General features: G+C 43.2%; 1 long non-coding RNA gene across 3 annotated transcripts; it reads left to right on the plus strand.

Moving 5' to 3' along the window:
* Positions 1-5,761: 5,761 nt before the first annotated feature.
* LOC128332171 (uncharacterized) lies at positions 5,762-68,984 on the plus strand. Of its 3 annotated transcripts, XR_008310595.1 has the most exons (5): positions 5,762-5,886; positions 6,763-6,876; positions 61,078-61,182; positions 64,370-64,446; positions 67,618-68,984. It is a non-coding gene; the product is annotated as an uncharacterized LOC128332171 (long non-coding RNA). The 3 variants fall into 3 exon arrangements; XR_008310596.1 differs by lacking the exons at positions 5,762-5,886; positions 6,763-6,876 and adding an exon at positions 6,906-7,001; XR_008310594.1 differs by lacking the exons at positions 5,762-5,886; positions 6,763-6,876 and having other exon boundaries at positions 60,951-61,182.
* The last annotated feature ends 75,195 nt before the right edge of the window (positions 68,985-144,179 follow it).

Genomic DNA, 144,179 nt, shown 5'->3' on the forward strand with positions numbered 1-144,179 from the left:
TAAGGCTGTAATGCATTTTATTAAATAGGACAATTAATATTAGTGGACTTATTGGCAAAGAAAACACAGGCTAATGCTTATTGATAATCAGTGTGGCACATGATTACAATCCTTGGAACAACTCAGTAGAATCTACATATTGGACAGTTGCATGAGCCATGACTAAGCACCATTGAAAACAGTGAGACAAATTAGTAATTTAAAAGTGCACAAGAGTGCCTCTTAAGGCAAGTAGCGCGCACACACACACACACACACACACAAAGTTCCACCATTATAAGCCTCAAAATTCTATTGCTAATAAATATGACAAATGTTGAGGTAATAAATTGAAATTTGGCATGTGTGATCTACCTGATGAAGTCTACAAATGTGCCAAATTTCAAGGAGATCTGATAAAAGTGCTACTGCTACAGCAGGTTAAAAATTGCTGAAAATTGGCACTTCTGTCCTGTCTCCAAAATTGTAGAACACTATACCATAAAATTCTTGCAAATTTGGGTGGAAATGATTGATGTTCTCTTGCGGGCTTGCCTAAGAAGGAAATCCTTTATTGGTTTGGTAAAGTTTTGACCAGTGGTTCAAAAGTTAAGTTTTCCTGCCCCTTTAAAGCCTATGGGATTCTATTGGAAGTGCAATGCCTCTTTAGTGATGGAAGGTAAACTCTCAAGGAAGCAGGAGAAGAGACATGGAATGGACAGCTGGGGGAAGCCAGGTGGGTAATTAGAGCAATGTGCTTACTCCCAGTGATGTAGTTGCAAATTCAGAAATGCAGGTGCTTTCCATGATAGCCCCCATAGCCACACCCACCCTAACAGCCACACCCCATGGCCATCCCCTTCATTTAGATAGATGCAATAATTGGGGGGGGTTCTCTTACAAGGAGTCAAGGATCATGTAGACTCTAGGGAATGCACTGGAATGAATGACAGGGAATGCCCCTTGAAATGTACTGGTTCCTTCAAAATGGCCATAGAAATGCATGAAAATTCAATGCATTCCATGACCATTTGGAAGGAACCGTGGATTTCAGTGGGCAGTCTGTCATTCATTGTAGGATGCCCTGACACTTGTCCATCCTAGGACTTGCATGCTGACGGTCCCAAGTTCGATCCCTGGCATCTCCAGGTAGGGGTGGGAAAGACTCCTGCCTGGAACCATGGAGAGCCACTGCCAGTTGGCATAGCCAATACTGCGATAGCTGGACCAAGGGTCTGGCTCAGTATAAGGCAGCTTCCCTAAGTCAGGAAGCATGGTAATACAAGCAGTTGGAATAGCAAGAGCATCACATTATTCCCATATGGAAAGCCAAGGGCTTTGTGTCCCTGCTGAGACCCTGGAGGGGGAAAAGTAGCGGGACTGTGTCCCTGCCTGTCTCTGTAGCACTACACCACTGCTTACTCCTAAGCCTGCCCAGGATTGCTGTATCCTTTTCTTCCCCCTCTTCCATCCAATCTTATGTCAGGCAGAGACTGACTCCCTCACACTTCTCTCAGTCCCCAGCTGCCCATCCCCTGCTGTCAGAATTCTGACAGGAAAACTGCACTAGACTTCTGCAATAAGAAGATCCTCTTGACTTGACTGGAGTGGGCCACTTGAATTACACCTATTTCATCAAAAATACTGAGGTAATTCAGTGAAATTTAGCCTATTTACTGCCCATTCCCCCCTCCCTCCAGTTTCCAAGCTGCGGATGTTTTGAATGCTCCTGTCAAGCCTCTTTGGGGTGGAGTGGTGGCGGTTCTGCCAGTAGGATCTAGCAAGCTGTCTGAAATATCCTGTCTGCATAATAAAGGAGCTGTTACCGTGGATTCATGTCCAGTGTTCTGTACTGTGGCCTGGTGTGTTAACCTTGGCAACGAGGATGGGATTCCCACATGGTGGAAGTACTGCTGAATCTGCACTAGAAATATCCATAAAATGTGAGTAAACTGTTGATTAGTTATTTTAGGACAAGAGGCGCGGCAAGGCTTTTTGTAGACAGGACTCTTCAGACAGCTTGCTAGATCCTACAGGCATAACAACCACACAAGTCCCCTAGAGATTTGACAGGAGCATACACAACCACAGTTAATTTCTCTCTCCTAGACCTTGGAGTGGGAGAGAGCCATTTCCCATCTCCATGCAACTCTGTGCATTTCCCAGCACGGGTGGGTGGGAGGGAAGGGCTATACAGAGCCCCTTAAAGCCTTGAAACACAGATACACACAGAACAGCGGGGTGTGAACCTTTCAAGATAGTCTTGGGGCTTTACAGGGCTCAGTTATTCTTATAGCCCTCCCCACTGCCTTCCAGTACTGCATGGAGGTAAAAAATGCTCTCACACTGGTTTTTTGGTTGTTGTTTTTAACACTAATGTAGCCCCCTCATACATCTTCCAAAATACTGTTATACATTTTGTTTTATTTTATATCCCACTCTTCCTTGAAGGAGCCCAGAGCAATGTACATGGTTATGTTTATCCTTAGGTTGAGAGAGAATTGACTGGCCAAAGTCATCCAATGAGTTTCAGGGCTGAATGAGGATTTGAACTTGGATCTTCCTGTCCCTAGTCACACTCTAAGAATCCCACACTGGTTCTACTATACTGTTGTAAGACTACTATAATGCAGGACATCCTACAACTGTGTTGGAAATATATAAAATATAATACAGTGAACTGTATTATATTATACAGTGTTCATTAGAATCAACACTAAATGTGATATTGGGGAGGGTACTGGATTGCCAGCACTGTAATGATAAATGTCCTTGTCACAAACCACAGAAAATAGATCGTAAAAAACCTTGCTGATTTAAGACAAGAGTGAAGGCTATCTCATTTTTGCTCAAGCTTCACAAAGCTAGGAAATTGGAACCTAAGACTGATGCCTTAGCAGCTATGCCATGTGATCAGTAATGATGTTGTGCAATGTCACAAATGCTGCTTGATTACAACTTCCCTGTGATGCACCCACATGGACACCATGGGGCATCTTTGCTGATGCCAGGCACTCCATCTTCCCCATCTTCAGTTGGGCCTCAAAGACCAAGGGAAAGTGTAGGTGCATGGAGAGCAAGTTGGAACTGAGCAGAATTTGTAAAACTACACAACATTATTACTGATCATGTAGCACATCTGTTATCAACCTTAGGTTCCAATTTCCTAGCTTTGTGAAGCTTGAGCCAAAATGATAGCCTTAACTGTGGTCTTAAACCTTCAGGTTTTTTTAATGATCTAATTAGTAACTTAAGTCCTGTTAATTTTAATTAGACTTAGTCTTGACGCACTTGGTCTGGATGCTGCACATTTGTTATCTTTGGGAATCTGCATGCAAAGGACTTCTGATGTAAAATCTGGTGCTCACTAAATGCTCTGAATAACCAAGGATCTTGGTTATTCACATACTAGTTTAGGGGGCTGATCATGAGATGTAAGCAGCTGACAGGAATTGCCACCATAGAATAGTAGGATCTGTTGCCTCCCATGCCTCTTTGATCCACTGGATAATAACGGGAAGGTCCTGCAATATCTTCCCCTAGGTAAGGTTGTTAGGCATACTCACAACCAGTCACTTTGTTGGCCCGACCTTGGGCCCAAAGGAGCAGAAGGGAAAGTAGGTTTAGAAGCCTTCTTCATTCAGACAAGACTGCAACAAACTCTGGGCTTAGCTTGCATGTAGAAAACAGTAAGCTAAGCCACACTCAACCAAAGACAACCTAATCTTAAAGAGACAGGACATGTATACTACAGGTCTGGCTGCTTCTGGTGGCCTGATGAGGTGAGTGCCCTCTTCCCAGCGTGCATCCACTCCACCCATTTCTTCCACAGTAACTGCCTGAAGGGCCGATTGCAGCTCACATCCATGACCTGCAACTGGCTTGTCATCCCCATTGGGATGATTACTAGGTCAGTCTGGTTTTCAGAGAGGATGGTGTTCTAAGGCACCTGAATGCATCCAGTATCAGCATTCGTGGCATCCTTGCTGGGGGCGGGAGAGGGTTCTAACCAGACAGAACTAAGTCAGTCAAATGTTGCTCCATCCACCCCTGTTCCTGTGTACTACTCCACTCCTGTGCACATTCCTGTGCACTTATCACCCCCGTGGGCCACCTCACATTCTTTGGCAGCAACTTCTCACCATTGGCAAGCACCTTCAGCATCACCAAGAACCAGTCCTTCTTTCTCTCACCCTAGTACGCTGATGGAAGACCTGGCCTGCTAGAGCACGTGGCACGCGGGCGCTCTGCTAACTTCATTTCCCTGCTCGTGTGCCATTATGGCACACAGTGACACATGAGTAGACCCCTGACTGGGAGGCTACAAGCAGCCTCCCAGTATCGGGGGCCCCCCAAATCAAGGGGTCCCCCAAGCAGCCCCCAATCCCCACAGCCCCCACCGGCTCTGTGATGGAGCTGGCAGTCATGTGGGCAGCTGATCCGGCTGCCCAGGGCTGCACGTTTGTGTGTGGGGAGACCGGGCTAAGCCCGCTCTCCCTGCAAACCCGCCAGAAGCTCTTCTCACTGATCGTGCGAAGAGCTTCAGAGTGAAATAAAAATGACCATAAGAACATTAAATAGTTTGGTATAAAATCCATCAAATTGCTTCCAACCAAACTTCAAAAGAGTGCCTTAGCTGAGTCAGAGTTTTCTGTTAAAGAATTTCCCAATATAATTTGGTCCTTTTGTATTGCTCTAATGTCTTCAACTTTTTTTTTTAAGCAATTGACTTAAAGCCAGCCAGAAGGCATATGATTTGTAGTAAGCTCATTGCTTAGATGGCCACTTTACTACAATATGTGACATTTTAGGAAGGGCTGTAGTGTGGAAACTCCTTTTGCCTTTCAGTCAGCCCAGGGGAAACAGCAATAAACTGCTGCTGGATCATTCAATATTAATTTAACTATCACTGGTTGTGACTATACAGAGTTAGGACATGTCTAGCAGTACTTCCTGCAGGAAGTATCTTGGGGTGTATCTTATGCTCCAAAACCCTGCTCTTCTATAGCTAAATTTCTAGTAGGAATATATTCCTACTCCAAGATATATATATCTCCAAATGTTCCCCTAGACTGTAGTTGCCTCAGCATTCAATTACTACAACTGCCAAAGTTTATATACTGCTTTTCAACAAAAGTGCTCAAAGCTGTTTACATTGAACACACAGATAAATTAGGATGGTCCCAAAAGGGCTCACAATCCAAAAATACACATAAGATAGACATCAGCAACAGTCACTGGAGGGTTGCTGTGCTGGGTCTGGATAGAGACAGTTACGCTTCCCCTGCTAAATTTAACAGAATCACCACTTTGAAAGGTGATTCTTTGCTCAGTTAGCGGGAGTGTTACTCATAATAGTAATAATAGCCCAGCTACTATTTTACCAGTTAAAGACTAATACAATAAGATATTAGTGACTCTCTGGAACACCTGGCCAAATAGACAGAATCAATCCATGTTGTCTAATCCTTTGTTTTAACCACATTATACTACCTGTTTCTATTTAGAGTACAGGGTAATTTCGTCTCCTGCTTTCAAGTTACAGAACTGTTCCCAGAAGACTGTGCTAAGCATCTGAAGGGTCCACCTAATTTCAGAACAGACCTGGACTTGAAACAGTAAACCACACTCACATATTACTCAGGAGGTGGGCATTCATAGTAAGCCTGGTCCGTTGCAGGGCAACCAATGATGTCACACAGTACATCATAAAGAATAAAGGGACACGTGCTGTCCCTAGAACATGGTACAGTAGCATTGTGTGCCATTTAAGGATTGGGATATAGCTCAGTTGTCTGTACACCTTGAATGCCCAGAATTTACTCCAAAATTAATTATTTGCTGTTGAGAGTCTCAGAGTGCTGGACAGCAGCTCTACCTAGACATCTGAAGATTCAGCAAAAAGGGGTGATGTTACGTCATGTGTAGTTGCTTTTTTGCACAGGCCAGTAATACATTCCTTTGGTCACCTGTATGTTATGTAATAATAAGCTTGCTTTGTTTTAAACATAATACTGTACAATATCTTGGTAGTGCTTATGGCAGCCCTGTAAGGTAGGTTCATATTATTATCCTCATAATACAGATGGCAAGGCTAAGGCCAAGAAAGAAAATGAGTCCTTTCTCATGATCAGTGAGAAAGGGCTCAGGGTGCATGGGGAGGTAGCCTTGAAAACCTTACCTCCTCCACAGATTATTCCCGCCGTCCATGCTGGGCGCGGAGCTCGGGCACCCAGCTGTGCAGCTGCCTCCTCGGGCAGTGTGGAGGGTCGGTGGCCGAGACACATCACCCCCACTCCTGGAACTCCCATAATGCACCATGCAAGTGCACGGTGCATTGTGGGGATTCCCCAGCACTAGTCAGTAGACTGCTGCTGTGTTGACACTGCACAAAGCTGCATGGCACTGACACATGATCATTTAGCCTAGGCTAAGGATGGACTCATGCCCTTAACCCTGGCTAACAGGTGGGGCTCTTTGACAGGTTTGCCACCGTGCCACAACCAGGAGCCATGTGGCTCCCGGTGGTTTTCACATGCAGGCAAAGCCAGGCGTGGCTCCCTCAGCCCAGTTTTGTCTAGGCATGAGAACAGCTTCACTGACTTGCCTAAGATCACTTAGTGAGTCCCTAGCAGTAGCAAATTTGAATGGGGGCCTTCCTGGTCCACAGTTCAGTGTCTTAGTCACAACATTATTCCAGTCATCATTCTCATTTCTTCTAGGGATATCCTCCCCCTCCCCCTCCCCACCGTATAAATAGTTTCTTGTTTACTTTCCCCACAGGATTTGAATGCATACATCTAGGAGAGCCGGGAGAGCTATATAAGAGTAACAGAGTAGCTGATGAGGCTGTTGGATACAGAGACCTGGGACATCCAGCGTGGTGCCAAGAACTTGGTAAGACAAGCACAGCAAGAGTAGGAGGAGGAAGTAAATCCCCTTCCCTATAATTCTGAGGCTCCAGCAGGCAGCAATGAGGTACCCAGATGAAGGCAACACAGGGCAATAATAAACATGCATATGTAAGCAAATTGAATTTATATAATTGTATCACGTTTCAAATCAGATGAATGTCTACAAACATTTTAAAACATGCAAAAATCACTAAAGATGAAAAATCACTCTCATTTCTTTGACATGACTTGTTCTCCTAGTCCGCTCACCCTGTGGCGTAATACAGGTACAACGAAGAGAATATGGTGCTATAAGTTTCAGTAGTTCATATGGTTGTGTTTCCACACTGGGAAGCATTTGCAATAATGAAGGACCACAAAAGATTATGGAGATGATTTACTTCACAATGACATTTTCCCTGAAGAAATGGGATTGTGGACACTCACCTGTTGTTGCTTCTTTTATTTGTAAGCAATACAAAAGATTAGGAAAAACTATAATATGGTCCTAGGTTAACAATATATAACTACAAAAGATAAGATTATAAATGGGTATTTTAACAGTAAAGGTTAATAATGCTGCATAAAATTGTTTAAATTGCAATAAGGATTGTTTTAAAAAGTCATAATGCATTAAAAGTCCTCATAAATATGCTGGTTAGGTAATTTGTTCAAGTATCGTAAAGGTCTTCAGGCATATGTTGACTAGATTGTGTGATCTTATGATTCCAGAGAGTTTGTGTCCTTATAGATCCTTATAAAGTCAGATGTGTTTCGACTCGTAGTCTTCCTTAGTGACTTTCCATATATTGTTCTCATGAGGGCATAGCGCCTCCAGACTCTCTAAATAAAATAGCCCGACTCTATAAAAATTACTTCCACCCCCTATTATACTCATCATCTTGTAAACTAAATTAAAAGGAGAAACAAGCTTACCCTTTTGATCCAAACAAATTTTCACAGTATTCCCTAGGTCCACTTCTCACTCAGCTGCCCTCAGAATCATGCGCTTGGCCTCTGGCAAGACATGTGGCGCCCCCCCCCCGGTATTGGGGGTCCAAAGGGTGCCAGGGGGGAGTGGGGAGACATTTGCGCTCACATCTTTATTATGCGGGGCATGCCAGTTAGATAAGTACACCCCACACCTATCCTATATTCGCTTTAGGATGAGGTAAGAAATGAACACAGGTTTCCAGACAATGCCATTCAAATATTATTTCTTGTTTACACAGACAGGTGTTATTGACTGGTTTGTTTTATCCAGACATCGAGTCCTTCCCAAGGACCTGAGATGGCTGAATTTTATTGTCAATTGTTATAGATATCGTCGCAGAATATAGGCTGTTCCCAGTAAAGCTGCTTTTTGTAATTGGCTGATGGTGATTTCTGTGGCCCCTATGGTGTTGAGGTGCTCTTCAAGGTCTTTTGGAACTGCACCCAGGGCGCCAATTACCACTGGGATGATTTGGGTCTTCTTCTGCCACAGCCTTTCAATTTCAATTTGTAGATCTTTGTATTTGGTGATTTTTTCTATTTCTTTTTCTTCTATTCTGCTATCCCCTGGTACTGCTATGTCGATTATTTTGACTTGTTTTTCTTTCTTCTTGACTACAGTTATATCTGGTGTATTGTGTGGCAGATGTTTCTCTGTTTGTAGTCGTAAGTCCCATAATATTTTTACATCTTCATTTTCTTCAACTTTTTCAATTTGATGGTCCCACCAATCTTTGGCTACAGGTAGCTTGTATTTTTTGCAGATGTTCCAGTGTATCATCCCTGCTACCTTGTCATGCCTTTGTTTGTAGTCAGTCTGTGCGATCTTTTTACAACAGCTGATTAGGTGGTCCACGGTTTCATCTGCTTCTTTACAAAGGCGGCACTTGCTGTTTGTTGTGGATTATTCGACTTTTGCTCGTATTGCATTTGTTCTTAGTGCCTGTTCTTGCGCAGCCAGTATTAAACCCTCTGTTTCTTTCTTCAAGTAACCATTCTTAAGCCATTGCCAGGTCTTGGTGATGTCCGATTTTCCACTTATATTGTGCAATTATTGACCATGCAGTGGCTTATTTTTCCATTTTTCTGCTCGGTTCTTGACTTGTTCTTTCTTGTAGGCCTGCTTTCTTTCATTGGTGTTGAATAGTTTCGTGTTATTGACCATTTGAAGTGCATCTTCTGTGTACTCCACATGCTCATTGCTTTTTAAATACATATCTGAATGTTTTTGCTGGCACCAGTTGTTTCTAAACATTTTAGAATCCATGTGTGTAGCAATGAATCGAAGGCTTTCTTGTAGTCAATCCATGCAACACTTAGATTGGTTTTTCTTCTCTTGCAATTTTCTAAAATCATTTTGTCAATCAGCAGCTGGTCTTTTGTGCCTCTGGTGTTCAGGCAATTTCCTTTCTGTTCAACTGGAAGCTGTTTGGTTGTTGTTGTTGTTATTACATTTATATCCCACTCTTCCTCCAAGGAGCCCAGAGCGGTGTACTACATACTTGAGTTTCTCCTCACAACAACCCTGTGAAGTAGGTTAGGCTGAGAGAGAAGTGACTGGCCCAGAGTCACCCAGCTAGTATCATGGCTGAATGGGGATTTGAACTCAGGTCTCCCTGGTCCTAGTCTAGCACTCTAACCACTACACCATGCTGGCTCTCAAATTTAACTGTGTAGTAAAATAGGCCACAAAATATTGTCATTAACAATAAATAAATAGGTGATCTGGTGCAGAACACCTGAGCCCCTATTCCCCACCACCCCACCACTTTTTTGTTTGCCACCCCCACTGCATCTGCCCGCCTGCCAGGCCCATCGGCTGCTTCAGCTGCCCACTGTTTGCTGCTTCAGTTGCGGCAGCCGCCAGCCATTCATGGCCACCCATCTGCTGGGTCCGGCCGTGGCCGCCACTCTGGCTGCCCGCCAGATCCGCTGGTTGCTGCCGCGCTGGCTGGCTGGCTGGCTGGCTGCTGGTCACAGCCACCTGACTGCCAGGCCCACCGGCCATTCATGGCCACCATTCACAACCTCCCATCAGCCATCTTCTCCCTGCCTCCCCGGTGGCTGGCCATTCACCAGGCTGCCTCTTCTCCCCACCCCCCAGCTTCGGCCGCCTGCCATTTGCTGCTCTGGTCATGGTGGCCACCCATCTGCTGGAACTGGTCATGGCCACTGCGGCTGCCTGCCGGGCCTGCTGGTTGCAGCCACTTGCCCACCTGCTGGGCCCACCTGCCGTTCATGCTGCCATTTGCAGCCGCTTGTCTGCTGTCTTCTCACTGCCTCCCCCCTGGGTGGGTGGCCATTCACCAGGCCGCTGCTTCTCCCCCCACCCTGCGGTCTCCCGTCACTAATTGGTAGCTCTCTCGCGAGAGCTGCCACACGTGGGATTAGTGACGGATGCGCCTAAGAGAATTAAATATATAGAAAAATGCTTTCTCAAAAGAGATACCCATGAGTACCAAAGAGGTACTGTCACTGTTCTTTTTGTGATTTGTTTAGGATTTTTAGGAAATGAAAAATAAAGACAGAAAGGAAGAAAAGGATGGGAGGTGGGATGGGGGAGAAATATATAGTAAGCATTAAAAGTGGATCCTGTGTTGCAAAGTGGGGATAAAGATGGGTTCCAAGACTGAAAAGGTTGAAAGCAGGGATGTGCATTTCGTTTCGGATACAAAACGTTTTGTGAACAAAACAGGCCATTTTGGCTCTTTTGTAGCCAAAACAAAACACCCAATGCTCAAAACAGAAAATTTTGTAGCCAAAACAAAACGTCCCTGTTTCGGATACAAAACGTTTTGTTGTTTCGGCTGTTTAGGAACTCCATTTTGCAATCGCAGAAAGTCTTTCTCCTTCAGTCTCCATTTTGAGTTTTGACATCTGTTTGAATCTCCAGCCCGCAGATTGGCCAGCGAAAGCATGGGCTGATCTGCTGGCAATTGCCTCCTTATTCCTTTTAAGCAAATTTAAGGGTAAATTTTACTCTCATTGCCCAGTGGGGCAGTGTGCATTTCACTGTTGTTGTTTCACACTGTTGTGTAGATCAATTGCATTTCGGGCGGGGAGGATGTGTATGTGCATGACCTTTGGAAATCTGCCTGATTTTTTCCAAAGCTCTGCTGTTGTTGATGTGTGATGTTGATGTTATTTGGGGTGGATTGGGGGCAGAAAGGGGGCTTTAGGGGCAGAAGAGTTGTTCAGGTGGTAGTGCCCCAATGGGTGCCTGCTGCCACCTAGATTCCAAAGGAATTGGGGGAAAGAGCTGATTTTTAAAGAATTTCTGATGTTGAACTGTCTTTGGGGCAGATTCGGGGAAGAAAGGGGGCCTGAGGGGCAAAACAGTGGGTTGGGTGGCAGTGCCCCAAGGGGTGCCTGCCACAACCCAGATTCCAAAGGAATAGGGCAAAGGGCTGATTTCTTAGGAATTGTTGGAAGTTTACGCTTCTTTAAGGTTCCTCCCCCAGGGAATAATGGAGGTTTCAGCAGACCCATAACGCCACCTGGGGGGCACTGGGGTGGCCAGGAGTGAGTGGTGGTGTAGTGCACATAGGGTGCCAACCACCCCACATGGGTTGTTAACCCATGGGGTGCTGGGTTCTGTTGTTTCTGAGGTGTTCTGTGTGTACTGTAGATTCTCTGGCAGCATATGAGATTTTCAGTGACAAACCATGAATCCACTCTCATATGCTACAAGAGAATCTGAATCTACACTCAAAACATCTCAGGAACAACAGAACCCAGTACCCCATGGGTTAGTAACCCATGGGGGTGGTTGGCACCCTATGTGCTCTACACCACCACTTGCTCTGGGCCACCCTGGTGCCCCCCAAGTGCAGTTATGGGGCAGAAATTATGGAGGTCCATCATGCCCTATGGGGAAGAACTTTACAGACACGCAAACTCCATTACATCTTTAAAAATCAGCCTTCTGCCCAATTCCTTTGAAATAATTCTGGCAGCTTCCTTGCCCCCACAGGGCACTACTACCCACCCTACTCTGCTCTGGGCCACCCCTTTCCCCCCAACATGAAGTTATACTTTTGCTAAAACCTCAATTCTTCCCTAAGGGAAAAATCCTATACTTCAAAAATTCACCAAAAACCAGCCCTTTGCCCAATTCCTCTGAAATTTGGGTGGTAGTTTCCACCAATTGGGCACTATCACCCCCACCCACTAGTTTTTCCCTGGGGCCATTTTTAAAAAATCCAAAACGTTTCGGATTCGGATTTTGCGATTTCGAACAAAGAACAAAATTGGGGTGTTTCGGATTGGTTGGTTTTGAACAAAGAACAAAATGGGGGTATTTCGGATTCAGGCCGAAAACAAAACAAAATGCACAACCCTAGTTGAAAGTAGGAACTGACCATCTGGTTAAGTTTGAAGGCAGTTCTTAGGTTTTTATAGGGTGGGGAGATAAGGAAAAATAAACCAGTTAGTAAAAGAATTCAGGCTATGTTTGTAGAGGAAATTGAGTGGACTAATGCTGAGGTTATTTGTCCTGCTGCATTGAACCAGCTCATTTTCCTTTGCTCCCTGCTAGCCTTTCCAGTGCAGAATTAGATTGTACTAGACAGAGGCAAGACATCGCTAGGCAGTGTTGCTAGGCACCACCACACACAGCAGCTGAGTAGGTCAGCCACCTCTGTGTGACAGTGAAGAATTAAGCTATTTAATTCCATATTAATTGCAAATCACTTTTAGTGTTCATATGTATAGGAATGGCTATACAAAATAAGCAAAGGAAGCATACAGGGAGAGGTGGAAACAGTAAATTAGTGAATGCATTTGGCTGAAATTGATGATAATTTGGGTATGCTGTCAAAATTGCTGTGGTTTTCTTTCCTCCCAGCCCCACACCCTCCCCACATTAAAAGTTTTCTGTAGACCTGAGCCAAAATTGCTAGTTTAGGCAAATATATTTGGAGGGGCAAAGCACCTCTTTTTCCTACGGTTTTTTGTATGTTTTAATGTTTACATATTTTATTGACTTGCCCCCTTGTTCTGAGGGCTGTCATCACACAACCAAATCTGATTAGCCATACAGTCTCGATTGCAAGGGATGACCCATGTGACTAATCTAGGAAGCAACTGCTGCCAGAGAAAAAATGGGAATTCTTTCCAGTCTTGTTCAGTGCCAATATTTGTATAATCTTTAAATATTTGGGAGGATAAATTTTCACTACACTAAAATAGCTAGTCTCAGATCAAAAGTGAAGAATATTGGGTGCAGCCCAAGTTTATTGTATTTCCATTAAAATTGTACAAAGTTTAACCAATGTTAAACATTATCTAACTATAGTCTAATTACAAGAAATGTAAATAATATATTGGTTTGTTTGTTTGTTTGTTTAATATATTTCTATACTGCCCAAAACTTGCATCTCTGGTCAAAACAATTAAAACCATTTAAACATTAAAATCAATCAAACAATTAAAATCATTTAAACATTAAAATAAAAATAATTTTAAACCCATCTTTCAAAGTATCAAAACTATAAATCTAATTAAAAGCCTGGGTGAATAAATATGTCTTCAGTACAAGCAGAAGGTTGCCGGTTCAAATCCCCGCAGGTACTATATCGGGTAGCAGCGATATAGGAAGATGCTGAAAGGCATCATCTCACACTGCATGGGAGGAGGCAATGGTAAACCCCTCCTGTATTCTATATTTAAAAAAAAAACCCACAGGGCTCTGTGGGCACCAGGAGTCAAAATTGACTTGACAGCACACTTTACCTTTACTTTAATATTGTAAACCTCTTTGGATGCCTTTGTCAAAGCAGAAAGGTAGTATAAAAGTATAACAAACACATGCACACACATTATCCATGATCAAACAGTCACATTTTTTTCTTTTCTGCAAAGGGATCTGTAGCTTTGGCATGTATCGTCAATACATAAGCCATTTAATTGTTCATAACAATAAGAGCTAATATAGAACCAGCAGGCAGAAATATATGGCCTCCTGAGGAATAGTTTTTGTGGGGCAAAAGGGAAAAGTGGTGGGGGAGAGGGAAAGTGTGCCCTTTTGCTATCCTTAAATGATATCCCTGCAGGAAGTGTGAGCATTTATTGTTTTATGGGTTGCAACTCAACAGCCTTGCGGGGAGATGGAAAGTGAATTTGGAAGGGAGAAGAACCCTGCTACTCTTTTTCCTAGTAGCAGTCTCACAGAAGAACTAAAGCAGTAAGCTGTAGTTTGTGAATATTTTCTGTTCTTCCAGCTGTGAGCTGATCTACGGCTTGGATGGCTTACTGCCATCTGCTGAAAGACCTGTCCAGGGGACAGTGGGAAAAGTTGGCTAATGATAGCTATGTGCATGAAAATGTTTGCCAACAAGTAATAATAATGTTAATAAATCTTATCCTTTCTACAAATTGCAGTTCTCTGTTCTGGAGACATTGGCATGCAAGAGAATGCCACCCAGTTCCCACTGAGACAAACAGTGTGTTAGGTAGAGCTGCTGTACAGCACTCTGAGACTCTCAACAGCAAATAATTAATTTTGGAGTAAATTCTGGGCATGCAAGGTATAAGGCAGACTGCCAGAGACACTATTCAGACCATATACAGTGACAATGAGTCTGACAAAGTACACAATTCTAGTCACTGAATGTAAAATTCCTTATTAGAATAACCATCTGCCAGATTTTGACCAGCCAGAAGTTTGGCCAGTTCATTTTAAATAAAACATTGATTAGAAAAGAAAAGAGCCTTGAATGGAAGGGTGGGGAACTCTCAACAAGTGAATTGTGGACCCTGGCTTCACACTTTAAATGTACTCTGTTTTTACAATGTGAATAAAATACTTGTTTTTATAGTGCTGCAAGCTTCAAACCATTTAAACAATAACATAATCAGCAAACTTTACTAAACAAATTGGTGGGAACAATTTTTAGATGGTGGGGCTGAAGGTTAAGGGTACGTTTATCCTGGTGGTTGTTGCATTGTTTGCTTTCACACTTTTTTCAGTTTCAGGGGGGGAAAGCATCAGCATTAAAGTTGTAGTAATATGTATATTTATTTAAATGTGTATATTTATTTAAACATAATTGATATATGAGTTGATTAAAAGTTAGATGATCAACCAATTGAGGGTTTATTAAAAAAAATTAATGGACAGGCATAATTTTTCAGTTTTCTTGTTCTCAGGATATTAATTCTTAGGTGCCCATACTTCTCCATTCTTGTCCTGTTAGGACACTCAAAATATTAATGGTTTGGGTTGAAATTGTAGTTAAGATTTTATTTCCACATTATACTTTTGATAGAAATGTGCACTGAATCCCAAGGGTGCATGGATACACTTGGCATGTAATGTTCAGGCTTTTGTATCCCAGATATAGAGGTCAGCCATAATTACAGAGAAGATTGCTAGCTAGTCTGAATTTAGTTTTCATGTCTGAAGGCTTAAGTGAGTAATTGAAGATTGAGATGGTTAATATTAGCATCATATACATGCTCCATGCAAAAACCTTTTATTTGCAGGTAGGGGTGTTGTAGCAGGTTACAAGCCTTTGCTTCAGAGCAAGCCCACATGAGGGGAAGAAAAATGCTGAATCATCCCCTCAATGCTTTCTGAGCAAAGAATTCTAACCAAACTTTCCTGTAATCTTGGTAGACTGCCTACCATCCCCATCCCAATTATCGACAGAGCTTAAACCACCCCTGGGCTTGGGTGGAAATCCCAGGGAAAACTCCCCCCTTCTTTTGCTGTTGGAAAAGTATACAAAACCCTTCTACATGCAAGCTTATATGTGGTGAGAAAACTGGTAGTTGCTGATGATGTGTTTTGCACCAGAGAAACCCCCTTCCTGCCTCCCTCTTTCCTGAGTTAAAAATACACACAGAGAGGCTTGCAAAATGCAAAGAACAAAAAAACCCCAAAATACAACTTTATTCAAATGCTAAGACTGCTTCAGTCTGAGGCTCTCTCAGCTTTTAGTTACAGGTAAAAGAAATACTCAGTAGGTTACAAGAATACTTCAAAAAGCTCCCCAGATGATGTTCATTTCAGACACTTTTAAAATTGTGGTTAGCAAGTTGCAAAGAACATGGATGTAGGAAAATACAAAAGCATGTTTAAAAGCTTACAGATAGACCATCCTAGAACTGTATCAGAGATTTACAAAGCACACACAAGAAATATAAGTTTCTAACACAAAATCTGACTAACAAACTGTTCCCAAGGCTGAATCCCCCTTTCCTTGAAAACTCACCCACCATCTGATGAGAATAAAGTTTCCTGCAATCCTGTCTCTCAAGGATCTGCAGAGGTCCTTCCATGAGAGAAATCTCCAGTCTAGCTTTTGACCATGAGGGATCAAAACTCCATTGCTCCTCACTAAGTCTTTCTGCCTGAGCTTTTCTCACCTCCAGCCTAGCTTCTTTCTCACAAAGGAACCTTTTCTTCCTCCTCATGGCTCTCTAGGTCCCACCCACCTGGTGTGCTGATTGGCTGAGCTCTGGAGTTCACCAGCCTGTCAGTCAGAACAGGGTTCACTTTCTGTTTACTCTTTAGTGGGAGGGTTGGCTGGTCACTAACAAGTGTGCTGAACCGATTCTATTTGAACCTGGTTTGAATAGAACCAGCCCAGTTCAACTGGTTTGGACTCAAACTGGACCCCCCCAAAAGGGATTCCAGTCTGAGTTTGAGCTGAACCCATTCGGAACTGGTTTGGCAATTCGAGGGGGCATGCTTCCAAAAAGGAATCTAGCAAGGAGTCTGCTTTACAATCGGGGGGGGGGGGCTGCCTATATTTTAAAAGACCGTAATAATGGTGGCAAGAGGGCAGCTATACGTGGCACGGCCCCTCTGAATTGCCTGGACCGGGCCTGGCACTCCAGCACAGCCTAGTTCCAACCTCCATGCATGTATGAAGGCTGGAACTGGGCTGCATTGGAACACTGGGCTCAGTCCGGACAATTTGGAGGAGCCGTGCTGCTGCCACACTCTGTACAGGTGCCCTCTCGCTGACATTATTAGAGTCTTTTTTAATGTAGGAAGGGTTCCCCCCTTTGCTTGTAAAGGGGAATCCTCACCAGATTCCCCTTTACATGCATGTCCCATCAAACTGCTGCACAGGTTCTGAACCACTTCGGCCCAGTTTGACACTTGGACCGAACTGAGGACCAGTTCAACTTGAACTGACTTTCAGTCCGGTGGTCTGGTTTGAGTGTGGCTCAAACTCAAACCAAGACTCCAGAATCGGCTTGTGCACACCCCTATTTGCAGAAAGGGCTTTCACTGTACATGCTGCTCTGTCTTGTGGGGGACATTAGTCTGTAAAAGACTAGTTTTTCTCAATGGTATGATATGTATGCTGCAGTATTAAGCCATGGGCATCTGGTGGGGGCAAGAGGGGGGTAGTCGTGTCCCCCCCCCCCGATTGAGCCAGCTCTATTGAATTCAATGAGATATACTTCCAGGTATGGGTGTAGGATTGTAGCCTATCCCCACCCTCATCTGAAAAAGTCTTGTGGATACATATGCACCACACTACTGCTTTTATAATTCCTGTGTTTAGCAAAGCTAAACCTGTCAAAATCTAATACAATTATCCAAGAATTGATAATTGTACCTTTTGCATTTGTTTACACTTTAAAAGCACACGTCCCTATGCCTATTATTATTATTATTATTACAAGCCGACCCCCGCACAGAGCATCTGTGCTTTTTTGGGGGCCGCAACCTCTCCCCCCCCCCAGTCTCCGGCCGGGCCGCCGCCTTCTCGCCTGCCCTCCGCGCTGGGCCAGATCCGCTGCCTCTCTCCCCCCGCCCCAGTCTCCAGCCCAGCCAAGTGCCGCCGCCTGGCATCCGGGCCCGCTGCCACTGCCTCCTCACCTCAGCGGCCGGGCCGGACCCACTGCCTGGCCCACTACTTCTGCCGCTGCTGGCCTCCGCGGCCGGGCCAGGCCAGGGCCCCCGCCACCGCTGGCCTCCCCGGCTGGGCCAGGCCCACCGCCACTGCCCTGGCCTCCATGGCCCGGCAAGGTCCGCCGCCACCGCTTCTGTCCTCCACCACTGAGACGCGCCTCAGCCAATCAGGTGCGTCCCTCCGCTCCGCTGCCCAGCCAATCAGCTGGGTTGCCGGGACGCATCCCCACGAAGGCTGAGGCATGTCTAGGAGAATTAAATATATAGATTATTACTGGCTGACATCCAGGCTAACATTCTGCACCCCAAACAGTTTCACATGCACAACAGGGAAATGACAATTTTCTCCAATCCCTCCTTCCCTCTGTGCTTCTCAGAAATATGTAATGCAAGTGTCTGTGTGTATAAATTGACAATCTTCAACATGATTTAGCAATGCAATCAAACAACTTCAATACAACTTTTCCAAGAGTGTAAATAAGGCATGTGGATAAATATTGTTATTAAACTTTGCATTCCAGTAACAACAAAAAGATCTGCTTGCCTACAGTTTGTCAGCTTCATTAATAATGCTATATCCCAGGGGCTCCCAACCTATGGTTTTTCCAGATGTTGCTGGACTACAGCTCTCAACATCCCCAGCCATAATAAATTGTAGCTGGGGATGATGGGAGTTATAGTCCAGCAACACCTGGAGTATCGCAGGTTGGAAATCCCTGCTATATCCCATATAGCCACCATGTTCACACATTGCTGCAGGCTTCTACTAGGTGCGAAGCCAGCCAAACGGTGGCCTGTATCCGGTCCCATCTGGCAGCCTCTCTAGTGATGCCATGTGTGTGTGTGTGTGATGTCATGTGCACAGGGGCATGACTCAGGCCCCAGAGAGCCCCGAACGAGCTCTCCCCCAGTCATTTCAGGCAACATTTGCTGTCTGACAGCATTTATTTCCCTTTGATGACCCAGGCAGAGCTTGCTTGGGGTTCTCCAGAGCCTGGGCGTGGGCATGAGAGCTCACTTGGGGCTCTCCGGAGCCTGAGCCACGCCCCTGTGCAGGCTTCAGCGGCCTTTTTCATTGGTGGCTCAGGTTCTTTGAACCCATTCGGTCAATGGTAGCTTCACCCCTGGCTTCTGCACTACTTCCTAGCACAAATTGTACCCTCTGAACAGGGACCTCATGCAGTTTTCTCTGTACCATCTGCCAGCTTGCACTTGCATTCTGAGAATAATCTATCCTTTATTATTACCACTTTTGTGGGGATTAGGGAAAAGGATGAATTCTTCTCAGAATTCAAGAGGTGGCTGGTAAGTGGCACTGAGAAAATCACACGAGGTCATGCTGGCATGCGTACAAAGCGTCAAATTAAGCTAGGAAATAGCATGGAAGCCTGCAGCGGTGTGTGTTTAGAGAGCAAGACTGCACTGAAAACCTGCATGAAAGCTTTCAATATCCTGTACCTTTTTGCTTTATAGAGGCCATTCCTTAATGATGTGAGAACATTTTGATACTCTCAGCTTTCTAGTCTGTTTAGAGTAGCATTTATAATGGATCCATTCCTAATTGCAGATAATTTTTTCAAAATACAATGGTATTTCTCTAAGGACCAGAAAGCATATAATATTTGGAACCTCAGATATACTGTATTGTATGATCTCATTTCGTCAGCATCATTTTTTTGTTAGTATGTGCGTACTATGAGGGAGTGACTGTGGTTTCTGAACATTTTGGCTTGGCACTACCTTATGATCAGCCCAGTTGGCTGGAAGACAGCTGGGGAGAAGGATTTGTGACAATTCCCAACATGTTAATTGTCACACTTCCCAATTACCTTAATAAAAATATGCAGATTTGGAGTGGCACTTCAGTTCATAATAAGCTTCCAACATGCCCCTTGGTCCTACACCAGGTTCTCCCATTCTGAGCTGGGAATCAGACATGATGTCAGCTGGGAAAATAAAGATTTCCTTACAACATTGGTAGCCTCTTAATTTGGTGATTATTATTTTTAAAAATCTCAGATAGCCAAATAACTTGCATTATAGTTATAGCTCTGTGTTTCTTTCCTTCACTTTTTAAAAATCAAAATAAGCCTGGGCTCGCTGTGAGTCAAGGTGGAGGAACAATGAACAGAGAAGCTGCTTTTTTACCCTTCCAATCTAGTTTTTCACTAGCAGGGGGGAAAGCTACAGGAACTTTGTACTTTCCTTGTACCTTTCCTCCTGTGAGTGAAAAAGCAGCTTGTGGGAGGGTGATATTATCTTCCCTTTTCTTGCAGCCTGCCCTGGCTGATTTTGATTTTTGAAATAGAATGCGGAAAGAAGAGAAACAACAGAACTTATGTGTAAAATGTAGTTCAAGCCTGTGTAAAATATAGGCCAATTACTGCAGATCTAAAAATCAAGACAGAAATAAAACAAAGTGATTTGAACCTAAAGAGGGCCATATCAAAAGACTATGGGTCTAAAAACAAGGCAAGTGTAAAACATAGAAAATTAAAACCTTAAAAAGACCATAGCACAGGACTAAGAACAAGGCAGGAGTAAAAAAATAGAAATTTAAACCTAACAAGGACCATATCGAAAGACAAATATATTTATTACTACACCAGTACATTTATAGTATCAAAAGGGAACATGCAACCTCCTCAAACTTAAATCCTCATGTAGTGACCACAATTCTCACCACCCTCTAAAGCAGGGCTACACAACTTTGGTCCTCCTGCAGATGTTGGCCTACAACTCCCATAATTTGTGGCTATTGACCACTGTGGCTAGGGATTATGGGAATTGTAGTCCAAAAACAGCTGGGGGGGTTCTAAGGTGAGCAGGCCTGCTCTAAAGAGTTAACAGGAAGTGAACCCTTATCTTGACTAATAGGCTGGTGAACTCCAGGGCTCAACCAATCAGTTGAACCGGTGGGTGGGACATGAGAGCTGCAGGGAGAATTCTGGGAAGAAGAAAGGAAGTCTGTACTGGGAGCATGGAGGAGGGCATGTGGCAATGGAGTTTTGCTGCAGCAGGATGACTGTAGACTTGCAGGAGGCCTGATTCTCATCAGGAGTTTGGTGAGTTCAAGGGATGGAAGCCAGGGTCTTTTGCTTCAGGAATTAAGCATAGGAAAAAGAGTGTTTAGTCAGACTTCGCATCAGGAATTTATATTTCTTTGTGTGTGTACTTTGCATTTCCCTAAATATCTGTTCTTTGCAACTAAGTAACTAAGATTTTGAAGTGTGCTGCCTTAGAACCAGCAAGGCATAATGAAGCATTCTTGTAACCAAGTTAAACATTTTAAAGTGTATCTAAAAAGCAAAAGCCTCAGTTGGAACTAGTCTGTAGTAATGTTAATAAACAATCTTTTTTTCTCTGTTCTTTACTTTTTACAAGCTGCCCAAATTTAGTTATTAACCCAGCAGGAGAAAAGGGGGCCATAAGGGGAATTTCTCTGGTGAAAAGTGTGTCACAATGAGAGCTTGATTCCATTAACAATTAATTCCATGTGCAGGCAGTCACCTGGGAGAACAATTGGATTTATACAGTTGCTTGTTAGCAAGGAGGAAAAAGTGAATGGGGATCGTTGATCACCCCAATGCCTGGAGTAGCCTGTAGGAGAGATCTGGTGGCAGCAGTAACTGACCAGAACTTCTCGGTTTACCAGAATCTTTTTCTTAGCTTTCTCATTTCTGAAAGTTAAGGATTTTTAATTGGTCGTAGACAGCTCCTCTGAGCATGCTGTGGAAATGACTCATCATGGATAGGGGTGTGCACAAAACTGGCTGGCCTGGTTTAGTTCAAGTCCAAACTGGACCCTAACTGAACTGGGCCAGTTAGGTCCTCGAAACCTCCCCTTTGGTTTGGTTCAGGATATGTGTGAATAAAATAAAATAAATTTAGGCACACATCCCCTCGGGGGGCTGCTATTGTGGCTGTGTGGCCCCCTCTGGAGGCACCTCTTCCCCCCAACAGCCTCTGAAATCCCCCCCCCCCCAGTTTGGACATTCTTCTGCCCATTCCAGGTACTCTTCAGCCTGTTCTGGGCCTCACATTAATTTGCTATACCTCACAATTAGCAATAAATATATTTATTGTCCCCAAATTTCATTTTCTAAAAAAAGGGGTCCAGATATTTTTCTTGAATACTAGTACAGGTGGATCCTTTCATCTGTGGGGGTTCCATTCCCGGGTAACAAAACTGTAGATAAGGGGAATTAGGATGATGGTGATTAGGGGGTTAGGTTCCTACAGGGCAAAAAAATGCATGGAAAGGGATTTTTCTTCACAATTATGGCCAGAAATGACCTCCACAGAGGTCATTTCTGGCTACCCCAAAATGTCAAACACTCAAAAATTAACCCCTTTTAACCTACCCACCCCACGTATACCAAGTCAGATATCAATTGCCCAACTGCAGATATGTGAAAATGCTATTGCTAGGACCGCATGTGCCAAGGTCCATCTGTATACAGTTGACATTCAAGGATATAATGGGCCTTAGAGACCTATTTTCTTTATTCATAGATTTTTAAAAAATGGGCAAAATGGCCAGAAATGGTTTCCAGTATCATTTTTGGTGGTCATTTTACAGTATGGAGCCATTTTGTGGCAGAATTTGGAGGATTTGGGGAGGCCTTGCTGGAGAGCTGGAGGTCTGGAGAGCAAGGTTCTGTGCTTTATTTCTCTGACCATATTTCTGCTTTCTTTGGCCTTCTTTTAAGCTGAAGGAACCTAACCCCTGGATTCCCATGGGGTAAGGTTTCTTTATTTACAGTTTTCATGGTTTCAGGTAAGAAAGGAATCTCCATGAATAAAGAGGGCCTCCTGAACTTTCATTAATTTGTGAAACTTAAAGGTTTTTGAAAACTTGTAATAAGTTTTTGAAAACTTGTAATAAGTTTTTGAAAGGTAGCACTCAAGTTCAGGAGAATACCAGGATAGCTAACAAATAGAATCACAGAAGCTATAAAAGGGAAGAAGACTTCCTTCAGAAAATGGAAGTCCTGACCAAATAAAGAGAACAGAAAGGAACATAAACTCTGGCAAAAAAAAAAAAGCAGAGAGACAATAAGAGTAGTAAAGAGACATACCTGCTGTCAAAAGCCATGTGCTTTTGTTTACAAACAAATGCACGTGGCTGGAGGATGTCATAGTGACGTCACAGGGGGCAGGGCGTGCAACTGTCAAAATGCGCTTATGTCACCAGATATGCACCAACGGAAATACATCATCGGAAAGGGCCAGAGGAGACCCCCATGTGGCCGGAAAGGGTCAGAAGTGGGGGTACGCCCTCACCCTGGAAGCTTGGCACCCACCCTACCACGCCAACCCCAGAACATGTCCAGACATGTCCCGAAGCTGGGCATGTGACCCCTCTACGAACACGCCTAGCCACCCTGTTATGTCTGCAGGGAAAGGGAAACCTTTGCTGGGTGTATCATGAACAAACAGAGTTTTGACCCCACCAGCTATGCTTGATGGGTAAGACAACTCTTTTGGCTGTGTGTCGGGAAGGAGTCCTAATATGTGTGCTAATTCTGCCCCGGCAGAAAAGGTGAATGCATTGTTAGAATTCATAAACTGAATATTTCTAGTAACAGAGTCATAAAGCAGGATAGTCCCCTCTAGAGCCTTCTGGGTACTGGTGATTTCATTCACATCGTGCAGCAAATCGGTTATGCTGGAGTAATATCCCTTTCGTAAGTAGAAGGTCCATTTCTTTAACCCCTTGCTATATTGAAAGGGGGTGTCAGTCGTGATGGTGTCCCATGTGCACGGGTACTGTATCTCTGAGAGATTTCATGCTAGGGATCATTAGGAAGGAAGAGAATTGAAAACAAAAATGGTAATATTATAATACCCATATACAAATCTATGGTGTGGCCACATTTGGAGTACTGCATACAATTTGGGTCACCATATTTTAGGAAGGACATTGTAGAACTGGAAAATGTGCTGAAGAGGGCAACCAAGATGATCAGGGGGCTGGAGCACCTTCCTTATGAGGCAAGGCTACAGCATATGGGGCTTTTTAATTTGGAAAAGAGACAACTATGGGGAGACATGATAGAGCTGTATAAAATTATGAATGGAGTAGAGAATGGGCAGAGATAATTTTTTCTCCCTCTCTCACAACACTAGAACCGGGGCTCATCCCATGAAACTGAAGGCCAAGAAATTTAGGAACAACAAAAGGAAGTATTTTTTCACACAGCACATAATTAATCTATGGAATTCTCTGCCACAGGATATGGTGATGGACACTCGCCTGTATGGCTTTAAAAGGTGCTTAGACAAATCCATGGAGGACAGGTCCATCAATTGCTATTAGGCTGGTGGCTATAGGCCACCTTCAGCCCCAGAGGCAAGATGCCTCTAAATTCCAGTTGCAGGGGAGCAACAGCAGGAGAGAGGGCATGCACATAACTCTTGCCTGTGGGCTCCCCAGAGGTATCTGGGTGGCCACAGTGTGAAACAGGATGCTGGACTAGATAGGCCTTGGGTCCAGCAGGGCTGCTCTTATGTTCCTAAACTGTGAGTTATCTAGAGCCAACATGCTCTGTTCTTCAAGGCACAACTTGGGGAGCCTGTCTTGTCCCATTTGCTTTACCCTGGTCCAATAAGTAAACATTCAAATGTATATGCAACTTGAAATAGCCTCAATCCCTAACTCAGCTCTTACTAAATGGGATGGTGTAGATTTTGATCCCCCCAAGATCATACACAAAAACCATATCTGAATTCTTTCAACTGGTGAAAACATTGGCAAACCTCAATGATGATATTGACCTCATCAGGTAATGGCATATCTTCCCTTAATGCTTGCCTGGAGATGGTAATGGCTGGATGAGAGATAAAAAAACTGAGGTTGAATCCAAATAAGACAGAGGGACTGACTGGGGGATTGGGATCCAAGAGATGGTTTAGATCTGCCTGTTCTGGATGAGGTTACACTCCCCCTGAAAGATCAGGTACGTAGCTTGGGAGTGCTCCTGGACCCAAAGCTATCCCTGGTTTCTCAGGTTGAGGCAGTGGACAGGAACGCTTTTTATCAGCTTCAGCTGATTCGTCATCTATGTCCATTTCTGGAGGTAAATGACCTTAAAACATTGGTACAGATGCTGGTAACCTCCAGGCTTGACTACTGTAATGCACTCTACATAGAGCATTACTTTGTACAAAGTCTGGAAACTACAATTGGTACAGAATGAGGCAGACAGATTGGTCCCTGGGACTAGGGGTGTGCAATTCGGGAATTCGGTGATTCGGTTCAGGACCCGAACTGAATCACCCCTGTTCTGTTTTGTGCCCGAATATGGGCCACCCGAATCACCCTTGATTCGGTTCGGATTTGGATTTAATCTGAATTGATTTGGGGGGTAAAAAAGGGGCCCAGGGGCAAAATTTTGGGGTGGGGTGGTAGTGCCCAATGGGTGGAGTCTACCACCCCAATTTCAGGGGAATTGGGCAAAGGGCTGATTTTAGGGAAATTTTTGAATTTTTAGTGACTTTGGGGCAGTTCGGGGGCATAGCATGGGATCTGGGCAAAAAGAGTGGGGTGGGGTGGTAGGGCCTAATGGGTGTAGGCTACCACCCCAATTTCAGGGGGATTGGGCAAAGGGCTGATTTTTGGGAAATTTCTGAAGTTTTCATGTCTTTGGGGCAGATTGGGGCAGAAAGTTGGGACTGGGGCAGAATAGTGGGGTGGAGTGGTAGTACCTAATGGGTGGAGGCTACCACCCCAATTTCAGGGGGATTGGGCAGAGGCCTGAGTTTTTGGGAATATTTGAAGTTTTGGTGTCTTTGGGGCAGATTGGGGGCAGAAAGTGGATCTGCCCGAAAGGAGTGGGGTGGGCTGGTAGATAGTGCCTAATGGGTGGAGGCTACCACCCGTCCCCAATTTCAGAGTGATTGGCCAGAGGGCTGGATTTTGGTGAATTCTGAGGTTTGTCTTCATAAGGTGAAGTGTGCTAAATTGATTACTTCCTCATATTCATAGTGAGTGTGAAAAAGTGAAAGTGGGGTCATGAGAGTAGTCTAATTGAAAAAAATCTCATTTGCTATGATAGAATGAGAATTCACACCTCAGAAAAAACTTCTGAGGTGTGAATTCTCATTGTATCATAGCAAATGAGATTTTTTTCAATTAGACTACTCTCATGACCCCACTTTCACTTTTTCACACTCACTATGAATATGAGGAAGTAATCAATTTAGCACACTTCACCTTATGAAGACAAACCTCAAAATTCACCCCTCTGCCCAATCACTCTGAAATTGGGGACGGGTGGTAGCCTCCACCCATTAGGCACTATCTACCAGCCCACCCCACTCCTTTGGGGCAGATCCACTTTCTGCCCCCAATCTGCCCCAAAGACACCAAAACTTCAAATATTCCCAAAAACTCAGGCCTCTGCCCAATCCCCCTGAAATTGGGGTGGTAGCCTCCACCCATTAGGCACTACCACCCCACCCCACTCTTCTGCCCCAGCCCCCACTTTCTGCCCCAATCTGCCCCAAAGACATGAAAACTTCAGAAATTCCCCCCAAATCAGCCCTTTGCCCAATCCCCCTGAAATTGGGGTGGTAGCCTGCACCCATTAGGCCCTACCACCCCACCCCACTCTTTTTGCCCAGATCCCATGCTATGCCCCCGAACTGCCCCAAAGTCACTAAAACTTCAAAAAATCCCCCCAAATCAACCATGAACCAAATCACCCGAACTTTTCATGCCCGAAATTTGGGTGATTTGGCTCGGGCCCGAAAAATATCGGGGGACATCGGGGGTGATTCGGTTCGGCCCCGAATCACCCGAAATTGCTCACTTCGGGCACAGATCGTTCTGTGCCCGAAATTTTTTGCACATCCCTACCTGGGACAACACAAAGGGACCACATAACAACAATTTTAAAAGAACTGCACTGGCTGCCGATATGTTTCCGAGCAAAATACAAAGTTCACCTATAAAGCCCTTAATGGCTTGGGTCCAGGGTTTTTAAGACAGTGCCTTCTTTGTCATGAAGCCTGCTGCCTGTTAGGATCAGAGGTGCACCTAGGTAATTTTGGAGGCCCCCTCCTTGCTGGAGCCCCACCCCCACCCCACGTTAAGCATCATCCCTCTATTCTTATCTCACATATTTCTTTCCCCACTTTGTCTTTAATGCACCCGGAACAGGTCATAATCACACTCGGCCGCCTGGCTCAGTGTAGGCCAGCGGTGACCATACCACCCAGGACTGACCAAAGAAGATTTGGAGGCTCCCAGGGAATGTGGAGGTCCTGGACTTTGGCCCAAAAGTCCAGGGGTAAGAGCACCACTGGTTACAATCTATTGGACAGGTCGGGTTACGGTTGCCACAGGCTTGTCTGGTGGCGATCTGGGACCAGGCTTTCTCTGTGGCTGCCCCAGGGTTTTGGAATATGCTCCCCACTGAAATAAGAGCATCTTCTTCTCTGTTTGTTTTCAGGAAGACCCTCAAGAATCACCTGCTTTTTAAACTAGAATGAGCTGAGCGGGTGTAGAGCATCTGCGCCCTTAGTTCCACCTGTCTCTTCCCCCGCGGCCAATCTAGGACCCTACCCTGTCTTCATTTTGTCTCTATCCCTTCTGCCACTCTCCCCCATCCCTTCAGCCGGTTCGCTCCCATCCTCATCCCTTCAGCCTGTTCACTTTCCCCCTTCCCGAATCCCTTCAGCCAGTTCGCTCTCACCCCCCATCCCTTCAGTCAGTTTGCTCCCACCTCCCATCTCATCAGCCTGTTCATTTCCCCCTTACCACATCCCTTCAGCCAGTTCACTCTCACCCCCCATCCCTTCAGCCAGTTCGCTCTCACCCCCCATCCCTTCAGCCAGTTCGCTCTCACCCCCCATCCCTTCAGCCAGTTCGCTCTCACCCCCCATCCCTTCAGCCAGTTCGCTCTCACCCCCCATCCCTTCAGCCAGTTCGCTCTCACCCCCCATCCCTTCAGCCAGTTCGCTCTCACCCCCCATCCCTTCAGCCAGTTCGCTCTCACCCCCCATCCCTTCAGCCAGTTCGCTCTCACCCCCCATCCCTTCAGCCAGTTCGCTCTCACCCCCCATCCCTTCAGCCAGTTCGCTCTCAACCCCCATCCCTTCAGCCAGTTCGCTCTCAACCCCCATCCCTTCAGCCAGTTCGCTCTCAACCCCCATCCCTTCAGCCAGTTTGCTCCCACCCCCCATCTCATCAGCCTGTTCATTTCCCCCTTACCACATCCCTTCAGCCAGTTCGCTCTCACCCCCCATCCCTTCAGCCAGTTCGCTCTCACCCCCCATCCCTTCAGCCAGTTCGCTCTCACCCCCCATCCCTTCAGCCAGTTCGCTCTCACCCCCCATCCCTTCAGCCAGTTCGCTCTCACCCCCCATCCCTTCAGCCAGTTCGCTCTCAACCCCCATCCCTTCAGCCAGTTCGCTCTCAACCCCCATCCCTTCAGCCAGTTCGCTCTCAACCCCCATCCCTTCAGCCAGTTCGCTCTCAACCCCCATCCCTTCAGCCAGTTCGCTCTCAACCCCCATCCCTTCAGCCAGTTCGCTCTCAACCCCCATCCCTTCAGCCAGTTCGCTCTCAACCCCCATCCCTTCAGCCACTTCGCTCTCAACCCCCATCCCTTCAGCCACTTCGCTCTCAACCCCCATCCCTTCAGCCACTTCGCTCTCAACCCCCATCCCTTCAGCCACTTCGCTCTCAACCCCCATCCCTTCAGCCACTTCGCTCTCAACCCCCATCCCTTCAGCCACTTCGCTCTCAACCCCCATCCCTTCAGCCACTTCGCTCTCAACCCCCATCCCTTCAGCCACTTCGCTCTCAACCCCCATCCCTTCAGCCACTTCGCTCTCAACCCCCATCCCTTCAGCCACTTCGCTCTCAACCCCCATCCCTTCAGCCACTTCGCTCTCAACCCCCATCCCTTCAGCCACTTCGCTCTCAACCCCCATCCCTTCAGCCACTTCGCTCTCAACCCCCATCCCTTCAGCCACTTCGCTCTCAACCCCCATCCCTTCAGCCACTTCGCTCTCATCCTCATCCCTTCAGCCTGTTCACTTCCCCCTTCCCCCATCCCTTCAGCCAGTTTTCTCCCACCCCCATCCCTTCAGCCATTCACATTCCCCCTTCCCACATCACTTCAGCCTGTTCGCTCTCACCCCCCATCACTTCAGCCTGTTCGCTCTCACGCCCCATCCCTTCAGCCTGTTCGCTCTCACGCCCCATCCCTTCATCCTGTTCGCTCTCACCCCCCATCACTTCAGCCAGTTCGCTCCCACCCCCATCACTTCAGCCAGTTCGCTCCCACCCCCATCACTTCAGCCAGTTCGCTCTCACCCCCATCCCTTCAGCCAGTTCGCTCTCACCCCCATCCCTTCAGCCAGTTCGCTCTCATCCTCATCCCTTCAGCCAGTTCGCTCTCATCCTCATCCCTTCATCCTGTTCGCTCTCATCCTCATCCCTTCATCCTGTTCACTTACCCCTTCCCACATCCCTTCAGCAAGTTCGCTCTCATCTTCATCCCTTCAGCCTGTTCACTTACCCCTTCCCCCATCCCTTCAGCCAGTTTGCTCTCACCCCCCATCACTTCAGCCTGTTCACTCCCCCCTTCCCACATCCCTTCAGCCAGTTCAATCTCATCCCCATCCCTTCAGCTGGTTTGCTCTCACCCCCCCATCGCTTCAGCCGGTTTGCTCTCACCCCCCCATCGCTTCAGCCAGTTCCCTCTAACTCCCCATCCCTTCAGCCTGTTCACTTCCCCCCTTCGCATATCTTTTCAGCCAGTTCGCTCTCACCCCCCATCCCTTCAGCCAGTTCGCTCTCACCCCCCCCATCCCTTCAGCCAGTTCGCTCTCACCCTTCCCACATCTTTTCAGCCAGTTTGTTCTCACCCCCATCCCTTCAGCACCAGTTTTTCCACCCAGGCCATCCTCCTTGAGAGGAGGTGAGTGGTTGGAGCTGACATGCACTCTCCCTCTGGCTCACAGTGGCACTGCCGCCTCCTCTTCGACCTCCCTCCCTCCTCAGCTGTCTGGCTTGGAGAGACGCTCCTCTTGCTGTGCTCTGCTCTGTCCTGCCCTGCCAAAAAATCTTGCAAGACCTGCCATGCATGGGATTAGCAACTGGTACGCCTTAGAGAACTACACACACACACTTACGCACTTACACTTATTTATTTTAATAATTTGTTTTAATAACTGTTTTATGCTATTGCTTTTATTGTGGTTTGTGTATTCTAATCTGTAACTTTTATATTGTTTTTAAATTTGGTACACTGCCTAGAGATGTATATATCAGGCGGTATAAACATATGATAAATAAATTAATTAATAACCGCCATATTTCTGCACTGTAGATCAACATTAGAACAGCCCTGGCTTAAAAAGCCTTTAAAATTGGTCTTACTGAGCCTGGATAAATACAGTTTAAAAGTGTATTTAGTGATTGGCAGCAAGCAGCTGATCTCACAGTACACTTCTCTAACTGTGGAGATTAGGAACCTGAGGCAGGAAAAAACACTCCAAGATAACAGTACGATTTAACCTGCTCTATATACTTAATGTTCAGGCACCATTTATATAAGGCTTCCTTCTGGCCAAAAACCACAACCTTGGATTTAGCATTATTGATTATCAAATAATTTTCTTTGCAGTAAGTATTAACCTTTCTTAGGAGTCTTCTCAAACCCACCTGAGAAGTTGCTTTTAAAATCGTATCATCAGAAAACAGAATGGCACAGAGTACAAATCTAACCAGAACCTTGGGCAGCATATGAAAACTTTGATCATGTAAGGCTATGTAAACTATATTCTTTACACAAACATTAAGTAGCAATGGTGCCAGAATGCAACCTTTATGCACTCCTTTATTAGCAGGGATTTCTCATGTTAGGGTCCCCCCTGGAACCTGTACACACCTTCAGACATGTTTCTGAATATAACACATCAATTAGCAATAAAAGTCTCAAATCTATGTTTGCATTTGACAGTTTTCCCCATAAGCAAAAGCTACACTTAGATCAATAAGGGCTGAAAAAGCTGCCCTCTTTTAGATGTATATTTAGAATGTAGATATCCGATGATGCAAGACAAAACAATTATCAACAGTTGATTGTGCCTTCCAAAAATCCACCTGCCCTTCAGCGAAAGTATTGCTTTCATCTGCTCAACTTTCCAGTTTAGGAAGGAGAAACCTAGCACAGATTTTTGTAGCCATATCAATGAGACTGATCGGCCTACAATTCATGGAGTCCTGTCTATTCCCTTTCTAATATATTGGAATGATATTACGAAGTGTCCAACCATTATTATTTATGTGGGAAAATAACCCGGGTCACAGTGGGGCCCACCTGTCCAGATTACTTCTGAAGATTCCAGGAGGGAGGAAACCCTCCCTGGAGCCTTGTTGTTTTTCAGCAATTGTGGCAGAGATTTAACCTCTTGAACAGAAATGGGAAGTCATAAGGGAACAGGGATGTTATCCAGCACATTTTCCTGTCTACAGACTTCTCTTTCTTCAGCAACATTTCCGCTGAATAAATCCAAACGGTCATCCTCCCAAGCTGAGTCTGTAATAGGGATATCAAAGGAGAATTTCACTTCACTCAGTCTACCTAATACCAAATGCCAAAAAAGCTGAATTTTTCTCACTTGTAGCCAATTCTAAATCTGCCCAAACTTTAGCATTAAAGCTAGATATCTTCTTGGCTGAGATAAATATTTTATATTTGTGCCTAGATTTTAACATATGGTCATAGAGGGGTTTATCTGAGTTAACCTGGGCTTTTGCATTTCTTTTCCCAGCCTCGCTCTCAAGATTCTACACTCATTGTCAAACCACATCATCTTCATTTGCTTTTTATCTAATGGTTTTGATTCTGCAATTTTAAAAAAGTCTTAATTCAGAACATAAGGCATAATACACTGATAATACTAGGTTGATATCTGAATTTACTATAATACTAGGTTGATATCTGGAGTTGAAAAATATTACCCAATGTACTAGCTAATGCAGGTTTCTGGAAAATTTGGATTTTTCTCAAATCTATCTGACATCATTTTAATCTTTTCTCATGATGAAATTCCAGTTTTTGTAGAACTCACTGGTCTGCTATAGATATGGGTCTTATATCAGAATCCCATATAACGTTTACAGACCAAGGTTGGTGGTCACCATCTTCTCTAGTATTAACAACAATCTTAAATAGGCTCTTTCTTTAGAAACAAAAATGTAGTCAACACTCTAGTGTTAAAATCACCAAGAGCTGCTGTTGGGAATTTTAAGCAAAACTCCTGCAAGACTTGTTCCAAAATCAGCCATATACCAGTGAAACAATACCTAGAAGATGTTGGGGGGAATATAAATGTTTTAAAAAATAGTCACTAAACCTTGTATATTAAATTGTATTGCCAAAAGATTAGGAGAATCAGGATATAAATCCAACAATTCACCTGGCTAGCAAAGCTCTTCTTTAGCCAAAATAGCTAAACCACCTATAAGTCTACCTCTATCCTCCATGACATAGTCCCGATCCTAAACCTGGTCAATCTCACATCAATATCATTTCCCATAAGCCAGGTTTCTTGCAAAGATATTACTCCATAGACAAGCACTCAATCAAATAGTTATTGTGGACTTTGGCCCTCCACCCTGTTCTCTGTTCCATGAGAGAATACCTATAAGCCTTCTACCAGCTTCCCCAGAGGCTGCATTTAGTCTAGTACATCTCTATTTGTTTTGTCTTCTGAATGGTCAGCTACAAGAGAGCCCACTAGATGCAAACTCTTGGGTCCATGATGCCAATTTGTACAAATATTTTTCTGTCTATGTTCCATCTGGTCATCCCCTAGCTACCCATGCTGGCACCCTCATCTCTAGGCATCACTGGTTTATTTACATAAAAACTTTTTGGATTAGTAAAATTTAAATACCCTCCTTTTATCCGTGTTCTTGTTTCTGGCGGTTTAGTTAATTTCAACTTCTGACAGTTTGGTGAACTGGACACCCACTGTCCAGTTATTAGTGGTCACAAAGCTCTTTCTCTGTTCAACCTCTTTTCCTAGTGGGCTAGTGCTGGCCGTAGCAGCAACATGTTCCTGACCAGTGTCCCCAGCTAATCAGCCTTCCTTGTCTCTCCTCTACCCCCCACTACCTTTTATCCATGAAGATAACTTCACTTTCTCTCCTTTGCAGTGAGCCTTTGTCCAGTACTTTAACCTGCTCTTCTATTGCAATTTCACTAAAATCCTGAACATATAGCATTTCCTCAAGTTTTCAAGTCTTCTTATAATATCATTTTGTGCTTTTATAGGCAATGCATAGAAATAAACCAAAAGACACTTTTCTTCAGGCCATATCTCTTCCATTCTAGCTCTAGTGGAGAACTGCAGAAAAGGTTTATGATGTGAAGTATCCAGATCCAATTCTTCTTTGTTAGGGAATAGAGGGGAGACAAAAACTTGAGGAATGTCAGGCTCATCAAAGTCAATAAAACCTTTACTAACTCCAACTTCCACCAAAGGTTCTGTTTGGGGTTGGCTTGGAACAAAACTCCCTCTTATTGAGAGAGGAGGAGCCATGTTCTCAAAAACTCTAAAGTAAAGGTAAAGTGTGCCATCGAGTCAGTGTCAACTCCTGGCAACCACAGAGCCCTGTGGTTGTCTTTGGTAGAATACAGGAGGGGTTTACCATTGCCATCTCCCACGCAGTATGAGATGATGACTTTCAGCATCTTCCTATATTGCTGCTGCCTGATATAGGTGTTCGTCTGGGAAACATACCACCGGGGATTTGAACCAGCAGCCTCTGGCTTGCTAGTCAAGTCATTTCCCCACTGCACCATTATGTGGCTTTTGGTAACTCTACACAACTACTAAATTGTTTTCAAGCAGTGCAAATCTTCTTCCATATAGGAATCTAACTCTTTCCCAATCTTTAAATGTAACCATTGTACGAGCACTAGTTTCATTATAATATAAACGTTCTATTGATCTAAATTCAGTTATAGAAAAGTACCCTGGCAAAACTGTATCTAAGATATGTAAAAGATGTAATTTTCATTCAACTTGTGTAAGTAAGCCTTTGGGTTAGAATAGTTAATTAAAATTAATTTATAATGAACCAGTACTAGAGTCCCAGATGCCTTCATGAGGGGGAACCAACATGCTGGTTTCTGATTATATTTGTGGTTTAGACCTTAAATTGCTTGTTTCTACAAGGACACTCATCTCAAGCTCTTGCTTATCAGTCTCTATTTCTGGGATCATGTCTTAAGGGAGAGATCTGTTTTGCATATTGCCTATCATATTTTTTTAAAATCGTTTTTGTTTTCAAAACAGAATTCTGAGCACCAATATTACTGTCTAGGTGGGGTACACTAAACCATCCGCAGTGGTTCGGTTCAAATTTGAACCAAGTTTGAAGCAAACCACTGGTCTGCAGACTGGTTTGTTAGAACTGGCTGGTGGTTTGGTTCATGCTGTTGAACTGGGTCAAACCGGTTTGGCCCAGTTTGACTGGTTCAAGTGCCTTGCTTGTAAAGGGGAATCCGGTAAGGAATCGTTACTGTAAGACCATAACCGAACCTGTTGAAACTAGCTGGACCAGTTTGATTTGAACGGGGCCCAGTTTGGCTTGAACACGGACCAGCCCCCTTCTTTGGACCAGTCAAACCAGGCTTGCTTGAATTGAACCGGGTTTGATTCCAACCATTTCTGCACACCCCTATTAGTTTCTAAAGCTAGCAAATTTAAAAAGTATTTTAAAGTTCATCATCTTATAGTGTGAAGATATTTTGTTGTTCTTGTCTGTACATTTAATATCTTCGCTATTTTTTGCCTTGTTACTTACTGTCCATCACCTTCCTGCCAATGCATTTAGTTTTACCTGGCAACAGGTTTTTTTTTTAACAACTCATCGTGCGGTTCATCCACTTTTGTGGTAGCCAATTTACAATCTTTGCTGGAATTCCTATAAATTTCTACTAATATAGCCAAGAACCCTTTACACTCGGATAAAAGAAGTCTTAATACACTCCATGTCCTTGATTATTATTCTGAACCAACCTCTTATAATCTGAGTCCACCAAGTGAATGGCCTCCCTTTTTTTTAAATTTTATTTTATTTTATTTTATTTATTTATTTATTTATTTCAATCAATCAATCAATCAATCAATCAATCAATTTTATTTATTTCTTTATTTATTCGATTTCTATACCGCCCTTCCAAAAATGGATCAGGGTGGTTTACACAGAGAAATAATAAATAAATAAGGATGGATCCCTGTCCCCAAAGGGCTCACAATCGAAAAAGAAACACAAGATAGGCACCAGCAACAGTCACTGGAGGTACTGTGCTGGGGGTGGACAGGGCCAGTTACTCTCCCCCTGATAAATAAAGAGAATCACCATGTCAAAAGGTGCCTCTTTGCCAAGTTAGCAGGGTTTATCAATTTTATCATTGTTTTCCCCTTTTCCTTGGGAAAATGGAATGTAAGCCAACTTGGTTACATGTTTCTCTATCAAGTCTTTCAAAAAATTATCCTTTTCAGGGGCATGCATGCCCTCATTTCTACATGTATTCTCTGTCATAGCTAATTCAAAGACAATTTGGGGACTGTCCTCTCAGGAATTAACTCTTGGTAACTATCTTCCAAATCTGCTGACCAGTCCAAGAGTGGGCATGAGGGTAAGGATTCAATTTCCTGAACCACAGCCCCTGCCCCCAATGTAAAAAAAATGGGGTAATTTTTAATTGGCATGGTTGTCTTTTTGGTGCAGCATAAGCAATATTTAGTACTATCCCCATTGATTTGTAGGCCTGTCTGGTTAATACCATAGCTATCAAGGCCCATTAACACAGTCCCCTGCAAAACACAATAGCAAAAGACTCCAAAGAACTGTGCTGAATTTGCCCACTAGGGATGTGTGAATCGATTCAAGGTCAAATTGATTCCACTCAATTCAATTTTTTTATTATGATCACAGACCAGCATGGTTTTCAAACAGAAGTTCAGCAACAACAACAACAACAACAACAAACCCCTACATAACCTACAGATTTATGATACAGTGGTTAAGCATATATTTAGGCATACAGATCAGTTAACAATTATTCTTAATGAATTCCTTGCAGATTTTACTGGCTATCAAACAGAACTTAGCCACATTATAAGATCTCAGGTCATTCTGGTCATTTAAAAGATAATCAAGATTCCACTTGAATCTGGTCGATTTGAGTGATTCGAACTCGAAACAAATCTGCTGAGTCACTCCTGGCCAAATTTGAGGTCATCAAATCTCTCCAGTTTTGATTCAACTCAATTTGAGATTTGAGTCTCCCTTATTAAGTCTCCCAGATTTCCAGCTTTCATTATTTCTTTTAAAAAAATCTAAGCTCTAGCCCTTGTAGAAGTGGAATTAAGGAGCAAAATGTGTGGTCACTATTTTTTAAGTGTTTCGATTCTTTGAGGTCTAATAACTTTTCCTCATAATGAATCCCTATGAGGATTCATTCCACACCTTCATTTCTTCTGTTCATTTTGACTGTCCTTGGACAGTGCCATCTGTCAACTGCCAACTTGCCCCCCCAAGGTAGTGGGGTACTCAGTTTATTTTTAGGAATGTTTGAAGTGTTTAGACTCTGTGGTGTCTAATAACCTTTCTTCATAATAAATCCCTATGAGGATTCATTAAACACGAAAGAGTCTAAACACTTCAAAAATTCCTAAAACATAAACTGAGTACCCCAATGCCTTGCAGTTGGCGGGGGGAGTGTAGTTGGCACATGTCAGTTGACAGTTGGCACTGTCCAATGACAGCCAACATGAATAGAAGAAATGAAGGTCCCTCATAGGGATTCATTATGAGGAAAAACTATTAGACACCCTGAATCTAAACACTTCAAAAATAGTGACCGCACATTTTGCTCCATAACCCCACTTCTGCAAGAGTTAGAGCTTAGATTTTTTTAAACATTAAAACTGGGGATCCATGTTAGGGTTAGGGATAGGGCTGCTTCAAATCCCCATTATTCCCTCTGGCATAAATATACAAAATTAGTAAAAACTAAAAATAAAATAATTAAAGATCAACCAAGTGTCCCACTTGGACTGCCTTGAAATTTCGGTGGTAGGTGGCATCCATGGGGACCTACCCACCACCTCAATTTGGTGCCCCCAGACTTTTAAAAGTGGGTCAAATTGATTTGAATCCAAATCTAATCTAATTCAACTCGAATCCAATCTTACCAGATCCGAGTTTGCAGATTTGAGATCAAATAGAATCTGGATGATTCAATTTGACCTCAAATTGAATTGCAACAATCAATTCATGCACATTGCTATTGCCCACTCCCTTTTCAAGGATCTTGCGCTATAGGAGAACTCCTCTCTTTCACTCCTCTCTTGGTTATTCTTTCCACTCCAAATATTAACTTTCTCCAGATATGGTGGCAGTGATTGACTTTCCAGCATCTTTCCCCTTAAACTCTTCTACTCCAACATGATGATGTGGCCTCCAGTTGCCTCCAAGTGCAATGCCAAGTATGCACTTGGTGTTGCACTTTGGCTGCCCAGCCCTCTTTTATACCTGCAGAGACAGGCAGCAAGATCCTTTCATACTTGATTAATTGAAGAAGTGGGAGGGGGGCAGCAAAATGAGCACTCTCCAGTTGGCTCTACATACTCCACATGTTTTTTGTTTTTGTTTTTAATGGCTTTTTAAATTTGTTGTACACCACCCAGAGCCTTTGGATGGGGTGATTAACAAATAAATAAATAAATAAATAAATCTCCCCAGTCTTTTTGTCACTATGGGTATGAACTAATGGCAATGGCTGACATCTCAAAAAGCACTGGGAGAGTGCAGCAGGAGATGCTGCTCTTAATTCAGCCAGAGCCTTTCTGAGCAGCAGAGCATGCCCAGGGGGAAGGGGAGCAATTTTTGCTGCATTCCCTACCAGTGTTCCCTCTAACAGGGATTCCCAGATGTTGTTGACTACAAATCCCATAATCGCCAAGCAAAAGCCATTGCAGCTGGGGATTTTGGGAGTTGTAGTCAACATCTGGGAATCCCTGTTAGAGGGAACACTGATCCCCACCTTTGTAAGTGCTCTTTGCCTTCCAGAATATATCCCTCAGGGCTGTGCAACCCTGTGTGGCATATTTCTGGAAGACAAAGAGCACTTACAGAGGGAGGGAAGAGTAGTGAAAATCATCCCCCAACACACACACACACACACACACACACACACACACACACACACACACACACACACACTGCTGCTCAGGAAGACTCTGGCTACTAGCTTCATTCTCCCAGCACTGCTCTGGATGTTAGCTATAATCTCTATATATAATTCTCTAAGGCATACCCATGGTTAATCCCATGTGTGGCAGCTCTCACGAGAGTTCACGAGCAGAAGCACCATGGTGATTGGGCAGTGAAGATGCCATATGCAGAGGAGGAGGAGGAGCCTGTGAGAGCAGACGCACCATGGTGATTGGGCATTCCGTATGCAGATAGGGAGGAGGAACCTGTGATGGTTAAGGTCAGTTGGAATGCAACTGTTACTGGTCGGAAGATGTTCTTGATTGTAGAGGAGAGGATCTATACATATATAAAAGGATAGTGGGCAGAGGTCTGCAAAGAAAGGGGCCATGAGGGAAGAAAGAGCCCCTTCAGGAGAAGGAGGCTGCCATTGTGTGGATTAGATGAGGAAACAAGATGAACAAGATCTGTTAACTCAGGAAGGGAGAGAGAGAAAGAAAGGAGGGGAAGAAAGATAGAGGGGAAGAGCAAGTGGAGGAGAGAGAAAAAGAGAAAAAGGGAAGGGAAGAGAGAAAGAAGGAAGGGCGAGGGATGGTCCCGGGCCTGTCCGCGACCTGAGGGGAATGAGTGGTTATGGCGGTGGCGGCAGCAAGGAAGGGCCCAGTCAACCACTGCTGCTGTTTGGGGCTACCAAGGCCATTGGTGGAGGCAGGCAGGGGCAGGCCCGGGCCTGTCAGTGGCCTGAGGGGATTGAACAGCCATGGTGGTGGTGGCAGTGAGGAAGGACCCAGTCAACCTGTGGGGAGGAGCAGGAGTGGGGTGAGGGTGGGGAGGCCTCTGGGGATAGGGGGCTGCAGTTTGGCCAATAGGTGCCAGCAATGCTGCAGCCACAACAAGAGGGGTGAGGGAGATGGAGTAAAGGGATGGAGGAGGAGGAGCAGGATTGTGCCTCAGGTGAGGGTGAAGAGATCTCTGAGGTGAGTGGAGGGGAGCAATCAAGTACTAGCGCACAGATGCTCTGCGTGGGTTAAGCTAGTTTTATTTATTGTACTTGTACTACCAGCTGTGCACTCAGCACTTTCAAAACATTACAAGTAAAAAAGACTCAGAGAGACTCCAAAATGCTCTCCCTGCTCAAATAAGAGCCTCCCGATCTATGACAACTTTTAAAAAGTCTCTAAAGACCTATTTTTTTCAACCAAGCTTTTTAACTGGATTGTGGTTTAAAATCGTTGTAACTTGCCTAGGGAGCAAGAGCTTGCTGGTTCAAATCCCCGCTAGTATGTTTCCCTGACTATGGGAAACACTTATATCAGGCAGCAGTGATATAGGAAGATGCTGAAAGGCATCATCTCTTACTGCATAGGAAATGGCAATGGTAAACCCAATCCTGAATTCTACCAAAGAAAACCATATGGCTCCTGTGGTCCCCAGGAGTCTTCACCGACTTGACGACACAACTTTACCTTTAAAAACGCTTGAGGGAAAGCAACCAAAACAAATCAAACATATGCTGTTGGACTTCCTCTTCAAATGTAAGACCAAAGCAAGTCCATCATACTAAATGTCTTAAGTAATAGTTCTCACACTTCTTCCAAAAGAAAACAGAGACTATTTAGGTGAATGAAACATTAATTGCCAATCTGTTTGTTAGAGCCGTACATGCTGCTGGAAAGGGGCGGGAGGGGGGGATTTCAGGCTGTTCGGATGAGTTTTTTATTTGCTTTCTTCTTGCTGACCATGATTCTAATGTTACATATAATGTAGCCAGATTTTGGGTGGTGCCTAATAGAACCAGACAGACTTTAATACTTAATCAAATTCTTATACTTTAGAATGAATTGTTAAAGGTTTTTTTTATCTGTCTACTTTGTATTGCTGGTCAGAGAACGAAATAAAACTGAATGAAATTAAAAGAGATTGAGCACATCTACTGTTTTGTCTAGTAGAGGGCAGTGGTGGCACACACAGTCCAGCGGAGTGCTCTAGCTGCACAACCTTTTGATAGAGTCTGGATTTAAAAGCAGAGTCAGAAACTAGTTAGGTCTTGATAGGCTGGAGATGGTAGATGTGTTTTAGTGAAATGGATGTATGAAACAGAGGACAATAATCTGCTCATATGGCCTGATCGCCTTAGAAAGGTTTTTTTAAAAAAATGCTACTGTTGCATTCAGTGGCGTCCTCAGCATCTTGGAACACCACAGTGAAAAAGTTTCAAAATAAGAATGTTTATGATTGCAGTGTGAAGAATATTGCTTTGTACTATAGAACCTAGCCACCTAATGGCGCAGCGGGGAAGCCACGTGCCTAGAGAGCAGGAGGCTGTTGATTTGAATCCCTGCTGGTGAATATGGGAAACACCTATATCGGGCAGCAGCAATATAGGAAGGTGCTAAAAGGCATCGTCTCATACTGCACAGGAGATGGCAATGGTAAACCCCTCCTGTATTCTACCAAGGAAACCACAGGGCTCTGTGGTCACCAGGAGTCGACACCGACTTGATGGCACAACCTTTACCTTTTCCTCACTATAGAACCCAATTGGGGTTTCCGTGGCATTCTAAACATCTCAGCTTTGAGTTGTAAAAAAATATTTCTAGCCCTCATCATTTTGGAGAAAAGCTTGCAAGTAATTTCTGATAAATTTTCAGCAAAAAATAAGCCTGCTGTTTATATAGTCAGTGCTCAAAATGCATCATTAAAAATATCCTCAGTAAGTAATCCTTTCAACTGACCCACAAATTAGGCCAATATTATTGTTACAGAGGTAATGTTGGGCAGGAGGAGTGATGCCAAGATATTTGACCCATTGCTGGGGTGGGGGGAAGCCCCTTAGAGTTACACCAGGCCTCAATTTATGTCACTACAATAACCTGTATACGTCCCAGATAATCTTTGGAGGCCCTCCTCTGGGTGCTCCTGCAAAGCAGGTGGCTTTGGGGAGAGGGCCATCTGGGCTGTGGCACCTTATTGGGCGCTCTCCTCAGACACCTACTTAGCTGGGTATTTTTGGTGCCAAGGAAAGGTCTTTTTGTTCTCCCAGGCCTTTTGAATAGTTTTAACTGCTGTTTTAAATCCACTGCTTAATTGCTTTTTTATTTTGTGGTTTCTATTATATGATGTTATGATGTTATTATTATAAGGGTTTATTTATGTAAACTGCCCTGCAAATACTCTTCAGGGGTGATATATATTTCTAAATAAATAAATAAATAAATAACTTCCATTTTTTCAAGTGAGTTTTTTTTTAAAGAAAAAAGCTAGTCCTTTTATTGATGGAGATATAAATCAATATCAATGTGCAAGCACTATTACAGTATATCCAACTGCACTCCAAAGCATGAGGGAAGGGAGGCTGCTCCTGATGCACATTTTAATATTCAAAATTCAAAATTTAAATTTTGCATTCTAGATTGAAATGGTAGGTTTGAACATGTTTGATGAAATATGAATATCTGCGGATATATGATCAACTGACAATGAAAATATGCTGCCAAGTGCTTAACTGGAGCTCACCAGTCTCAGGACCTTACAGTGGTTTCAAATACTAGTTGTCAATATCCTGCATTTTCTGAGATTGTTTTTATTTATTTCGATAGTGTGTCTACACTTGAGAGTATCACCGAACATATAAAGAGTTATCTCTATCTGCCTGAGCCACTGTAGCCAGTCCCCTTGTGATGTCTGGAGTGAGGGGAGGTCTTCAGGGATCAGGGGTCTGGCTTGTGAGCTGGCTTGAGTAATTCCTGGCTCCTTTCCCTTTCCAAATCAAACACTTGAGTCTCCCACACTGCAGGTGATTGAACAGGTCCCTTCCTTCTGACAATTCTGCAATTAGAGCTAAAAGGTGTAGCTCTACCAGCTGCTTGCCTCTTTTGGGATCAAAAGAGAGGCATTCTTGTGGGGATTCCTCCAAAATGAAAATCTGCTGATCCCTGTGATTTCCCATTGCACTTCCTGTGTGCAGAGGACAGATTAAGATCCACAGAGAAGAGTGGGGGGGAAATAACTGTGAAGAATGAGAACAAGACAAACAGCCTTCTTCTTGGCTGCTAAGCTTGGATAATTAAATGCTAGCAGGCTCAAGTAAAGCTGTTATTTTTCTGGTCCAAACCCCAAGCCAGGAATAAAACATTAAGCGACGACAATCCTGATATTTTCCAGGGATTTAAAAAAATCAAATAATTCAACAAATTTAATATTGTTAATAATTTAAAATTAGGGCATCAAAATTTGCCAGACACTACCTGTAAACAACTTGTACACAACAACTTGTAAACTCCCTCATTTTTTGTTTGCCTCTTGTGTGTGGTTAAATAAAAAGGATCCAGTGTTGCATTCTGCCACGTGTTAATTTGCCTCTAAGGTTCTAAAGTATTTTCTACTAGGGTTGCCATATTCACGTTCTCCAAATCCAGGCACCCTAATTTGCATGCTATGCAAATTAGCTAGCAAATAATTTGCATAACATGCAAATTAACTAAAGCACTGTCCAGTTGACTTGTATTTGCTCTTGATATCTACCAACAATAGTTGGGGCGGGGGGATGTCTCTACATGACCATTTAACTGAACATTAAAAACCCAAACACTTTCTAATATACAAATTCAGTTTTTAGCTTTGTCTAATTAGCTCTGTGTAGTGCTGTCATGTATTCCTCACCAACTGCAAGCTACCATCCCACTCCATTTTCCAATACCTGAATATGCTATTTATTGGTGAATAAATGTGCTACTTATTGCATATTAAATATGCCAATTTAAATATGCCATTTATTGGTGAAGGTGAAGATACCAGATCAGATTGGTGAAGATATCAAATCAAAGCTCGTGCTGAGGAGCAGTGCTGAGTGCAGTTTTATCACCACACTATATTTTACAATTGACTCTACAAAACAGGCACTAGGAATTAAGGCTTTCATGATTAAGCCTTGTCATGGTCACCATTTATATCCTGAGATAAGTACATAAAATGCATCAGCAACATGACTATAGGCTGGAAAAGAGCAGAGGTCAGGGAGAACTCATGATGGCTTAAAGCAAAATTTTAAAACACAAAAAATAAAATAATATCTATAGAAAATAAATGAAGACTACACTAACTTTGAGATATTAATAGCAGCAATAAAACAATTCTATATACACTTACTTGGGAGAAAATCTGATTGAAACCAATGGTACTTACTTCTAAGTAGGCATGCATAGAATAGATTGTACTATAAAGCCAAAAAACTTAAACACTGGAATCTGGGCAAGCTAATGTGCTAACCAGGCACTGGGGAACATGCTTACAATCTAGTAAATACCCAGAAATGTGGGGGAGATGGCAACCATATCTGAGGGGCCTATTTATATGTTCAGTTTTGAGGTGTGTATACCTCATAGATGTTAAAGCATGTACCAAAGATATAAAATGTGAGTGTGACAAACATATGATTGCAACCACATAGATCATACAGATAAACTCTGTAGAAGTTAGGACTGTCAAGTGTACATGTGATGACAAAAACAGATTTCCTGTCACAGGTTTGTGAAACAGCCTTCAAGGAAGCAGCCCTTAAGACAATACCTCTTTTAAAAAGTGACTGTTTTACATGTGCATGTGCTGACTAAGAAACTTGTATGAAAACATCTGAGCTGCAACTGTCTTAATTCAGAAAATCTGCAGGATAACAATGTTAGAGAGTTTGAAGGAGAGATTTGTTTATCTACCCCAGCCGCAGCAGAAGTGCACAGGTAAGGAGAACATTGCTAATTAATATAGGGCCGGTTCAGACATACAGTTAAAGTACGTCTTGTACATCCCCGCACCAGCAGATCTGCATACGGTTGTAGGGCGGACCAGGAACCGGGAGTCCTGAATGGGCAGAAAGCTTCATGTCTGTGAACATCCCTCCACCAACACTGCACACACTCTAGGAAAAGGGAAAAGGGGGTGTCCAGATGCCCTCTGGGTGTTTGCAGGTCCGCACAAGGGAGGAGTGTGGGGAGGTTTCGGGGGGGGGATCTTTTCAATTTTCTATTTTTTACAAAAAAGGGTGGGGAAGTGGGGCCCCTTCTCATGAGCAAGACCTTGGTCACTCCTCATCAAATTATGATGTGTGGCGACTAAATAGCCACATTGACTATTCCTGCTCATGGAAGTGTCAGCCCATTGGTGCTCTAAGCCGAGCTGTGTTTGGATCTGATGGGCAGGGGTGTCCCAGAGACTGCTTTCTTGCTTCTGGGGATGGCAGCCGAGGTGCCAGGGAAACCAGCCCCCTGCTCGGCTGACTGTACCTGTGTACAAGTGCGCCATCACCAGTGGTCCCAGCAGTCCACCCAGCTCCCTGGGGGTCGGGGGAACAGAAGAAAGTGGCCTCTCCTGCGATCCCCATACCTGCTAATCTGCATAAGGCAGATGATTTTATTGTTGTGAGCTTCCTTGAGCAGTAGTGCACTGGAGGGGAGGGGTATAAATATTTTAAATAAATGAATGAATAAAAATAAAGTGCACAGCTGGACTGGACCCGGGAACTTTAAAACTTGAACGAATTTTCTGTCCTTTTGGCCCACCCCATGGCCATGCTCACAGCCAGGCTATGGAACATGGGGTGTGGGAATGTCTTCTGGGGTGTGTGGAATGCTGAAGAAGTCTTAGAGGAGAGGGAAGTTTTATTTTTCTTCTGTTTTTCAACAAGGATAGTCCGGGCCCCCACTAGAGTGGGGATAGTCGGGATTCCATCCTCCTGTGCCCCGATCTCCCCAGGGACTGGAGTTTGCATAGTGCTTTCGGGTGTTGTCCCACTTGGGGGGCAGCAGTGCCATGGCTGGCAGAAGTGGCACTGGCATTGCAAGGTATTTAAAGGGCTTTCAATGCACTTCCCCTCACAAGGGCGGGCAGGGCACTCCAAAAATGCACAATGCCGCTCATCACACAGCCCTGGAGATCTTAGCCAATCGCGGCCAGGCAGCTGATGTGGTGATGCTTTGCCCACAGGCTGGCCTCGGAGCTGGCTGGGATCGGGCTGGGAGGCCAAGCTGCAGGGAGGGGCTCACCTCTCCCTCTACTCCAGTTAGGCCAACAGTGGTTAGTTGTACGTCTGTGGTGTGAATTTGAGTTTGTCATTTTAATTTTGGTTAGTGTTAACTGCTGTTAATGTGTATGTGTGAACCAGGCCATTGTCTGAAGACATGGAGTTAAAGTTCTAAATAAAGAGTTTATTTAGGAAATACATCAGGGAGATAAGCCTACATGCCTGGCTGATTATAACCCTGCTAACTTGGCAAAGAGGCACTTTTTAATGTGGTGGTTCTCTTTATTTAGCAGGGGGAGTGTAACTGGCCCCATCCACCCCCAGCACAGTACCTCCAGTGACTGTTGCTGGTGTCTATCTTATGCTTCTTTTTAGATTGTGAGCCCTTTGTGGACAGGGATCCATCTTTATTTATTTATTTATTTATTTATTTATTTATTTATTTATTTATTTATTTATTTATTTATTATTTCTCTGTGTAAACTACCCTGAGCCATTTTTGGAAGAGTGGTATAGAAATTGAATAAAATAAAAATAAGTAATAAATAAATTAAATAAATAATTGTACACATAGGAAGAGGGGAAGGGTGAAGACAGAAGTCTCTCTCCAGGTGAGAGAATGAAACCTGAGACTATCAGTCTAACAAAGGGAAATCAGAGTAGAGAAAGATGGTCCAAGAAAGAATGCCCTTACTGGCTATCTTTACCCCTAGAGCCCCTAGTGGTCAAAAGGGTTGCTGGTGTTAAGAGTCAATGCCACCAGGAGCTGCATCTCCAGCAAGCAGAAGAGTTCAAAAGAGTCCCACTGGCTAGGAAGTTACTGTTTTATAACTGCTTCCCTTATACACACATGGAAATCTTGTGGATTTAACTAAAGGTTTATTCAGCAACAACTCAATTATCTCCTTCTCCTTTCTCTCCCTTTTCCTTTCTGAGTCCTCCCCCACAGTGGCAGAACTAGCCAAATGGTGGCCTGTGTCCCGCCCCACTGACGGCCTCACCAGTGACACCCTCAGTGCGCGATGTCATGTGAATGTGTGCGGGCCTAGGCTCCGGAGAGCCCTGAGTGAGCTCTCCCAATCTGAATGTATTTCCCTCCCTCTCCTTAGCTGGAGGGAGAGGATGGAAATAAATGCTGGCAGCCAAGAAACGCTGGCTGTAAATCAGCTCGGGAGAGCTTACTCAGGGCTTTCTGGAGCCCGGGCACGCCCATGTGCTCATGATGTCACATGCAAAAGGGGTGTGCCTGGGCTCTGGAAAGCCCCAAATGAGCACTCCTGAGCTCATTTCAAGCTAGCCCTTGCTGGCTGCAGTGAGGGAGAGGAAGGGAAAATGCTGCCTGGAAATGAGATTGGGAGGACTGGGGCGGGCCCTCTGGTGATCAGACCATGCCCCTTTTGTGTGTGATGTCACATGCAACAAGGGCTGCAGTGGCCCTTTTCATTGGCGGCTCAGGTTCTTTGAACCCTGTTGCTCAATGGTGGCTCCGTCTCTGCTCCCTCACACTGCCTACAGGTTTCCCTTAGGAATAATGTCTAAACAAATTAACTGCAAAAGATAACTGGATAGAATACAACAGTTACCAGGTGATAGTTTAAAAGTTTACAAAGTTGCACAGTTGTAGTACATCTTTACTTTAGGCAGCTACTTTCAAGATGTGCCTCCTCTTCATTTACAACCTTCAACTCCTCATTACTCAAAGCAAATGCATTTTTTAGCCATTGTGTGATGCCTCCACATATGATGTTTCAGGAACAGTAGCAAGGTAGCACATCTTCATGGAACAGATTAAACACATTAGGTATGTTGTAGCCTTTGGTGGCGGTGGAGAATAAGAATATTCTGGTTTCTACTTACTGCTTCCATTTTGTATACACTCCTGCTGACAGCAGGAGAGTGCAAAACTTTATTTATATTGGGGCTAAATGTAATCCAGGATTTGTAATTTGTTCATTCACAGTTGCTCCTTGTGCACAGCATCTTTTCAGAAAGAACACAATTGTTTAAGCTTCTATGCCTTTGTGCAATCATGTCATTCAAGCATATTAAGTAGTTAGAATAATATTTATATTGTATATAGAGCACCTGGTTCAAAACCTGAAAGGCAAAAGATTTTCAGGAGGCTTCAGAGGAGTCTTTCTTCCTCTTCACTTTTTAAGCATCACTCTCAGACACTCATTTGAGCAGAATCTGAATAATCATATTTTCTATGGTCTCTGACCAGAAAAAGAGGAAAGCAAACATAGCTAATCCTTACTTTTCTATACCATAGTCTTAATTCTTCCCTCCCAGTCCCCACTAAGGACTGATGAGGACAATGCTTGAGTAGAATTCCATGTTGATGGCTATTGTGTTAAAATGACTTTCCTCCAGAAAAATAGTGTATTTGCTGATCTCTCTCAGTGGGAGAAGATTATGAATGTGGTCTATGATTATTGTACTTTAGAGTGAACAGAATAGGGTGTGTGTGTGTGTGTGTGTGTGTGTGTGTGTGTGTGTGTAATAGAGCAAAAGTGCCTTTAAGTATAACTGCATTTATTATAAACAGCCCAGAGATGCAAGTTTGGGATGATATATAAATATGCTAAATAAATACATAAATAAATAGCCAGCTGGCTAGCCAGACTTGACTATAAGGGATTCACAGTAGGCTGCCATCATCCACTCTGTTTTGATGTGGAAAAACCCAAACTCCATATAAGATTTTTGAGTGATGTAAAGTGGTAAAACCCTTCCTAGAAGGACTGAGCAGTCCTAGGCCTCCAAATGCATGTGACTAAGGCAGGCCCCAAATTAAGAGTAGCACACTTCACCAACAAGGGTTTATTATTAGACTAAAAGAAAAACAAGAGTGTGCAATAAGAACAATTGTCTCTTAATAAAGCAGATTGTGTGAGAGAGAGTTTTCATTAACCAGGCAACTCAGATTCAAGCAATACAATAAAGGAGAATAACTTCCCTCACACGTCTAATTGAACTGGTCCCTGTCTTCTTACTCACAGGTACAGATCTCCCTGCTGTCTTCAGCCTCCTAGGCTGTGGCCTTCCCATTTCCCCAGCAGCTTCTCATCCAGCTGCTTTCTTGGGGCACTCTTGGGGCAGAACAATAGGGATGTGTGAGCTGGCTCACTTAGAGTCAGGCTTGACATCAAGCTGGCCTGGTCCGGGTGGTCCGGGTTAGAACTGGACCACCCCCTGGTTCGAAAAACTGGCTTGCGGGCTGGCTCGGGGGGTATACTTGTAAAGGGGAATCCAGTGAGCTCTCTAAAACAAAACTTATCAACCTGATTTTTTTTAAAGGGTTGCTAGTATCTATTGAGATTAGTGTGATGAATGAATATTGGAAAAAATACAACTGCTGAGGGTCAAACTATTCATTATGCACAACCGCATGTTAAGGCAACTCTGATGGTCTACTTTCCTCCCTGAAAAGTAACACTGAAAGGGAAAGATCTATTTTATTTATTTATCTTTACATTTATATTCTGCTCTTCCTACAAATTGCTCAAGGTGGTGTATCAAGGTGTGGTTATTTTTATCCTCTCTGAGGTCAAACAACTCTTTGGGGAGGTTTGGCTGAGAGGTAACCAACACACTCAGAGCCACCCTATGAGCTTCATGGTAGGGATGTGCACTGATAGAAATTCACAGCACATCTCCGGCACCTTTAAAATGGAGGAAAGCAGGTGCATACCTGCTCCTCCACTGCTCACCACCATTTCCTGTATCGGCAGCGTTAGACCCCAGCTATCATTGTGCACTGGTGGCGCTTCCCCCAGCTGCCCCATGTGACGCGGAGGCCATGTGCCCTGAGGCTTTGGAATGCGCTCCCTAGTGTAATAAGAGCCTCCCCATCTCTGACATCCTTTAAAAAGTCCTTAAAGATGCATTTCTTCACCCAGGCTTTTAACTGATTGTTTTGATTGTTTTGAATGTTTTTAGAATATTGTTTTAAAAATTTTAAATTGTGTTTTACATTTCTTGCTTTTAAATTTTTGTTTTGTTTTGCTTTTGTTTTTAATTAATGTTTTACTTTTTAATCTTGTTGTAAGCCACCCAGAGACATATGTTTTGGGCGGTGTAAAAATCTATCTATCTATCTATCTATCTATCTATCTATCTATCTATCTATCTATCTATCTATCACATTTATATACTGCCCAAAATCTGTTGTGCTACCTGTTGTATAAGCCATATATGTCCAAATGGGGAACTCCTTGTGCAACATGAATCCAGGTAGTTCTAATTATAGCACAACTTTGTGGAGTATCACAACTGCAAAAAGTCTTTGCACAAGTGCCGTTGTGGAAACCACCTTTTGTGAACTAAATCTTCACATCCCAGCATCACAACTATCTTTGAGAGAGAGAGAAAGGGTATGTGCAGTAGTGGCCCATACAAACAAGCTGGAGAGGTGGAAAATGAGCCCCAGCTGTTTGGATACTGTCAGTTGTTCTCACGCTGTCTTCAGGCCCCACCCTGGCTGGTCATTCACCTGGCTGGGGATTTCTCTCCCCTACTGGACCAATGACTGGCATGCATGGCTCAAGAGAGTGGTTGCTGGTTTCATTTCCAATCCCTCCACCTTGTTAGTATGGGCTGCTACTGGATAGTTGAAGAGACTGGACAGACCTAGATTGATATACTTTTAACCTTTATAGTAATAGCACTTACATTTATATACCGCTCTATAGCCAGAGCTCTCTAAGTGGTTTACAATTATTTAGCATATTGCCCCCAACATTCTGGATACTCATTTTACCGACTTCGGAAGGATGGAAGGCTGAGTCAACCTTGAGCCCCTGGTCAGGATCAAACTTGTAACCTTCTGGTTACAGGGCGGCAGTTTTACCACTGCGCCACCAGGGGCTCTTATGACCTTTATGGTTTTTTGGTTTTTTTTAAAAATGGGTGCCTTTTTGCACATTTGACATGAAGGTGTCTGAAAAGGTTGATGGCCTAAAAGATTGTATGAGTCACTGTAGATGAAGAAATGGGAAGCTGGTTTTATCCTAAGGGCCACTCTGGAAACATTTTCTGTGGAAAAGCCCCACCACTAATTTGCATGCATTAGTAACATACATAATTAAGAAGTACAGCAATTAGCATGGTGGGAAGTCTGACAAGTCCCTCTTGCCAGCTGAGACTTCTAGCTGACTGGGATAGCAGGAATATGAGTTTTTGCCAGTTGCAGTTTTCTTCAAAGTCTAGTGAAACATTACATTGACTTTAAAATCAGTTTGACATTTTGGATTTTTCTTAATGAGATAATCAGCCAGCATGGTGTAGTGGTTAGATGCTGGACTAGGACTGGGGAGACCTGAGTTCAAATCCCCATTCAGCCATGATACTAGCTGGGTGACTCTGGGCCAGTCACTTCTCTCTCAACCTAATCTGCTTCACAGGGTTGTTGTGAGGAGAAACTTAGAAACTTAAGTATGTAGTACACTGCTCTAGGCTCCTTGGAGGAAGAGTGGGATATAAATGCAAATAATAATAAATAATAATTAATCTAGTCTTCTATTCTAGTTTCAAAGCATTTAAGTCACATTGCAATTTCAAGCCTTTTCTTGTGATGAAAACTGGTTCCTCAAATCCTAACACTCCTAATCTGAACTGTGCTCATAGTTTTCACATCCTTTTACCCTGTTAAGGTATTTTTTAATGTTCAACCCAAAGAAACGGGCACATTAAACCAGCTCCAAGTTAATTACGGTAATGAAGATTCAGTACTGCTTCTCAAATGACATTTTGAAGATATAAGTGTGCTCTTAAGTGTCACATATGTGACCATTTGTCTGGGCTTCTGTCTAAATCACTTTTATTCCAGGTTGTTGTGATTTCAAATCTATCTATCTATCTATCTATCTATCTATCTATCTATCTATCTATCATATTTATATAAGGCCTGATACAGGGAAACTTCGTGATCTGCAGATTCACGTATCCAAGGTCAGGAAAAAGACAGCCAATCTCGGCATATGTGGAGGGGGGGGGGGACATGTCAACCTCACATATCTGCAGGTGGGGGTGGCTGGAAATGGCTGTGGAGGTCTTATCTGGCTGCCATTTTGTTTCTCGGAGCCACAAAATGGCTCTGTTTAAGGAAATAAAACAAAAATGGTGTTTTTTCAGCTGATTTGGGGGCATTTTAGGGCACAGCACAACTCGGGGGGGAAGCATGGTAAAGAGCTCCCCCCCGTGTTTCTCCCAAAAATTTGGCTGATTTTCAGCCATTTGAAAAGCAATTTCTGGCTAACTGGGAACCTAATGCCAACAATCCCTTTGACTTTAATGCCTCGATATTCGTTGTTTTCATATCTGCGGCTGCAGCCGGGAACAGAACCCCTGCAAATATCAAGGTCCTCCTGTATATACATCTATAGATGTACACAATCCAAATTACAATATAAAAATACAAACAATTAAAACACTAAAACAAAAACAATGAAAAACAATTCACAGAGTGAAGCAATTAAAATAATTCCACAGGTATGATGGATTTCACAAAAGCAAGTATGACTCAGAAATCTGTGATCTGTGGCTGATGTCTTCCACAACATTCTTTCTGCCTTGTAACAGAATGTGTGCAGAGTTACACAAGAGAATTCTTGTGCAAATGCAAGGAATTCCTCCAAAACAGTTGCATGATGGGCCATTAGAAATGATAGCAGTTGATCATGCAACTGTGTTTGCACCATTTTCCATATTTGCCAAGTGCACACTTGCACAACTGTGCACGTGTTCCATTTCAAGGTGGATGGAACATTGTGCAGTATGTCTTTAAACTGCAACAACAGAACTAACTAGCCCTAATATTAATGCAATAAAAGATCATAAAGCTGCTTAGAAAAAGCACTAATGAAAGGCAAAGAGTAGGTATAAAATTTATTCCAGTTGTGTTGAAATACTAACTTAAATATTGTAGGTAAAGGTAAAATGTGCAGTTGGGTTGATGTCCACTCCTGGCACCCACAGAGCCCTGTGGTTGTCTTTGGTAAAATACAGAAATGGTTTACCATTGCCATTTTCTATATTGCTGCTGCCCAATATAGGTGTTTCCCATAGTATGGGATCATTCCCATAGTATGGGAAACATACCAGCGGGGATTCGAACCGACAACCTCTGGCTTGCTAATCAAGACATTTCCCTGCTACACCATTAGGTGGCTAACCACACTAAATTATAGTCATACAGTAAGGACAGCAGAGATATTACAACAATCAGGCTAACATGGAAATAGCTGTAGCTGCCCTCAACTTGTATGGTGCTTCTGCATTAACATTTTTACTTCCCTTTAAGTACAATTTGCTGACTTGTTTATGGCTTTGTTCACAAAATCACAAGGAACCTGATTTAAAAGTTGATCAGGATTAGTGAGCCTAGCAGAGCTGATTGCGTGAACCCAGAATTTCATGGCAATCCTGGTAGGACTGCTCTGGTTAAACAGCATTTAACCAGCACAGATAACTGGGAGGTAGTTTTTGTGTTGTTTTCCTGTCTAGTCCATGTACTTGCCAGCACTTGGACCTGAATGCCTGACATGCATGTAAAAATGTTGGTTGCTTTTCTTCATAGAGTAATTCTACTAAATGTCATTGAAGACACATGTTATCAGGACTGATGGCTGGGAACAGAGGTGCACCTAAGTAATTTTGGAGCCTAGACCTAAAGGCCTTTGGTGTCCCCCCTGCTTTGGAGCCCCCCTGCCCCCACAAACAGTGTCTTGTGACACAAACAGTATTTTTAACATGTGGATTCTTGAGGTAAAAAATAGCAACTGAACTCACAAGAATGTAAGAATATACAACAGGTATATTTATGTAAATCTGCATTAGCGGAAACATTTCAATAGGTACATTAACTTATTCCCACCCACCCCTATTTCTTTCCCCACTTCCCCCTCTGTCTCTAATGCACCTGGCACAGGTCACAATCACACTCAGCCACCTGGACTTTTGCACTCGGTCATTTAAAACAACGCGAGGCCATCCGGCACAGAATGGTGACCACACACCCAGGACAAACTAAAGAGGATTTGGGGACTCCCAAGGGGTGTGGAGGCCCTGGATTTCAGTCCCAAAGTCCAGGGGTAAGAGTACCTCTGGCTGGGAGGCAGTCAAGCAGGCAGAATAACAAGTTGGCTGGTCAGCAATCCAGTGAACTCAGGCAAGGCTTCAAGGCAACCCACAATGGATCAATCCAGTGAACTCCCCTCTCCTCCTCTGGCTCTGGTAGGTAGGGTTGTGCACAGAACTGTCTGGCCCGGTTCAGTTCAAGGCTGAACTGGCCTCGAATGGAACCGGGCCAGTTCGGTCCAGAACCCATCGAACCCCCCTCCCCGGTCCGGTCCGGCACTAGTCCGTGAACTTAAAAAAACATTTTTTAAAGTAACTATTTTTAGCCCCTTCAGGGGGCTTGCTGTAGCAGTGTGTGTGTGTGTGTGTGTGTGTGTGTGTGGGTCCACGAGGGTTCCCCGCCGACCTCCCTCATCACCACCGCGGCTGGGTAAAGGTAGTCTTTTTGGCCCTTTCGGGCCTCCGTAAAGCGAGCGGCCCTGTGCAGGACTGGACTGGCAGTTCGGTCCCACGAACCCCTGGACTGAACCGTCGGACTGCAGACCACCAGACCGGTTCCGCACATCCCTACTGGTAGGAGCTATGACACCTTAAATGCTCTGAGCACTGAGACTCAAATCAAGAGTTATGCAGAACCAGATGAGTTCTTATTGCTTCTTCAAGTCACCTGATCTTGCTGGGCTGAACGATGCTTGCTAGCTGTCTACAGCATGGTGCTGCAAGCAGTGAAGATCAGCCCTGCGCAGTTCCTTCAGGCTGGGAGCTGCCCTTGGGGTAGCACAGGTAGTAAGCTGTCTGGACCCCTCTGGCAAAATCCCTGATTTGAAGACTCTGGCATCTTGCTTGCATATCTGAACCAAATCCTACCAGAAAAACTTGCAAGTTGTAGTGAGCCATGTTATCAAAGCTGTCAACAAACTAATTGTTCTTTTTATGTAGGCTTGGGGGGAAATGACGGACAATTTTCTAACCACTTGTTGACCCTTTATAGTTAATTAGGCAACTGTTCAAATTCCTTTCAAAGGAATAATTGTTAAATCAAATTACTTTGAAAAGACATACCAGGAGTCCTACTAATTTTCGGAACCATTAATTTTCGGAGGGTGACTTCAAAAGGTAACTAATAATAGCAAATTAAGGGTGATACTTAATTCCAAGGCAGTACCATTAGACTTACAGTGTCAAGCAGAAGGGCAGCACTGATAGATGAGGTGCGATCACACACATCTGGAAAGGGGAAAAAGCATCCAGTTCTTAATAGGAATAGGAAATCCCAGCATAGTGAGATCTAGTATGCAAAGACATTTAATTTGAATGTGAAAAGTGTTATGCAATGCAACCTGTTTTTAATCTCTTCAGTTGTTACTTAGTTACAGAGTAAAAAAACAAACAAAAAATGTGGTTGACTCCTACATCTTCCTGTTTCTCCATGGAGGGCTTTTGATTTTGGAGCTTTAGTTCCCGGAGCTATTGGTGAAATGATTTTATTAATCTGGAGGGCAGCTTATAGCTGAATTTAAAGGATCACTTAGTTAATGTCATTGAAATCAGTTTCCCCTTATAACAGCACGGTGAGGTCATTCACACAATCAAAAACTGTCTTCTACCTGGGTTTGGGAGCTGTGTATGCTCCCAGTTTTGGGGAGCATACACAGTGGAAGCAAGGGAAGAGGAAAACCTGGGTAGAAGTGATTGTGTGGAAGCAAGGTAGGAGGAAAACCTATACTATGCTTCCACACAACCGAAAATTGGGAGCACACAAAGCACACAAATCCGGGTAGAACACAGTTTTTGATTGTGTGAATGGTCTCATTGATTAACATTTTCTTTCAAAGTGGTGTAGTCCATAGTCTTGGGGAAGTCGCTGTATTTTGGCTGAAACTACTTTGCAGGGTTGGTGTGAGGATAAAATGGGGAAATGGCAATGTATGCTGTTTTATCTCCTTGGCAGACAGGCAGGATATCTATCTATCTATCTATCTATCTATCTATCTATCTATCTATCTATCTATCTATCTATCTATCACATTTTGATACCGCCCAAAATACAAGTTCTCTGGGCGGTTTACAACAAAAGAATAAAAACAACCAATAAAAAGATTAAAACATTTCAACAATTAAAATTTAAAATGTTAAAACTATTAAAACACAATTAAAACAATATCTAATTGAAAGCCTGGGTGAACAAATGTGTCTTGACTGCCTTTTTAAAAGCTGTAAGAGATAAGAGATGGGGAGGCTCTTATTTCAGCAGGAAGTGTGTTCCAAAGCCTCAGGGCAGCTATGGAGAAGGCCCGTCCCTGAGTAGCCACCAGACAAGCTGGTGAACCTCTCCAGATGATCTCAATGGATGGTGTGGTTCATAGCAAAGAAGATGTTCTCTTAAATACCCAGGGCCCAAGCTGTTTAGGGCTTTATAGGTTATAACGAAAACCTTGTACTTTGCCAGAAACCTATTGCAGCCAGTGTAGATCTTTTAAGATAGGAGTTATATGGTCTCTCCGAGAAGATCCAGAGACCAGCCTGGCTGCTGCATTCTGGACTAACTACGGTTTCTGGACCACGTACAAAGGCAGCCCCACATAGAGCGCATTGCAGTAGTCAAGTCTGGAGGTGACCAGCAGATGTACTACTGTTCTGATATAAGTGATAGATCAAGAAATGAATGCACCTTTTCCTCTCACACTCTAAGATTTAACTTACAGATGCTCAGGAGAGGGACCTCAAGCCCCTAGAATGTCAAGTCTAGTGTACACATGCACACACTGACAAAATTTGAAAAATGCATCCTTGAAATTTCTCCAGAAGGGAAAATAGGGTAGGTTCCTGTTTACCAGGGACAATTACTAGAAAACACAGCCATCCCTGATAAGCTGGGACACCTAGAGCGTATCGGAAAGTGCTATATAAACCGTAACCATTTTTATTAAAATCTGTAAATTCTTGGCAGTTTATTGATGACAACTCTCTCTGAGATGTTGAATGGCAGGTACAGGTGTCATTTCAGATTCACTGGGTAGCTTCCAGACTAGCCAGTCATGACTAAGCAACACTGAAATCAATGAGACAAATTAGTAATTACTAAATTAAGTCCCATTAATTTCAATGGGACTTAATCATGATTAACTTAGTCTAGATGCTGTCCACTAAATGTAATGGGCAACTAATATGCATTTAAAACAAGGTGAGAAACCCTCACTGGCCCAGATGGTCCCCATAATGTCTCCTTAACATCATTGTAGAGCAACTTATTGTCATCTCTTTGGGACATAAGAACACAAGAACAAACCTGCTGGATCAGACCCAAGGCCCATCCAGTCCAGCATCCTGTTTCACACAATGGCCCACCAGATACCACTGAGAAGCCCATAGGCAAGAGGTGACGGCATGCCCACTCTCTTGCTGTTGCTCCCCTGCAACTGGTTTTTAAAGGCATCTTGCCTCTGAGGCTGGAGGTGGTGTATAGCCACCAGACTAGTAGTCATTGATGGATCTGTCCATGAATTTGTCTAAGCCTCTTTTAAAGCCATCCAAGCTAGTGGCTATCACCACATCCAGAGAATTCCGTAGATTATTTATTTATTTATTTATTCATTCATTTATTATTTTCACATTTATATCCTGCTCTTCCTCCAAGGAGCCCAGAGCGGGATATTTGACTACATACTTGAGTTTCTCCTCACAACAACCCTGTGAAGTAGGTTAGGCTGAGAGAAGTGACTGGCCCAGAGTCACCCAGCTAGTATCATGGCTGAATGGGGATTTGAACTCGGGTCTCCCCGGTCCTATTCCAGCACTCTAACCAATACACTATGCTGGCTCTCATATGCACTGTGTGGAGAAGTACTTCCTTTTGTTGGTCCTATATTTCTGGGTCTCCACTTTTATGGGATGACCCCTGATTCTAGTATAGTAACAGAGGGATAAAATTTTCTCTCTGTCCACTCTTTCTACTCCATGCATAATTTTATACAGCTCTATCATGTCTCCCCATAGTTGCCTCTTTTCCAAACTAAAAGCCCCATATGCTGTAGCCTTGTTTCATAAGGAAGATGCTCTGGGCCCTTGATCATCTTGGTTGCCCTCTTCTGTACCTTTTCCAGTTCTACAATGTCCTTCTTAAGATATGGTGACCAGAACTGCATGCAGTACTCCAAATGTGGCCACACCATAGATTTGTATATGGGTATTATAATATTAGCATTTTTATTTTCAATCTCCTTCCTAATAATCCCTAGCATGGAATTTGCCTTTTTCACAGCGGCCAGTCACTGAGTTGATACTTTCAATGAGCTGTCCACCATGAGCCCAAGATCTCTCTCCTGGTCAGTCACTAAAAGCTCAGACCCCATCAATGTATATGTGAAGCTGGGTGTTGTTGTTGTTTTTTGCCCCAATATGCATCACTTTACGTTTGCTTATATTGAACCACATTTGCCATTTTGTCACCCACTCACCAGTTTGAAGAGATCCCTTCGGAGATCCCCACAATCTCTTTAGGATTTTACTACCCCTAATAGTTTATTGTCTGAAAATTTGTCCACTTTGCTGGTTACCCCCACTTCTAAGTCACTTCTTAAATGGTCCCAGTACAGATCCTTGGGGGACCCCACTTCTCACTTCCCATCATTGCAAAAACTGTCCATTTATTCCTACCCTTTGTTTCCTGTCCTTCAACTAGTTACCAATATACATATGAACCTGTCCCCTTATCCCACGACTGGTAAATTTATTCAACAGCCTTTGTTGACAGCCTTTAAACTTTGTCAAAAGCTTTTTAGACGTCCAGTTATACAATGTCAACCAGATCACCTTTAACCACATGCCTGCTGACGCTCTTGAATTTTGACAATTCAAAAAGATTCGAGGTTGATTCATCGAAACAGCCGGTTTGGCCTCTGTTTTGATGAATCAATTCAAGGATTTTGCAATTTGTTTTGAGCTCCAAATGAACTGCAAAATCCTATTCATGCACATCTTTAGTCCCACCTGACTGCATAACCCATATCTTCAATTCTGATGGCCTAATTTTTCATTGGAAGGGAAATATTTACCCAAAAATGCAATATGGTTTTCATTTTGTTAAAATATTTATAATTTGTTGCTATTTAACATTTGAAAACCTTAAAAAGTATTTAGTACTGAAAGGAAAAATCCCATTTGCTTCTTTTAAAATGTATTTTGAAGTTTAAAGTGGGTTTTAACGTGTCAGTTTGCTCTAGAGTCTAGAACATCATGAGCCCTTCCTCATGGTCAGTGAAAAGGGGCTCTGATCTGCAGGGGAGGAAACCTTAAAATCCTTACTTCCCCGGCAGACGATTGAGGGCTCCTTCCTGGGCAGGCAGATCACTTGGCCAGCCAATTGCCAGCTAATGTCAGCAGCGTGGAGAGTCTGGGGCTGGGATGTGTCTTCCCAGCTCCCGGAACTCCTATAATGCACTATACTAGAGATAATGCACTGGCCGGGAGGCTACTTGTGTGTAGGTGTTGCACGGAGCTGCACAGTACCAACACACAAGCACTAAGCCTGATTTAAGCCCTCATGCCCCAAACCCGGGCTGAGCATCCGGCTCCCTAAGCAGGTTTGTTGCCAGGCCACAGCCAGGAGCCGCACGCCTCCTGGTGGTTCACATGTGCTGGCAAAACCAGGCTGGACTTCCTTAGCCCGGTTTTGCCTGCGCGCATGAATAGCTCCCATCTCTTGCCATTTCTATGTGACTCAGTCCTAAGTAGCTCAGAGGAGACTACTGATCTTCTGCAGTGAGGACTGACTCAAATAAATCATTCAGCTTCTCTGTGATCATCATAACTTCTTACAGCAATCCTTTGTAGCATAATTACAACACAACTTTGTAGCATAATAGTTTGCCTTCCCAGATGGTTTCTTACATTCGGAGGCTTTAAAAAAAATCTCTTTAATAAAACAAATTTACAATGCTAAACAACACTGATCCAAACACAAACAGCAAAACCTAATACAACAATCCTTGATTCATCAATCCATCCAAACTCTAATATTGTCTAATGTAGGAAAACAACCATAATTATCTCGATTAGTGTAAGGAATAAAATCTGACCAAATTACATAAAAAGCATTATTTGTAGTCTGGTTTGAATGAGGCCAAATAATATTGGTTAGGTTTTCTGAGATTGTGATATGCCATAAATTCTCATACCAGATATCCATTGATGGTTTGATTTTTCCAGTGTTTAGCTATAGCTGACCTGGCAGCAGTTACCATACACACAATTAATTTTTTTAACGTCACATCTGTATTGACCCCAGAAAATATATTTACTAACACAAGCTGGGGGCATAATCCTATTTTCTGGTTTGTAATCCTGCTCATCTCCGTGAATACCTCTGTCCGAAAGGATGAAACTCTAGGACAGGTCCATCAAAGATGAAAACAGGTACCCTTCATCCCACAACCATTCCAGAAAAGTGGGGCAACTGTAGTAATACATTCTAAAAATAAGCAGAATAAATGAGTGTGTGTGTGTGTGTGTGTGTTTCCCAACAGATGGGATGGCCTGGAATTCTTTTAGGGCAAAGCAAAGTGCTTCAAATCATTGGTTAGGTTCTGGATACTTTTAAATTGGCAGGACAAAGAAAGGAGGCTGCAGCTTGTGGCATGGAAAATTAGACTGGCATATATGTCTAATCACAATTTGCACCTATAAATTTTGTTTCCAGATTTATATATCTCCATTCAATCATTTTCCACTGGAAATTTTGCTTTGTTTTGGCTTGGCTTCTGCAAACTGGAGGTTGTAACTTCATTTGAATAGTTTCCCACAGAAACCACAGATGACAGCCACAGAGGGGAATGGAAATTCTATTTAAAGGTCAGGTTTCCATTTATTCAGAGAAGTATCTCTTCAGTTGCTCTTCTGCTTTTTGGATGACGAACACTCTGCTCATTAAGAACAATACTGCTGTAAACCCAATGACATAGGAATGGGCTTTCCGATAAGGAGCTGACATCCAGGCTAATGTTGCACATACCAAATATCACTTTGGCCATGCAATGGAGAAGAGGCTATTTCTGATTATTCCCCCCTTCCTTCTGCAGCCTTTTGTGTCCCCCCAAAATATGTCTCTGGGGGTCCTGTAACTTTCAGGGACATATTTCAGAAGGCACAGAGGGCTGCAGAAGGAAGCAGGTTTGGCAAAAATTGTCCCTCCTTCATTGCATTTACAAAATGTTATCCTGCATGTGCATCATTAGTATGAATATAATTTAGGGTTCTTCCTAACAGACAAATTGTAATATGACACATTTCATTTATTCTGGTAATAGGGAATGAAAATAAAATGATAAAACTGGCCTCTCTAATAATTAGTAGTAGCTTTTGTATATTTTTCTTATACTTCCTTCAATATCACAAAAAGGTACTTATATTGATGTTTTGGTAATATGCAAAAATATTTAATTGATAAATGCATTGAAAGGCAGATGATAATCAACTAAAATTATTTAATTGGATAACAGCCTTAAGACATAGTAATAGTAATATTATGTGTAAGCAGCCTGAATTTTTTTTTCATTTTAATCAACATATTTTCATAACCAATGGCAAGTATGGCATGATTTTAATTGAACACCATTTTCCAGCATTTAAGCAATCTAAAGCTAATGAAGCATGCATGATGCATTATTAATGGTCAATTATAAAATCTCTTTTAAAAAATATTTCATATCTTGCATGATCAGCTACACCCTATGATGCATTTGACTATGTAGGCTCTCAAGTGCTTTTCCACTTGACAGTCTGTGCTACACAATTGCAACCAAGGGGATTCAAAACAGAATTGGAAGCAAATCCAGCTTCTTATCTGGAGCAGCTCAAACTGCAAACCAGTTAAGCCAAAATACATGGATCCAAGATGTACTCTAGTTTAACTAGCTTGTCAATCACAGATGAAATCTGTATTTATTTCTCTTTCATGTGCACACTCTCCAATCTCTTTATTCATTAGTGCCCTCCAAACTCAGCTGAAGACAAGCATCTGGTATTTGATATCATCCCCAGATGGATCACTAGTGCCATGCGCACAGTGCAGCTGTCCATCTCTGGCACTCAGGTGATGAACTGTTAGTTAGCTAACCATGAGCCAAATTATTTGGTATTGCAGGTGGGCTCCATATGAGTAAACAAAAATATACACAGTACTTATGCATGCAGTTATTGAAATAATTTTAACCATGGGTTCAACAGCAAAATTGAAATAGAATCTTAACATTTAAGGGACTTATCACCATAATCTCCTGTTGTGGAATATTGGGCTTGGATCAACCAGGGCCGTGATCCAATGGAGAGCGAAGCATGCTTAAGCCCATTGATTTCAGGTTTCTGGTTCAAATATCACCTCACCTATGAGCTCACTAGGCAGCCTTAGGCAAAGCACAAGTTTTCAGCCTCAGCCCTCCATCTGTAATATGGGGATATCAATCCTGACCTTTCTTGCAGGGGTGTTGTCAGGATCACTAAGATGGTATATGTGAAAGGCTCTGACCACTCTAAAAGCTCTAATTATCAATACTGCTGTTAATTTAGTCTGCTTTCTTTTAGTGGAAGCTAAAAGTGGCTACTTTACAATCACCTCTCAAAGTCCCCGGCAGTGTTCCCTCTAAGGCGTGCACATGTGCACACGCTCACACAGTTTTTTATATCTGCTAAGTTAATTTTAGATCCTGCTCAGGTTGAATCAGGAAGGTCCCAATCTGAATGCATGTGCGCGCACACTGCTTTGATCCTGCCGCCCAGAACAAAACTCATTCCGTACACAGATGAGAAAAATCAGAGAGAACACTGCCCCGCCCCCTTCTAAGCAAATTCCATCAGATGTGTCTGGACATGTCTGGGTACAGTTTCACAAAACTAACATTAGAAGAACATGAGGCCTATATGGAAGCAGCTTGCTGCCTGTTGCCCCTTGGAGTGGCTGCCTGACCCTGCAGGGCTGTTCTTGTGTTGAGCATCGGTGGTGAGAAAGAGGAGCTGCCGGGGCTGGATGCATGCCAGTGAAGGGCTGAGGCTGGGAGGGGGAAGAGAGGAAGAGAGGGTGGTAGCAAAGACAAAGGAAGGGTGGCAACAGCAGGCCTGAGGTCATCACCTCACCTGGCCTCATGGGAGAGCCATCCCTGAACCCATTCCATAACACTGTGAGGAAGAAACATCTATGAGAAATGCACAATGTTTAGTAGCAGGAGAAAAGGAGGGAGTGGGGGCAGGGTGAAGTGAAATGAAATGTGATGAAAGGTGTTGGTCTAAACCAGGGATTCTCAAACTTGGGTCCTCAGGTGTTATTGGACTTCAACTCCCATAATCCCCAGCCTCAGTGGCCTTTGGTTGGGGATTATGGGAGTTGAAGTCCAATAACACCTGAGGACCCAAGTTTGAGAATCACTGGTCTAAACACATGCTAAGCTTGGCATTGCTTTCCTTCCCCCTCACCCTGCAACATACATTTCAGTTCGAGAATCCTATAGCATGCTGTCACCTACATCCCAGGACACAGGAACGCAGGGAGGCTGGCGGTGGCCCGTGGGCAGCTGCTGCTGCCATGGCCCCCTGGCCCCACCCCCCTGCATCTGACATCAGACACTAGCCCACCCCCTGCGTCTGATGTCACAGGCGGGGGATGTGGTTTCCCTCCCAGAGGGGGCTGTGCAGTCCCATTTGGAAGGGAGATGGGCCCATGCTGCATTGGGCAGCGTGGGCTGGAGTGACTCTTCCTGCCTTAAAGGCATAGAGAGCCATTCTGGCCACACTGCCATTGCAGCTCAGGCTGATCTCTCTTCTAAATGAGGCTGCGCGTCCCCATTTGGGAGGGAGATCGATCGGCCCCACTGCATTGGCAGTGAGACCAGGAGCGGCTCTCCCTGCCTTTAAGGCAGGGAGAGTCACTCCGGCTGTACTGCCAATGCAGGGTGGGCTGATTTCAGCTCCAAACGGGGCAGCGCGGCCCAAATTGGGACAAAAATAATGCCCCTGTATCTGATGTCAGATGCAGGGGGGGGCGTGTCTGGGGCCGCACTCATGACCCCTGATTGGTGGCGGCCCTGGTTCTCTGATCCCGTTGGCCCAATGGTGGCTCCACCCCTGCCAGGACAAACTATCAGCAGCCTTTGCAGCTGTCAGAAGGCAGGGGAGAATCAGTGAGGAGAGTCCTCTATTGGCTCAGACATGCACTTTCTTTCAAGATTTCAGACTGCTTCAATAATGGTTCCCTCCTGCAGTGATTTGGTTCAATGTATGTACGTGTACCCAGTTACTGTTAACAGGAACATCACAGCAAACACATTTTTCATGTGTTCTCTAAAGTAAAAGCCTCATAACAACTGAAAGCATGTTTCATTTGACACAATATGATGTCAGATGTAGTGGTGGGCATAAGTGGGGGGAAACATTCTTGTAGGTAATTGCTTGTAGCCAAAGACTTCCTCCTTTAACCACATCAGTTTTGACATCCTCCCTCATTTGGCCATGCCCATACCTCTTCTTTAGATAAACAACTTAGTGTCAATATAATACTGATTTGTCCTATGCATGTTGAAAAATGTTGGAACTGACCTGACCCGCCTGTGAAATTGTTGGGTTGGGTCAGAACACTAACATACCTATGACATTCTGTTGGACCCCACTCCACCCTTCCCCTGCCCTCTCTTACCCTCTCCTCAAGGACCACATGGGAGCCAGGGAAAAACAGGCACAATGTCTAGGGGTGTGCAATTTGGATTTTTGGTGTTTCGATTCAGATCTGAATCAAAACACCCCCAATTCATTTTGGATCCGATTCTGGCCCTTCCAAATCACCCCCGATTCGATTCAGATCCAAATTAAACCGAATCTGAATCCGAAGCGATTCGGATTAAAAAAATGGATCCTGGGGCCAAAAGAGTGGGGTGGGGTGGTAGTGCCTAATGGGTGGAAGCTACCACCCAAATTGCAGAGGGATTTTCCAAAGGGCTGATTTTTGGTGAATTTTTGAAGTTTTAGTGTTTTGGGGGCAGATTGGGGGTATAACGTGGGATCTGGACCAAAAGAGTGGGGTGGGGTGGTAGTGCCTAATGGGTGGAGGCTACCACCCCAATTTCAGAGCCCTAAAGACAGCCATCTTGACACTTGCCTTTTGCTGAGACTTTTGTTTTAACCCCCCCCCTTTACATTCTTTTAGGTGTCCATGTGATGCAGGGGATTGTGGGATGTGTATTTTTTTAAAAGGATGAAACCATGCTTCTAAATTTCCTTTTTCTCCCTGTCTGCAGGGAGGATGGGGAATGTAACAACAGTAAAGCCCTATTCAGACATTATGTTGTGCCTGCCATCAGATGTCTGAATCCAGGTACATGTTTTTGTTTTAAAAATGAACCCGGGTCCCTCAAATGCATGGCACAGATAAAAAATGTACTGCTTTACCTGCATTCAACATAATATGTAGCTCTATTCAGACTTTTAAAAAAGTACCACTGTAACTGTGGACAGCAGTGCAAACAGGTAGGAAGTCTTGCCCCTGACTTGTCAGTCACCATTGTGCCTCACCATTCACACTTAGAGAGGCATTTGTCTGAACAGGGAAGCACCATATCCATGATGGTGGGTGCTTCTATGATCACAAGACTGGGACAGTCATGGATACAGCACTTCCCTGCTCAGCCAGACACTACTCTAAGTGTGAGCGGCAGGGCACAATGGTGTCTGAAAGGTCAGAGCGAGACTTCCAACCCATTTGCGCTGCTGAACACAGTTACGGCAGTGCTCTTAGAAAAGTCTGAATAGGGCTTGTGGATAATTGTACCTGTGCACAGATCTGTACACTCTAGACAGATTGTATGAGTACTGAACGTAACATGTGAATAGGCTTAAGTGTCCACCTTTCTTGTTGGACCGTTAAGTGTCCATGAGGAGCCTGAGCAGTGCAGGCAATTTCATGAGCAAGCGGCTGCAGTGGTGGTGGTGGTGTGGGCACCCTAAAGATGCCCCCACTGCCTCCAATCTGCCACCTGAAGCAAATGCCTCATCAGGGCCAAGGAAAGGTGGCCCAGTCAGCAAAACCGCTTTAAACATTTAGTTATAGTATTAATGAAAAGTGCTTTCCCATTTTGTCACAGTCCTAGTAAATTTAAAACTAGCAGCATGTAATAATATGCAACATATAAAACTAAAGCAGAAAGATGTTCATCATATATAGATGGACAATAGTACATGAGAGTTTGGACATCTAATTAATATACTTCAGCCTTTATCTGGGGGGGATCTCCATAAAGCCTGTCCATAATGCTAAATGGCAGCATCTGTTTTTAAGCAACAGCAAATAATAAAGTGAAGAATATTCCATGTGTTAGAAGGAAATACAGTCTTGGTCCTATTTTTTGTAAGGGCAATAAATTCAATTCTTTTTGACCTTTTTGCTAACTGAGTTAAATAGTTTGTTCTTTCTTCTGGGCACCAATTAATTCTTGTGTTAATTTTCAGTGGGAGCAAGGAAGTGACAGTGTACTTTATTCTGTTTTATAGGTTAAGGGTGCATTTAACTGATAGGCATGCTGTTATTAATGTATCCTTTTGTAGCCCACTGCCTTGCATGCAAGACCCAATTGCTCTTTTTATTATGGTTACAGTATTGTTGATTGACATCCAGAGTAGCACTGCATAGTACAACAGGGGCGGACATCCAAACGAACGCTGCCTGCTGCCCTCAGGGGATTTTTTTAAAAAAAGGGTGCTGTGGGCTTTGGGGGAAAGAGGAGGTGGTTGACACCTCCCCCTCATGCAATGACACAGCATTAGTCTGGATGTCAGCCACCGTTCACCCCTGCTAACTGAGCAAAGAAGCACCTTTTAAAGTGGCAATTCTCTTTTATTTAGCTGGGGCAGAGCAACGGCCCCTATCCAAGCCCAGCACAGCATTCTTCTGGTGGTGGTTGCTGGTGTCTGCCTTATGTTTCTTTTTCGATTGTAAGCCCTTTTGGGACTAGAAACCCTCTTATTTACTTACTATATATATTTCTATGTAAAATAACTGCTTTGAGAACTTTTGTTGAAAAGCAGTATATAAATATCACAGTAGTAGTAGTAGTAGTAGTAGTAGTAGTAGCAGTAGCAGTAGCAGCAGCAGCCACTCTTATTCCAGCACAGCACTTTTTTGGATGTCAGCTATTTATTACTGGGCAACATCCAGACTTAATAAGTCATGACTAGGTCCCACTGAAAGTAATGAAAGTTATTCATGGTTGAATGATAAATTTGCACCCATCACAGAAAAGGAAGCCCATTGGAAATAGTGGGCTTACCCTTCTTTAATGCAATTTGAGCAACCTAAGAACAGCCATGCTAGATCAGGCCCAAGGCCCATCTAGTCCAGCATCCTGTTTCACACAGTGGTCCACCAGTTGCTACTGGAAGCCGACAGGCAGGAGTTGAGAGCATGTCCTCTCACCTGCTGTTACTCCCCTGCAACTGGTACTCAGAGGCAACCTGCCTTTGAGGCTGGAGGTGGCCTATAGCCCTCCGACTAGTAGCCATTGATAGACCTCCATGAAGTGATCCAAACCACACTTAAAGCCATCCAGGTTGTTGGTTGTCGCCACATCTTGTGGCAGAGAATTCTACAAGTTGATTATGCATGGTGTGAGAAAGTACCTCCGTTTGCTGGTCCTAAATTTCCTGGCAATCAATTTCATGGGTTAACCCCTGGTTCTAGTGTTATCTGAGAGGGAGAATAATTTCTCTCTATCCACGTTCTCCACACCATGCATGATCTTATAGACCTCTATCATGTCTCCCCGCAGTCATATTTTTAAAAACTAAATAACCCCAGGTGTTGTAGCCTTGCCTCATAAGAAAGGTGCTCTAGGCCCCTGATCATCTTGGTTGCCATCTTCTGCACCTTTTCCAGTTCTACAATGTCCTTTTTTAGATGTGGTGACCAGAACTGTATGCAGTACTCCAGTTGTGGCCACACCATAGTTTTGTATAAGGGCATTATAATATTAGCAGTGTTAATTTCAGTCTCCTTCCTAATTATCCCTAACATGGAATTGGCCTTTTCCACAGTTGCCGCACACTGAGGCAACACTTTCAACGAGCTGTCCACCTCGATCCCAAGATCCCTCTCCTAGTCAGTCACTGACAGCTCAGATCCCATCAGCGTATTCTTGAAGCTGGAGTATTTTGTCCCAATGTGCATCACTTTACACTTGTCAACATTGAATTTCATTTGCATTTTGTCGCCCACTCTGCCAGTTTGGAGAGATCCTTTTGGAGCTCATCACAAGCTGTTTTGGATTTCACTATCCAAAAGAGTTTGGCATTATCTGCAAATCTGGCCACCTTGCTGCTTACCCCAACTTCTAGATCATTTATGAATAAATTAAAAAGCACCAGTCCCAGTACAGATCCCTGGGGGACCCCACTTCTTACTTCCCTCCATTGTGAAAACTCTCTGTTTATACCTACCCTCTGTTTCCTGTCTTTCAACAACAACAAATATTTATATACCTCTTTTCAACAAAAGGTTCCAAAGCAGTTTACATCGAGAAATAAGAAAGAAAGAAAGAAAGAAAGAAAGAAAGAAAGAAAGAAAGAAAGAAAGAAAGATGGATCCATGTCCCCGAAGGGCTCACAATCTAAGAAGAAACATGATAGACACCAGCAACAGTCACTGGAGGTACTGTGCGGGAGGTGGATAAGGCTACTTACTCTCCCCCCTGCTAAATAGAAGAGAATCACCATGTTAAAAAGGTGCCTCTTTGCCCAGTTGGCAGGGGTTACTTGCCATACATGTACTTGTCCCTTTATTCCATGACTGCTACATTTCCTCAAGGCTCTTTGATGAGGAACTTTGTTGAAAGCTTTTTGGAAGTCCAGGTATACTATGTCAACCAGATCACCTTTATCCACACACTTGTTGACACTCTCAAGAACTCCAAAAGGTTTGTGAGGCAAGATTTACCTTTGCAGAAGCCATTCTTGTTCTCCCCCAGCAGGGCCTGTTCTTCTATGTGCTTAACAATTTTAGCCTTGAGAATGTTTTCCATCATTTTGCCTGGAACAAACATTAAGCTAACCGGCCTGTAATTTCCTGGATTGCCCCTGAATCCCTTTTTGAAAACTGGTGTTACATTTGCTACTTTCCAGGTCCCCAGTACAGAGCTCGATTGTAGGGATAAGTTATATATTTTTGCAAGGAGGTCGGCAATTTCACATTTGAGTTCCACCCTTGGATGGATGCCGTCTGGTCCTGGCGATTTGCTAGTTTTTAATTTTTCCAGTTTAGAACATCATCTCCTGTAAAAAGCCTGGATCAGGAACAGGTATATGCTTAGTATTTTCTGCCATGAAGTATTTTCTGCCATGATGCAAAGAACTCATTAGCTTCTGCGCAACCTCCATATCCTCCTTAATAATCCACTCCCTCATTGTCTAATGGTCCAACCGCCTCCCTGGTTTGTTTCCTTCTTCTGATGTATTTAAAGAAGTTTTTGTTATCCCCCTTGATGCTTTTAGCTAAATGTACGTCTCTTTTTGACTCACTTATTGTCACCTTGCATTTCTTTTGCCAGAGTTTGTGTTCCTGTCTGTTCTCTTCATTTGGACAGGCCTTCCAGTTTTGGAAGGAAGTCTTCTTCTCCTTTATGGCATCCTTGACTTTACCTGTTAGCCATGCTGGCATCCTCCTGGACTTAGTGGTACCTTTCCTCCTTTTTTGGTATACATTCTAACTGGGCTTCTACTATTGTGGTTTTGAGTAAACTCCATGCATTCTGGAGTGAAGTGACTCTCTCAATTTTCCCTTTCAGTTTTCTTTTCACCATACTCCTCATTTGGGAGAAGTTTCCTCTTCAGAAATTCAAAGTGTCTGTGTTAGACTTCCTTGGTGATTCTCTCCCCACGTGTATGCTGAATTTGATCACACTATGGTCACTGTTCCCTAAAGGATCGATGACACTGACATCACCCACCAGGTCCTAGATGCCACTCAGGATTAAGTCCAAGGTCACCTTCTCTCCGGCTGGTTCCATGACCAACTGGTCTAGGGCACAGTCATTCAGTGTATCTAGAAATTTGACCTCTTTGTCATGACCTGACTGTGAATTTACACAGTCTAAGTGTGGGTAATTGAAGTCACCCATTATTACTGCCCTGCCTCTCCTTGACGCCTCCCTGATTTCCTTCTGCAACTCCCAGTCACTGTCAGCGTTTTGATCCAGAGACCGATAGCACATCCCCAGTTGCACATTTCCTTTTAGGCCTTGTATTGTCACCCACAGGGTTTTGTGGAGGACTCCAGTCCACCTCGGTTTTCTACTTAGTTAGATTCTATCCCTTCTTTAACATACAGTGCTATTCCACCTCCAAGGTGCCCCTCCCTGTCCTTTCTATAAAGTTTATATTCAGGGATAACAGTGTCCCACTGGTTCTCACTGTTCCACCATGTTTCTGTTATGCCCACTATATCTATTTCTTCATTAGCAGCCAAGCACTCCAGCTCGCCCATCTTGGCTCGGGGGCTTCTGGCAAAATTGGCATTTGCTCAGCTTATACAGATTGCACAAGCACAATGTTACTAGGCTGACATAGTCTTGCACAGTATGACATTGTTTATATATGTGGCACTATAAAAAGGAATGAGAGGACACGTCCACCTCCAGGGGCTTACAAACTAGATATTGATGCAAGGGAAACAACAGCTATTTTGTAATGGAAGTGCCGTGATGTGAGTGCTTGCATGCTGTCTTAAGAAGATTTCCTATAGCCCACCTCTTCAATAGCCCTGGCAGCTTGCTAACACTAAGGTTTCACTGTGCAGAATGTCAGCTGTTGATTTCAATGGGAGAGGTTTAAGCATGTGTTTTAATTCCCTCATTAAAATCAGTGGGGCACACAGGTGCTTAATTTGCCTGGATTGTGCTCTAGAATTCTTGAAAACAAAAATTAGCATGATAATTCCCCCAGCCTCTAAATCATTTTGTGCACTGTATTATGGAGAGATGAAAGGGGAAAGAGAACAGAAGGAATTCCCCATGCAGCACAGAGAAAGCAAGAACTGCTTCAGTTGAGTGGTTTTTCTGGAATATAGAAAAATGTGCAAAGGTGAGGCAATTTTTTACCATACAAACCAAAAGCACACTGAAGTGGAAGGAACTAGCAATGCTATTATAGCTCAAGCAATTACTCTTTAGAGAATCTGCACATGTAGCCAGGAGGGAGGATTTGTAGTTCAGAAGTAAAGCATGTGCTTTACATGTAGAAAGTACCAAGTTCAATCCCTGGCACCTCTGAGAATCCATGCTTCTCCGAGGGTTAATTTTTTCTGCTGAGAATGTAGCTTTCCTTCCCCTCACACAGAACAGGTAAATACAGGGAGAACCCCTTTCCTTCCTCCACTCCTGGGAGTTTTACTGTTTTTCATCCCCAATCTCCCTTCCCATCCTGAGTGAGTGAGTGAGTGTGTGTGTGTGTGTGTGACAGAGAGAGTGCTTATAGGTACCAACTAGCTGGGCTAGGCTACGAGGCTTAGAGATCTCTCTTTTACCAAAGAAAATGGGGAGGGTGGTTAACTCCTCCCCTTAAGTTAAAAAGAGAGACACCATAGAGACTCTAATCCAAAGATCTGCTCAAGACCACAGCCTCATGAGAGATATGATCTGCTATTGGAATACTGAAGAGAAAGAGACAAGGTGTTCCTAAAGGAGAGAAGCTTTATGGAGCTTTTATCACCTTAATTAGTGTGAATTGTAGACAATTTTTCCTGGCCAAGGGCACCTGTGAGAAACACTTTTAGATTCAGGTGACTCTAGCCACACTATCTGCAGTCATGGTCCCCCATTGCTGAGTCCCCCGTAGCCACAGTACAGCTGTTTATTCACCTGTTGGTGGCCAACTGGTGATACAAGGACTGCCACCATGTCAAGCTCCACTTCTTGGTTCCCAGCAACCTCCTTTCATTGGCATAGCCCCACCTGGGGTTTACTCTGTGGCAGGAGAGCTGAGCCATGGCCCTCCCTCCATAGGATGAAGCTGATTCTCCCCACTTTTGCCTGGTTTCTCAACCTGAACTTGTTTGGGTTTCTTTCTAGCTCTCTTTGCTCTGCTCCTTTTGCTGGTTCTTCAGATCAGCCCAATCTGCCCTCTTTATTTGAACTTGTTAAGGTCTCTTTCTCTCTTTGCTCCATTTCTTCTCTGGATCTCTGGACCAGCACTTTCTATTCCCTTTACCCAAACCTTTTTGGGTTCCTTTCCTTCTTTGCTCGACTTCTTTTCCAGATCTCCAGACCAGCTCTGTATACTCTCTTCACTCATACTTGTTTGGGTCTCCTTTCCACTTTGATCCATTTCTTTGGCTCTCTGGGCTGGCTCTATTTATTCTCTTTACCCAGACTTGTGCAGATCTCTCTCCGTTTTCACTTTGCAGATCTCTCTCCGTTTTCACTTTGCTGCTTCTCTGGATCTCCTGACCAGTTCTGCCTTCCCTCCTTACCAGATCTTGATCGGATTTATCCCTCTCTCCCCTTCCCCTCCACCCCTTAATGTAACATATACATTTAGGCAAGCAGTATAGCAGAGGTCAAGTATTAGCACCCAGATACGTGTCCACCTTGCATGTTCTGTGTAATGCTGGAATGCCTGCATGTGCTGATATAGTCAGACTTCTACTTTGCATTCAGTAAAATATATTTTTATTTGGACTTTTAAGCCTGTGGTTGCGATTTTCTTGGGAAACTGCCTGTTTTATAACCGGAGTCTATAAGATCCCCAAAGTGGTCCAAAGGTGCCCCTCGGATCAGAGTGATGTGCTGAGTAAATGAGTAGTTTTGAAGGATGTGTCATCCCAGCCCGGAAGGCAATCACCTGAGGAGGGCATTGCTCTTTGGCTTCGAACCCAACCTGTATTATATTTGTGCTGTAGTAGGGATTTCTTTTTCCATCCACCTCCTGATTGTAAAAGGGGACTCCAAAACTCACATGTGAGCAGCAACTGTTTGTCCTCTTCCAAGTACATTGTGGAACAGAGCCAGTGACGGAGAGTCTCTCTTACTGTCCATGCCTGCTGCTCTGTACTGATTAGGAACTGGATAGCAGCTCTATAAATGTGATGCAGCCAGAGCTTCCAGAAGTCATGTGAGAAGGGGCATTAGGAAACGGGAGCTGACAGTCACATCACAGCTACTCTGAGAAGAAGCGGCTGTTTAAAAAAAGAAAGGCATGTTTGCAGCATGACTGAACACCCCTCTCAACACCCAGCACTCTCCCTGCCACTAATCTGCATATGCTGGGATTAGAAGTCACATAGCAATAAAGAGGCCACTGTTCAGGCAACACCCATACGTTATGCATGTGATGACAGTTCCTAAATATTCTGCCTCTTACATCTCTATTCCTTAGCCCAGGCAACAGAAACAAAAAAATGGTAAAAGTTGCCATCACTGGCAAAAGGAGCACCCAGAGTCTGAGTTGGGACCAAGGCAATCAACAGCTGCTCTGAGCCTCTTTTTTATTTCTTTTTATTTATTTATTTTGCTCCATCATGCACTTTAGTTCATGCTTTACTGTATGTATGGACACCTATCTCCCTCAGCAATTTTTTATCATCATCATCATCAACATCATCAAAGTTCCCAGTATACACCATTCAATTACTTTACAAAACAGCATCCTCAAATTAATAACAATAACTAGGACATTTTGATTAAACCTCTTATTCCAATTTGTAATGAACAATTTCCAGTTCACAACTGAATTTTGCAGTTTCTCTCCTCTTTCTTTCCTTTTTTGGAATCTTGTGACATTAGTTAAGTTTGCCATGTTTAAAGTGTTCACAATCCTATTTAATCAATCCTCAACTGAGGAACCACTTGGCAAATGCCACATGGCTGATGTCAGCAACAGGCAAGTTGGGCTTTTGCCATTGCCCAGAGACTGTTTTGAACTCCCAAAGTAGCAGGAGCCAGCAGCAGCAATCTTCAGGGCAACCTTCCGATTTCATGAATATAGGAAATGAAAGGTTGTCCTGGAACTATGAGCTGTTCCCCAGAAGCCCCTTCACATAATCTGATATATTTTGAGGCTGGCTACATGATGCCATGGAATGGGAAAGCCCTATGTACATTCTGAGGGGTAATTTCACAGATCTAAGGACAAAATTAGACCTTTAGGTGTGGTCTTGTAGACCAACCATTCTTTAACAATGCTTATTGAGCCACCCCATACCATATTTGGGCTTGCTGTCACTGAAAATCAGAATATTGTCAGCTCCAACTTGACTGGAGAAGCATGGGACAGAACCTTGCTGTGCCAGCAACCACCGCACTTGTGTGACGCACAGCTCTTGTGTGACATAACTGACTCTACACTTAACAGGCTCCACAGCTGAGCCATGCTTCACATAAATTGTGTGGAGCCACTGTTTCCCCAGGGTATGTGATGTGGCAACCTCTGGAGTGGGAAAGGGTGTTGCCTGTTGAATCTTGACAGGTGTTGGTCATGTAACAGGTTTATTAAATGGGGTTATAAACAGTGCCATGGCGGGGCTCTTAATGCAGTTTTGCAGTATGGTTTCTCCCAGTCAAAGTGAAGAGAACATAAGAACATAAGAACAGCCCTGCTGGATCAGACCCAAGGCCCATCTAGTCCAGCATCCTGTTTCACACAGTGGCCCACCAGATGCCACTGGAAGCCTCAGACAGGAGTTGAGGGCATGCCCTCTCTCCTGCCATTACTCCCCCGCAACTGGTACTCAGAGGCACCCCGCCCCCGAGGCTGGAGGTGGCCCACAGCCCTCCGACTAGTAGCCATTGATAGACCTCTCCTCCATGAAGTCATCCATAAGAGAAAGAAGAGAGAGTCTGGAGATAGGGCTGTATCTACAAATTATAGTAACACAAAGCAGTACAGAATTAATTTTCTGTGCTGGAATATAAATGCAGCAGGGGTTTATATCACAGCTCTACCATATGGCTGCTAAAGTGTATATCAATAATCTGTACCAGATAATGCACCTTCACTTTCAGCAATGAATCCTGCCATTAAGTTTGTAACTTAATTTGACTCCTCTGATCTACAAACACACATAAATATTATAGGGTTTGATATATATTACAGGGGCAGGGTTGATTCTGGTTTCAGTCTTTCAACAACATTACTATGTACATGTGTGAAATATATCACTCTGAAATAATATGCAGACTACCAGTCTACTCTGCTTTCTTGACATTATTATAGACCATATATCCTTTAATTTAGTCTGTTGAAAAGACTGAAGATAGAGAATTCTCTGTAAAGGTTGTTACTGGAGTTGTGTGTGGTATATTCCACTGTATGTAAAACATCCCCAGGATGGATATTTTATTTTGAATTATCAGAGCACCCATTAAAGGATTGCTGTAGATTTGCTCACGAGTCTCAATAAAGTCAAAAATATTCATGTAATAAATGTTGCTTCCAGACAATCTGGGGAACTGACACAGCATGAAGTCCCCTGGAATTCATTCTTTGATGCAGGCATACATGTCCTGCAAATATGTCCATAAAAGTCACACAAGGTTTTACTTACCTGCCCATCTACACATACATATGTTAGTGACTTGTTGACTAAACACACACACACACACAACCCACCATGCCCTATCACTTCCTTGTCTGATCTCCTTGAGGAGATTCTTACCACAGGTGACCAGAAAGGTGATTGTTTGCAAAACACAGAGAAATATAGCACAAGAAGATGAGTGGCTAAGCTTGCTTTAGAAATATCTTAAAAGAGTCCCAATCACTGACCTACCAACACATTTGCCATCTTGCCCTGAATTTTCTGAAGTGATCTGTAAACTTTGAATTAGCATGGGAGAAACAATTCCCAAGCAGAATTGTCCTAAGTATGCTTCCAAACATACACTTTTATTTTATTTTTTTACAGGATTCCCTACTATGACTGTTTCTAGACTGACAGCTTTTAGGAAAAGGGTAGCAAGTTGCTACTAAACAGCACTGAATATGTATCAGCAAATAAGATATAATATTTAACATTTTAAAATGAAATACCTGTCAAGACCACATTTTAACATGGAAGCTGGAAAATAATGCAAACAAAATTAAAGATTAAAAAAGCTGGGTTAATACGTGAAGTGGGTCTCAAGCTTTGCTTCAAATGGGCCTGCTTAGAATGTGTACATGGTCATGTTAATAAAATGAAGACTCAGCCTGGCAGTTTTATCTCGAGGCTTCTGTGACATCACACTGCTACTCAGCCAGTGGCTAAGAGCAGCCTGGAAAGGGGGTAAATTGGTAGTATGACTTGGAATTCCCAGGGCTGTTTACTTGGTGCCTAGCCTGATAAGTGTTCCAAGGCTAAGATCAAGCATTTAATACATTTAGCTGTTGGTTTTAGTTGTGTGCTGTTCTGCTGTCTGTTTTACTCTGTTTTGTGTGTATGTTTTTAGTTGCATTGTTGTTGTATTTATTTATATTTTTGTGAGCCAGTTTGAAAACTTCATTTGAAAAGCAGATTAGAAATAACTTAGATAGATAGATAGATAGATAGATAGATAGATAGAAGTGCTCTAGAATGGCATCCACCCAAACTTGTGTTCAGAATTAATTTATAGATATATGAATTGTAGCGCTCTCGTACTCAAGTATATATTTTTGGGATTTATGCGTGTAGCTATCCTGTACTACTTTTACTACTATGAATATTTATATACCGCTCTTCAACCCAAATTCACAAACTGGTTTACACAGAAAAATAAATAATACATAAATAAGATGATCCCCTGCCCCCAAAGGGCTCACAATATAAATAAATAAATAGCGGGGGGTTAATATAAGAAGAAGAGACATAATATTGCAGAAACAGAAACTGGCATTTGATGAATTACCTAGGAAAGTAGGTAGGTGGTGCTAGAGGATGGCCAGGTTCTCAGTGGGCTGTATAGCAATGCAACTGCTAGTTCTGGAGAACTCCCTATTTCATGGGAGTGAGACTTAACACCAAGCCTGGTGTCAGCCAGAAAGAGGAGAATGTACAGAGCTCTCTCAAGAATATAAACTTCTATAACTCTCTCTATAAACCCAAGAAATGATAGCCAGATTTTGCAAATTTGTCAAGTGGATTTAGAGACTTCTCTCCCTCTGTTTTTCATGTATGGCTCTTCCACATGCAGCATCAAATACTGTATACATATGGTTGGAATTGTTTTCCTTCCTAGTATGTGACATAATGTCAGATTTCCTTGGAGAACCTTTGGGTTCAGCTTCAGCGTTCAATTTAAAAAGTATAGAAAGGAACAAGTTCTATTACAATAAATAACAAATCAAGGCAGAAAGGAAAATCAAAGCCTTCTCCCCTGCTTTAGACCATCTGTGATTATTTGTCAGCATATATTTCTGGCCAGCTCGCTGATTTTGACCACACAATAGCCCTATTCACACATTGTGTTCAGCGTATGTACAATCTGTCTACAGAGTATGCATGTACAGATATGTACAAGTGTACAATTATTCATACGTTATGTTCAACATGCATACAACAGTACACTTCCTATCTGTACCTTGATTTGAAGGGGACTGTACTCAGTTTCACTTTTAAAATGAACACATGTACAGTCATTCACTTATACTTGTCTGCAGACACCTGTACATACTTACAGCATAATGTTTGAATAGGACTAGTCAGGCCATAAACCATGAAACTGGCCTCTGTACTAGGTATGCAGGCTAAAGGAATAAATATTGTATTTTATTTTGCTTAAATAATGGCTGCTTGACCTGTGTGGATAGTACTCTCATTGTTATTGTGGATGTATGAAAAATCAGAACAAATGATCCTAAAATACACTTTATTATTATTGTTATATTGCAATTTTATCTTCTGTGAATTCAAGAATGGGCCTTGAAACTTTGCTTAGAATCTTGCCCCCTCTACAAAAATCTTTGTCCTCTACTGACGTTTGAAACGGCATCTTTGAGAAGGGCACTGTTTGAGAGATAAAAATCCAAAGCCTTGTTGGGTTCTAGTTCCTTGTTGGAACTAGCTGCATTGTTCTTTTGGTCCTGCATTAGTTCATTACATCCAAAATGGCTTTGGACATGTGCTTTTTAAACAGCATCCTTCCATGGCATGTGTGTGAGTGGGTTCAAAGTAATAAAATAAAATAAAATAAAATAAATCAACTGCCCCACTGTGTTGCTATGGGAGCATTATATGTATAGAATACATTGTATTGACACATTATAATAGTGTCAATCTTCCAGTTAGAATGTCTTAAACAGAACTCAGTTAGCTAAGTCTATTCTGTAATCAGTTATTAGGGATTGCCTAGACAGGGCTAGCTCAGCTTGTAGCCAATAAGATTTTGGCAGCTGGTTTGTCGGTGTTCCCTGTTAATGATTGATTGTTTGATTGTTAGATTTTTATACCGCCTTTCATTAAAACAATCTCAAGGTAGTTTACAAAACATTTAAAACAATATAAAACTATAAAACTTTTACACAACAAAAATATTAAATCGGAATATAAAAATACACATCTAATTAAAAGTTAAAAAAACAAACCCCATAGAGAGCAGCAGCAACAAAAACAACACTCATATAAAAGCCTATGGTAAAAAGGCAAGATTTTATTTGCTTTCTTAAGACTATGATGGAGAATGAGGAGTGGATGCCCACCAGCATTCCAGAGTCTGGGGGCAGCAACAGAGAAGGCTCTGTCCTGCATGAATGGCAACCAACCCTCCCTCATTGTCAGCACGCAGCGCAAAGCGCCCTCTGATGACATTGTCAAGTAGGCAGAAACCCTTGGGAGTAAAGATGTGCATGGAACCAGTTCTGTGCACTCCCAAGAGTGCATGCACATCGGACATTTGCATGGAATGCTGAATGGGGCTGCAAGAAGGAATGCTGCAGCCCCACGCCCATGATTTTTTGGAGAGCACAGGCAGGGGGAAAGCAGCAGGGCAGGGCTGGACAGGTAGGAGGCACCCTCCCTGCCCAGTAAAGTAACCCCCTCGTCCTCCAAACAGGCTCAAACGCCAATATTTCAAACCTGTCCTAGTTCAGCACTCTAACCACTACACCATGCTGGCTCTTCTACACCACGCTGGCTTAGGGTATAGATATGGATAGTGGCTATCCGTCTTGAAGTGGACCAAAATCCAAATATGGGAAATGTCTCTTACTTATGAATATATATCACTTGTGAGTCCTAAGAGTTCCAGATGAGTTTGTGAAGGCTCCAAAAAACCCCAGACTATACTGGTGCTAAGATGAGGAGTTGTTTCAACATTCCACTATTATAAGGCCTGAACATTCTGTTGACATAAATCAAAACCATACGTCAGATCTGCCTGACTGTGCACAGATATCAACTAGGTAACAAGAGACACCACCCTCAACATTTGGTGCAGATCCATTGAAAAATGGCTGAGATATAGCAGTAACATTTTACATCCTAAAAAGCATGCATTCACGTTTGCTATGCTTTTCTGCCATCAAATAACATATTTTTAAATGTTCCTTTAAATGGTTTAAAAAAAAATTTTCAGGTATATACATAGGATTCAGATATACACATACAGAGGGGTAATTCCGATAAACAGCCCCCACATACAATTAAAGGATGTGCAAGATTGTGTCAGCACAACCTTTAGTGACATTGGGGTGGGAGCATTACGTGCTGCAACCTTGATATTATCGCATGTAGTGGCCACTGTTTGAACTGCCCCAATCAGACTTACTTAGAACTTGAATGTAAATGTATATATTATCAAATAATTCTCCAATTATTAAGCTACATTAAACAACAACAACAAAAGGAACATAATAACATGCTATTCTAAAAAGATACCTATTCCAAGCAAGCAAGCAAAAAAAAAAAAAAAAGACTCCCACTAAATTCAACTCTATAATTTTTAAGGTTCTGCTGTAACTGGCCTCATATTCTTCATTACCTGGACTCTTGAGTCCTTTGTTTTCATATATATTTGGCTGAAGAAAGATATTAAGTGTTTGCAAATTTACAGGGTGACTGTTGATGTTCCATTCCTGTCTTCACAGCTCCTGTAGCAATTCAGTTGCCTTTTTTAATTTCGGTCTCACACTGAGCTGATGTTTTCAGTGAAGTTGCTGTGATAACAGCTATGTGTTTTTTTCTGATGGGTAACCACTAATTTAGAACCCTACATTGTATATCATTTGCTTATCCACCCCACCAACTCCCTGCTGCCACTAAGCACTTAAAGGCAGTGAATTTCAATTCACCATTCCATTGTCCATCCTATTGCCCAAAGGGGAATTTCTTATCACAAGTCAGCAATACTTGAGGCTACTTTCCCAACTATATCATTCTGTTTTCAGATGTATTTAACAAGAACAGAGTAAACAAAGCAGTGGGGGAAATGTACAGCCTGCTGCACCAGATTTCAGTAGAGCACGGAAGGGTTGCCAGTCAGAAGAGAGGCCCATTTCTTATGGAGCAGGCAGGATGGATTCTGAACTATTGTTTCCTGTATGTAGTATGCTGGAGGCATTGCCTCCTGACAGCACCTAAGGCTCTGGTAATGCCCAAACACATTATAAAAGCAAGACCGGGAATTAACGATACCATGTTATTTTTATTAGTGTTACAATACATTAGAGAATATGAACATAGGAATTGCCTTGCTGGATTAGGCCAAGGTCAATTTATTTATTTATTATATTTAATAAATATAACTTCTGTCTCTGGGTGGTTTACAACAACATAAAACAAATCAAAGCAGACATTAAAAAACTTCAAACGATTTAAAACCACAAGCTTAAGCTGGTCTAAGGACCGTAATAAAATTTACCTACCTATCTTAAAACCACCAGTCTAGTTAAAATGCTTGGGTGTCTGTAAGTACTTCTTAAAAGTTGTCAGAGATGGGGAGGCTCTTATTTCAGCAGGAAGTGCATTCCAGAGCCTCAGGGTGGCAACAGAGAAGGGGAGTGCCTGTGTAGCCACCAGATGAAACAGTGGCAACTGCAGACGAACCTCTCCGGATGATCTCAGTGGGCAATGGGGCTCATGGTGAAAATGACATTCTCTTAAATACCCAGGGCTTAAACTGTTTAGGGCTTTATAGGTTATAACCAACACCTTGCTTTTTGCCTGGAAACTTATTAGTAGTGTAGTTCTTTTGGTACAGGAGTAATATGGTCTCTCTGAGATGACCCAGAGACCAAACTGGATGCTGAATTCTGTACCACTGCAATTTCCAGACTACGTACAAAGGCAGCCCCACATAGAGCACATTGCAGTAGTTAAGTCTGGAGGTTAGTAGGATATGTATTTCTGTTCTGAGGCTTTTTATCTCAAGAAATGGATGTAGCTGGCATATCAGCTGAAAGTGATAGGAAGCACTTCTGGTCACAACCTGAGACACCAGGGAGAGGTTTGGATGCAGAAACACTCCCAGACTGTGTACCTTTTCCTTCTGGGGAAGTGTGACCCAATCCATATCATGAGCTCTGGCCTTGCACAATAAGTACCTCTCTCTTATCTCGATTCAGTCTCAGTTTGTTATCTTTCATCCAGCCCATCACTACCCCCAGGCAGGCATTTAGGGAGGTTATGCCTTCTCCTAATGATGTTGACATGGAGAAATAGATTTGGGTATCAGAGGCATACTAATAACACTCTGCACCAAATCTCCTGATGATCTCTCCCAGCGGTTTCATGTAGAAGAGCATTGGAGACAGTATGGAGCCCTGCGGGATACCATGTATAAGTTCATGTTCTGAAGAGCAACACTCTCCAAGCGACACCATCCGGATTCTGCCAGAGAGGTAGGAGTGGAACCACTGTAAAGCAGCACCTCCCACTCCCAACCTTTTCAGACATTCTAGAAGGATACTATGGGTGATAGTATTGAAAGCCACCAAGAAATCCAAAAGGACCAACAGAGTCACACTTCCTCCATCAATTCCCCATTGGAAATCATCCATCAGGCTGAACAAGGCAGTCTCCACCCCACAGCCCATCCAAAAACCAATTTGAAATGGGTCTAGATAATCTGTTTCCTCCAAGATTGTCTGGAGCTGGGACACCACCACCCTCTCAATTACCTTGCCCAACCATGGAAGGTTGGAGACAGGACTGTAGTTGCATTGAGGGATCCTATGCAGGCATCTTCAGAAGTGGTCTTATAATTGACTCCTAAGACCAGAAGGAAACCTGCCCTCTCTCAGAGAAACATTTATAATGTCTATCAGATAGACAGATAGTTCCAAATTCTGATTCAAGGCACTTACTAGCCCTCTCACAACCCTAAACAACTCCGCTGGACATGAGCTTGTGGATGCAATAAGGGCAGAAAAGAATCATTTCTTTGCTGCACATATTGCTTGAGCAAAGGTCTTCAAATGCACTCTATGTTGCAATCTGTTGGTTTCAAGTTGAGTCTTTCTCCACTTGTGCTCCAGTTGTCCGCTTTGTGCTCCAGTTGGTTGGAGAGGATGCTTAGGAGTGATCATATTTACTGCCCTGGAGAGTATGCTATTCCAGGCATATTCACCAGGGTAGTAGATATGATAGCTCCTAAGCATCAATGGAATCAACAGGTATCAATGGAATAACTGGAAGAGCCAATATTAAACCCTTCCAAGGCTTCTTAGAATTATATTGGATCCAATAACCTTCTCTGACAGAAAATCCCAATAGGCCCCTCACCCCTAAAGAGGTGTGACATGATTGAGAGTCCAACCTTAGTCAGATGGTGGTTTGTCCATGACAATAGGGAAATCACAAGAGTCCCCACCCAAAGAACACCACCCTAATCAAAGTAAATGACCAGATCAAGCATGTGACCAGCAACATGTTGGTCCCGAGACCACATGGAATAGGCCCATAGTTGTCATGGCCGCTATGAACTCCTGAGCCACCCTGGACAAATTGGTCCCAAAGTGAACATAGGAACATAGGAAGCTGCCATATACTGAGTCAGACCATTGGTCTATCTAGCTCAGTTTTGTCTACACAGACTGGCAGTGGCTTCTTCAAGGTTACAAGCAGGAATCTCTCTCAGCCCTATCTTGAAGATGTCAGGGAGGGAACTTGGAACCTTCTGCAGGCAAGCAGGCAGGTGCTCTTCCCAGAGCAGATCCACATCTTACAGTGCTCACACATGCAGTCTCCCATTCAAATGCAAACCAGGGCGAATCCTGCTTAGCAAAGGGGACATGATCTGTCACAAGATCAGTTCCCTTCCCTTGTAGTTGACTGAGTGCCTGTTTAGCATGCTTAAAATGTTCATGTATTGTATCAGTATGTCTTGCATTTTGGCAGTCAAATTGTGATACTGCAAAATGTGTTTGTTTTTTGTACCCCATAGTAAAGGAAATAAAGAAAGGGAATTAATGTAGCTCATTTTAGCACAGCAGCTCCTAGGCAATCTTTGGATTCTTTGCTTATCAAAGTCAGAAATCAGGTAGAATGCTCCAAAAAGGATACTGAAGATACCTGTATAGCTGTTGTTGTTGTTGTTGGTTGTGCTGTTGAGTCAGCGTCGACTCCTGCTGACCACAGAGCCCTGTGGCTTTCTCAGTAGAATACAGGAGGGGTTTACCATTGCCATATCCCACGCAGTATGAGATGATGCCTTTCAGCACCTTCCTATATCGCTGCTGTCCGATATAGGAGTTTCCCATATTCTGGGAAACACCAGTGGGGATTCAAACCAACAGCTTCCTGCTCTCTAGGCAGGTTACTTCCCCGCTGCACCATAAAGGTGGTAATCTATGGAATTCCTATTATCATGGATATTCATTAAGTATGGCTATTTCCAGATGGTGATATATTCCATTTTGTTTACCATCTCTTCCCATAGCTGTTGCTGGTCATCCAGATGACTCATAGCCCCACATACATTTCCCCCCTGTGATTATTCCCCAAAGTTATCTCCCAAAGCATCAATAATTAGCAGTTTTTGAAGCAGCTGTTCTGAGAAGAAGAGGCAAAGGTGCAGATGGTAATTATACCTCCACTCCCCCCCACACACACTTTAATTTTAATACCTGCTGCTGAAGTGTTCTTTTATCCCAACTCAGCCTCCCCAAGCTGGAGTGCATTGCACTTCATCAGTTCCCCTCTTTTCCAGTGTGTGCAAGATTGTGGGAGTCTGATACCTGATGGAGGGATGTTTGTGTGCAAAACTGCGGGACTTCAGTGCTTGGGGAGTGTTCTGTGTGGAGGCGGCTGATAGGTTTACTCAGCTGTGTGACTTTTGTGTGGTTTTCTTTTTGTTTGTTTGTTTATTCAATTTCTGTACTGCCCTTCCAAAAATGGCTCAGGGCAATTTACACAGGGAAATAATAAATAAATAAGATGGCTCCCTGTCCCCAAAGGGCTCACAATCTAAAAGGAAACATAAGATAGACACCAGCAACAGTCACTGGAGGTACTGTGCTGGGGGTGGATAGGGCCAGTTACTCTCCCCCTGCTAAATAAAGAGAATCACCACGTTTAAAAAGTGCCTCTTTGCCAAGTTAGCAGGGGTTTTTCTTGTTCCTCTGTGTGGAGTTGCAGGAATCTGGTACTCCATGCTCTGGAAAAACAAAAAAAAGCCTGCTTTACTTGTACACAACCAACTTTCCACTGATGCCCACTGTAGAATCCAGAGAGTTGTGGCACACAAGGACAAAGCAGAGGAGTAGAATCAGAATACTAAAGGTTTAATGAGACTGATATTATTTACAGAGAGGGAAGTGAACATAGGAACATAGGAAGCTGCCATATACTGAGTCAGAGCATTGGTCCATTTAGCTCAGTATTGTCTTCACAGACTGGCAGCAGCTTCTCCAAGGTTGCAGGCAGGAACCTCTCTCAGCCCTATCTTGGAGATGTCAGGGAGGGAACTTGGAATCTTCTGCTCTTTCCAAAGCAGCTCCATCCCCTGAGGGGAATATCTTGCAGTGCTCACACTTCAAGTCTCCCATTCATATGCAACTAGGGCAGACCCTGCTTCGCTAAGGGGACAAGTCATGCTTGCTACCACAAGACCAGCTACCACAACACCAGATAAAGTGCAGACTGCTTTCAGTGCTCTTGCAGCTGGCTATTTGTTAGCCCCTCCTCTATTCCAGGACTGGACTAAAAGTAACTAAAGCACCATTCAAAAGCTGGCCAGGATCAAGGAACGGATTATCCCAAAACACCACACCCAACAGTGAGAAAGACAGAGTAAAGGGGAGGAGCACAGAAACACAAATTTTGGCAATACTTGGGCCACCCTGTGGGATGTGAGAGTAAATTATGGGAAGAGGTGCATTCACTCCTCTTCCAGTCCTTTGTGCAAGCAAAAGAAAGGTTGTGGGGAAACACAACCCTCCTTCTGGAAATAGACTTTGTCTAGTTCACCAACAATGCTTCTCACCATTTTAAACTGTGCCCCTTAAACAGCATAATTTGGAACAGTAAAAATATACCTTTTGCTCCAACTCTCCTTTTGTTGAACATCCACTAGCCAACAGTAAAAGTTAAGTGAAGAACCATATTGTGGAGGTTTATCTTCCTTCTCTGTCATTTTAGCCTACCAATTTCCATGTATCTACACAACCAGAAAATATTCTGAAAAATATCCTTCACCTGATATACTGTAGCTACTGTAATTCAAGTTGAACTTTCAACCTGTTCCTTCAGTGTCCATTTTCAGATTCACTTAGAAATCACAAATTCTCTGTGACAAACACTTTGTAGTGGCTCAGAAAATGGTCTTTGTCAGCTGATAATCTTTGAGCAGTATAAAAGAGGCACCGTCCAGATTTTGCAAGCAGAATACATCATAAAGCAAACACAGCCAACCAGAATGACAAATAGACAAACCTGGTGATTAATATGGCTGGCCTCCTTCCCTTTGTTGATTGATGTGGGGAATTCAACACACTGGACAGCATCACAGAAATGGTAAATATTATTATAAATTGCCATTAATAATCAAAATCTGTGTGAATAATACTTATAGCAGCAGTATATTTCCTGCCTCTAGTAACTTTTTTACTGATCTAGATGAACATAGATGTGCATTTTGCAGGGTAGAGGATTTTGGTGAGGTAGTAAAATGCATTTGTAATGGATCAAACAATGCGACACAAACAGATATGAGAATCACAAAGCAAAACAAAGCAAAATCACCAAGTATAACAGTGGATGTCATACTAGTCTCAACCATAACAAGTTTTTCTAGTAAGAACTAATCAGTTTACTTTACTTTCAAATTGAGGTCCACAGATTAGATCTCTTGTGCCTCAAATGTTCATGTGTCCTCCATCTTGGATTGGGATGGATGACATCATTACAAATTACACCATTGAAGCGTCCCTGTGTGTCACTTATTACAACTGTACCAAATTTGGTTGAAATCGGTTAGACAGCCCTCAAGTTACTGCAATTGTGCCTCAAAAGTTCACACGTCCACCATCTTGGATCAGGGTAGATGACATCATCACAAACTACACCATTGGGGCATCCTATGTATCCATACAGCTGCAGCAAATTTGGCTCAAATTGGCTAGACTGTCGCCAAGTTAGTGCACTTGCACCTCAAAAGTTTTTGTTTCCACCATCTTGAGTTCAGTTGGATGACATCGTCACAATCTTTGCCATTGAAGTGTCCCTATGTGTCCCTACAGCTGTAGCAAATTGGGTTCAAATTGGTTAAGTGGTTCACAAGTTAGCCCATTTGCACCTCAAGAGTTTATGCACCCACCAACTTGAATTGGTGTGGATGACATCATCACAACCTATGCCATTGAAGTGTCCCTATGTGTTACTCACTGCAACTGTACCCAATTTGGTTCAAATGGGTTAGGCAGTCCCAGAGGCGGAGGGAGGCTAGCGGACATCTGATGTCAGACATGGGGGGGGGGCATGTTGGGGCCATGAGGCACGACTCCCGGGTTTTTTGAACTCTGTCGCCCAATGTTGGCTCTGCTCCTGGGCAGTCCACAAATTAGCCTACTTGTGCCTCAGATGTTCACGTTGCCTGCATTTTGAATTGGATTGGGTGACATTGTCACACACCATGCCATTAAGGCATCCCTATGTGTCCCTACAGCTGTAGCAAATTTGGTTCAAATTGGTTAGGCGGCTCACACTTGTGCCTCAAAATTTTACACGTTTGCCATCTTGAATTGGGATAGATGACATCATCGCAAAAAATGTCGTTGAGGTGTCCCTATGTGTCCCTACAACTGTACCCAATTTGGTTCATATTGGTCCAAGTGTTGCGAAGTTGATGGCGGTGGGGCGGGGGAGACAAACGGACAGACACACGGACCCACGGACCCACACACAGAAAGCCAGGTGATCTCATAAGCCTACTGGAAAGTAGGCTAAAGAAGTGTGTGATTTTAGAAATAACAACATCTCCCCAAAATTAAGAAGATGAAACCGTTCTTTTCCTGAGCAGAAACTGTTGCAGAGCATCCAGGATTGCCTTTGTCCGTGTCTTTCCACTGCCTGCTCACCTTTGCCATAGAGTTAGCCACAGAGTGTGGACTCCCACAAGTCTGGCAGAACTGGGCCCACCCAGGGCATTGCAAATGTTTTAAGGTGAAGGTAGATTTACAGACTAACCTCCATAGAGTGCAAAGTGAGTCTAATTAATAAAAGCAGAGTTAGCAGAGTCATGAGGGGGTTTTTTTGGAGCAACACTAAGAAGGGCAATAGAATTTGCCATATTTATAAATCTGCTATGTCACTTAGCACTACAACTGATTTAATTTAACTCAATTTGATATCCATTTTTAAAAGTCCAGTCTGAGGCAGCATTCCCCCAGAAAATTAACTCTCCAAATTTCATTGACAAATTGCAGGAGTATATCTATAGTATATCTATAGCAAGTTTTCAACTTGCCATCACATCTATAATGTAACTAAAACAGAGAAGCCAAGATGAGGGTATGGTATGCAGAACAGATAGGTAGATAAAACAAAACTCTAAATAGAATAGCATGAATGCATTAATCCACATTAAAAAGAAAGGCTGATATCCAGAGTAGTGCTGTGCATGTACTACAGTAGTGGCACATTTTCTGCCTATCTCCCTTCCTCTGAAGCCCATGGTGCCTCCTGAAAACATGTCCTTGAGGGTTGTGCAACCCTCAGGGACATTTTTTGGAAGTCACAGTGACTTCAGAAGGAAGGTGAAAGTGATAAAAATGCATTGATACAAGTGCATGTTGCAGCATTAGCCAAAATCTTCAGCTATAAATGTATTGATTCAGAAGCATGATCTGCAAGTACAGAAATACATAGGGGAAAGGATGATAAAAATGGGCATCATATCTGTAAACAGGATCAAAATAGATGGACATTAGGCCTATACTATTATTAATCAGACTATTTAATGCTGTGATCTTCACTATTTTTCAAGCAGGGGGTTGGGAAAAACAAACAAACAAACTTCAACGACAGAGCCATGTCTCACTGTGCTGACCTCTACACAGTTTTGTACTTTTCTCAGTGCTGAGAGAAGCCCTCTCTTAAGAGCTTTAGGGGGGTGGCACTGGGAAGGGCTACACTTCCCAGCATTCCGTGCAGTTCTCCCAAGATAGTGCAGAGACTCAAGAGGACTCAGTTTCCCTTCAAAGAACACACACACACCCCAAGCGCTGGGCAAAGTGCAGCACTTTACTGTGGCAATGGTCACCTCTGCATGGTGCCAAGGGGACTGTGAAAAATATTCAGCTTTGCACAGGCACAATAAACAATTAGCCAGAGAGCTGCACTTAGGGTCAATGGGAGCTGCCACCGGTCCTTGGGCCTTTCAATGAAGAGCACTGGTTTAATTGATTAAAATAATCTGGGTTAAATAATGCCCCCAGTTAATCAGACATTAGTCCCTCAAAGCCAGCATGATGAATTTCCATGTACGAATAGTTTCTACCTCTGTCTCAAAGAGATCGAGGGAGTGTGAGACCTGATTGGTGGAGCACAACCTCCCAAAATGGGACCAAGCAACTGCTAGCAGGGTGAAATAGCCCCCAGCATGAATCCAGCTGACTTACAGGAGAAGGAAAGAAGAACATTCATCTCAACTAGCTGATCACGTCTGGGAACTGGGATGTTGAACGAGATGGGCCTTTTGATGGATCCTGCCTGTGTGTACAGAGGCAGTAGATGCAGCTGGGGAGAAATAACTGGTGATGACAGTAATAAATTCTTCCTTCCATGCAAACACGAACAGTACTTGATCTCACAGTGTGGCATGGACTGTAAGACCAAATGTACTCATTCAGAAAATGAAAAAATGTCATTTCATTTCAAAAACCTTGATTTTATGTAGATGCAACATCACACATTCACACGCTGCCTGTTGAGTCTCTCCTGTTAAGTATATAGGAATGTGCTTGATTCTCATTGTTTGAATTCACCGGGAGCAAGGAATAAACATAGTCCCAATCCTAATGGTTTCCCTGAAAGCACTCCTACCATCACCATGCATCTATGAGCTTCAATGGAAAGGTGGCCAGAGCTATGCTGCAGTCTGTCATGCCCTTCCTGAACCCTCTTGCTCCTGCATGGCTGGCTGAGCTGTGCCAGGCTGGGCATGCATCCTCTCAGTCCTTCTGTGTGCCAGCACAGGGGAACTGCCTGGTCCATCAGCTGCCAAACCAGTAGCAGAAGAGGAATGAGAAAGGAGTGGCATCTATAGCAACAGGACATGAGTATATGTCTGAGATCCCCCATCCCTCCTTACTCCATTCAAATGCAGACCTTGTAAGAAATTGCTGACTGGGGGGTGAGGTAGATTATTGAACTGGGGAGATCTGGGATGAAATGTCTGCTGCTCCATCAGAGAATTAACTTTAGGCAAGTCACCTCAGCATAAAGTACCTCACAGGGTTGTTGTGAGGAAAATTGGGTGAGGGAAATGCCATGTATGCTGTGCCCCTGAACTCCTTAGAGGAACAGTACATAGGAACATAGGAAACTGCCATATACTGAGTCAGACCATTGGTCTATCTGTCTCAGTATTGTCTTCACAGACTGGCAGCGGCTTCTCCAAGGCTGCAGGCAGGAACCTCTCTCAGCCCTATCTTGGAGAAGCCAGGGAGGGAACTTGAAACCTTCTGCTCTTCCCAGAGCGGCTTCATCCTGAGGGGAATATCTTGCAGTGCTCACACATCAAGTCTCCCATTCAGATGCAACCAGGGCAGACCCTGCTTAGCTATGGGGACAAGTCATGCTTGCTACCACAAGACCAGCTCTCCTCTCCTCGATTAGGATTAGGGATGTGCACAGAACCGGTTTTGCCGGTTCAGGCTCGGCTGAACCAGGGCCAGTCCGATTCAGCCATTGAGCCAGCCAAACCAGCTCAAGGGCCAGCTCAGGGGGTATACTTGTAAAGAATATTCCCTAGGTTAAGGCGGGGGCAGAAAAAAGGGAATCCTTTACCTTTAGTTTCCTGCTGGTGGGGGCGGGGACAGTGATATCAGAGATGGCGGCTGGGGCTCCTCCAACCAGCCCACCAGCCTCCCAAATGACAGACTGGGCCAGCTGTGGCCTGGTCCGTGCCTCTGTGCACATGCAGAGGCCCTTAGAGTGGCCTCTGTGCACATACCAAGGCCACTCTAAGAGGCCACAGCAGGCTCAGCAGAGGCCACAGCAGACCTGGCTGAGGCCGCAGATGGCCCAGCCTGTCATTTGGGAGGCCAGTGGGGTGGAGTGTGTGTGTTTGGAGGCCATCACCTCCAATGTCGCTGCTGTCCCCGCCAGCGGAAAACTAAAGGTAAAGGATTCCCCTTTCACCAACCCCTTTTTTTAGGCTCGGGAATCCCCGCCCCCCGCTGAGTCAGCCTGTGAACCGGTTCCCTTTCATACCACCGAGTCAGTCCGTGAGTCAGAATTGGGGGCAGTCCAGTTCGAACTCAGACCGCTTGAACTAGCCTAGTTCGATGTAAGCCAGTTCGCACATCCCTAAGCAGGATACAATACATTTATTTTGCATATGTTGTGACAGATCGGATGTACAGGAGAGCATAATTTTTGGCAACAACTACCATTATCATGCAGGGGGTCAGGGATCTCCAGATGCACTCTCCCCCACCCCCTGCCCCCCTGATCAGTGCTATGGCCCTTCAGTAGATGCTATCCATTTTCATGTATGCAGTTACACATGTATGGTAGCAAATACCTTCTTAATGCTAAATTTAGTACATGGATTACATGCAGGTCCCTTTTGGTTTAATAAGAAGGAAGAAAAGAAATTGGAGCCCTGAATCTCTTCCATGCTGAGATCTATTGTCACTTTATTAAATTCAAATTTATTGCTGAATTTCCAGCCAAAAAAATAGCTGTTAGCACACTATAACATGGAGCATAAATTTGAGTTCACTGAATCAGAGACATTATTAAAGGGGAAAAAATGACTTAATGGTCTGTCCAACCTCATAAATCTTACTGTTCACATAAAAAAAGATGACAAAATTTATGTCCACTAAATGCATAGTATTAATGCAGTCATGATGGCTGGTAGTCAAAACAATTCCTTTACTGATCTGATGTTTAAAAATTATGGGAGCCTATAGATGGAGATAACTGCAAGGCAATATTTACACCGATATATTTTGCATGGAATAGGATCTCTGAAACCGAGATGTTTTGATATTCTGGCAGGTGTAGTTGGGCCACCAAGCTTCACGGATACTAAGGTGAGTTTTTTGCTCAAAGGGCTTTCCTCCATATTATATGGCGATCTGGCAGGTCCATGTTTACATGAGACTTGGGCCTGTCATCCAAGGTGTTGCCTTACAACATTTTACAACGAGGCGATTCTCACGACCACAGGAAAGCAGGCAAAGGGAGCCGAGCCTGCTTTCCTGTGGTTGTGTGCTGTCACAGGAGCCATGTGGCTCCTGGCAGCAAACCTCAGTAAGTACCCCCCCCCCTTTAAATGAGGTTGGAAGAGCAAGTGCTCTGCTAACCCTGTTTTGGCGATTGTGAGTTGCTATGGCATGGCTCTGTGCCGCAGTGACTCACGAGGAGACCCCTGACCGGAGGGCTCTAACAAGCCCCCTGACCTCAGGGGTCTCCCCGGGATGCCCTGTGCACTGGCACAGGGCATCCTGGGACTTCTGGGGGCCAGGTGGCCCCCAATCCATTCCCTGCTACCCCTACCGGCTCTGTGATGGAGTCGGTAATTGTATGGACAGCCGATCCTGCCACCCAGGGACAGCTCCCTGATCACTGTGTGTGGAGCCTCAATGTCTTACAATGTGAGCACTGTAAGATATTCCCCTTAGGGAGTGGAGTTTTTTTGGGAAGAGCATCTAGGTTCCAGGTTCCCTCCCTGGCATCTCCAAGATAGGGCTGAAGGAGATTCCTGCCTGAAGCCTTGGAGAAGCTGCTGCCAGTAGACAATACTGAGCTAGATGGACCAATGGTCTAGCTCAGTTTATGGTAGCTTCCTATGTTCCTTCCATTCTAGATGAGTGGCATTCACTTTTTCCTTCAGGAGGCACATTGATCAGTCTAGAATAGTACAGCATTAACTGCAGGCCAGGCATGCATAAATTGTGATCCATGAAGTCAAACACAACTCACCAACCAAGTACAGCCCATGCGGGAGTTCAAGAACCTCTTGTTTTTACTGCCTGCATGGGGCAGCAAGAATAGGATGTTAGTCAAGCATCTGATGGGCCGCCATATATGACAAGTGAGATACATTAGGTTTGTAGGTCACGATTTCTGCAGACCTGCTCCAGGCAATTTTTAACATCCTTGAATCTCAGAATAGGGTTTAGCAGAACCCTGTTCTGCCTAGGGCGAAGATGGTCTTCTCCTGCTCTCCCATTGCTCCCAGAGGTGCTCTTACCCCTGGACTTCTGGGCTAAAGTCCAGGACCTCCACACCCCCTGCGGCTCCTCTTTTGTCTGTCCTGGGTGGTGTGGTCACCTCACTACCAGTGTGACTGTGACCTGTGCCAGGCGGCTGAGAGTGACCTCTGACAGACGGGGGAGTGGGGAATGAAATATGTGTGATGGGAATATGTTAATTTTTGTGTTGAAATGTTTCTGCTAATGCATATTTGCACAAATATACCTGTTTTATATTCTTATATTCTTGTGAGTTCATTTGCTGTTTGTGCCCTCAAGAATCCTGTCTCTGTGTGTGTGTGTGTGTGTGTGTGTGTGTGTGTGTGTGTAGGGGGGATGATGCTTAACTTACAGCAGGGTGCGTGGGTCCAAAGGTCCTTAGGTCCAGACTCCAAAATTATCTAGGTACACCTCTGATTGCTCCCACTGATATTAGCAAAGCCACAACTGAATTCCTGAGTGGAAATTATTGCATCATTCCTTGCCCCGTCTCCCCAATAACCCCTTTGCTATTCCTACAATATTCTCTGACACCAAGCATGTGATGGTGGGTGTCAGAACCAGTGTTCCCTGTAACAGAGATTCCCAGATGTTATTGACTATAACTCCCAGTATCCCCAGCTGCAATGGACTTTGGCTGGGGATTATGGAAGCTGTAGTCAACAATATCTGGGACTCCCTGTTATAGGGAACATTGGTCAGAACCTACTATTAACATGACATTCAATTCAGGTTTCTCCCAAAGTTTGCAGTCCTACCATCAGGCTCTGAAGGACTTGAGGTGTTCCAGTCCCACTCCTTTCCTAGAAGCACCATGTAGGATCTGCTTTCCTTAGACTGGGGTGCTATATCAGCTGCTATATCATCTTGGACTCTGAAGGGTGCCAGATGTTATTGAGCTGAACTATTTCTATTACTGTTGATGTTTTGTATTTTTTGGATTGTTCTGAGATAATATTCTTTTTCCCCCCTCCCTGTGTGTTGATTTGTAACTTAACTGTTATATTGATACAGATATTATTTTTGTTATTGAATTGTTTCGTGTTCTACTTTAATTTGTTGTGAGCTGCCTGGGACACAATTCTGTGGAAAGGTGGCACACAAATAAATTGATTCACTGACCCATATAAACAAAGAGCTGCAACCAATCCTAGCTCTCTAATAAGCACCCTGTATGATGCTCATGTTTCCAATATATGTTTTTTTCCCCTTTTCATATATTTCAGTTTAGATGTATATTTAAAAACACAGGCCAACATCCAGAAGGGGAGACTGATGAAAATGTACACCCCAAACACACAATGGAAAACTCATCAGTGGAGGTTTGGTCTTGTTGGGGGGACCCAACATTAGACCCAGAGGTACCAACCCAGAAGTAAATGGAATTCAGGCCTGTGTTCAATTCCATTATATTAAGGAATGAATTAAATGCCTGAATTCAGATGACCTAACCAGTACATGACAACCAGATCTCATGACTGCCTGGTAAATGATTTGTAAAGGCAGGGGTAATCTAGCATTGTTTATCAGTGTTTGTGGAACTCACAAGAGACACAATGTGTCCTGTGAGATTACCAGTCTCACACTGCTGAAATTAACCTGCTCCTCATTAATCCCCTTACCTCACTGACAGGATGCTTCTGCCTCAGTCAAATGTATTGATTAACTCGCCTCACACATGTACCCCTTTTTATGTTACTATAAATATTCTCTTGTTATAATTACACACTAGATAGAGGTACACAAGAAATAATGTAATTGCTGTCTCACACAAATAGAGCTAATTCTTTCACTAACTCCTGACTTTTAACTTTCTTGGAACAAGACAGGAGAAGATGTAGATTTGTTTTGGGGAATGACAATAGAACAATACTCTGCTAATTCAGACCCTGTTTACTTCAGACCCTGTTTACTTCAGACCTTGTTTACTTCAGACCCTGTTTACCCTGTTTAATTCAGACCCTGTTTACCCTGGACTGACCAAATATCCTGAGCTAATTTTGATAATTAAAAGACAATATCCAGAGGATAGCAGGAATAGATGCCTTTTGTGATCCAGAAGACTCAAATGGACACCAAAGGATGGAACCATTATGAGTCTCTGGACATGGCAGATTAGCAGTCTTTTGCCTACATGCAATTTTTTGCCTACAAGCAAGACTTGCTCATGAGTAATCCAAGGGTTTGCTGCCCAAGCTGCGTGGCTAGAGGCAGGAACTCTTTCCAGGGAGAAGGGACTGTTTGTGACTTCTGCTGTGAAGTGAGAAGTCAAGACTCCCCAGCCATGATACTCCCAAGCAATCTTGCCTAACAAGCAGACTTGCTCAAGAGCCATCCCAGAGTTTGCTGCTAAGCCACGGGGCAACAAGCAGGAACTCTGTCCGTGGAACTCTGTCACTTCTGCTGTGCAGTGAGAAGTCAAGACTTCCCCAGCCATGGTGCTCTCACTTTCAGCCTCGCTCTGAGCAAACTGCCTGCTTGACTGCTAGTCGATTGTATCGCTCTCAATCTCCTGTTTCGAGCTACAGCCTCTCTTCTTCAGCAGAAAGCCCTGACACTCTCAAGCCTCTGACTCTGGTAATATGCTGCTCCACAAGCCTTGGATCCCTCCATCCTCTCCCCTCCTCCCTTCCCCTCTTCCATCTACTAATTCCTGATCTCCCCAAACCATGCCAGTCCTCAATCTTCCTTACCCCCCCCCCCTTTTCGCCTATATCTGAATTATATTAGGTTCTAGGAAAGTTTAATACACACACATATGTTAGTTAGGAACACTGGGTGAATGTTGTTGCTGGCTAGGGTTGAAATATTGTTAGTAGTACTGATAGATTGTTCTGTTTTCTGCTCAGTTAGATTGATGTTTTCGTTCTTTTATACTCAATAAAGCTCATTGAATCATTTAGGATCGGTTTTAATCTCCTTTCTTCCTTGCACCCAGATCCTACATGGTCACCATATAAAAGAACTGGTCACTTTGTGACACTGATGAAACAGGCCTAATTTTGTATGCTAGCTCATAAGCATATTTAGAATGCAAATCAGGCTTGGTTCACAACAGTCTGGATGTCAGCCATAGTGGGTGAAATAGTCATAGTAAGACTGACTCTCTCTCTGGTCACAGTCAGTGGGTCTTAAATGGATGTTATATGCAAATCTAGTACACTACCCAATCCACTATTACAAGAAGTGGCCAATAGACTTCTTGCAACTTGCAATTTAGCACTGACATTTTCTAATCTGAGTTGAAAGAAGCCTATTAGCCACTTTATATGTTACATATTTTAGTACATCTTAAAATATAATGTATAGTTTCAAAACACATGTATTAAACTGATATACTCATCAGAGAGCCATAACTGACTGCAGTTCCCTATCGAGTAACCCCTGATTTGCTGCTACTTAATGAGTGGAGTGGCTTTATGTAATGTGATGCCACCTGACATCTCTTTTTCTTCATGATTTTGTTTCAACAGACGAGGCTGAATATGAAATATGATTCTACAAGACTCTTCTCAGCAATGATTCAAAGATTAGTGTCTCTTCTGTGGGGAGAATGACTGGTGGGGGAAATTGTTGGCAGTATCTCCGTGAGGATATTATGCTTCTAATACAACTCAAGAATGTCAAGAGACAAAACTACTGAACATTAATAGACAAATGGTTAGTTTTGACTATTCTGAAATGAGAGCAAGGAACGGGCAAACCAAAGCTAAAGTTCAGTATTAAGATGGAGCAACATAATGAAAGCCACTGAAGATGTTGGATCTGAACCAGGGAGACCTGGGTTCAAATCTCCTCTAAGGTCTAAATCACAGTTGGGTTAGGTAGTGAGGTGGCCAAATTTTCAGATGACATCAAACTATTTAGGATAGTGAAATCCAAAACAGATTGTGAGAAGCTCCAAAAAGATATTTCCAAATTGCAGGAGTGGGCAAAAAAATGACAGATGCAGTTCAGTGTTAGCAAGTATAAAGTGATGCATATGGGGCAAAAGAACCCCAGTTTCACATATACATGATGGGGTCTGAACTGTTGGTGGACAGACCAAGAGAGAGATATCTTGGGGTCACGGTAGATAGCTCATTGAAAGTGCGCCACAATATGTGGCAGTTGTGTAACAAGCCAATTCCATGCTTGGAATCATTAGGAAGGTGATTAAACTGCTAATATCAAAATGCCTTTATACAAATCTATGGTGTGGCCATATTTCGAGTACTGTGTACAGTTCTGGTCACTATACCACAAAAAAGACATTATAGGACTGGAGAAAGTGCAGAAGAGGGCAACCAAAATGATCAGGGGCCTAGAGCACCTTCCTTACTAGGTAAGACTATGATACCTGGGTCTTTTTAGTTTAGAAAAAAGATGCCTGAGGGGTGACATGATAGAGGTTTATAAAAGTATGCCTGGTGTGGAGAGTGTAGATAGAGATAACACCCCCCCCCCTCCGCTTGCATAACACTAGCATTTTCTAGTCATCCTATGAAACTGATTGCCAAGAAATTTAGGACCAACAAAAGGCAGTACTTTTTCATAAAATGCATAAATAACCTATGGAATTCTCTGCCATAAGATGTGGTGACAGCCACTAGCCTGGATGGCTTTAAGAAAGGCATAGATAAATTAATGTAGAACAAGGCTATTAGTCTGAGAGCTATAGACCACCTCCAGCCTCAGAGGAAAGATGCCTATAAATACCAGAGGCATCAGCAGGAGAGGGGACATGCCCTCAGCTCTTGTCTGTGGTCTTCCCAGAGGCATCTGTTGGGCCACTGTGTGAAACCGGATGCTGGAGTAGATAGGCCTTTCGACCTGATCCAGCAGGGCTGTTCTTATGTACATCTCATGCAGAATAACTTCAAACTTTTTTGCTTGTTATGTACTTCTATAAAATTAATACGATAATGATTATTTTAACTGAGGAAAAAACATTTATTTAGTAGAAGTATTCATTTTTGAATTCTTCTACAAACAACATACACAACAGAATAGAACAAGTTGTTCTAGGAAAAATTATCTGCCTACTTTCCATTCACTATCCCTTCAAATGAATTTGGTCCAAATTGGTTAGGCAGTTCACAAGTTAGCCCACGCGCCTCAAGTGTTCATGCATCTACCATCCGGAATCAGGGTAGATGACATCATCACAAATTCCCCCCTGAGCCATTCCTATGTGTCCCTACACCTGTAGCAAATTTGATTCAAATTGGTTAGGTGGTTCACAAGTTAGCCCAACTGTGACTCAAATAGTCATGTGTCCACCATCTTGAAGTGGGGTGGATGTCATCATCACAAACCACACAGCTGAGGTGTCCCTGTGTGTCACTCACTGCAACTGTACCAAATTTGGTTCAAATTGGTTAGGCGGTCCAGAAGTTAGCCCTCTTGTGCCTCAAATGTTCACACACCCTTGGATCGGGGTGGATGACATCATCACAAACTATGCATCTGAGGAGTTCCTATGTGTACTTACAACTGTACCCAATTTGGTCCAAATTGGTTCTCATTTGCACCTCAAACTATACGTGTCCACCATCTTGAATCAGAGTGGATGACATCATTACAAATGATGTCCTTGAGTTGTCCCTATGTGCCCCTACACCTGTAGCAAATTTGGTTCAAACTGGTTAGGCAGTTCACAAATTAGTCTACATGCACCTCAAACGTGTACATGCCCACTATCTCGAATTGGGGTGGATGACAACATCACAGACTATGCTGTTGAGGTGTCCCTATGTGTTCCTACAACTGGACCCTATTTGGTTCATATTGGTCCAGGTATTGCAAAGGTGATAGCGGACACACACACACACACACACACACACAGCCTGGTTATCTCATAAGCCTACTGAAAAATAGGCTAAAAATTGGAAAGATGATATTAATCATACAATTACAAGCTGAATGCCTGATTATTGACTTGGTGAGGTTATTCACAAAATGAGGCTATTCACACAATGGGAGAAAAGTGGGCTAGTGGAGGCTAGCCTGATTTCCTCCCATCGTGGGAACCACCGGGCTCGGCTGCGAGCCCGGCGGTTCTTAAGCGGGTCACCCGCTTAAGTAGCCCTGCCCTTAAACCAGGTTTGCGGAGCAAGCACTCTGCAAACCAGGTTTTTCTAATTGTGTGTTGCCGCGATGCGGCTCCGTGTCATGGCAACTCACGAGTAGACCCGTGACTGGGAGGATCAAAAGCAGCCTCCCAGCTCGGAGGTCTCTCTAGCATGCCCTGCGCACTCATGCAGGGCATGCTGGAATTTCCGGGGGCCATGCGGCCCCTGATTCCCCCAGCCCCTGCAGGCTCTGTAACAGAGCCAGCTGTCATGTGGGAGGCTGGTTCGGTTCGGCCGCCCAGAGCAGACTGACTGCTCGTGTGCGGGGAGAGCGGGCTATGCCCGTTCTCCCCACTAACCCTCCTGAGGCGGGTCTCCTTGATCGTGAGACCTGCCTCAGTCAAAACTGTTTTACCTGTACTTGGGTGCTGTGTGTGGTCCCAATTTTTGGTTGTGTGGAATAAAGGTAAGAGGAAAAGCTATCCAGGTTTTCCTCCTACCTTGCTTCCACACAATCACTTTCACTCAGATTTTCCTCTCAGCTTGCTTCCATGCAACCAAAAATTGGGAGCACACACAGCTCCCAAACCTGGATAGAACACAGATTTTGATTGTGTGAATGACCTCATTTATTTTGAATCAGTTACCAATCTTTACATTTAGGAGTTTGGTTCTAATTCAAGGCAACCAAGATATTTCAGTTTGGGTTCCATTCCAGTTTATTTGTGTATTTATTATATATAATAAATATTTAATGATATATTGTGGATGGTTCACTATCTAAAAACCATTAAAACATTGACACAATTAAAACAATTTATAAATCCAGATTAAAACGCTGAAACCCAAAGCTTTAAAACTAAAAGCCTGGCTAAACCTGTTTTCAGGTCCTTCTTAAAAACATTCAGAGAAGGGGAAACTCTAATATCATTAGGAAGGATGTTCCAGAGTCCCAGGGCAACTCTAGAAACGGCCTGGTTTGGAGTTGCCACCAACTGAGCCGGTGGCAACCGCAACTGAACCTCCTCAGATGATCTTAATAGGCGGTGGGGTTCATGAAGAAGAAAGCGTTCTCTTAAATACCTTGGACCAAAGCCATTGAGGGCTTTATAGATAATGACCAGTGCTTTGTATTTTGCTCAGAAACATATTGGCAGCCAGTGTAGTTCTTTTAAAATGGGTGTAATATGATTTCTTCGGGCAAGCCTGAAGACCAACCTGGCTGCTGCATTCTTTACTACCTGCAGTTACATATAAAGGCAGCTGAACGTAGAGCACATTGCAGTAGTCAAGTCCGGATGTTACCAGCGTATGCACCACTATTTTAAGGTTGTTTCTATCTCCAGAAATGGATGTAGCTAGTGAATCAGCTGAAGCTGATAGAAAGCACTCCTGGCCACTGCCTCAACCTGAGAAATCAGGGAGAAGTTTGGGTCCAGAAGTACTCCCAGTTTACTAAAAAAGCCTCCCTGAACTGGTTTTGGGGTTCAGATTCAGGTTCAGTTCCACTCCCTTGTGATTACTTGTGTTTGCAAATGGGCTATTGCAAATAGAACCCCGCAGATAGAACTTACAAGTAACCCTACATGCAATACTTTTAAATTGAGTTTGTTCGTGCATTTATCTGCCAGTCATCAAGTGTACAGTTTTAAAATGGAAAGCAGTTGTGTGATGCATGTAAATCAGTCTCTCTTGACTGTGGCGAAGAAACAACCCAGGGTGAGACCATATGATCTTCCCAGTGATCTTCACTCTTTTTAAAATGAGGGTCACTTTGGCAAAAAATAATTATTTTTAAAAATCCTCTAATTGGAGAATCATTTCCTACCGTGCTGACCTCTACAGTGCTGTGCTTTCTCAAGCACTGGTGTTGCGGGGCTTTAGGAGAAACTGAACCCTATCCGACCCCAGGGCCATCTTGGAAGGTACACACAGAGTATTGGAAAGTGTAGTCCTACCTAGCCCTTTCCCCTGGGGAAAGTGCTGCGAAGGACTGCATTTCCCAGTGTGTGTCTTCCAATATAGCGCTGGGCCTCTGTTTCCCTTAAAGGAACCCCACTGGCACTGGGCAAAATGCAGCACTGCACAGTGGAAATGGTCACCTCAGTGCAGTGCCTTCACACAAGCCTAATAAATAATTAGTTAGGGAGTCACACTTAAGCTCAATAGGAACCACCACTGGCTCCTGGAGTTTGCAATGAAGAGCATTGAATCATATGATGGGTGGGGCTATGTGAGTGCAGATGGCCATTCATAATTACTTCGATTGAGTTCTGTGGGACAGACTGCAACTTGAGATGCAGTTGAGAGGGAGCAAGACCTTCATCCCTGACAATGGGTGGTCTAGCCCCCATGAACAGATTTCCAGATGGGGTATGTGTGCACTGCTAGCACATCTCTGCCTCTGTTCACACACTGTTCACTGGAAAGCACACTGGCGAGGGGATGGAGCTGCTTCAGGTGGTAGGCTATTCATGCACCACATGGATGCTTTTAAAATGCTCCATGTACCATAACTCACCTTTGGGAAAGAGGCAGCTTGCAGTGATAGATTATCATTATGAGCAGCTCTTATACTAGCTGGTAACCTTGTGACCACAGTTAGGACAAACCAAGATAAAGAAAGGAAGGCTGAACATACACTTGCCTGGGTTATAACAGCTACAACGGTATTGACAGCAGCTTACAAATAATGTTGGTATGAGACTGGTCCCCACCTGGGCAGGAGCTCCTTAAATGCTACAGGAGTGGACCAGAAAAGAGAAGTTCCACCTCTGGTCTGCAAAGGAGCTAGCACAAAGCCAGCCATCAAATGTAGACAACAACTCTGCATTTGTGCTCCCTTGCAGAACTTGGTTTCCATGCACAAAAATGTTATTTATGTTGCAGAACTGCAGAGCATGGCATCCATAAGCAAGTTAACAACATAATTGATTTGCAAGTGTTAAATGGTTATCTAATACATGAGTATTTTATGTGCCAAGCTATGGCTTCAGAGATAAAAACAGAATGCTCCAAAGCACACAAGGAAACATGTGAGGTCTCTGAAGGAATCCTAATTTCGATGTTCCAGAGATTCACCTGCTGGCAACACTGATCCTGCCTAAGGGAAGGAAGGCTAGGATGAATAGGTAAATCCCAGGGTATTAGGTCTAGTTCTGTGGAAACTGTAGGGGTTCACTAAGCACTCCTTCATGCTAGGTAGATTCTCTCCCCACCCCCACACAATATTTTTTCAATACCTTCCACAAAATCAAGTCATTAAAAACTCTGGGGTTGCTTTTAGTAGTCACCTGGTGCCAGTTCCTGTAGACTCCAGGCCAGTCCTAGAGGGTTGGCGACCCTAGCCACTTCTGAAATCTTATTCGGCACTGCAGTGTCCACACACCCAGTCAACAATGGGACCACCAAAGGTAAATGTGCTCCAAAAGCAGAGAGATGCATGTGGGGAAGGTATCAGGTCACTGGCAAACTGCCCTATGGGCACTTGCCTGCACCATCTGTCGATTTGTATTTGCCTTGCACAATTTTTCACAAATAGTCTGCACCATTGGTGACCCACCAGACCACAGGCAGCTCAGCAGCCCTGCCTGCTGACCCAGTCAGGTGCTTGAAAAAGCACTTCTTGTTTTTTCTGCTTGCCTGGGACTGCAAAAACAGTTAGTCTGTCTAGCATCTGGCAGGTCACGGCATACGGCTGGTAGGCTATGTTCAGCTTGATGGTCACCACTTGTGCAGGCCTGGCAGACTCTTCACATATTAACTTTCTCATAGCTGCAGACAAGAAAGACAGCTAATCAGGCGCTGCATATGCAATATCCTCACAGGACTTGTAGGCATGCTGTACACCTAGACAGCCTCCTAAGAATAAGCAGTGGAAATAGCCTGAAAGGTCAGATGGGGGAGCACTAGGATTGTGGGCAGGGAATAGAACAGCAGGAATGAGGCAAAACATTCTTGTTTGCAGGTCCCCAAGTCTCCTACGTGATTGCAGTTTGATCTGTGAAATTCAGGTCACTTGCCAGGTTTGTGTTGCTACATTAAACAGCATTACAGGAGAAACAACATTACACTGTACAAGGCTTCTTTGTAGAAAGTAGCTACCGAAAACAAAAACAAAAAAGTATGGGAACCAAGAAAGGAACAAAGAGACCCCTGAAATATTAAACACAAACATTTGCCATTAAAGCTGCTTTGGAGTAATTTTTTGAAAGCTGGTATATAAATCTAACAATAAAAATAAAATGTTGAATTGAAAATGAAACTAATTTTTACCAATAAAACCAGTGGGAAGTTGTTCTTGAATTCTTGACTCTGATATAGGGTTGCCATCTTTTTAAAATGAACCCTGCTCCTCTGCTGAATCCCCCCCCAGCTGTATTTTTTTCGCTATACACCTTAAGTGAATAGATATATGTGCCTGGGCTGTGCCAGCAGGCTGACACAAAGGAATTTCAAAAAATGTGAAGCTTTCCAAAGGGCTGATGCCACAGGCGGGCCAAGTTATTGGACATGGGCCCAAAGGCCCACACCCATGTGAAGATCTTGCCCCCAGCCAAGGTCTGGCCGACCCCTTCATGGTGGAGGAGCTGCTGAGGGAGTCACATAAGAGAGATTTAAAAGTATAGAGTTCTGTGGGTGCCCTATATTTCCTTCTCTTTATATGCAACTCATGCCACGGCTCCTTCTTGTCCTGCCCTCTCCATTAGCTTATGGGTTTTATCCCAGGCTCTAGCAATAATGCATGGGCCTTTGGGAGAAAAACTATTGGGTTGGTGGGAAGGTGATGTGGAGGAGGACCTACTGCTGTCTCCTGCCGAGTAAGCCATCTTCAGACTATGGGTCTCCTTTGGAGGGTCCCAGGTCCCTTCACACAGACTTGCCTCAGGGTCCAGAGCAACCTAACACTGGCTCTAGTTTCCTTCCCTCCATGCCAGAAAATTTTATTTTCCCCTAGTTAAATTACTGTGGGTGTATCACTACAGACTAAAACAGAAAACTAATTTGCTCACTGCAGGGAATCCTGGGCAATGTAGTTCTGCGACAGGAACTAAGGCTCTCTAACAGAGAGCATGTTTGCCAAATTACAGTTCCCAAGAATCTTTGCGGAAGCCATAACAGCTGTTGGTATAAAAGCAATATAAGTGTTGATATGTTGTGCTGTGACAGGTTTTGTTAAAGGGACACGAGCAGGCAACTCAAGAAAGGAAGAAAAATGAACATTATTATTAAATGCTAGATGCAGCACTGGGGCATGGGATTTTGAGTTATCTGAAAAGCAACCAGAGTTTGCAAGCTGTTATACTTTCGAGAAGGAGGGGGGTGGAATCTATTTCACAAAAGAGTGTTAAGTACAAGATAAACTTTTCTTGATCTAACTATTCTTCTCCCTTGGAGAACTGGTTAGGCAACATCGGTTTGGTGCTCAGGAGGTGTCACAATACTCTGGGACAATTTACATTTCTGATCTACCCTAATAGGAGTTTGGTAGCTATGAGGTTACAGCAATTGATTATATTTCTGCTAGCAGCGGCTTTTACACTCTGGCCACCTTCAGACATAATGCATAATTCTGTGCCCCCCTCCCCTCACTCTCCAGTTCACATTCGGATGTACTGGGGAGCAGCCTCTCTGCAGTCAGCAAACTGCAGAGAGGTGGGGAAGCTGGCTGTGTAGGCTTCCTTCTTGCTTGAAGGACAGCCTGCACAGCCAATTAGGGAGGGAGGGAGGGAGGGAGGATGGATCTTCCTCCTTCAACTCCAGACTGGGCGCTTACCAGATTAGTTGCTGGAACAGCAGCAAAATGCCTCCATTCAGGCAAGTCATATTCAGATCATAAACAGTAGGAGGACCTGTGTGCTGCTCTAAGAGTGCTCTTATTATGGCTTTACAAACAACGACGGGGGCAGGGGGCGGCAGCGAGGAACGCTGCTGCCCAAAAAACTTCACTTAACACTACAGCGCTGGAGGGGGAAGAGCCGGAGGGGTAAGTTCTACCCCCCCCGCGCCCTTAAAGGGAGACACCCCCCCTCGGTGCCGGTCCGGACCGGTCCGGACCATGCACATCACTACTTACTATGCCATAAAAGTGCAAGATAGTAAATCTTTATCATGTTGTTCATTGCCTGTACGTAAGTATACATGTATCAAAACAATTAAGTGAAATAATAATACAGCAGTATAAGACAATTGTCTTGAAATCATAGGTTGACTCAGCCTTCCATCCTTCCGAGGTCGGTAAAATGAGTACCCAGAATGTTGGGGGCAATATGCTAAATCATTGTAAACCGCTTAGAGAGCTCTGGCTATAGAGCGGTATATAAATGTAAGTGCTATTGCTATTGCTATTGCTATATGCAGTAATGGACTTCCGGTTGGACTGCTAACGAGGCTGCATGCTTCCCGACAGGAGAGACCGAGGAGGAGTATTTTAAGGGGGTTTTGAGCCTTCATAACCCCACCACCACCACCCTGGATTAAAGGGTTTGGATCAAGATTGACCACTGTATCCCCCCTGTATCCCCCCTTCTTATCTCAGGGCTGTGCTGGAAAGTACAGCTTTGATTTAAGTCAAGCGGTGGGGGTTGGGGTTCATCAAGCTACACTCCTCCATCGGAAATCCAATGGACTGAAGCCGGTCTGGCATCTAACTTATTTCGGTTTGGATTATAAATAATGCTTAAAGTTCAAGAAGCTCACCTCTCAGCGTGATTAGTGATAAATTGCTGGAATTCTACCTGCTTTTGCTGTAAAGATTGGACAGCGCTCAAGCCCTTGTTGTGAAGATGTCGTAAGTTTGCTAATTATAAATCAAGGATGGAAATTCAATCTGTTTTACTAAATGCTGGAATTGAAAATCTGAACTGATGACTAAAAGCTTTAAAACTTAAAAAAAAAAAGCAAAGCAGTGGGAACTATTATTATTCTCTTTTAGTACCTTTTGAGAGAGTTTAACTTAAGGGATAAGTGATTTGCTGTTTGCTGTTGAATATGTCTATCATGAAGTCCACCAATTAGAGGAAGAAGGCAGATTATTGAACTGTGAGAAAAATTAAACTGGCAGTGATAAGATACAAGAGTTGCGGTCTGGAGCTGAGTTTATTTGGAAAATAATTGCAGGCCTGTACTTTCTTGCAGAGCAAGGAGGCTGAATCCTGCTGTAAGAGCAGTGTTGCTGGAGGAGTTGTAAATAATGCAAAAGGTAAAGCAACAGAGCCAAACACAGACCCAATCACAAGCTAGGAGATTTTCTGTTCCAAACCCAGGCCTGGGTGAAGGGAAAATGTCTTCAGAGTTAAATGAGACACTAGTTGCTATGAAACAGTTACTAGAAGCTAATACAGGCACCCTCCAACATGTAAGTAAAGACATACAAACACTTAATAAGAGAACATCAAACATTGAGGAGACAGTGAAAAAACTGGCGCAAGATAACAAAGAATTTAAAACAAGGGTGGAAAGTTTGGAGCAAGACGTAGGATCACTAAGAGATGACAGGGAAAAATTATTAGATCAAATGGCTTTGTTGGAATTGAGGCAAAAAGAGCGTTTCTTGAGGTTTAGAGGAATCCCAGAAAAAACTGGTCAAGACATTAAAAAAGTGCTTAGGGAGGAACTTGCATCACTGTTGGGAATTTCAAGTGAAGAGATGGGTCCGCAGATTGATGCAGCTTTCCGCCTGAATTCTGAATTTGCCACAAAAAATAAATTAGCTAGGGATTGCATGGTTCAATTCAATTCTAAATCAATTACAGAGCAGATACTCCAAGCACATTTTGCCAAAGCCCTTACTATTAAAGCCTTTACTATTGAAGCCCAACATGTAAAAGTTCTGAAAGAAATACCATCCAGGATTTTAAGGAAACATAAGGATTACAGATTTTTGACAGATGTTTTGAACGCCAATGGAATATGTTTTAGATGGGAACTACCTGAAGGGGTCTCCTTTTTCTACAAGGGAAAGAGGAACAAATTTACAGAGCTCCCCAAAGCACAATAATTTTGGAGGAAATACAAAAAAACTTTAACCTCTGAGCACCCAGTGCCTTCAACACATAATTCTAACTAGCCAAGATGGATTACAAAATAGCTTCATGGAACGCTAATGGGTTAAATAGCAAAACCAAAAGGGTTAAAGTTTTTCATGTTCTTAAAAAACAAAGTTTGGATATTGTATGCTTACAAGAGACACATATTAGAAAACAAGATAGAAAATATTTGGTTAATAAGGCCTTGGGACAAGAATTTGTTTCCTCTGAGAAGAAGAAAAAAAGAAGGGTAGTGTTTTATGTGAAACAACAACTTGAACCCAAGTTGATTTTTAAAGATGAAGAAGGCAGGATGCTAGTTTAGGAAATTTTAGTTTCCGGAATCAAAACGGTGATAATTGGAATTTATGCACCCAATGAAAAAAAAGTAGAATTCTATAATTATCTAGAACATAAGATGGCTGAGTTATTGAATGCTAATTTGGTTTTACTGGGAGATTTTAATGGAGTTGTCTCTACATCCTTGGATACATCTTGATATGTTTGAAAGGAACCTACAAGGCAAGCGACATAAAGCTTTTTTTGATTTAGCAGAACATATGGATCTTTATGACTTGTGGAGAATCAAAAACTCAAATGCAAAGGAATATACTTATTTCTTTGAAAGATATAAATCTCATTCAAGGATAGATATGGTCTGGACATCCAAATCTATTACGCCATGTATAAAAAGAATGGATATCTTGCCCAGAACCTTCTCAGATCATAATGCAATTTGCTTTACATGGAAAAAGAAAGGAACGGTTTCCTTTCACTGGAGATTGAATGAACACTTGCTGAAAAAACTGGGTGTTGTGGAGAAAGCCAAAAGGAAGTTAAAGGACTATTTTGAACTGAATTTAAACCAAGGAATGGATAACAAAATAGTTTGGGATGCAGGAAAAGCGGTTATGAGAGGGTTTTTTATACAACAAAATGCATACTTTAAAAAACAAAGGGGACTGAAAAAAGAAGCATTATTGATGGAGATTTCTAAAAAAGAAAGAGAACTTTTATGGGCCAAGGATAAGAAGAAGATTACTCAAGTCATTAAAATGCTTCAGCAACAGCTCTCTATGTTAGTATTAAATGAAGTTGAACGGAAATTAAAATATGCGAAGCAAAAGTCATTTGAATTTGCAAACAAACCAGGCAAGTTGTTGGCTTGGAAAATTAGAACTGAGAAAAAGAATAAGTATATATCCAAGATACTAACAAAAAAATGGGGTTTCCTATGATGAAAGGGAAATAAAAAGGGAATTCTTTAGATACTATTCTGAATTATATAAAGGAAACAAAGTAGAAGATATAAAAATTGACAAATTTCTCAAGACACAAAATATTCCAAAACTTTCTAAGGAACATATAGAAATTATGAATGCACCGATATCAATAATGGAAATAACAGAAGTAATAAATCAAAGCAAGGCTAATAAGGCGCCAGGGCCCGACGGGCTACCAGCTTCATACTACAAATCATTTAAAGATCAAATATTACAGCCTTTGCAATGGATAATGAATGATATTTTGCAAAGAGGGATTATGCGTGGAAGTACACCAATATTGCAGTAATTCCAAAACCGGATCAAGATTTAAAGCAAGTCAAGAACTACAGGCCAATCTCACTCTTAAACAATGACTACAAACTTTTTGCCGCCATTTTGGCAAGGAGAATGAAGGTTATATTAAGACTTTTTATTCATGAAGATCAAGCAGGTTTTTTGCCAAAACGGCAATTAAGAGATAATGTGAGAACAGTTTTGAATGTATTGGAATATTACGAAAAACACAATGATAAACAGATAGCTATGATTTTTCTGGATGCAGAGAAAGCTTTTGATAATGTCTCCTGGCAGTTTATGTGGAGGCTATTAGATGTAATGGGAGTTGGTAACAATTTCATTAGGGCTATCAAGACAATCTATTTGGAGCAATATGCTAAAATTATTATAAATGGGGAACTATCAGACAATTGTAAAATACAAAAAGGAACTAGACAATGATGTCCACTTTCCCCATTATTTTTTATATTAGTACTGGAAGTGCTTTGTAGAAATATTAGAGAAGATGATCAAATACAAGGCCCAAAAATTGGGAAACACAAGTATAAATTAAGAGCCTTTGCGGATGATGTAGTGTTTTTTCTAGAAAATCCATTAGAGAAGATCGGAAGACTCTTAGAAAGAATACAACAATTTAGCCAACTGGCTGGGTTTTATATAAATAAGACTAAAATGAAGGTGTTGACAAAAAATATGGATCAGAAATCTAAGGATAGATTTTTTGAAATAAGTGAACTGAAAGTGGAGAAGAAAATTAAATACTTGGGTGTCTGGTTGACAAACAAAAACGCTTTGTTGTTTTTAAACAATTATATTGAAATATGGAATACAGTAAAAACTGACTTGCAAAGATGGTCGAGAATGAATCTATCTTTAATGGGAAGAATTTCAGTTGTGAAAATGAATGCTTTACCTAAAATGCTGTTTCTTTTCCAGACTATTCCTATAATTAATATTTTAACGTGTTTTAAGCAACGGCAAAAGGACATAACCAAGTTTGTTTGGCAAGGGAAAAGACCAAGAATTAATTTTAAAAATTTAACAGATGCTAAAGAAAGAGGTGGTCTTACCCTGCCAGACTTAAGGTTGTAGTTTGATGCTGTTTGTTTGACGTGGTTAAAAGAATGGATAACATTAAGAGATCCTAGAATACTTGATCTGGAAGGATTTGATAGAAGGTTTGGATGGCATTCATATTTGTGGTATGATAAAAGTAAAGTACATAAAGATTTCCTTAATCACTATGTAAGAAGAAGTCTATTGAGAGTGTGGGTAAAATATAAAAAATGGTTGGAACCTAAAACTCCGTTATGGCTATCCCCGATTGAAGCTTTAGCACATAAAGAGATAAATATGCAACTGGAATGGGGTACCTATAGGGATTTGTTATGTTTCCTAGAAAAGGGCTGTAAATTAAAAAACCCAATTGAAGTACAAAATTTGGTTAGTAATTGGTTTCAGTATCATCAGTTAAATGAAGTTTATAAGAAGGATCTTAAAGTTGGATCTGAGGATCAAATGTCGAGATTTGAGAAGGAGCTGTATGAAAATGATGAAAAATTAGTTTCTAAGATGTATAGGCTGTTGCTTTTGGAGGAGACAAGAGATGAAGTGGTTAAAACAGCTATGATAAAATGAGCTCAAGATGTGGGTCATAATATAGATATGGCAGCTTGGGAAAAATTATGGAAAATGGATTTAAAGTTCACTGTACAGGTGGTATTTGACACCTAAAAAATTAGCACTAATGTATAAAAATGTTTCAAACAAATGTTGGAAATGTGGACACTGTGAAGGAACTTTTTTCCATATGTGGTGGTCCTGTAGGAAGGCAAAGGCCTTTTGGGACATGATATATAACGAGTTAAAGAAAAATTTTTAAATGACATTTCCTAAGAGACCAGAATCCTTCCTGCTGGGAATAACACAAGGAGAGTTTTCCACAAGAAATTTAACATTCTTTATGTATGCAACCATGGCGGCAAGAATAGTATATGTGCAGAAATGGAAGGATAATGAATTGCCCTCAAAAGAAGATTGGTTGATAAAAATTTTGGAATATGCTGAGATGGCAAAACTTACAGTAAAGATAAGAGATCAAAACTTGGAATGTTTTAAAGAAGATTGAAAGCCATTCTTATTATACCTAAAGAACTATTTTTCTAATATTGATTTTTCAACAGGGTTTGAAATTTAGTAATATTAGCAGGTTGAGTAGAGTAAAATTGAGTTTGTAAGGTATAGGATATATGTTTTGAATTACTATAGCAATGGTTGAATTGTATAGTTAGTGATTTGCGCGGATTGGTGAGCGGGAAGTCAACATTTGTTTAATTGGATGTAACGAGATTGTTAAGATATTGTAAAAATCAAAAAAAAAAAAAATAAAAGAAAAAAAGAAAAAAGAAATCATATGCAGTAATCAAAACAGTGGAAACATTGCTTTTAAAAAACCCTCTAGACCCCTCTTAGAGATGACATATTGTTTCAGCCTAGTTTTTTGTGGGGCGTTTTGCTGTAGCAAATGAATAAGGCAACAGTCCTGAGGATTTTGGAATGTGTAACATCAGGTGTGCAACAGAGGTAAGAGACTACTACCGGGTTTTAAAAATTTGGAACAAACATCCATGGGACAGAACAAAAAGAATTGGAATAGGTCGTTAAACATACTCATATCACAAATGCAAAGTTGCAGATCAAAATCAATCTTACAAAAACTTTCTTCCTATGGTATGAGTGGCAGTAGCTGAAATATTAGGATCATAAAAGTCAATCTGATTAGTTCACAAGTTAATCAACCAAACAGCTTTCCACCTTATGAGCATCTTTATTGAAAATTAATATTCTATTGGAAATCACCTTGAGGTGTTTTATGAAAGGTGGTAAGTAACTTTAACAATCAATAAATAAAATTCAGATATGGAACAGAATGGGTTGAGTAAACTAGAGCCATGTCATAGAGCCAGCAAGTGAAAAGCAAGGATCCCATCTGGAGACTTTCAGGTTGCCAAATATTTTGCCAGAACAGATGTAATTAGATTCAGAAGAGGGCCTCTTTCTTTAGCTGTGAATAGAGATGGATGGATGGATTCAGCTGAGGCTAGTAGAAAGTGTGAGGTATACATCTTTTGCCATGTGACCAGGGATGACCTGCGCCACAAAAGCTGTGCATTAAGCGGATGGCAAAACAAGTTTCACCTCTATTTTCTCCCTTTATACATAAAACACAATCCTTAGCTCAGAATGGGATCTAGTATGAATGAAAATGTGATAAAAGGATAAAACCGCAACATGGTTGCTGTCAACAATATATCCAAATAGAGGTAGCTGGCCAAGAACGCTCCCTTTGTGTCGACTAATAAAGCAGCATTTGAAAATGTCATAATGTGGATCTATCAACCTCTCACACTAGGCGAGAGAAGCTGATGTCAAGCAGAGGCACTCCACAAAAGATCAATTAAGGCTATCAATAAATTAAGCTGTTTTGGAGTGTCCATTATGGCAGCTTGAGTGGGCTTTCACCTGCTTTTTCTCTCAAGGAATCATTGTATTAAGAGGGGTGTTGTTGTTTTTTGGTTGCTTTTGTTTTTGTCTTCCCGCTCTAAGCAAATCTTTCCTCAGAATATATGCATGTGATCATTCTTGAATTAGTTGAATCCCATATTTTGTGCCAAATATGTTTTAGGGAAAAGACACAATCCCACACTCCATCTTAATCTTTCATTAGGAGTCTCCAAGAACATGTTAATGTATATTTTGATCATTAGAACTATAAATACTGTAACATTTTCAATGGGATTGGTCATTTAATGTGAGAAAGCTGTGCTTGTGCGCTCTCTCTCTCTCTCTTTCTCTCTCTCTCACACACAGTTTGCACTCCAGATGCTCAACCAAAGGAGCAAGAAGGGTGAGATCAATAAGCTGTATTCCCAAGAATCTATTACAAATATGTCATAGGTTTGTAAGAGAAGAAGCAGCTGATCAGAGTGCTACTTTGGCCTTGAGACACTAGTGAATACATGCAGTAGGGTTCCAGTTGGGCAGTGCATTGATAGCTATTCCCATCTTCTGTCAGTGTGCTATAATATATACATATGTGACTGCTAGGTGTTTGATAAGCTGTTAATCAAATCTTGGAGGAGACTTGTGAATGGACAAGGTATTTGACAAATATATATATAAGGCAATCAATGGACAAAATGTAGAACAAGGTCTTCAATCATATTTTACATGATTCACTTGCATGCAAAAAGTGGGGAGGGTACGTGAAATTGAAAACTGAAGGGACAATACAGTGGGAAGTTTTTCTGTGCAAGTCCCATTGAAATTAGTGGGATCAATGGAATAACTTCTCTGCACATTTCTATACCTTGTGCCTTTAGTAGTTGCTCCATTCTTGAGAAAGTGTTCACCAGTTCATAATTCTTTCTTGATAAAAATGTTGGTTTAGGTGATCCTGAGACAATTGACATTCCCATGTATTCAAGGAATAGCATTCTTGGAACCAAAGTAGTGCCTGGAGATGAATTTCCCTGTGTCAGTGTTTTCATCACCAGTTCCAAATATTGCTCTAGACTGAAGTAATCTTTATTGTCCTGCAGTGACAAGAGTCATTCATCACCACTCCCATTATTTACACAGCGAGATTCCTACTTTTTGCCTGCATTCAAGCTCCCAGGATAGTGAGGCTGTGAGTATTCCTTGCCAGCCAGGGGCGTAGTGATCGTTGAGCAAGGAAAGACAATTGTCCCCAGGCTCCAGGGCTCTGGGGCCCCCCAAGCCTCTCCCTTGGCTAGGGTGCCCCCTTGCCCCCTCTCGAACCCAGTTGATGAGCAAAGCACTAATCATCTGGGAGCGTAAGGTACACCCCTCTCCTCTCCAGCCAGTGTTTCATGCTGGCTGGGGAGGAATAGACTCTCCCCCACCCCCTCAGCATTGGGCCCTTCCCTGCATCTGATGTCAAGATGCAAAGTGTCAAGAACAGGGCTGTGACAGCCCCGGCAGAGTATCATTTCCCCTTTCAGCAGTTGGTGGAATTGCTGAAAGGAGCTCCGTTTCAGCAATTCCACTAACTGCTTACAGGGGAAGTGAAATTCTGCCAGGGCTGTCACAGCCCCATTATCAACACTGGCCCAGCCCTCTTGTGTCTGTCATCAGATGCAGGGGGCATGGATTTGGGCACGTGTGCACATCATGCACACAAAAGAAAACCCAGAGGGCGGTGGAGCCACCAGTCGGACTTTGACCCCTGGCCCCTGCTAAGCTCCCTACGCCCCTATTGCCAGTGTGTCTTGCCCTTCAGGTTTCACTTAATTCAGTGCAAATGAATACTGAGAAGTAATGTATGTCTTTAATAGTCCGACATGTGGTCCCAATTCATTAACAATAAGACCAACTTGTTCATTATACTGTTGCCCTATTTATAGCAGGCAGCATCCATTCTAGTCTAGTTAATCATGATTAAACACCACTGAAATCACTGAGACAAGTTAATCATAACTAACTTAAAGGTAACGTGTGCTGTCAAGTCAGTGTCGACTCCTGGCGACCAAAGAGCCCTGTGGTAATCTTTGGTAGAATACAGGAGGGGTTTACCATTGCCTCCTCCCACGCAGTATGAGATGATGCTTTCAGCATCTTCCTATATTGCTGCTGCCCTTTATAGGTGTAACTAACTTATGTCACATTAATTTCAATGGGATTTAGTAATGATTTACTTAGTCTGGATGCTGCCTGTTCTTTATAACAGTAGTTTCATCATCCGTAGGACCAATGAGGTGACCAAAGACATAGGTGCTCCTTAGGAAAAAGTACCCATGGTTTGAAATGAGGGAGGGCAAGGAACTGCCCGCCACTCTCTCTAAGCAGCACCCCTGATATTCCACCCAGATAATATCTTCTAATCCCCCTCCAGCCCTGTGGAAACAAGCTATTTTAACAAGCAATTGATTTTTTAAAAGCACTGTTAACATTGGATGCAACACCCTAAAATGATTACCAAAGTTACGAGAACATGTTGGCAGTTGTTTCTCGAAAGCTGCTCTGTATCTAAGAGGCAACATATGTACTGTGCAAAGCAGCAGCTGCCGTGGCAAGGAAAGCTTTTAATTGAATACTTGAGGAAATAAACACATGGAACCTGTGTAACTTGATGTCAAATAAGTTATTGTTGCCCAGGGCTCTCTACATTCCCCACCCCCTCTTTTAAAGGGGGAAAAACCCTCCTCTTTTGGCAGATCTGTAAACTTATATTTTACAGCAAAGGAATGCCTGACATACAATATCCCTGGAGAATGTGTAGTACTGAAAGAATGACCCCAGAGGAAAGGAATATATTCCCTATGTTGTCTTTGTAGCTACGAAAAAGATCTTTCAGAATCCCAATTATAATGATGTCACTGCTAATATGTGGAAACACATACAAAGCAAAAACAGAATGACAGGATACTGAGAGATATTAAATTGCTCTGAATGCTAATCCTAAAATAACTTTTCATGGCATTTACAACAGTACTTAAAAATATATATATGCTGTGATAGTTGTAATTTTCAGCACACCCAAAACATCATAATAGCTCTGTGAAGAAAAATTTGTTCCATCTCTCCAATGACTTCCATCTCCCAGCATGATTGAGATTAGGGATTCCATGGTGTGGGAGGCGCAAGGAGGAGTCCACCTGGTGTTCTTGAGCCAATATGAAGAGCACTTATATGACTAGCCAGATCACTGGATCTACACCCTGAGGCTATTCTCAAGATGGGGGAAAACTGGGCTAAGGGAGCACAGCCCAGTTTTCCCCCATTGTGAGAATCCACCAACCCCTCCCCTCAAATGAGGTCAACTGAGCGAGCACTCCGTTAACCTTGTTTTGTTGATCGTGTGCCACCGTGGTGTACCTCAGCTCCGTGGTGACATGTGAGTAGACCCCCAACCAGGAGGCTACAACCAGCCTTCCAGCCTCAGAGGTCTCCCCAGAATGCCCCACGCAGTTGCACAGAGCATCCTGGGACCTGATCCCCACCGCCCCTACTGGCTCCGTGACGGAGCCGGTAGTCATGTGGGAGGTCAATCCAGCTGCCCAGGGCTCATCACTTGATTGTCTGTGAGGAGAGCGGGCTTGACCTGCTTTCCCCACCCAACCCATGTGTAGAGCCTCACTGAAAGTCTAGTATTACAAAGCAATTATTGTAATCCTATTCACAGTTACTTAGAGGTAAATCTAATTGAATGCTGGGATTTACTTCTGAGCAAACATGCAGAGGATTACACTATAAATGTCTGCACATACTATGCCTGCAAAGGAACAAATGCTTTTAAAATACTGGGGTGCTGTTTTATAGCTGCTTCCCTCATAAACTCAAAGCAATCTTATGTTTGTTTAACTAAGCTTTATTCAGAAACAACTCCATTTTCCTCCTTCTCCCTTTTATCTCTCTTTCCTCTCTGACTCCTTCCCCACACTCTCTACAGGATCCCCACTGGGACAAATGTCCAAACAATAAAATACAAAAGATTACTGGTTAGAATATTAGTGCCTTCTGAACACGAAAGAAGATAGATTCAGGAAGGGACCAGGGGCATAGCAAGGTTGGAGTGGACCCTGGGAATAAGAAATGAAGATGGGCCCCTGCCCCGATCCCCAGACCCCGCTGCTGTCCCCCCTCCTGTGTTTTGGCTTCAGAAGAACAATAATGACATGTTGAAAAACAAAAACAAAACATTTGTGGCACAGCCTTTCACTTGCTTCTATGCAAATATATTGCACACATAGTAGACACCTACACACACACACACGTCAACAACACACACACACATGTCAACATTTCCCATCGGAAACTGAGCCCCAGCTTTAGGCATAAATCACCCAGTTGCTAAGGAATGATTGTGGGGAGGGAAGCAAAGAAAATGAGTATCATGGTTTTACTCTATTATTTTTAATGAGGCCAGAATTCAAAAAGGGTCCCTATGGTCCTTTAATTGAAGATATTTTCTGCTCTGTCTCAACATCAGGAGGGGAAGGGAGGAGAGTGTCGGGCAGCACCCCTTCCCCTTCTCCTTGTGGTTGGCCAGCAGATGCTCAGCAACATTTTCCTTGCTGTTCAGCCTGTCAGACATGCTGAGGGAGGAGTGGGCTGGACCTTAGCACAAGCCAGTCAATCAGGAAAAGAAGAGGAGGGAGGGAGGGAGCGAGAGACACTGCTTAGCACTCCTCCCCCTCCCCTCCTAGGGAGGACTAGTCTCAGTTGAAGCTGAGATTCGTCCTCCAATCAAGAGCCAACAGCATGCTGAGAAAGGGCGGGGGGAGCAGGAGAGGGAAGAATGCACTGTTGCCCATCCAGCAAGCCACCCTCCTTCAGGGGCCTAAGGATATTTATCCCACCTCATTCAATTAAAGCTATGCCCTTGGAAGAGACTGAATAGAATCAAAGAATTTTAGACTTGAAAGATGCCTTAGAGTCTTCTAGTCCAATATCCTGTTCAGAGAAGAAACTGCTACAGCATCCGTGATAGATGGCCATCCACCCTTTGTTTGCAAACCTCTAAAAAGAGTAGTAGTAATTTTTATTTCGGTTACTGACCAGCAAAAGTCACTGAAGAGCAAAAGTAAAAAGAAAAAAAGAGAAAAAAACATAAAATTCCTAAAAGTTCCTAAAAACATTTAAACATATTGGGGTGCATTGTTTATGAGGAAGCAAGGGGGGGCAACATTCACAAAACCCGACTCAATTTATAACAGTTGACCTCAATAGATAGTGATACTTAGTTGTTCAGGTACATAGCATGGTCTTACGAATTCTGCTAGCAATTAGGCAGGACCTTGCAACTGCATAAGAGATCTTGTCATCATGATGTGATAAAAGATAACATATGTAGAAATCATCAGATCAGCCCAGAAAATTTAATAAATATGGAGTAATATGCATATTATGGATATCCCTATAAAAATTACAACAGAATAGAACATGTGCTGTTGATTCTATAGCTCCTGAATCGCAGGGACGAAAGTGCTCCACAAACGGGACTTTGTTAAATCTTCCCTCAAGCACTGCAGTGCAGAGAACATTAAACTGTGCTTGGGTAAACACCCTACAATACTTGGACACTGTAATACGGTTAAGCTATTTGGCAGGGTGTATGTTCTCGTCCAATATGCTGGTCAGAGCAGAAATTGCTACAGCATCCATGATAGATTTATTTATTTATTTATTTATGTAACATATTTTTATACCACCCAAAACACAAGTTGTCTGGGCGGACCATAAAAACAACCAATAAAAAGATTGACACATTTCAACAATTAAAATTTAAAACGTTAAAACTATTAAAAACACAATTAAAACAATATCTAATTAAAAGCCTGGGTGAACAAATGCGTCTTGACTGCCCTTTTAAAAGTTATAAGAGATGGGGAGGCTCTTATTTCAGCAGGAAGTGTATTCCAAAGCCTTGGGGCAGGAATAGAGATAGATGGTAGGGATGTGTAGAACTGGTCCGGCGGTCCGCGGTCCGACAGTTCGGTCCGGGGGTTCGTGGGTTCATGATCGAAGTGGGAACCCCCCCCTGGTTCTGTCCGGACCAGAACCGGACTGCCAGGTGCAGTCCGGCAGGTCCGTGAACTTTTTTAATTAAAAAATTTTTAATGTAAAAAAGGAACTACCTGTAGCCCCTTCGGGGGGCTTGCTGTAGCCACGGGGGGTGGATGGGTGGGCGCGGGTTCCCTCTCCCCCTGCCGGCCTCCTTCATCACTGCTATGGCCAGGTAAACGTAGTCTTTTTGGCCCTTTCAGGCCTCTATAAAAGCGAGTGGCTGCCATTTTGGCCGCCGCTGCGCATGCGCAAATGCCCTCTGCGAGGCCTCGGTAAAGAGACACAGAATGTGAGTGTGTGTGATTTATTAATTGTGTGTCTTTGAGAGCTGTCACCTGACTAATGCCTCTTCAAAGATGACACCTATCTTCTGTAGTTTTAAAAGTACTTACATTAAAAATAATTCACATTCTTAAATATGTATTGCCTGGTTATTTGGAGGTGCCTTTCTATTTATTTATTTAACAATATTTGTATACTGCTTTTCAACTAGAATGGTGGTTCACAATAATAAAATTGGATGTATAGGCGGATGGAATTGCCCTCACAATGATAGATCCAGAATTCTACATGCTGCTGATGGTATCAAGAATTGGTATCACATGTCTCCTGCCTCTACCTCTCTGAAAGGTGGTGGCAGCAAAGGGTGGAAGTGCTTGGGGGACACATATTTTTCATAATCCTCTTCTCAATCCACTACATATTCTTGCTGCTGCTAAGCAGATGGCTAAGTTCAGATGGTATCAAGGGCTTCCAGCCCTTAGAACTCTCAGTTGGAGACATTGGGGGTGCAGTAATATATTTAATCCTCTCCCCAGTCCTCTTGCTAGAGTTACTAACTAGGTCCACAGCAGTGGTCTCAGAAATGAGCCCCTGCCTAAAGTAATCCACCAGGCTTAAGTTCAACAACCAGACTTGTTCGTTATTGCAAGAGGTGGGCTTTCCTCATCTGGGCCAATGTCTATTGGCTGTATGAATACAAATACGACGGATATTTATATACCACTTTTCATCAGAAGTTCTCAAAGTGGCTGTAGCTACTGGCTCTGCTTCCCTGAAAGGTTGTGGCAGCAAAGAGGGGCTCTTGAAGGCAGATGTTCTTCAATGTCCTCTCCACAGCACCACCAGATGTTCCTGCTGCCACTACTGCTACTCCTGTAGATGGTATCAACCACTCCCACCCCTAAGTAAAAAGATTACTTTTTTTTAGTAATTAAAACATTTTCAATTATTTAACCTAATCAACTAATCAGCAAAATGTTGTAGGTTTCTATTACCCAACTTCTACATAAATATATTTTTGAGATGTTGGAGCTGTAAGTTGACTCACAATTATATAAAGAAAAGCTACTACCCATTATTCAAAGGAACTTGAAACTTAATTTTCCCCCTCATTCCCCTTTATAATAAGAGCCAATGGTCTCCACAACATAAATAAGTGTGCCCTTAATTTTCATCCCATTACTTGTTTGCTCTCACTGACATAAACAGTGCGTAATGAAGCAGCCTGGTCTCTGGGGCTAGCTAAAGAGACCACATTACAGCTAGTCTAAAATAACTACACTGGCTGCCAATACAATGAGCTGGTTATTACTTATAAAGCCCTGAATGCCCTGGGCCCAGGGTATTTAAGAGAGTGCTTTCTTCTTCATTAACCCTGCCACCTATTAAGATCATCAGAGAGGGCCCAGTTGTGGTTTTCACTGGCTCATTTGATGGCAACCCCAAACTGGGCCTTCTCTAGGATTGTCCCAGGGCTCTGGAATGGACTCCCAGATGAATGCAGAACCTCCCCATCTCTGGCTGTTGTTAAGTGATTATTGAAAACACCACTATTTTATCAGGCTTTTAGTTTACAATGTTTTAACGATGTTTATTTTAATTTGTTTTCTAGGATTTAAGGGTTTAATTGTCGTGTTGTAAACCACCCACAGATTTTATATGGGGTGGTATGCGACAGACAGACAGATATTGCCCCACATTGTTTAAGAAATGGAACATAGGAAGCTGCCATATAATGAGTCAGATCATAGGTCCATCTAGCTCAGTATTGTCTACACAGACTGGCAGCGGCTCCTCCAAGGCTGTGGGCAGGAATCTCTCTCAGCCTTATGTTGGAGATGCTGGGCTGGTGGCGGGGGGGGTGGGGGGTGGGGACGTGGAACCTAGATCCTCTTCTCAGAGCAACTCCATCCCCTAAGGAGAATATCTTACAGTGCTCACACATCAAGTCTCCCATTCATATGCAACCAGGGTGGACCCTGCTTAGCTAAGGGGACAAGTCATGCTTACTACCACAAGACCAGCTCTCCTCTCCCTATTAGTATTAGTTGATTAATTTATCAGTGAAACCATAAAAGCATTGCTATGTTGTGGAAGAAAAAGCTGCATGACTCTCTGCTGGAGCTGAATATGGTATGATCAATGCCAGGACTGCAGTCTTGATGACTTTTGGGAAGAGGCACATAGCTGAAGACATGCTCCCTGTGCCCTTTTCCAACCTCCAATACAAGAATGGCCTTCAAGACTTCAGTTTACTGCCACTTTAAGAGAGTGGATTTTTCCTGAGCAATTATAAAACCTGGATCATGGGATTTATAACAGGAAAATATCACAGACCTGGAAGCTCTGGGTCCCACAGCACTAAAGCAAATATGTGGATTTTTCTTGGATTTTATGGTTAGCAAAGCATAGCATTAGAGGTCTCTTACTATTGATTTTATAGTCAGTTTTTGTCATCTTGCTCCATGTGGAGATCAATGTTAAAGATGACTGTGGTAAATCCCCAAGGATCACATTATCTACACTGTTGGCTGGTGTCTCTGGAAATGCTGCAGATTCAAAGTTATATGAAATCTATTGTTTAGTCAAGTATGCATTTTTACTGAAATTTATTTGGATATTGTCATTTTGGTACTGATGGTAACTCGAAAAAAAGACACAGTTTCAAGGCAATTAAGTGAGACCTGACTATTCAGTGGCCTGCATTGCAGTTTGTTTAAATAAAATGAAAGGGCAATACAAAACGGCTTACATATATTCGGCTTACTCTATATTTGGGCAAATACTCACAGAATCCTGTCAAAGGAGATGGACTTGCAGCCCAATCAACAGTCCTGATATGCTGGAGTACGGTGGCTTTTTGGTGGAATTAATCTCTGTGAGAACAACTTCGCAAAAGCACCTGAATGCAAATACATTATCAGTAGTTTAGCTTGGACGGAAAAATAAGAATTTGCCACAGCTACAACTTTTGTTCTGGATTAAGTTACCGGGCTTTTTAATTTGTTGTTTATTGATAACTTTCATATTGTTTTGCTGCTGATATTTAAGGGGCCTTGAGAGTTCTTTTAGAACATACAACACACACACACAGGACATAAAACACACAATCTCAACACACACAGAGAGAACATAAAATGCTGTAATATACTAACTTGTTAAAATATTACATTATACAATGTTTTCTTTTCATTTTCAAGAGGGCTGATGAAAAGTCAGCTATCAGTTTGCTCAGCAGGATGGTCAGCTGGGGCATAGCTAGAATGGAGTGGGTTCTGGGACAAAAAGTGAAGATGGGCCCCTGCCCTCCACCTTCTTCTTGGGAAAAGCAGAAGCGGGCGAGTGAAGAGCAAGTGGTTGCCCCCTACCCATTCAATTATAGCTATATCTTGGCAGTCAGAATGATATTGTTGCAGCTTCTCCGATGGTGAAATGGTAATAGGTGACAGAAAGAAAGCCAAGCTGCTGAATGCCTATTTTGCATCTGTCTTCTCCCATAAGGCAATTGTGGCCCAGCTGGGCAACAGATGCACAAATGACAAAAGGAAGAAAATGCAACTCAAGATAGGTAAAGAGATGGTAAAATAGCACCTAGCGACTCTCCAGGTCCAGATTATTAACATCCCAGGGTACTCAAGATACTTGCTGATATGGTTTCAGAACCACCACTTGTTATCTATGAGAAAATCTGGAGAACAGGTGAGGTGAGGTCAGGTGCCAGAAGACTGGAGATGAGCAAATGTTGTCTCTATCTTCAAAAAGCGGGGAAAGGAGGAGCTAGGAAACTACAGATCTGTCAGCTTGACATCAATACCTGAGAAGTTCCTAGAAGAGATGATTAAGCATTCAGAACACTTAGAAAAGAATCTGGTAATCATTTAGGAGTCAGCATGGATTTATCAAGGACAAGTCATGACAGACTAATCTCATCTTTTTTTTGACAGAGGCTGACATGACGTGCAGTGATACGGAGCAGCTGTGCACCACATCGAAGCTCCTGCAGACTTGTAAGACAGCCCTAACGCAGTGGAAGATGGGCGGGCACACAAGCAGCACTACTGCAATTCCTTTCATGATCACAAATACTTGTGCAACTGCCTGCTCTTTAAGTTATGCTGCCATAAACTGCTTGGGCAGTGATTGAGTACATATGAGCCAGGGATTGCAGTTACACTTTCCTCAAACCAGAGTTGAGGGATGAAGCTCCTCCCTTGCTCCGGCTCCTATTGGCTGCACCAGCTATCCTTCAGGAAAGAAGGTAGCCTGCATAGCCAACTCTCCCGCCTCTCTGCAGTCTAACTGACTACAGTCAGTAAGACTGCAGTAGCTCTGAACTCAGACTGGAGAGCAGGGGGAGCAGGGACATGGAACCATGGGTCCACTGGACACACAGTTCCATATGTCATCTGAACCAGCCCGCAGAATGCATACTATGGTAACCGAAAAGGTAAAAAAAAAATAAGTTCTTGTACTCCAACAGGGGAATACACTCATAGGATTACACTAGTAACTAGAATAACTACTCAGAGTAGATCGTGGCAGTGCTGTGCACATCATGTATCCTGATTTCAGCAAAGCATTTGGCAAAATCTCCCATTGTATCCATGTTGACAAGTTGTTAAAATGTGGGCTAGGTGATGGTACTGTTAGTGAATCCCCAGCTGCTTAAACTATTGTACCCAGGAAGTACTCATTAATGAGGGTGAGTCAACATCTTCCTGGAGGGAGAATGTCAAGTTAAGTGTCACAGGGTTCATCCTGGGCACTTGAGGGTTATTTTCATAAATGATTTGGAGGAGCGAGTAGAAGGGGTGCTTGTCAAAATCTGCAGATGACATTAAGTTGTTGTGGTGGTAGACAATTTGTCTCTGTCAAATGTAAAGTCCGGCTTTGGAATATGATAAATTAAATGCACAAGTACAGGATGTGGGAGACAATGAGGTGGGTCTCATGATCAGTGAGACCTGCTTTTGCCGGTTTTGCGGGGAGAGCAGGCTAAGCGGGCTAAGCAGACAAGCAGGGATCAGCCACCCACATGACTGCCGGCTCCGTGACGGAGCCGGCGGGGGCTGGGGAGCGCAAAGGGTATACTGGGGACACCTCCGAGCCAGGAGTCTACTCGTTAGTAGTTGTGGCGCGGAGCCGCCCTGCAGCTACTCACAATCCCCAAAACCGGGTTTACGGAGCACTCACTCTGCAAACCCAGTTTAAGGGGCAGGCTACTTGAGCGGGTTTCCCACTCAAGAACCACTGTGCTCAGCTGCGATCCCGGTGGTTCACACGATTGTAGGCAATTGGGCTAGCAGAGGCTAGCCCGGTTTTCTACAATCGTGTGAATAGCCTCAATGTCTTGGAAGGAGTACATATGAAAGGGACCTAGGTGTTTTAGTGGACAACATGCTGAACGTGAGCCAGCAGTGTGATGGTTAAAAAGCTAATGCAGTCCAGCTGCTTAAAAAATCAACTGCTTAAAAATGGGCTGCTTAAAAAGCTAATGCAGTCTTACACTGCATTAACAGAAACATACAGCTATTCTCACGACAGGAGCTGCCTGGGGTAACCCTGGCGGCTCATGTCATCTGGAGCACCGGGAGCCCTCCTCTCCCAAGGTTCATTCTACTTCATCAGGTGATCATCTGGGCATTCACCACCGGGTAGAAAGCTTCCCCTCAGCCCGCCACCATCTTGGGCAGTGAGAATTAGTGGCTGCACCGAGTGCCCTGGCTGCTCTAATGAAAGCAGCCACTGCACTGCTGGTGCAGGGCACTCTGGGATGCAGGAGGACTCCCTCCTCTGAATCCCAGCTTTGTCCTCTGCTGCACCGGAGGTAAGGAGAGCTGCCACTTATCTGCCGGGGAAGGCAGGCCAGCTCCTGCCTTCCTGGAAGCCATCCAAAGCAGCGGCTGGAGGTCATGTGCACGACCTCATAGTCTCTCAGTCACGAGAAGGAATCATTCCACTCTCTTCTGCACTGGTCAGACCTCACTTGGAATACTGTGTCCAGTTCTGGGCCCAGCAATTTAAGAAAGACATGGACAAACTGGAATGGGTTTAGAGGAGGGCAGCTAAGATGGTGAGGTATCTGGAAACCAAGTCCTACGAGGAATGGCCGAAGGAACTGGGTAGGTTTAGCCTGGCAAAGAGAAGACTGGGGGCAGGTATGATAACTGCCTTCAAATATCTGAAGGGCTGTCACATGGAGCAGACGTTGCTCCTCAGTGCAGGGCTAGGACCAGTAAGTTGAAACTTCAAGGAAACAGATTTTGGTTAGATATCAGGAAAAAATACCTAACTGAAGCTACTGTTTAGTGAAGCATTCTGCCTTATGCAGTGATGGACTCTCCTTCTCTAGAGGTTTTCAAACAGAGACTGGGCAGCCATCGATCAGGGATGCTGTAGCAGTTTCCTGCACTGAGCGGGGGGGACAATCTAAGAAGACCTCTAAGGTCCCTTCCATTATGTGATTCTCAATTACCCTCTGCTTACAGCCTAACACAGTAAAGCAACTGAATATTGCCAGTGAGGAAGGCTGGGTAACGGCAGTAGTGACTCACTGGGGGAGCACTGACATTGCTTGTCATGGCATTGTAATCTAGCTGTTGTGGAACTTAGGAGTGTGACCCCTATCCATAGTTCACTAGTATTCAGATTTACTGGAATATATTTTATCCCCCTTTTTCCTGCTCATATTGGTCATATCATTTATGCCCTGAACCTTCCTTTGTGCCAACTTTAACAAGTTTTGGAATGAACAAGAAAGTAGCTATTAGTAGCTTTTAAAAAAAAAGATTGTGAGCCCTTTGGGGACAGGGATCCATCTTATTTATTTATTTGTTTATTATTTCTCTGTGTAAACCATCCTGAGCCATTTTTGGAAGGGCGATATCAAAATCAAATAAATAACAACAACAACAACAACAATAATAATAAATAATAGTGTTACTATCTGTTTATATAATTCTCTAAGGTGTACCTGTGGCTAATCCCATGAGTGGCAGCTCTCGCAAGATTTCCTGGCAGGGCAGGGCAGGGCAGGGCAGGGCAGAGCAGAGCAGAGCAGAGCACAACAGGGGGAACCTCTTTCCGAGCCAGCCTGCCGAGGAGGGAGAAAGGTCGAGGAGGAGGTGTCACTGTGAGCTGGTAGAAAAGCACAAGTTGGCTCCAACCACCTGCCTCCTCGCAAGGAGGAAAGCCGAACAGGCGGCGGCATGGGGGGTGAGAACGAATTGGCCAAAGGGATGTGGGGAGGGGGAGAGTGAACTGGCCAAAAGAGTGGGTGGGTGGGGAGAGCGAACTGACTGAAGGGATGTGGGGGGAAGAATGAACTGACTGAAGAGATGGAGATTAAATGAAGATGGGGCAGGGAGCTGGATCAGTTGCGGTGGGGGCGGGGGGGGGGGAGAGACAGCAAGAACTAGGGGTGCAGATGCTGTGCCACAGATGCTGTGGTCAGCTAGTTATTATTATTTCTATACCACTTTAAAAAGAAACTCAAAGTAGTTTACATATCTGTTTGTGTACTGGCTTTGGGATGGAGTCACTGAGTTTGTTCCCCCTCACTTGTTTGCCTTGAAGTCAAACTGAGAGGTTCTCCCTCTCTCTGTATAAGAGACTGTGAGGCTATTCACACAGGCAGCCAAGGCCCCAAGCCTTGGGGGAATGCCTCGGCGCCAAGCCTGGGAATTTACCCCATGCTTTAACCTGGGTTTAAGGGTGCAAGCACGCCTTTAACCCCAGGATCGGGGTTGTGTGTGCGCACGGCTGCAGGAAGCCCCCCCCCCCCGCCCACAGAGCCAGGCAGCGAGAGTGCCCAGCTGAGGGACGATCTCTCAGTGCACTGCACTCTTGGTGTGATGCTGAGGGATGCCGGAGGACTTCCTCCTCCAGCTCCCTGCTCTGCCGCTCGCCACAGCGCCGCTTAGGTGTTGTGGTGAGTGGCAGAGTGAACTGAGGAGGGTTGATTGTGTGTGGGGAGGCATGCAGGAACCTGCCTCCTTGCCAGCCCTCCCCCTGCCACCATTTTCTCTTAGTCTGATTATTGTTTTCTTAGCCTGTGTTTTAGTTAGTAATAAATATCAAACTCTTGTTTCTCAATTAAAGTTGCTTCCTGTTCAATTACTTATAGAGGTTAAGTAATTTCTCTGCAACCAGAGAATTTCCACTTTAAAAGGTGCCTCTTCGCCCAGTTAGCAGGGGGTAACATTTTCCCGTTAGCAGCTGCCCATCACACATTTATTTGGATGGGGTGGGGGGGGGAGAGGGGTTCATTAGGATGACCAAATAGTCCAATCTGATCCAGCTGTAGTGGGTAGCATTTTAGTCTTTAGAGCAGCATCCGCTCCCCCAAAGCAACAGCATACCTCTTAAAGCTACCCAAAGCAGCTTCTTACTAGTCAGCTGAAAGAATGTCTTTTTTCTTCCATTCTTGTTGGATTTAAACTGAAAAATTGATTCTGCCAGTCCTTCCTCCCAGTAGGCAAGTACTCCTACTACCTTTAGGAGTAGGGATATGTGAATCAATTTGTGGCTGAATTGATTCGATTCAAATCTTGGTGATTTGAGTGATTTGACCTCAAATCAAATCACCCTTGAGGATGCTTACCAGATTTGAGGTCGAATACCCTATCAATTCAAGCTTCCATTTTGTCCCCAGCAATTTCCATTTTGTTCCCTCTGAGCTTCTGTCACCACTGCCAGGGGTGAATTTTTAGTAATTTTACTGTGTGGATTCTCAGTTGTGAAATTATTTCTTCATAGGGATTCCCTGTGAAAAAGTCATTTTACAACTGAGAATCAACACATTTTACAACACATAAAAATCCCACCAAAATCACCCCTTTGCCTGATTCCTTTGGGGGTTGGGTGGTAGCTGGCAACCATGGGACCCTGCCACCCAAACCATTTTGGTACCCCCTAGCCCTTAAAAATTTGGCTGAATCAATTCAAATTTGGATCAAATCAAATCAAATCAAATTGACCCAGATTCAAAAGCAGCAGATTTGAGCTTGAATTGAATTGCAAAAATCTATTCATGCACATCGCTATTTAGGAGCATCAGCTGACAGTGCCCACAAAGCAAGCACTTTTGGTAAGACAAGCTGCACAAAAACCCAGGGAGAAAGGCTTCACATGACACAATATCAATAGCATTCCCATAATAAATTGATTATACTCAAACCATCACCCCCAAATAGTAAAAATAGTGGCCAATATCCTGACTAACTGTGCGCACATGCTTCTAAAAAAAAATCTGTGTGGTACTAACATTCCTGCTTCCAAGGGCTACACAACCCTCAGACAGGTGTTTCTGGTGTAAAAAAGTACTACTGGAGCAAGGAAAGAGCAGCAAAAACCATCATGTTCTTGCACGAGAGCATCTGTGCTTCAGAATCAGGGAATGTAGTGGTGCACGTGTCCAGATTAGGACAAAGCCTGTTAGAAGTACATGCATACGGTTAGGATGTTGGTCACCTTATATCAAAATTTATATCATAAATACAATCTGATACATTTTGAGTAACATATTGTTTATTGATGGTAAACAATAAAGCAATCTGGAAATTGTTCTAAAATGTCCACAAGTGCTGTGAAGAACTCATCAGAATCCATACACAGAATTGCATTTGTGTCTGGAAAATCCCCTTTCATGTGGTCATTAAGGATTGGGAATAACATTTTCTTAATGGTCTTAATAGTGCCTGGCACTCATGATGCTTTCCTTCTGAGATCAAGGTTTCGTTTTTTGTTCATTCTTTTAATTAAAATAACATATAGAAGTTCCAACTTTATTCCATTGGAGTTTTGTCAAATGCTCCAGAGACCGCATCTGCCACCACTAAATCTCTGCCAGGTTTTAATTTCCAAATTGTACAGTTGCAACTAAAGGAATAATCTGAGTGTGTTTGCCTGCCTGCCGGTCTGTCTAGCAGCCAAGCACTACTTTGCATTTCTCTCCAAAGGCTTATGCTACATTTCAAGGATCACTGGATTCCATTACATGAATTTTTTAGATCCTCAGACTAGGACAAAGCCCACCTCCTACATGAGAAAATTAGAGACTTTCAAAACTAGAGAAAATCCTGCCTGCTTATGTCTATAACCCCATGCCCTCCATATCCAATATTCCTCAGGAATGAACCCAATTAATCTCAATTACACTAGCAGAGAGCTGGAGGGACCAAGGTGTACCACGCCAGAGATGTCTGCAGTACAAGGAACAAGTTTAGTAAAACACACCAGATGGCTTAAGCAAGCAAGCTGTGCCTCACACTACAGGAGAAGGCAATTTGTTCATCCATTTTTTATTTTTTTTGGTCAGTGCCTTTGTTTTTGGTAGGGGGGCAGGGATTTATTTTATTTCTCTAATCCACCCAAATAAACAACGTCTTTGCAAAGTATCACACACTTTGATACAACCCATTGTTTGGGGATTTTTTCTTATTCTGTTCCATTACTGTTTTTTAAAAAATTGTTATTGTAAGCTGCCTTAAGCATTTTTCCAAGGAAAGTGGGTTCAAATAGTTTAATTAATAAATAACACTCCTCCACTCCAGATGTGCACAAGATGCTATGTCTGGATGGAGCTCTGGCCACTACTTGCACTTAATGACCTTGTTTGTTGAAACTAAGGTGGGACTTGCTGGGGAATGCTTTGGGTAGTGCCAACAATGTTAATGTTATGATTACCAGCTGTAGTGGATTAAAGATTTTGTATCAGAGCAAGCTCACATAAGGGAAAGAAATGCTGAATCATCCCTGCTGAGCAGCCTGCCTAGGCTTCTCCTAAAACTATTTTGTATTATCGGTAGGGTTAGGGTGCTGCTGCCGCCACCCCTTTTATTGACAGACTTTGAACCTCCCTGGGTGTCAAGGCACATGCTCCCACAATAAATCAAAGCAACAGCTGGAATGCGTGGGATTTGAGTTTTTACTAGCAGCAAAGTGAAAGCAAGTGTACATAGGACAAAGTCAATAGAAATTACCACATTTGATTCGTCAGTCCATAAATCATAGTTGAGTGCCAAGTCCATTATTGGTCAATGCCAGAAGTGGGGTTGGTTGCCAGTTCTGTAGTCCAGGGGGGTTCAAAGAGAGTCACAAGTCAATAGCCAGGCACAGGGTCAAGATCACAGGAGCAAACAGGAACAAGGTGCTCAAGAGCAAGGAACCAGAACTGCACGCCAAAGCGATCAATTGAAACCAGCGTGGTGCAGAGTGAGTGGTCTGAATTTATACCTCTTCAAGGTTAAATGCCAGGTGAAGCCAATTGAGGCCCCACCTGCCTTTGGAGCTATAGATTCAGATGCCTCACTGGTCAGACTTCACAGCCAAATGGCTGCTTCTTTTCTGCACAAAATGCTGCTCCTTTGTGCAGTCATGCCAACGCTCCACATAGCTCACCAGTCTGCTGCTTGGTCCCAGCTCCTCCACATCTGAAGAGGGCAATGGCTCCCCAGCAGCCTCCTGCTGTTCCACAATAGGTAAGCTTTCCATCTGTGGGGCTTCCTCCTCAGCGTCCTGCAGCAGGACCGTACCAGGGGACTGTGGGTCAGGCAGTTTCTCCTCAGAATCTTCTGAATCGGACCACTGCCTGACATCGGGCTTGGGGTGGAATCTCAGGGGAAACTCTCTTTGTTTTGCTATTGGATAAGTACAAAAATCTTTCACATGCAAGCCTACATGTGATGAGAAAACTGATAGCTGCTGAATATTTGAGGACTTGTTTGCGCCAGAGAAATCCCCCTTTGTGCCCCCCTTCCTGATTTAAATACCAACTCAGAGAGGCGTGTAAAAAGAAAACAACTTAAAAACAGTTGTATTCAATTACTACAGACTGCTTCCATCTGAGACTTTCTCAGCTTTTAGGTAAAGTTTAGAGTACTTAGTAGGGTTACAAAAATAGGTTGCCTTAATGCACACTTAAATGTTTATAGAGTCTTTTGCAAAGCCCTAGGTAGGATGGGCATAAGGCTAGAGTTCCTTATTTTAATTACATTACAGATAAACAGTAATAGAACAGGATCAGGAATATGCAAAAGCACACACACCAAAGAAATATAACATCCCTCATGCAAAGTCTGACTAAACAAACTTTCCCCTAAACCTCCTGAAGCCATAAGCCCTGGCTCCTTGCCTTGAACTCACCAAACACCTGATGAGAATTCAAGCTTCCTGCCCTCCTGTCTTGCAAGGATCTGCAGATTTATTCTCCTGCAGCCAACCTCCATGGCTGCATGTCATTCCCAGCCCCTCCAGCCTAGCTTCTTCCCTAACAAAGAACTTCCACCCACCTGGTGTGCTGATTGGCTGAGCCCTGCAGTTCACCAGCCTGTCAGTCAAGATAAGAGTTCACTTTCAGTTAATTCTTTAGAGGGAGGGGAGGCTGATCACTACACCAGTTATTTATTTCAAACATTCTTATGCCTGACTCAGACCTTAGGAAAGAGAGGCCTCGATAGAGTCAGTGGTGAAAATTGGATAGCTCTGATCTGTCAGGAATGGAGCGAAACAGTATGCAGTAGATCAGAGGGTGGAGCTAAGAGCAAAAGCTTTCTATTAACCAAAAGAGAGTACAGTTCTCACTAACTGTTAGGTTGGCAGACCTATTTCATGTGGGGATTGCAACCATGGTTACAAAATGGTTCCAGCAATGCATGGATTCAGCAGATGCACAAGGTTCCTGTTTAGTTGTTTTGCTGTTTACTGACTGCGTCAGTGGATTTTCTAGAAGCATATTTACACAGTTTAGGAGGGGTGTGCATTGACTTGGTTCAAATTTGGTTCAGTTCAACTTCAAAGCAAATTCAAACTGAACCACTGGTCCGCAACCCAGTTTGGTTGAACCAACTGGCTGGTCCTGTCCAGTCCATTTGATTGACCTGGTTTGACCCGGTTCAGCCCAGTTCAGCAGTTTGAGGGGCTATGCTTGCAAAGGGAAATCTGGTGACGATTCCCCTTGAGAAGCAAAGGGGAATCCTGGCTTTAAAAGGCTTCTAAAGGATGGCCGGGGTGGGTGGTAAGAGGGCACCTTTAAAAGCAGCTGTAAGGTGCTCTTCCCAGCAGCCCATCTGTGCAGCAGTGGTATGGTTCCAGGACTAACCTGGTGTGACCTCCATGCATGTGCAGAAGCCATTTGCATGACCATTTGTGTTCATGGCAGACCGGTTTGCAATCAAACAATTCATGCACACCCCTCCCCGCTTAGTTTAGTTTTTGCTATAATAGCATTAAGGATCTGCTCATTTAATTCCTCATGTTTCATATCAATCTAATCTATCTATCATATTTTCCATGGAGTTTGCTGCTGTGGCTGGCTTCTTCAATAACTCATTTTCTGTCATACAGCTGTGTTGTGTGTCCCTGGTCCCTCAAACAATCTGATATCCTAACTTAGACGTCTAAAACAGTAGCTTACAGTCAGGGAGTCTTGTAATTTTAATGGCACACAAGTAGCCTGAACAGTCAAAAGCACTTCTTTGATCCATTTTTAGGCATACATGCAGGGGTCTAGCGAGGTTGAAGGTGGCTCTAGGGTGAGACACCTCCCTTCACAGCTCTCACTGCCTGCCTTTGTAGCTGTTGCCCACCCATCTGCCTGCCTGTCAGCCAGCCAACCACCACCACTAGGGATGTGCAAACAGGTTTGACAGTTCAGAATCGAACTGAACCATCCCCTGTTGGAAGCCTTCGGTTCAATGGTTCAAACCGAACCATCCCCTGTTTGGTCCAACCCCGGACGGAACACCCCCCAACTGTTTGTAGGGTTCACAGACTTACATTTTTTTAACTTACCCCTTTCAGGGGAGTTGTTGGAGGCAGTGGGGGGGTGTTCACAGAGGTCCCCCCTCCCCCCGCCAGTCTCCCTTTTCGCCACCGCCAGCCATTCGGCCAACTCTTTGGCCTGTTGGGGCCTTCCCCCTCCAGCGTGGCAGGCATTTTGGAGGCTGCTGCACCTGTGCAACTGGCCTCTGTGTGGCCTGGGTCTGTCTTAAAGGGGCCTCCTGTTCTCCCTGGACTGGGACAACTTTGTGCTGGCTCAGCAATGCAGCCAGCACTGGGCATGGAGTGTGAGAGCAGGGAGTGAGCAGGGTTGGCAGGCTGCCCCCTCAGCCCCTCAGCCCAGGACTTTTGTTTCCCCTGCTTTAATGGTGGCTACACCATTGTATACAGTGAAACTATACACATAATGTTGTGTATTACACATGCAATGTGTAAGCTGACCCTAAATTATTTGGGAAGCACCACATCATATTACTTTTGGACTAGTTACTTTTGAGATTTAAAAGGGTTGGTGGGGGGACCTTGGTATTGAAATCAGACAGACCTTTTTGGACTTTCCCAGATCCTCTTCTTCCACTTTTGAAACCTGGAGCAACATTAGCCCATCTCCAGTGTTGTGAGAGTGCAGAAGTTCCTTTAGTACCCTTGGATGAAATCCATCCATCCCCAAAGATTTGGTCATTTAAGGTGGCAAGGTATCTCCTGCTCAACTCATCAGTCCTGAACTGCAATCCTGATAGCAAGTTGGCAGCAAGGCATGTCAAGAATTTGTTAAAGATTCAATGCTTAGCAGAGTTTCTTTCCCAACAGATATCAGGGCAGTTAAAGTTCCCCACTGAGCCCAGAGATGCAAGTTTTAGGTGGTATAGAAATATCTTAAACAAAAAAATAAATTATTACTATTTTTTTGCTTCCTTGAAACCTTTGTTATGTATTTCAGGGAAATATCCGCTCCTCTCACATCCTCTCCTCGGGATCACAGTCTGTAGAAGAAAGTGGCTGACATATCACGCAAAGGCTTACTCTTGTGTAACATTTTTTTTCCATTTGCAGAATTTCTGCAACTTGCAAATCTTGTGTATACACAGCATTACTGGGCTGATGTACCCTTGCATGGTATGTCAGCCACCCACTAGAAAGTTGTTTTTATTTCTTTTTTCCATTGACTTTTATCAAGATGTTCTCCACTGGACTACCATGTTCACCCTCCTGAACTTCTGTGCAAGTGTACGGATTTTTGACATATAATGCTACTCCCCCTCCCTTCTGTTGCATCTATTATTTTTGTACAGATTATATTCTTCAGTTGCTATCTGCCAATTCAGTCTTAGTTATACCCATCAAGTCGTATTTACCTTTCTGTACTAGAAATTCAAGCTCATCTTGTTTATTTCTCATACTCTGTGCACTAGTGTATAGCCATGGATATTACGCTCCAAAGTTTCTTCTGTTATTTTATTGTAGAGTTTGATAGGAAACCCCACAGCTTTTCCTGCAGCACTGAAGTTTCTTTCTTTAGTATTTACTTTTGGACTTTCCTTCTGGCTTTTGCCTCTCTCCCCCTCTCCATGATTTAGCTTTAAAGCCCTCTTGATTAAGTTGTCAAGGTTTCACCAAACATGTTCTTAGCAACCCTTATGAGATGCAGCCTATCTCCTGGCAGCCATTCTTCATTGACAAAATTTGGACCATGGTCCCAAAAACTGAACCTCTCTCATTGACACCATCTGCATAGCCAGTCATTTGCTTGAAGTATTTTTCCTCTTTCTTTGTAGTCCTCTAACTTTCACACAAACAATTTACAAGAATACCACCTGAGCCCTAGGGTCCTTCCTTCCTAGAGCCTCGAGAACACCACCTGAGCCCCAGGATCCTTCACCTTCCTTTCCAGAGCTTTGTATTTAGAGTAGACACATTCATAGCTGTATCTGATGATGTCATTTGTTCTCACATGGATAAGCAAGAAGGGATAATGATCAATGGCTTGATAAGTCTTGACAACCTCTCCATCTTATATTGGATCTGCACTCCAAAAAGACAACACACTTCATGAGCCAGCGGATCTGGTCAGTACTTCTGGACTGGGCTCCAGTGGTGAAAAGTCAAGTGATGGACATGAATATGTGAAGTGGCCTGTACTGTTTTCCCTGCAAACATTTCCTTTTTTAAAGAAGTTAAAATTTGGATTCTCTAAGGTTCCTAAGTAGGATTTTCAGTCCCATTGAGCAACCAAGCTAGTGGATGTTTCATTTGCATGTCTGGATTGTATGTCAAAATCTCAGTACTGCAGTAAAGTTATTTTAAAGATAGGCTGATGTATATGCCAGAACTGCACAGACACTGTGCTCCTCAACAACCATTTCCCTATGAATAATGTACGTAATTATGAGCTCCTTTTTCATTACACAATTAAAAAAAAATCTGAGCACATATAAAATACTCACTGTGTTTCCTAGGATACAAGGTGATCCTAATTTCAGACTAGCTTGAAAAATGGCAAATGAACAATTTTAATTTTAATAAAAACACTGAAATATCACAATATGAAATATAATAAAATCTCATTTGGACAATCCCAATTTTGTGGAAGAGGGTCATTGTTTGACTTTCATATAAGATGTGCAAGTAATTTGATTAAACAGTACACTGTGGCAAGTCTTTTACCATTATTTTATATATTAAAAATGTAGCCTACATTATTATGGCCAATGTATGAAAAGGCTTCCATATTGAGTAGAACTGCCACTATCTGAATCTTCCATGAGTGTTGCTCATTAACCTGGTTTCAGTGTGACACTATTTATTCTACTTTTGCTGGTTGTCACTACTTATAAGCTGCCTTTCCAGAATTATGTTTTCAGGGGTTGCGGGGAAGCATTTGCTGATCTTAGCAATAAATGCTTAACTTGGAAACCATGCGGTGCTTAAGGGGTAAGAAACAACATTTCTAACATCCACTATATCACAGCTGCATGCTGCCGCTTCCCTATGAGACCTGACAATAATTATGGATGGACTTCAGTAAAACTAGGAATAAGTGGAGTTCCCCATGATGCCTGCTTTAGCGCTCTGGCTCCCTTTTTGTTCATTTGCCAATGAGTGGCACAGAGGTGGTGCTGCCAGGTTCTCTAGAATTCTATGAAGGGGGGTTCACATGTGAGTTTATTTCATCTTTACACCCTTCCTTTTGCCAATCCTGTCTTGTTCTGGTGCCAGGAACTTGTGACTGAAAACAGCTGTGGAGCAAGTGGAAAAATAACACCTAAGAATAGCTCCAGCCACCAAGCACAATGCGTATAGATTTTTATTACGAAGAGTGTAAGACCAGTGGAGGTGATGACTAGCCTGGTATTTTCTATTCAGTTGATCCCTGCCATATTTAGAAGGAGTGCAGTAGGCCAGGCAGCTCCATCAGAGGATCCACGTAGGTAGCAAGGTACTTGGCAGCTCGCAAAAGCATCTAGAAAGAGCTTTTCCAACTATTACAAAGAGACATGGAATATTCATAAACAGGCTCTGAGGAAATCATCACAAGGGGATTACCACGTTCCACAGGGAACAGAGGATACACATATGCTGGATAAGAAAGACGTATCTCCAGCTAGTTGTTTCCAGTCCAAGTATTATTCCCAAAATAAACCAAGAAGCAATAATATGTATTCTTAGGCTTGGCTGGTGCAATGACTGGGGCCCTAGATAAGAAGAATTCCAGATAAAGTATTCTCTATTCTTGTATATTTTATATTGTATACCAAGAAAAATAAATAATTACAATAAAGAAAGCAGTTGGTATGGTTGCATATTAATTTGAAAATTATTGTTCCAATATATTATACATAAAATCATTTCCGCACAATCTATCAAAAAAGGTTTGTCCTTTTGTATTTCTACAATACATTAACATACATTAATACATTAATAATGTAAAATATTTCCTAATGCAGTTTGACTTATCAAGTCATTTTTTGCCAAGGAAATATTTAAAATAGAAGTAATTTCAACAAACCTTGGCCAGATTAATTGTCTTGAAGAACCAACTGAGATATCAACCAGCCTTGGGTCAAAAAAGCTCCAGTTGAACCCAGCCATTGCCTGACAAAAACACTAATCAGAAAGAGATTAATCTCCACAGTGGTTGGTGAACCTGAATGTGTTTTACTGACACCCAGAAAGGGCTTTTTATTCGTGCAATGGTTAGATTTTTAAACAAACATTCAAACATATATTTGTTAACAAGACTAACCCTGGGAATTGGAGCCAATTCAGGCCCTATTAAAACAACAAATATATATATATATATATATATATATATATATATATATATGAATTGTCCCTGAAGAGAGCTTACAGCTAAAACATAATGGGCTCATCTATGCATGTTAATAAAGAAGCTTGACTACATTTCTGAGCATCTTGAGACTGGGTCTTTCTTACGGCCATTATTTTGTAACCCGCTATGAGCTATTGGTATGAGGCAGTGTATAAATGTTAAGAATGAATGAATAAATAAATAAATAAGAAAATGGAAGACTGTATTATTACAAGATGGATATGGCCTGCTTAGCTTAGCAAGTGGCACGGGGTGAAATAAGATAAATATTGAAATAGTAGTGAAGTTAAAGGAAAGTGTAGTGGGAAAGCACAAAGGAGAGTAAGAACAAAGGGATATAAACTAAAGAAGTAAGCTCATGCAGCCTCTCCCCTCCCATAAACATTATGCAGATGCAGACAGGTCCCAGTATTAATTTCTTAGTCCCTTTCTGAATGTTTTTGTGGTGTGTTACTGTACTGTTAATATCACAGATAGTGCTGGATATTGACTTTTCCTGATGCTGCCTTACTATACACCTACTGTGCATGAATGCTGCTAGCGGCTGTCTTTTAAAAGAGGGAGCAGAAGTGAGAAAGATACAACCCTAATCTTTTTTACCCAAACCGGGGGGCGGGGGTTACCTTTTATCCCCCACCTGTGCATATGGGGGAGTTACTGTAGCTGCCAGTATTTAAGCAACACTTCCTATCTGTGAGAGAAACAATCGCCTCACTTTGCACAGCCATAACGAAAGCAACAACAATATTAATTGCCTTCAGAAAAAATCAGCAAGATTAGCCACCATTCTAATCAACACTAGGTATCAATAGAACTCAGTAGGATTCAAGGCTAATGTTACTCTATTCACATCCAGAGGGACAGTCATGTTACTTTGTTGCAGCAAAAACCAAACAAAAAGAAAACAGAGTCTTGTGGCTCCTTAAGAACTAACCATTCTTTTGTAGCATAAGTTTTTATGGACAATTGTAATCACAATAATGGAGTGTTATCCTCAGTTGGGAGGTAAGGTTACAGAGAAAAGTCTAATGAACTAGAACACCTAGATTTTATTAAGAATCTAAGGCCATTCTTATAACCATATTATAGATTTTATTAAGAATCTAAGGCCATTCTTATAACCATAATGGGTGGGGGGGGTGTTGGGGGGGAAGAGGGGCAGGGTTGAACATGTCCTCCCTCCAGCTGAGCATGGAGTTCCTCTTTGGCGAGCTGTCACTCACCAACATGATCTTCACTGCTCCTGACAGCCTGGATCACTGACGCTGGGAACTGAACCAGACCAAACCAGGACCAGTTCAACTTGAACTAGCTCATGGTCTGGTTCGAGTTCAGCTCAGACTCAAACCAGACCACCAGAATTGCTCCCATGCACCCCTTAGAACCAACAGGGGGCAGTGAATATAGTGGAATTAAATTCAGCATAGATGCAGGTGGAGAACTGTCAAGGAAATGAAACACAGACACATTTGACTTCAGAAGATGAAATTTCTCAAGAAATGAGGGGTTTGGTAAATAGGAAACTGAAAGCGAAAGTCAAGGAGGTCAAACCACTCCACAGTGCATGGAACCTATTTAAAACCACAATAATAGAAGCTCAGTTAGAATGTATACCAAAAAGAATAAAACGTACCATCAGGTCCAGAAGGATGTTAGCATGGCTAACAAACAGAATCAAGGAAGCTATTTAGGCACAAAGACTTCCTTCAGAAAATGGAAGTAATGTCTAAAGGAGGAAAACAGAAAGGAACACAAGCTGGTGAAGGAAATGCTAGGAGACTGAGGGATACCAATAACAGCAGCAGCAGCAGCAGCAATAACAACAACAAATTGCCAGCAAGCAAGAATTGTTGGAATCATCTGATTGAGAAAGTCACAGAAAATGAAGAGGCAAAAATCCTTTGGGATTTACGAATACAAACTGATAGGCATTTAGCTCACAGTACACCTGATCTGACAGTCATTGAGAAGAATCGGGTTCAGATAACTGATATTGCAATCCCAGGGGATAGACAAGTCAATGAAAAACAATTGGAGAAAATAACTAAATACAAGGACCTTCAGATGGAAATTGAGCAGTTCTGGAAAAAGAAAACGATAGTGGTGCCAATAGTTGTTGGTGCCCTTGGTGCAGTACCAAAAGAACTTGAACATCATCTTGACACGTTGGGCATCCATAAAATTACAACACATCAACTATAGAAGGCCACACTACTCAGGACAACATGAATACTACAACAATATCTTTAATTTTTCGTTAGTTATCCTAGACCCTTGGAAAGGGCCTGATAATTAAAGTACCAAATCCAGTCAATAACATCTGGTAGACTGTGTGTAAATAACACTAATAACACTAATAACACTAATAATAATAATAACAAAAAACAACAACAACTGGAATAATAGCAGATGAAGTAATGCAACACTTACTAACTAACAAACAGCTTCCAGTTGAACAGAAAGGAAATTGCCCAAACACCAGAGGCACAAAAGACCAGCTGCTGATTGACAAAATGATTTTAGAAAATTGCAAGAGAAGAAAAACAAATCTAAGTGTTGCATGGACTACAAGAAAGCCTTCGACTCATTGCCTCACACATGGATACTAAAATGTTTAGAAACAACTGGTATCAGCAAAAACGTTCAGATATTTATAAAAAAAGCAATGAGCATGTGGAGTACACAGTTAACAATCAATGGCGAGACACTTGGACAGGTTAGCATTAGAAGAGGTATTTTCCAAGGGGACTCACTATCCCCTCTGTTGTTTGTAATCGCCATGATGCCACTTTCACAAATACTAAACAAAACAGGCCTCGGATACCAAACATCTAAAACATCAAGTCAAATAAACCATCTGCTGTACATGAATGATCTGAAGTTGTATGGAAAGTCCCAGGATCCCAGGAATGCTGCAAGTCCATCAAACAGTAGAGGAGGAGAAAAGAGGCCTTGAAGAATATATCAAGGACAGTGAAAAAGATGCACTTCAAATGGTCAATAACGAGAAACTATTCAATACCAATGAAACAAAGCAGGCCTACAAGAAAGAACAAGTCAAAAACCGAGCAGAAAAATGGAAAAATAAGCCACTGCATGGTCAATATTTGCACAATATAAGTGGAAAATCAGACATCACCAAGACCTGGCATTGGCTTAAGAATGGCAACTTAAAGGAAGAAACAGAGAGTTTAATACTGGCTGCACAAGAACAGATACTAAGAACAAAGACAATAAGAGCAAAAGTAGAAAAGTCAACAACAAACAGCAAGTGCCACCTTTGTAAAGAAGCAGATGAAACAGTGGACCACCTAATCAGCTGTTGTAAAAATATCGCACAGACTGACTACAAACAAAGGCATGACAAGGTAGCAGGGATGATACACTGGAATATCTGCAAAAAAATACAAGCTACCTGTAGCCAAAAATTGGTGGGACCATAAAACTGAAAAAGTGGTAGAAAATGAAGATGCAAAAATATTATGGGACTTCCGACTACAAACAGACAAACATCTGCCACACAATACACCAGATATAACTGTAGTTGAAAAGAAAGAAAAACAAGTTAAAATAATCGACATAGCAATACCAGGGGATAGCAGAATAGAAAAAGAAATGGAAAAAAATCACAAAATACAAAGATGTACAAATAGAAATTGAAAGGCTGTGGCAGAAGAAGACCAAATTAATCCCAGTGGTAATTGGCACCCTAGGTGCAATTCCAAAACAACTTGAAGAGCACCTCAGCACCATAGGGGCCACAGAAATCACCATCAGCCAATTACAAAAAGCAACTTTACTGGGAACAGCCTATATTCTGTGACGATATCTATAACAACAGCAACAACATTGACAATAAAATCCAGCCATCCCAGGTCCTTGGGAAGGACTCGATGTCTGGATAAAACAAACCAGTCAATAACACCTGTCTGACTGTGTAAATAAATAAATAATAGGAGCATACAGCTAAAAGCACCAAGAAAAACTATCTATCTATCTATCTATCTATCTATTTATTTATTACATTTCTAGATGGCCTCATCCAAAGGCTCTGGGCTGTGCACAACAAATTTTAAAAACATTTAAAAAAACACGCTATTTATAAACACACTGCTTAAAACAATATAAAAACAATTTTAAAATAATTCAGTGTCATTTAAAATCAATTAAAATATTTAAAAACAATTTAAAAACCTTGGAAGGCCAGGCCAAACAAGTAGGCTTTTAGGGCTCTCTTAAAGGCCAACAATGAGTCTAAATTACGGATACCTGCCGGGACTGCATTCCATAGGCCAGGAGCAGCTACAGAGAAGGCCCGGCTCTGAGTCGCCACTAGAAATATTGGTGGTAACTGGAGACAGACCTCTCCAGATGACCTCAGTGTGTGATGGGGATCATACAGAAAAAGGTGCTCTCTAAGATAGCTGTTCAGGGCTTTAAAGGTAATAAGCAGCACTTTGTATTTTGCCCAGAAATATAGCAGCCAGTGCAACTGTTCTAAGATAGCATAATATGGTTTCTCCGGGTTACCCTAGAGACCAGTCTGGCTGCCACATTTTGAACTAACTGAAGTTTCTGAATTACCTACAAAGGCAGCCCCATGTAGAGTGCATTGCAATAGTTGATGCACCACTGTTTTGAGAACATTCTCTTCAAGGAATGTGGATGGTACTATTGAATCAGCCAAAGTTGATGGAAAGCACACCTGGCCATAGCCACCACCTGAGATACCAGGGTGAGGTCTGGATCCAAGAGTACTCCCAAGCTGCATACCTGTTTCTTCTGGGGAGTGTAACCCCATCCAGCACAGGAAGATCTAACTCATCCCCACAAATTCCAATCCCTCATAATGGGCACCTCTGTCTTGCTTGAATTCAGCTTCCGTTAGGGACGTGCAAACTGGCTCAACGGCTTGACAGTTTGCCATCAAGCCAGTTTGGTTCAATGGTTTGCCGCCGAGCTGAACTCCACCCGCTCCCAGTTTGGCTCGACGTGGAGCCAAACCCCCCTGGTGGTCTGGGGGGGGGGCAGTTCGCAAACCTTTTGTAAAAAAATACCCCAAACAAACCCTTAAACCCCCTCGGGGGGGTTGTCGAAGGTGGAGGGGCCTGCAAAGGTTCCCCCTCCCCCTGCAGGCCTTAATAATCACCGCTGCGGCTGGTTCTATAGCCCTTTCCTGCCTGTTCGGGCCTCCATAGTGCTGCAAAGTGGCCATTTTGGCTGCTGCCACGCATGCACAAATGGCCTCTGCAAGGCCTGGCATGAGCCAGGGCCTCACAGAGGCCAGTCATGCATGCACATTGGCAGCCCAAATGGCCACCGTGCTGCGCTACAGAGGCCCAAATGGGCAGAGAAGGGCTATAGAACCGGCCACGGTAGTGATTATTAAGGCCTGTGTTGGGAGGGAGAACCTCCACGGACCCCACCACCAACTTCGGCAATCCCCTGGAGGGTGTTTAAGGTTTAAAAGATTTTTTAAAAAAAATGTTTACAAAAGGCTCGCAGCAATGTGTACAGTTGTGGAATAACACTTGAGGCCACTTGCTGAAGTGTGTGCAGAGGGGTGATTCAGATGAGCATCCCTGTTACATAATTAAAAGATGTGCCAAGAGTACATTGGCACATCCACCAGTGACGTCAGGGCAGGTGCGTTCTTGCCACAAACCTGATGTTCTTGTGTGTAGAGGGCAATGTTCACTTGAAACTGACCTCAGAGAATTATGGTGAGGGAAAACTCCCCCCTCCACCCACTGCCAATGTGGTGGCAGAACCTCTCCTGAGTTAGGGGTGGACCTGTGTAGATGCTATGATAAACAACAAGCCAGACATACCCCCAGATGTGCAACCACATTCACGAAGGGAAGCACTGTCATCTGTGTTTGGCTTGGATGGACAGAAAACATTGATAACATTGGCATAGCATCCTTTGGACAAGCAGGAACAAATGTCCCTGGGCCAAGAGGGTCAGGGCCCCCCGAAAGCAGGTTACCCTGCCCTGGCCTGGCACTGTCCAGCCACTGCTGCCACTTCTTATCTTGGCCTCTGGGAGGTGGGGGGTGAGCCAAGCAGGGCAGGCCAAAACCCATGGCAGTGGAGGTGGTGGTCCTTTCTGGCCAGCCTACCTCTCTGGCCAGACTGCACCTGGGCAGTTCGACTATGGACATCACATGCAACATCCATAGTTGAACTGCACAGGCGCACAGTTCAGCCAGAGAGGCTGGTCAGTTAGAGAGGCGCACTGCCTCTGCTGCCATGGGGTTTGGCCTGCGTCATGGCTCACCCCCCTCCCCACCCATGGAGGCCAAGTTAAGAAGCAGCAGCAGCAGCAGTGGCAGCAAGGCAGCAAGGCAGCGCCAGGGCAGGGCAGCCTGCTTGGAGGCCCCTTGGGGGCCTCCTGACCCTCTGGGCCCAGGGACATTTGTCCCTGCTTCTCCAAGGGACAATATGCCCATGTTCCTGAACTACATGTGTGCCAATTTCATAACTCTAAGCCTAGCCATTATGGAAATGTAAAGGGTTGGGCTGGGCGTAGGGGGGGGGATGTTGGACTTTTTAAAATGAAGGTAAAGGGCAGATTCATTCACATGGTAGTAGAATGATGGTACAAGGGGGTGGGGCTTCAGTTCCTTTTTTTGTAATTTATCTGCCCTGAAACAAGCCACTTAGAGGACGTTTTTTGAAGGTTTTTTAAAAAATAAAAAAAATCATTAGAATCAGTGAATTGACTGATCTGTTTCAAATTCAATATACAGAGTCGGGGGTACTGAGGAGGGGGTAGGAGCGGCAGCAGGGAGATGCTGGTTGACCTGCCCCTTGTGTCTGACATCAGATGCAGGGGCATGGCTTAGGGTACTGGGGTACATGCACTGCATGTGTGATGGGGCCCCCCTCCACAGATTTTGACCCCTGGCCCCTGGGGGGGGGGTCTTGCCACACCCCGGTTGATAATCTTGTGTGTACCTGGGATGTTTGTGCCCAGAACAGCTAACAAGAAACCCAGCAAAAGATGTGATATTGTGGGTGATACGTCTGTAGAAAGCACTTCATGAGCTCCTAGATTGCCTTCAGTTCAGTCACAGTGTATTCAGCTGAAATGATGAAAATTGAGCTTTTAAAGTATGGCTCCTCATTAGTGTGGAATTCAAAATTCTCATTTTCATTTGCTAAAAGTTCACATTCTCCGTGAGTAGTGCAGTCACACAGGGCACCATGCTTGGGATGTCCACTGCTCTGCTCTCCTGGAGTGGAATGTTAAAGTATTGTGAGTTCTGTGGCCTGAAAAAGCTGGAGGGCCTCCAATGGGGCTACTTGAAAGTACTACTCATGTGTAAAAAATCATGACTCTGGATGAGGGTTAAATACATCAGAAGCAGTAAACTTGCCAGGGAGACAGTTGGATAATTAAATGACACAGGAATGAAATGAATGCTTAAGGAGGATATGGAGTCTTCAGAGAAGCTGAATGAGTTCTCTTCATCTGTCTTTACTCCAGTGAATACAGGGCAGATACCTATGCCTGAACGGAACTTCTCAGGGAGGGAGGCTGAAGAACTGAGTCAAATAGAGGTGACAAAATATGATGTTCTAAGCGGTCTTGAAAAGTCAGGTGGTGGGCAGGGAGAGGTGCAGACCTTTGTATAGTGAACTTCTAATGCTGTTCATCGCCCACATGGATCTTTCTCAGCACTTATTGAATGAGCAATTATTAAATCTGCAAATGGGCTAATCCAGGCGTTGATTTGTGAAATGTGAAAGTAAAGTCAGAAACCTGATGCTTTCTTTCAATGAGGACTGAGCAAGCCCAGATGGTTGCTGTGGTAACCCCTAATATAGTGAGCAGTAGAACTTCCAGCTGGAATGTGTCACAGGAAGTCTTTGGCTAGAGTTTGAATGTCTAATCTCCAGAATGGAAATCCTGTGAAATAAGCTTATTGAATAAAACTCACTATTAACACATAATTTGAATCACCACCAGGTATCAATGGGACCTCAGTAGGACTCCAAAATTTTAGACATTTTCATAGGTAAATGAAATTGCATTATAGCCCAATTTACACATGTAGCAGAATGAGCAAGGGCGTAGTAAAGTGGGAGTGGGCTATGGATGGGATAAGTCATGAAGATGGGGCCCTGCCTTTTTCTCCTCTCCCCATGTCTTTGCTGCAGAAGAGAGGACATAATGAAAAACAAAAAATATTCCAGCACAACCTTCTCCCTGATATGCTAGTCTAATACTAGCAGGGATTTTCCCCCCCTTAAATGTTGGGGATCATTCAAAAATGGCATCTCCCATCAGCAGTCTGAAGTGATACAAACCACTGTTGCCATCTCAGGATTCCACCATTTCATTCTGCTGCACGGATTATGTATGTATTTATTTTAAACATTTCTTGTACCACCTATCAGGAGTGTTTCTAGGGCAGTTTACAAAAACAAAACAAACATAATAATAATAGAACCCAGTTTAAACAGCAAATGGAAAATTGCTGTTCAAACAATGTAAAAGTTTTGGGAGATTAAAAGGTTATTCACCTGGCACTAAGAAGTCAACAGTGTAGGGATCATACAAGCCTCCCTAGGAAGAGAGTTCCACAAAGGGGCGCCACAACCAGCCAAGAAGGCCCTCT

The sequence above is a fragment of the Hemicordylus capensis genome, chromosome 6 (genome assembly GCF_027244095.1).
Source record: "Hemicordylus capensis ecotype Gifberg chromosome 6, rHemCap1.1.pri, whole genome shotgun sequence".
NCBI lineage: Eukaryota > Metazoa > Chordata > Lepidosauria > Squamata > Cordylidae > Hemicordylus > Hemicordylus capensis.